Source organism: Marmota flaviventris, chromosome 2, assembly GCF_047511675.1.
Source record: "Marmota flaviventris isolate mMarFla1 chromosome 2, mMarFla1.hap1, whole genome shotgun sequence".
Classification (NCBI taxonomy): Eukaryota; Metazoa; Chordata; class Mammalia; order Rodentia; family Sciuridae; genus Marmota; species Marmota flaviventris.
In genome coordinates, this window is record NC_092499.1 from 179,185,263 (window position 1) to 179,313,294 (window position 128,032).

The following is a 128,032-nucleotide window of genomic DNA, read 5'->3' on the forward strand; positions in this document are numbered from 1 at the left end:
CCTGCTAATGTGATTGGCAATTATTTGTTTTGGAGAGCCCTGAAAGATACCACCTGATTGAAGAATTCTCAATTAACTTCTGAAGAAATCTCCCATTTTCTGATCCCCAAGCTATAAAAGAGGCTGCCTCCCAGGCAGAAGCATTCAGGAGAGGAAGAGGAGGCCAAGACACTGCTGAGACCTCAAGAAGCCCAGGTGAGACGTGTCCCTTTCACTGCCCCTCCCCCCACTGCTCTGGGTGACAAGGATGCCAGCTTCCTCACTATGGGGCAGAAACTGGCAGGCTGCACTTAGGGTCATTGGGGGGAACCTTGGAAACAGAACTGGTCAAGTTCATGGGCTGGGAATGGCCACTTCCCTAGGAGACCAGCAATGCTGATGTGGAAATCAGGCTCCAACACCCTCAGTCAGGAGCTCCAGGGCAGGAATTTGACTTGGGGTTGTCAGTGTGGTCTGAGATGCTCACTGTGGCCCGGTGACTTCCGATATTAGGTGACTTGCAAGGGTATCCACAAACCAGACCAAAGAGCCATCCGCTTAGCAGGGAGGTGACAAAGTAGTTCAGTGCTCCAGTCACTGGCAAATTGAAGTCTCATTTGCTTGGTCTGAAGAGCAGGAACTGGGCTGGGGAGGCTCCGAGGCAGAGCGCTCTCCTAGCGAGGACGAGGCCCTGGGTTCCATCCCCAGCCCTGCAGAAAGGGACGGTGGAATTCCTCAGAGGAGGTGGAACTAGGGACAGTGATTCAAGCCACTGTAAGTGAGCCCAGCTGCTGAGTAAATTCTTTTTTTTTTTTATAATTTATGTATGACAGCAGAATGCATTACTATTCTTATGACTCGTGTAATTTTTCATATCTCTGGTTGTACACAAAGTATATTCACACCAGTTTGTGTCTTCATGCATGTACTTTGGATAATAATAACCATCACATTCCACCATCATTTCTAACCCCATGCCCCTCCCTTCCCCTCCCACCCCTCTGCCCTATCTAGAGTTCCTCTATTCCTCCCATGATCCCTCTCCCTACCCCGCTATGAATCAGCCTCCTTATATCAAACATTCGGCATTTGGGTTTGGGGGATTGGCTAACTTCACTTAGCATTATCTTCTCTAACTCTATCCATTTGCCTGCAAATGCCATGATATTATTCTCTTTTATTGCTGAGTAATATTCCATTGTATATATATGCCACATTTTTTTTAACCATTCATCTACTGAGGGGCATCTAGGTTGGTTCCACAGTTTAGCTATTGTGAATTGTGCTGCTATAAACAATGCTGTGGCTGTGTCCCTGTAGTATGCTGTTTTTAAGTCCTTTGGGTATAGACCAAGGAGGGGGATAGCTGGGTCAAATGGTGGTTCCATTCCCATTTTTCCAAGAAATCTCCATACTGCTTTCCAGATTGGCTGCACCAATTTGCAGTCCCCCCAGCAATGGTGAGTGTGCCTGAGTAAATCTGATGGTCACTTAAATAGAGGCCTCGAGGTCAGGCAGACCTGCTTCAAACCCTGTCTCTACTTCAAGCCCGAGAGCTCACTCTATCTGTAACCTTGGGGACATTGGGGGAAGTTACCTGTGGTCACTAGGTTTGTGTATCCTCACCTGTGCAAGTGATAGGGGCTCATGTCTTGGGAGATACTCAAGATGAAATCAGTCACCCAGGGTACAGCCATCAACCTGTCGCCTGGCACAGAGAAAACGCCCAGCAGTCTAGCCATTACTGCTGGTCACCTCCAGGTGCTCTGGGGAGGAGACCAATTTGTGCCACATTGGACTCATTCTGTCCACAGACACCAAGAGATGTTTCACACTGGGGGCCTCGTTGTCTTCTGTGGGCTGCTGGCCCAGGTCACAGCCCAGCTCGCAGGCCTGCCCGTGCCGCTGGACCCAGGCCTGCCCGAGCCCCTGGACCCGAATCTGTCCTTGGATCCAACCCCAGCCCTGGATTCAAATCCCATAGATCTTGCTGGAAGCTTGAGGGATGGTAAGTCTGTGATGGCCTCTGTCACAGGTGTGAATAAACAACACCCCATCTGGTAGAAGAAGGGGCACGATGAGTAGGGGAGAGGGACTGAGGGCCTGGAGATGACAGAGGTGACCCTCAGAGGCCCTTCTACACATTTCCAGCTCTCAGCAATTGCCTGCTCTTTGGGGGTCTGCTGGACATTCTGGAAAACCTCCCGCTTTTGGACATCCTGAAGACTGGAGGGGGCACTTCTGGTGGCCTGGTTGGCCTATTTGGAAAACTGACTTCCTCTCTCCCCATCCTGAACCACATCCTCTAGTGAGTTGACCCACAATATGGTCTTGGTCCCCAGAAGCAGCTGAGATCTGCCAGCCCCAGGTGGCAGCCCTGAGGGAGGGGGCGGTGGCCTGAGCCTGGAGCGGGACTCAGTCTGGCAGGGACACTGGCCCTCTTCTCCAGTCCCTGAAGCACATCCCAACACCATCTGATGATCCTCAGGACAACCCTTCAAGGTCAGCTTAATGATGCCCAGTTCTCAGATGGGGACACTGAGCACAGGGACAGGCCTGTGCTCACTCAACAAGATGCAGAGCAAGGAATGTCACTCTAACCTCCTGAGTCCAGGGCCCAGCCCTTTTCCTCTGCACCACTGGCATCTCCTCCCTCCCCCCGAGGAGCCCCTGAGAACTCAGTGGCCTTTGATGGAGGCAGGAGAACATCAGCTCCCGCCTCCAAGGTGTCATCAGTGACACTAACAGAGCCAGGCGGTGTCTGTGGAAAGTTCTGAAGTGGTGCTTCCCATGGGACACCCCAGAGCTCACTGAGCCAGAAGCACTAGGGTGTCTGTGAGCAGCCACAGCCTGGACCTTGATGGGACTGGGTCAAACCATTGCCAAGGATCTGGCTCTGGCTCCCTGACTGGCAGAGAGACAGACTTACATTTGAGTGATTCAGGCCCTTAGAAGTTGGTGCAGACTTAAAACTATTCCCACCATCGCCCATTCATGCACTGAATAAACCGTCCGTCCGTCCGTCCATCCATCCATCCGTCCATCCATCTGTCCAGCCAAGCTTTCCTTCATTTGACCCCTTCCTCTGCCATCCACCCACCTTCCCATCAACCAACAAGGGCAGCCCCTTCCTTGGTAAGTCCCTGTGCTGGCACAGAGCAGGCCACCAACCCAGCACATTCCCCTCCTGGTCAACCTCATAGACCTGAGACGAAGAGGGCGTCATACATGTCGGGATCCAATCTTGGCAGAGGCTGGGAGAAATGCTGTAAGGCTCAGCACCCATGTGGCTCTGACTGCAAGACACCCACACTGTCTCCTGTAGTCCAGGGGCAGGACCTCCCCTTGGATGGTCTCTGGGGTTGAAGGTGGTGTCCAGGTTTGAGGCTCGAGGAGCTGATGTTTCTCCCTCCAATGTTGCACCCTGGACAGCATCAAGGTCACCAATCCTCAGCTGTTGGAACTCAGTTATGTGCAGAGCCACAGCGCCCATGGCCTCTACGTCACCATCCCGCTGGGCATGATACTTAAAGTGAATACGTGAGTAGGTCCCATGAGCAGAAGGAAAGGTGGCTCAGCAAGGGAGACCTGAGGTCTCTGGGGAGGCACCAGGGGGTGGGAGTGCAACGACCTGAGCCTCCGTCTGCAGCTCATTTGCCACTCTGCCGAGCAACCTTGGGTGCCGAGGGAACTCACTTGACCTCTGTGAGCCTTGGGTCTCCTGGGGGAAGTGAGCTGCGTGTACCTGTGGGCAAGGTGGGGTCAGGTGAGGCTCACGTGCCTGAAAAGGGGGGAAAAAAAAAGCCTTGGAATGTGCTAGACCAGATGCCAATAGAGTCGTCTCCTCTACAGGCCCCCATTCAGAAGTCTGTTGGAGCTGGACGTGAAGCTCAACATCACTGCGGAACTCTTGGTTGAGAGAGACAGTGAGGGGAAGAGCCACCTGGTTCTTGGTGACTGCACCCATTCCCCTGGCAGCCTGCGGATCTCCCTGCTTAACGGGTAAGGCTGAGGACTGATGCTCTGCCCCCGAGAACAGAGCGGAATGGTGGGTGGATGGATGGAAAGATGGAATGATGGGAAAATGGAAGAGGAAGAGGATGGAAGGGAGGATGGATATGCAGATTGTGGGGAAATGGGTGGGTGGGTGGATGGGTGATGAATGGATGACTAACTGAGGGATGGATGGTTAGATGGCTAAACGTGTGGAGGGAAGGATGGATGGATGGATGGATGGATATATGTGTGGACAGATATATGGACGGATTAATAAGTAAATGGAAGGGTAAAGTTTTCACTTATCCTTGTTAGGCCACTATGACTAATTTGATGTTGGATTTGGCAACAATATGTCTGAGTTTAAGCCCCAGCTATGACAGGGCTGAGGGGAGGTGAAGGGCCTCTGAGCTTGAATGGTCTTCTCCTGCGTGGCTGTGGCTTGCTTATCTGTAACATAGAACTACATGGTCACTGATCAAGCCCCCAAGACAGCAGGAGTGAAAGTGTTGGGTCCCCTAAAGGGCAAACAGACATGAAGCCTCACTAGGATGCTGGTTTCAGTCCCCTGTCACCTGGGAAGGCTGAGATCATTCCCAACACACAGGAGTCATGGCCCCATGGCCAAGGTCTTCACGTGCCATCTCAGGAGTCCTCCTAGCTCCTCACAGAGCATGGGTCATATTTTGATGTCCTGTGGAACACCTGCCCTGTCCTGGGGCTGTAGACTCCTCCTCCCCCTGGTGCCTGTGTGTGCAGGGCGTGGCTCCCTCTGGGTAGGACCCTGGCTGCACATGGGGTGAGGGGACAGGCCTGGTCTGATCTGACACTGTGTCCCTCTCAAGAGTTTTCCAGGTCCACCCTCGGCTCCTGAGTCACACCCACAGCTTTTCTCTTCCAGAATCGCTTCCCTCCCCATTCAAGACCTCGTGGACAACCTCACGGGCATCTTGAATAAAGTCCTTCCTGAGCTGGTGCAGGGCAAGGTAGGTGGGCTGGGCTGGGGGCTCCCCTGATCCGTGCGCCTCAGAGATTCTCAGGCTGAGAGAGTCCTGGGGTGACTACCTGAGTCCCACGGTTTAAGAAGTAATTCCACCCGTCCATCAGTCTGTCAGTTGCTACATCTGTCCATGGTTCTTTCCGTCCCTCCAAATGCCTCGGTGGGCTACAGTCTGGTCCAGGCCCCGTGCCTGTCCACACCGCAGCTGAACTGGGTCGGCCCTGCCTGAGAAGCCCCACCAGCCCTCCATGGCTGCAGACCAGAGGTCTTCCAGGCTAGGCTCGGGTGTCTCCTAGGGCCAGAAACCGCCTTCCAGAACCTTCCACAAAGGCAAAGTCACAGAGTGAACGCACCTCAGCATGACATTCAGGCCCCTTCCCAACGTCCCTCATGCCTTTAGTTTCTCCTTCTGCCTAAAGTGCCTGAGACATTCGTCCCCAAACCTGCTCAGAATCAAACGCTTAGACACAGAGAAGTGACGGAAACCTTCCCCAGAGATCCCCCAATAGAGACGATGCTGCTCCCGGGTGTCCCACTGCTGCCCCTTTGCTAACTCCCCTCTCTGCCTGGCTCAGGTGTGCCGTCTGGTCAATGGTGTTCTCGAAAAACTGGATATCCCCCTGGTGCATGAGATCATTCGTAAGTGGTGCTTCCAAGCTCTCTCCCCCTCTGCAAGAGCAGCCATGTCCCCAGGGGTTTTGTCCCTGCACACCACAGGGCAGCTCGGACCTCTGCTTTCACCTTACCTTGGTTTTGTTTTCTTTGTTTCCCCTGAAGTATCCAGAAAGTTCTGAGGTCAAAGGCTGCCCTCCTTGGCCCTGACACTGAGACCAGCTGGGCCCTGGGTGGAAGGGCCCGTCCTCATCCGACCAGCCTGAGCATGACGGGTCTCCAGCAGCCCCACTTGCTGGCCCTGCACCTCAGGAGGAATGTGGCTCTCCCTGACTCCTTCTCCTCACGACCATGACTCTAGACTGGTTTTCTGTTTTGTTTTTCATTTTCTAGACAAGCTGATCCCTGAAGTGAATCTTGTCATCAGGGTCTAGGCCTTGCTGAAAGGACCCTGGTCTCTGCTCTGCTGGTTAGTGTGGCTCCCTGCTCCACAGGATCTGGGACAGTCTGTTACTCTGCTGGTAGGAGGCAGCAGGGGTCTTGAGACTAATGACACTTATATAAGTCAGCTTTCCCTCCCTGTAACGAAATGCCAAAAGTAATAAATTATAAAGACAAAAGGTTTGTTTGGGCACAGTTTGTTTCCAGTCCATGATTGATGGGCGACCCTTGTCATGGTGAGGCAGTGCCTCATGGTGGGAGCATGTGATGGAGCAGATGCTCACCTCATCAGGCACAAAGCACAAAAGAAAGAGCAAGAGCTGAGCACACACATCCAGAATCACCACACGCAAGTCCACTTGAGCTCATGGACACACACTCTCAAATGCATGATCCAGGCCTGGGCTACCCTTGTGACTGAGGCCAAGCCTCTAGGCCCAGGGTCTCAGCCTCCTCCTGTCCCCCTGGAGGGCAGGTTTGATGCTGGATCAACACCAATAAGATTCCATGACCTTGAGTCTCCCTGCTGACTGGGCTCTTCTCCCCACAGACCCGCTTCTTGCTGCAGTCCACCCGCTCCTGCCCAGGACAGGGAAGGCTGGCCCCACGTCCTAGAAAATGACAAGGCTGCCTCGTCCCTGGGAGCCTGCGCCCCCCCTCCTCCCGCCAGGTGTGCGGAACGTCCCCTGATCCCCGCCAAATAAAACTGCTCCTCTTCTGCACCAGGGCGTCTTGTGCTGCTTCAGCATCACGTGAGGGCTCCCGGATGGGACGGGCCCTGACCTGGGTGGCTGGGGACAGCAGAGTGTGGGCCCGGAGGTGTCAACAGACCAGACCCAGGCAGTGTCTAGTTCTCGGTAATGTCTCCAATTTTCTTTGGGAACAGTTTCTTTTCTTTGAACCATCTGGACCCACTGGCCCGAATCTCCAGATTGAGGCTCATCCTTGACCTCAACAGTTTCGGGGTCCCCGGGCCAGTCCACTCCTGCAGCTGATGTGGACTTTCATGTCTCCCATCCATGTATCCGGCAGGCGATTGCTGCTGCCTGTTGGTGCAGCTGGCGTGATCACAGGAGTTCCACGCTGTTCCACGTTCAAAGACCCTTTGCTCTGAGCATCCACGAGGGGCCAACATCTGCCCCTCCTAGGAAACAAACTGCCACCAAAGTCCTCCCCTCCACAGGGACCCTGTGGGAGTCCAGTCATTGGGATGCCTATCTCCTGACCAGGTAGCTAAGCTGACCCGATGGCCTGAGTCAGTGACCAGCAACAAGAGTGGGGGGTGGGGGGGCGCACAGCCATTGCCCCGCACACAGTGCCGCACATTGGGAAGAACATCCAGGTCCTGCCTCAGTCATGGTCTGATGGCTGCTGTGGCCCAGTGGGACGCAGAGACCTTTAGTTCTGCAAAACCATCGATAAGTCAGGTTGCATCGTCAAATCTTGTCCCCTTTGGGTGGCTCAGCCCCTCTGGCAAACCCGCTGTTTGTTCACAGAGCCTCACTAGACCCTGGTCTTGGCTGGGACCAGCTCAGATGCCTCATTTCCATCTGGTGATGGATGGCATCTGTTGAACCTGTCCAATATTATTGTGGCATCTGTAAGCACCAATGCCAGCGACTCAGGTCCTAGCAGTACATGTGGCACCACAGCCCTAGACCTTCGTCCCCACCAGCGCCCAGTGGTAAGCAGGGTTTACCATTCAACAGGGGCGCTCCCAGCAGACACCTTGACAACTCGTGTGTCCCAAAGCCAAGAGGCTGATGCACCCCAGTTGGGATTTCCTGTTGCCACGGAAACCAGAAACCATGCACGGAGGTCATGGACGCCTGTGGTATCACTGGGCCAGCTCCTAAGGTCCCAGAGACAGTGCCTGGGCCGTGACGGGGTGAATGCCTCCCGAGGCCTGGATGCAAGGCTCCCATCCAAAACTGGCTGCTTTGCAGGTCACTTGACTAAGGGGCCTGAAGGAACCCCAGGTGGAGCACACACTGCCCCTGCTCCCCATAGGAGCCTACCAGCTCATGGGCCTCCTTCATGATCAGTGGATGTCACCAAGGCCAAAGGTGTCTGCTTCCCTGTAGCTGGCATGCACCTCTAGCTTCCTGTCCAGGGGGCCTCCAGGAATCACCCTGTTGTGGGAGTCTAGAGTTTATTGGGTCTACTGCACTCACAAGTGCCTGTCATTGTGTCAGCGACAAGCCCAGTCACCTCCACTGGTTTTTTTGAGCTGCCCTACTCTCAGAATGTCATCGATGCAATGGATGACCAGAATGTCCTGCCTCTGGGGCTTGCTGAAGGTCATGCCCTGCCTGCTGGTGGCTTGCTGCAGGGGCACTGAGGCTCCCTGCAGATGCATTCAGTGCCCTGTGAGCGCACACTGGCCTTGATCTCCAGCCCTCCAAGGGATAGAGGAAAAGGTATCAGCCAATTCAGGGACAGCCTCCCCATCTCTGGGTGGAGAGCCACTGCCTGAGGGACAGGGAGGATATCTGGCACCCCAGGGGCCAAGGGCAGCACCTCAGCACTCAGTCTGCAGAGCCCACTGGCAGCTCTGGGCCCTGGAGGCCTGTGGGGCTGGCCAGGCCCGACTGTCCATGGGACAAGGTGGTCTGTAACAGCCCTGCTGCAGCCAGTGCCCAGTTGACAAAGTGACACCCCCTGGACCACCCGGTCTGCAGGACTGCTTTCTGTTGACAGCCCACGGGTGTTTGGGTGCCTTGGGTGTCAGGCCAAAGAGCACCTGTCCCACTGTGTGGCTCACATTCTTAGCTCTTCAGGGACATACCTCCTCAGGAGGTGGTGACATTCTGTGCCACAAGCAGCCAATGGGAACCATGGTCACCAGCACCCAAAATGGCCCAAGGGGCCCTCACACAAGCATAATCACCACTAGCAGAAAAATACTTTAGGTCACACTGCATTTGTCCCGAAATGCCCCCAATGTCATCAGTTTAGTTTTTCCCCTAATATTTTCCCCAAAATATTGTCGTGTAAGCACCAGCATCCAAAAGCCCCAGGAAGTCTGAATTCCCTGGATTCCCTTTTCATCCCAACAGGGGCACAGGGCCACTGGTCTCTGTGGGACCTTAAGGCCTCAGTCCTGTTGTAGGACAGATGGAGGTGGACAGTAAGGAATTAGCAGGAAGCGGGTTTACTGGCTGCAGCGAGGCTCAGAGGCAGGGCTTTCCACCACCATCAGTCAATCCCTGTGAACCCCAAGTTCAGAAAGTTTCAGAACTTTATACCCAGTGTGTAGAGGAGGGGCTCAGAGGCTCACAACCTGCAGACATCTGCATGAAAGCAGTTTTTTTCTATTATTCTGGGCAGTCAACCAGGCCTGGATAGAAAATCAAGGACACTCTGAAAATCAGTGCCTGGGAAAGGGAGAGTTCTCCCCTTCCTTCTCACCAGCTGGCCTCCAAGGACCTGATAGTGTCCTTTGAAATGCAAACCCCTCTGTGCAGAAGGCCTTGGGTTAGTTGTACTTTGTTTCTGTAAACACCTCCCCTCTCCCCCCCACCCACCCCAACCACCCCCACCCAACCCCCACCCCCACTTGAAAATTCTTCTGCAGAAATTTTTCCTGAGTATCTAAGAACAATTATGGTGAAGGTTTCTGGAGAAGCTTAATTAAGATTTTCTGTGAAAGAGGGATGCCACTACAATTCCCCCCTTTCAGGATGCTCCCCATAATTTGATCTTTTAAATTAAAGAGCATTATTATCATCCTTTAGGCTTAAAGGCTAATATCATGTCAATGCATTAGTTGTTGTCCTATTTTAACAACTGTTTCTATACTGGATATAAAGTTTTAATGCACAAACATGGAGTAACAAACAGGTTAACAGCAGAATGAATACCCATTACACCAATTAAGCTTTTAAATTCACCAAAAGTTGAAAACCATCCTGCAAACAGAGAGTTTGGATCCCAAGCTTTAATGCCTTCCAGGTTTGAACCAGCATATGGGCTAGGTTTCTTATGTGGTTGGCTTTAACGGCTTGTCCATAATCATCTATTTGCATGCAACAGTGTGAGCTGTTGAATTTTCATATATATTTCTCTCCTTAGCCAGTAGGTAATCTAATGCCAAGTGGTTTTGATAGATAGCTGCTCACATCTGGGTCTGTTGCGTGGCTTGGAGGTCAAAGGCTGTGGCAGTCTGGTTAATAATAATTTTCAGTGCAGCTTGTAAGTGAATAATCCTGTTTAGCATGTACATAGGCGTTCTATAGCCCCAACTGTCATCTTGTACCCAGGTAGCAGGACCATAAGTAGCAATAATCCTCTGGGTGGCCAGTCATCTTCACCCCAACACTGTGGACCTCCTAGATTAAGTTCTTTTCCAATGGACCTCTTTTTCCTCTTTAGAGATGAACAGTCATCCACCTGTAGCATCTTCCTGGTAGGACAGGTCCTAAATATATGTTGTTTTTTTTTAATCATCTCTTGGTTATAATAGATTGGCTTGACATATAGTTAACATGCTTTTCATCAATGAGACAGAAGTGGGGGAGAGTCCCCTTAAGACAGTTAAAGGCAACCAACTTATATAATAGACCCACATATAGGTTAAACAGTGCACTTTAACAATTTCAAACTGAAAACACCAAACCAACCCTAGAAAACCTATATAAGAAAGGTCAAAAAAGTATAAGGGAAAGTTTGTTACCAAGAGTCAGTCAGTGGGAGTTACTGTTACCAAACCAGTAGCAACAGATCTATCTGTATGGCTAGAAGGGCGGGGTGGCAATGCCTTACAGCATGAGCACTATCTGAGAGGTGGAAGGGGTCCATTTGCCTGTGGTAGGTCTGTCTTCTGCTGTGCATTGACCAGCCAGCCCCCGAGTGGCTTGGCCGTGCGCAGGCTGGTCAGCCCTGGGAGTGACTAGGGCAGGGCTGTTGTCTCCTGATCCTCGAGCTTCTCCTGTGCTTGCTCCCCCCGCCCCACCCCATGGTCTCCACAGGAGTGTAGCAGCGTCTGGAGAGCACTCCCAGTCCACAGCTGCTGGCTCTGAGCATGGTGTCATGAATCTCGGGACCGGGCTCTGTAACCTTTATTGTAATTGGGGTGGAGAGAATAACAGTGAAAGGGCCCTTCCAAAGAGGCCCCAGGGGCTGAGTATTCCATTCTTTGACCCAGACTGCATCTCCAGCCTTGAAGGAGCTGCCCCTGTGGTCAAACTACTGGCAACCTTTCTCTAACCCACTGGAGGAGATCCTTTAAAGGGTTCCCTAAGGCCTGAAGCTGTCCCCTTAGTTCTCCTATTTTTCTTAAGCCTCCCTGTAGTCCCTTGATAAGTGGGGCGAGGTTTCCCCTACACTAGCTCATAGGGAAAGTGACCTTGACGGCAGTGGACCTAATCCTTAACGGTGCAATAGGGAGGATGTCTTCCCACTGCCAGTGAATGACCTGCCCAGTTTGCCTAACTGAGCCTTTGAAGTTCCAGCTCTCCTTTTAACTGTACCAGAATGCTGTGGCCCACAGGCAGGATGGAATTTCCATCGGATATTGGAACTCTGGGCCAATAACTCTATCACCTCTGCCACAAAAGCTGGCCCATTGTTTAAGACATCAGTTATTGGGTTTTCCAATCTGGGAAGTTTCCCAGGGGAGCATCCTGGCACCACCCTGGGTTTTTCAGTGCGTGGAAAGGCTTCCACCCAGCCAGCGCATGAGCTCACAAAGACCAAAAGATATACAGCCCCGTGAGCCTGGTGGTCAGTGAAGTCCACCTCCAAGTCCTCAAAGGGTACTCATAGTTTGGGTTCCTGTGGAAGCCTTGGCCCTTGGCGAGGACTGTCGCGGGCTCAAACCTCACATATTTACATATTTATGTCTTTTCCTCCTGGGTTAATTACCCCACACACACCTTTTTTTAAGATATATAAATCCCATGAACATGAAGGGTGGTGAAAGCATATTTTGAGACTATGTATTTACATAGTTTTTGCTGCCAACTGAAGTGCTCAGGTCAGAGCAATAAGTTTTGCCTTTTCAGCTGAAGTTTTCTGAGGCAGAGGTTCTGCCTCAACAGAGGAGTCCGTAGTGACCACTGCCTATCCAGCCAAATGTACCCCATCTTTTATGAAATTGCAGACATCTATGAAGTGCTCTCATCAGGGTCCCTGAGGGCTGGTCTGCCAGGTGTGGTCCGCTGGAGAACACTTCATCCATGACTCAATGCGACTGTAATCAGGTTGTCCAGGTCCGATGGGCAGCAAAGTTGCTGGATTTAAAGTCCTGACAACTTCAACATGGATACGTGGATTTTCACATAATGTGTCCTAGTATCTGATCATCCCTCATCTTCAACTAATACTGTCCTTAATGTTTTTACAATGTCAAATTGAATGAAGGGGGCTGGAGCTGCAGCTCAGTGGCACAGCACTAGCCTGGCATGTGTGAGGCCCTGGGTTGGATCCTCGGCACCACATAAAAATAAATAAATAAAGGCATTCTGTCTATCTACAACTACAAAAAAAAAAAAAATTGAATGAGGAGCCATGTGCAATGGCACACACCTGTAATCCCAGCGGCTGGGGAGGCTGAGACAGGAGGATCACAAGTTCAAAGCCAGCCTCAGCAAAAGTGAGGCACTGGCAGGAATCACAGCCACCATGTCACACAGGTCTTCAGACCCCTTATCCACACACGACCTCCAGGTGCCTGAGTAGGACCCCGGCATCAGCACCTGCGCAGGAATCCCAGCCACCGCTCCCACACAGGACACCTGGTCGCTACCAACCCGCAAGAATCCTGGCCACCACTCCTATGTGGACCCCCATCTACCAACGTGGGCTCCCCCAGTCATCTCCATCTTGGAGACTGCAAACACAGTCCCCTATACGTGGTAGCCTCCACCTGGGGACACTGCACTGGGTCCAGTGACAGCTACAAGCCACAACACTGCACGACACAGAGCTGCATCTCTGAAATCGCCACTCAACGCCACCACGCGGTACCACACCCCATCATTGAAAGCAGCCACTCCATCTTGGGACACCTTCCTCACCATCTTTAGTTGGGGCAACTCCCACCTTGGAACACCAGCTGGGGCTTAGAAAAGCAAATCAAGGTACCCAAAGTCCCCAGCTGCCCCCTCTCCCCAGCAGCCGCTAACCTAGCACAGTGCTTGTGGCTCCGCAGCAGGTCTGTAGCTTGCAAAACCAGGTCCTGAACTGCCCACATAAAACAGCTCTCCATGGTGGGTGTGCAGCCCCCAAGACCTCCTGAGAGAGGCTCCTGATTGGGGAGTAGAAACGGAGGGAGGGAGTGAGAGCTTAGAGACTCAATTAGAGACCAGGAATTGCAAGGTCTACAGGACACAAGGAGATAAGACCAGGGGGCAGGGGTTGGGCTCAGTGTAGAGTGATAGCTTAGCATGTGCGAGGCCCTGGGTTCAATCCCCAGCACCACATAAAAATAAATAAATAAAATAAAGGTATTGTGTCCATCTACAACGAAGAAAAAATCGAAAAAAAAAGGAGGAGGAGGAGGAGGAGGAGAGGAGACCAGGCGCCCACATCATACAAGTGGGCCCCAAAGGAGATCCTTGGGGTGCAGTCTCCCATCTGGGATGGGCAAGGGCCACACCCCCAAGACTAACCCTCCCACCCTAATAACCTTCACCATCCTGAGGGTGGAGACACCAGCAAACAGCAGACAGCGCCACCTACTGGATGAGAAGGGAAGCTGGAAAGATCCTGATCTCCAACCAAAACAATCATTGGATCTTCCTTAAGATTCATCTCTCTCTCTCTCTCTCTCTCTCTCTCTCTCTCTCTGTTCCCGCCCTCACACCACCAATATCTGTGAAACCAAGAACTTTTCATGAGTTAGGCTACTGAGGACTGGGATGTCTGAATAGTATTTTACAGTGGTGGTGTACCTTTTATCTCCTATTTTTATATTTTTTATTTTTCTTAATATTTATGTTTGTTTGTTTTTGTTCTCTACTGTCTTCCCACTTACTTGTCTCCCCAAAATCACTTTCTCTCTCTTCTCCTGCTACTAACAAACTTCTTTAGATTCCTCTTTCCTGCTATCTAAGATCTAATAATTCTATATCCTCACTTCCTACCCACCAAAATCTCATCCTACACCTCATCCTTGATTCTTTGTCCACCATCAGAAACTGTAGACCCTTTTGCAAGCCTACTGTTTATATTGTAGATAATAATTGACCTCACCATTTCTGTATATTGTGATGAAACCATAAATGTCTTAATAGCAAGTATTTGCTTAAGGTTATATATTGCTTGTATTTGGACCTGTTCACATTGTTCTCCCTCTTAAAGGAGAGGTATTGGAAACCTGCAGGGACACTATAAGTGTTACACCTCAGAGCCACAGTGCTAGAAGGAAAGACACACAAACAACACACACACAAAAGAGAGAGAGAGAGAGAAGAAATTGCCCCAAACAAACCAAGATACTACATTATTAGAATCCATGGCCAGCACAGCAGAAGAAATAACAGAGAAGGAGTTCAGGGTGTACATAATTTAAATGTTCTGTGAATTAAAGGATGATAAAAGAGAGCAAATACAGACAGCAAAAGATCATTTTGATAAAGAGCTACATAAGCAAATAGAGGAAGAAAAGATAACTTTAATCAATAGGGAGACAGAGATTCTAACAACAAACAAACAAACAAAAACCAGAAATCCTTGAATGAAGGAAAGGATAAACCAAATTAAAAGCTCACCAACAGATTAGATCACTTGAAAGACAGGACCTCAGACAATGAAGACAAAATATATAACATTGAAAATAGGGCTGAGGATATGGCTCAAGCGGTAGCGCTCGCCTGGCATGCGAGGGGCCCGGGTTCAATCCTCAGCACCACGTACAAACAAAGATGTTGTGTCCGCCCAAAATTGAAAAATAAATATTGAAATTCTCTCTCTCTCTCTTAAAAAAAAAAAAGAAAGAAAGAAAAAGAAAATAAAGTTGACCACACAGTGAAGATGGTAAGAAACTATGAGCAAAACATTCAAGAACTGTGGGATAACATAAAAAGACCAAATTTCAGAATTATTGGGATAGAGGAAGGCACAGAATTCCAAACCAAAGGAATAAACAATCTATTCAATGAAATAATATCAGAAAATTTTTCAGACATGAAGAATGAATTGGGAAATCAAATACATGAGGCTTACAAGACACCAAATGTACAAAATCACAGCAGATCCACACCAAGGCACATTATAATGAAAATGCCTAGCAAACAGAATAAGGGGAAATTTTTAAAAGCCACAAGAGAAAGGAATCAGATTACATTTAGGAGGAAACCAATTAGGACATTTGCATATTTTTCAACCCAGACCCTAAAAGCTAGAAGTTCCTGGAACGACATAAATGAAGTTCTGAAAGAAAATGGAAGCCAACCAAGAATCTTATATCTAGAAAAATTAAGCTTTATATTTGATAAAGAAATAAAAACCTTTCATGATTAAACAAAATTTAAAAGAACTTACAACTAGAAAGCCTACACTATAGAACATCCTTGGCAAAATATTCCATGAAGAGGAAATGAAAAACAACAATGAAAATCAGCAAAGGGAGGTATTACACTAAAGGAAAATACAATCAAAGGAGAAACCAAGTCAAGTTAAATACCAAAAATAAACAAATGTGACCGAAAATACAAATCATGCCTCAATAATAACCCTGAATGTTAATGGCCTAAACTCACCAATCAAAAGACATAGACTGGCAGAGTGGATTAAAAAAGAAGACCCAACACTATGCTGCCTCCAAGAGACTCATCTCATAGGAAAAGACTTCCACAGACTAAAAGCGAAAGGTTGGGAAAAAATCATACCACTCACATGGACTGCAGAAGCAAGCAGGATTTCCATCCTCATATCAAATAAAGTAGACTTCAAGCCAAAGTTAATCAAAAGGGATAAAGAAGGACATTTCATACTACTTAAGGACATTCATCAACAAGACATTACAATTATAAATATATATGCCCCAAACAATGGAGCATCTGCATTCATCAAACAAACTCTTCTCAAGTTCAAGAGTCAAACAGACCACAACACAATAATTCTGGATGACTTTAACACATCTCTTTTGTCACTGGATAGATCTTCCAAACAAAAGCTAAACAAAGAAACTATAGAACTCAATAATATAACCAATAACTTAGATTTGACAGACGTATACAGAATATTTTATCCATCAACAAATGAATACACTTTCTTCTCAGCAGCACATGGATCCTTCTCTAAAATAGACAATATATTATGCCACAAAGCAACTTTTAGCAAATACAAAAAGAATAGAGATATTATCCTGCATTCTAACAGATCATAGTGGAATGAAATTAGAAATCAATGATAAAATTAAAATATAGAAGCTACTCCAACACCTGGAGACTAAATAATATGCTACTGAATGAACAATGGGTTGCAAAAGACATCAAGGAGGAGATTAAAAAAATTCTTAGAGGTAAATGAGAACACTGATACAACATATCAAAATCTCTGGGACACTATGATGGCAGTACTAAGAGGAAAATTCATTGCATGGAGTTCATTGTTTAAAGGAAGAAAAAATCAACAAATAAATGACCAAACATTACATCTCAAAACCCTAGAAAAAGAAGAACAAATCAACACCAAAAGTAGCAGAAGACAGGAAATAATTAAAATCAGAGCTGAAATCAATGAAATTGAAACAATTGAAAAACATTGACAAAACAAAATGTTTGTTCTTTGAAAAAATAAATAAAATTGATAAACCCTTAGCCATGCTACCAAACAGGAGAGAGAAAACTCAAATTACTTACATCTGTGATAAAAAGGAAATATCACAATAGACACTATAGAAATACAAAATATAATTAGAAATTATTTTGAAAATTTTTACTCAATAAAATAGAAAATATCGAAGGCATCAACAAATTTCTAGAGTCACATGATTTTCCCAAACTGAATCAGGATGATATACACAAGTTAAACAGATCAGAAGCCTACCACCAAGAAGAGCCCAGAACCGGATTAATACACAGCTGAGTTCCACAAGACCTTCATAGAAGAGCTAATACCAATTTTCCTCAAATTATCTCATGAAATACAAAAAGAAGAAACACTTCCAAACTCATTCTATGAGGCCAATATCACCCTGATTCCAAAACCAGACAGAGACACATCAAAGAATGAAAACTTCAGACCAATATCTCTAATGAACATAAATGCAAAAATTCTCAATAAAATTCTGGCAAATCAAATACAAAACATATCAAAAAGATAAAGCACCATGATCAAGTGGGTACATCCCAGGGATGCAAGGTTCATTCAACATACAGAAATCAATAAATGAATTCATCTCATCAATAGACTAAAAGATGAGAATGATATGATCATCTCAAAAAGATGCAGAAAAAGTATTCAACAAAATACAGCATCCCTTCATGTTCAAAACACTAGAAAAACTAGGGATAATAAGAACATATTTCAACATTGTAAAAGCTACCTATGCTAAGCCCCAGGTCAACATCATTCTAAATGGAGAAAAATTGAAAGTATTCCCTCTAAAAACTGGAACAAGACAGGGATGCCCCCTTTCACCATTCCTATTTAACAGTCATTGAAACTCTAGCCAGAGCAATTAGACAGGTGAAAGAAATTAAAGGGATACAGATAGGAAAATGAGAACTCAGATTATCACTATTTGAAGTGATATGATTCTATACCTAGAAGACCCAAAACATTCCACCAGAAAACTTCTAGAACTAATAAATAATTCAGCCACGTAGCAGGATACAAAATCAACAGCCATAAATCAAAGGCATTTCTGTACATCAGTGACAAATCTTCTAAAAGAGAAACTAGGAAAAATACCCAATTTATAATAGCCACAAAAAAATAAAATACTTGGGAATCAACTTAATGAAAGAGGTGAAAGACCTCTACAATGAAAATTACAGAATGCTAAAGAAAGAAATCAAAGACCTAAGAAGATGGAAAGATCTACCTTGTTCTTGGATAGGCAGAATCAATATTGTCAAAATGACCAAACTACCAATTTAATTAACTATACAGAGTTAATGCAATTACAACCAAAATCCCAATGACATTCCTCACAGAAATAGAAAAAGCAGGCATGAATACATCTGGAAAAATAAGAGACCCAGAATAGCCAAAGCAATCATTAGCAAGAAGAGTAAAGCAGGTGGCACTGCTATAAGAAACCTTAAACTGTACTACAGAGCAATAGTAACAAAAACAGCATGGTATATTGGCACCAAAATAGACTTGTAAGACCAATAATACAGAATAGAGGACACAGAGACAAACCCACATAAATAGAGTTATTTCATATTAGATAAAGGTGCCAAAAACATATGTTGGAGGAAGGATAGCCTCTTCAACAAATGGGAAAACTGGAAATCCATTTGCAACAAAATGAAATTAAACTCCTATCTCTCACCATGCACAAACTCAACTCAAAGTGGATCAAGGACCTAGGAATTAAACCAGAGACCCTGCACTTAACAGAAGAAAAAGTAGGCCCTAATCTTCGTCATGTCGGATTAGGCCCGAATTCCTTAATAAGACTCCTACAGCGCAAGAAATAAAATCAAGAATCAATAAATGGGATGGATTTAAACTAAAATCTTCTTCTCAATAAAAGAAACAATCATGAGGTGAATAGAGAGCCTATAGCTTGGGAGCAAATTTTTACCACACACCCATCAGATAGAGCATTAATCTCTAGAATATATAAAGAACTCAAAAATCTTAACACCAAAAATATAAATAACACAATCAATAAATGGGCCAAGAACTGAACAGACACCTCTCAGAAGATATAAAATCAACAAATATATGAAAAAAGTGTTCAATATCTCTAGCAATTAGAGAAATGCAAATCAAAACTACTCTAAGATTTCATCTCACTCCAGTCAGAATGGTGGCTATTATGAAGAATACAAACAACAATAAGTGTTGGTGAGGATGTGGGGAGAAAGGCACACTCATACATTGCTGGGGGGACTGCATATTGGGGCAGCCAATATGGAAAGCAGTATGGAGAATCCTTGGAAAACTTGGAATGGAACCACCATTTGACCCAGCTATCCCTCTCCTCAGTTTATACCCAAAGGACTTAAAAAAACAGCATACTATAGTGACGCAGCCACATCGATGTTTATAGCAGCATAATTCCAATAGCAAAATTGTAGAACCAACTTATATGCCCTTCAGTAGATGAATGGATAAAGAAACCGTGGCATACATATACAATTGAATATTATTCAGGATTAAAAGAGAATAAAGTCATGGCATTTGCAGGTAAGGGTTGGAGTTGGAGAATATTATGGTAAGTGATGTAAGCCAATTCCAAAAAAACAAATGCTGAATGTTTTCTCTGACATGAGGACGCTGATCCATAATGGGAATGTGGTGGGGGGAGCATGGGAGGGATGGAGGAACCTTAGATAGGGCAAAGGCGAGGGGGCATGGGGGTAGGAAAGACAATGGAATGAGATGGACATCATCACCCCAGGTACATGTATGAAGACACGAATGGTGTGACTCTACTTTGTGTACAACCAGAGACATGAAAAAATGTGCTGTGTATGTGTACTATGAGTTGAAATTCATTCTGCTTTCATGTATAACAAATTATAATAATTAATTAAATAAAAAGTGAGGCACTAAGCACTCAGTGAGACCCTGTCTCTAAATAAAACACAAAACAAGGCTGGGGATGTGCCTCAGTGGTCAAGTGCTCCTGGGTTCTATCCCTGGTACAAAAAAAAAAAAAAAAATTGAATGAGGAACTCTGATAACCAGTTCTTGTCCCATAGAGAGTTTATCAGCTTCCAGCACCAGAAGGGCCATGGCTGCAAGGACCACAAACAAGGTGGGTTTAGACATGTAGGCCACTGGACAGTACCGTGTCCCCAGCATTTGAGTTAAGACTCCTACGGCTATTCCTGACTGCTCATGGACATACAGAAAGAAAGGCTGGGTGAGGTCAGGGACCCCGTCCAGGTGCCCTGGTGAGTGCTTGTTTAATGTCCTCAAAGGCCTTTTGTTGTGTTGGCCCCATGTTAGAGGATCCCTCTTCCCCCCTTTGTGATTTCATAGAGGGGTTTTGCCATAACTGAAAAGTTGGGGATGCATATACGGCAGAACCAGCAGCCCCCTAAAACTCTGTAATCTGATGGCAGGTTGAAGGGACTGGGATTGAGCAGATCACCTGTTTCCTCTCAGGTCCCAACTGCCATTTCCCTGAATCAGATAGAAACACAGGTACTTGACTTTATTTTATTTTGAAACTTTGTAACCAGCCTGACACAGGAGAGTGAGAAGCTGCTGTGTCCCTTCCCTGCTGTCCTCTCTGGTTGTTTTGGCCAACAACAGTCCATCTGTATATTGGAGCAGTGTGCACCCACATTGTTTTGTAGGAAAGGCCTTTAGTCAGAGGCCAGTGCTGTCCCAAAGACAGTTGGTGATTTCCAAAACCCTGTGGTAGCCTAGTCCAGGTCAACTGGCCTTTGTTCCCCTTAGAATCTTCCCTTCGGAAGGCAGAGTGGCAAACGAAGGCATCTTTAGTCCAAGCACGTGAACTAGGCTGCTTCAGCTAGGAGCAGACTTGGCAGAGTATATGGATTGGGGACCACAGGATGTAAGGCGACTGTGGCTTGATTTACCGCATGCAAATCTTGGACTGGCCAGTAACCATCAGCTCCAAAGGGGTGTATTCCACGGTGACTGGCGAGGCCCAAGACTGTCATGTTGTAGAAATCTGTCCAAGTGTTTTTGAATTTCAAGTTGTACATTATGAGAAATATGATATCCCGGCCCCCTCCAGCTGGTTTCCAAGGAACCTAATTTCTATCATTCACTCTTATCTTTTGGATCATAAAGGACTTTCCCCAGGATCTAATTGCTGTTCTTTGAAATGTAAACACCACTGTGAAGGCTGCAGGCCCAGATAGAGCCCTGACTGAGTCTCCCTTACCTGCTTCTGTGAACACACTTCCTGCCTGAAAACTCTTGCAGAAATTCATACTGATTGTCTAAGAACAATTATGGTGAGGGTCTCTGGAGAAGCTTAATTAAGATTTTCTGTGGAAGAGGGGGTGCCACTATACCCCGGCAATGCTTGTCACAGTTCCTGCTGAAACCCAGTGGAGGTGACACTCCACAGGACCCCAGTGTTCCTTCCCCAGCCCCTGGCCTGACCCTTCTCTCTGCTGGTGGCCCAGGTGTGTCCTCTGACTGGTGAGATCCTCAGGCAGCTGGATGTGAACTGCTCAAAGGCCTCATGGTGGACCATTTGGTTCATCCTGGGAGGATCCCTCAGAATTGGCAAGTATTGAAAGAAGGACCCCAGCCCCGGGACCCCCGAGAGGCCTGCTGAGGGTGTCCCCATGTGCTGTGAGAACACAGTAGAGGAAACCCTATTATGATGGCCATTATGGTCCCCAAGATAACTGAGATTGTATAGGGGACCCCTACCAAGTAACCCCGCCCAGTCACCCAAGCCCAGGACACCAAAGATTCTAGCTGCTCCCAAGAGCTCCCCCAATCCAGGAGGGAGCACAGGCTCCGCCCCAGGCCTGAGACCCCCCTGCTCCTGTGGAAGGTGGCCAGTTTCAGCCCTTGTCTCCTGGAGGCCCAGGCTCCTAAATAGAGGACGAGAAGTGAATGATCAGGTGTCATTTGGAAAGAGTGACACAAACTTTCCTAGCCCCAGCCTTTGGTCAGCCTTGGGGGAGGGAAGTTCCCTGCAATGTGGGCCTGGGGTCACCTGGCGACTGAGTCTGTCCCCTCTCCTTACAGAATAAGCAACTGCTCACCAACTTGTCCAACCTGAGTCCAGGCAAGCTCCAGTCACCAGTGTCCAGGGCCCTCCAGCTGCCTGCCATTGACTGCAGAGAGATTCCACCTGGTGGGACTCAAGTCTCCCTCAGCATGGGGCTTCTGCTGCCCCTAGAAACTTGACCCCAGGCCTTAAGCAATTCCTGTCCTCTTCCACAATAAACTAGCTCTGAAGGGTGCACGGGTCCCCTCTGTGTGGCCCTGTGAAACAGACAGACGTGATCACAGGCACAGAAATACCAGAGAAAACACTCTGGCCCTGTCTTTTGCGGTCATCTGTGACTTTGCTCCTCACTGCCAGGAGGGTCTGAGATCTCCCACCTCATTCTCCCACCCCATATTTATTGAGCACCTACTATGTGGTGGTCACTGGGATCCAAAGAGTTGATTATGGAGAAAGGGTGACAGAGTGGAAATGTAGACACACTGGTGCCAAAGACACCTGACTTCAGATTTGATTCAGCCTCCCTAGGAGTTCCTTGAGGTATAGACCCCTCGGAACACGGTGACCAGTGAGTCCCCAGCACCCCACGATGTGAGCTCAGTACAGGTTCAGGGTTAAATGAGTGGAAGATCCTGGTCTCAGGACTCACCAGCTCTGTTTGGGAAACTGCATTCTGCCTCTTGGTCCTCATCATCTGCAAAATGGTAATTAACATCTTGCAGGAGGAGGAGCCAGGGAGCCCTGGCACTGCTGATGGGAGGGAAAGCAGACCGCCCCCCCCCCCCCCCCAGGACACTGAGATCAGCTACAGCCAGACACACACCCCACACACCCGCCCGGAGACTCGCAGTTCCTCTGGGAGCAAATGCACATGCGCACTGAAGGAAAGGAGGCGCCTGGCCCTGAGCTCCCAGCAGCCCCCAATTAACCACTGCCCAAATGCCCACAAAAGAACCAACAAAACGCGTAATGACCTGGTGGGACAGCGACTCACTGATACCCTCAGTAGCAACGAAGCCACCTCCAGCTTCCCACAGCCACAAGGATGAGCCTCATAAACGTAAAATCACGTGAACGTCGCCAGACACGGAGATGGGAGGGGACATCTCCCAGGGACACGAAGCTGCAAAACTGCGAAACTGACCCAGGACACTCACGGCCAAGACAGTGGTCACCTGAGTGTGAGGGTCAGCCACCAGGATTGCTTCAGAGCGCTGTCACAGTCTGACTCTAGACCTGGGTCCTGGTTACAGGAGGGGCCTTCAGTGCCTGAAAACTCCTTGAACTCCTCCTGTGTGCTGCGAGTTTTTCTTGGGTATAATGGAGATTAATGATTTTTAGGATAAACATTTAGCATCAGTTCCCCCCCCCCCACGCCGGGAAGAGTACATGGAAACTCATTTATAATAGGCTCAGCGTGGGGTAGGGGGATGGGAAGTTTTTATCCAATGTCATTTATTCATTGCTAATTACTTGGCTACCGTCTATTCAATTATTAAATATTGATTCCCACAGGGTCCACGGTACAGGCCTGTAATCCCAGCAGCCTAGAGGCTGAAGCAAGAGGACTGCGAATTCAAAGCCAGCCTCAGCAACTTAGTTAGGCCCTAAGCAACTCAGTGAGACCCTGTCTCTAAATAAGATATAAAAAAGGGCTGGGGGTGTGTCTCAGTGGTTAAGCGCCTGGGTTCAATGCCTGGTACCAAAACAAAACAAAAAATTCCCACCCTCACAGATGCTCTGAAGCTTCAGCACCTCTTTCCAGGTCTGCTCCGAAGGTGGCAGGTTTTGCAGGTCAAGAGCTGCTTTCCTAGTTCAAGACTTGAGCCTCTCCTCCCCCCTCTTTCTCCATCTGCAAAGTCTCCAAAGGCCCAGGTGGAGGAGACAAGTGCCTGAGGCTTCTTTTGAGGAAGAGCAGATTTCCAGGGCTGGGTTTGTGCCTCAGTGTTAAGGCACTTGCCCAGGATTTGTGAGGCACTGGGTTTGATTCTCAGCACCACATATAAATAAATGAATGAAATAAATCCCATCAACATCTAAAAATATATATTAAAAGAAAAACTCACTTCCCATTTCAACCGGGATTGTGAGTCCCTGGCACATGGCAAAAACTCAGCAGGTGTTAGCTGTTGGCATGTTTAATTGCAGTTACTTTCTGGTGAGTTGAGGTTTAACTGTGCCATGTGCTCTCTGGGTCACGTGTCCCCACGGGGTCTCAGTTTCTCCCTCCCAAAAGGAGGAACAGTCACCTCCCCCTCCCAGGTTCTGATGAGGATGGGCAGTCACATGACTATCAGGCACCAGGGGCTCAGAAAATGGAAGAACCCCAGGCAGGAACGGAGAGACCCCCAGAGATGGAGAAGTCTGATGCAGTTTGACACTTGACATTGCAGGAGTAGGAATAGTTCCTCAATTAGAGAAAAAGAATCAGACCAGTGAAGGAAGAGGGGACAAGAGATGTCATAGACGTCCCTTCCTGGGCTCTAACTGGCTGCCCTGTCTGGAGCTCCTAACCTGATCTTCCAGGTCACCTGGGAGCGTGGGTCCCCAACCTCTGCTGCGTGAATGAAACCACGAAGTCTTGAGTAAGAGCCCATCTCAAGTTTTTCTGTTTAACTTGTGAACCAAATTGCTGAACTGACCCACCTGCTAATGTGATTGGCAATTATGTTTTGGAGAGCCCTGAAAGATACCACCTGATTGAAGAATTCTCAATTAACTTCTGAAGAAATCTCCCATTTCCTGATCCCCAAGCTATAAAAGAGGCTGCCTCCCAGGCAGAAGCATTCAGGAGGAGGAAAGGAGACCAAGACACTGCTGAGACCTCAAGAAGCCCAGGTGAGACGTGTCCCTTTCATTGCCCCCCCCCCCCACTGCTCTGGGTGACAAGGATGCCAGCTTCCTCACTATGGGGCAGAAACTGGCAGACTGCACTTAGGGTCATTGGGGGGAACCTTGGAAACAGAACTGGCCAAGTTCATGGGCTGGGAATGGCCACTTCCCAAAGAGACCAGCAATGCTGATGTGGAAATCAGGCTCCAACACCCTCAGTCAGGAGCTCCAGGGCAGGAATTTGACTTGGGGTTGTCAGTGTGGTCTGAGATGCTCACTGCGGCCGGGTGACTTCTGATATTAGGTGACTTGCAAAGGTATCCACAAACCAGACCAAAGAGCCATCCGCTTAGCAGGGAGGTGACAAAGTAGTTCAGTGCTCCAGTCACTGGCAAATTGAAGTCTTCATTTACTTGGTCTGAAGAGCAGAAACTGGGCTGGGGAGGCTCCGAGGCAGAGCGCTCTCCTAGCGAGGACGAGGCCCTGGGTTCCATCCCCAGCCCTGCAGAAAGGGACGGTGGAATTCCTCAGAGGAGGTGGAACTAGGAACTCCTTAAGTGAGCCCAGCTGCTGAGTAAATCTTTTTTTTTAATTTATATATGACAGCAGAATGCATTACAATTCTTATTACACATATAAAGCACAATTTTTCATATCTCTGGTTGTATACAAAATATATTCACAACAGTTCGTGTCTTCATACATCTACTTTGGATAATAATGACCATCACATTCCACCACCATTTCTAACCCCATGCCCCTCCCTTCCCCTCCCACCTCTCTGCCCTATCTAGAGTTCCTCTATTCCTCCCATGATCCCTCTCCCTACCCCGCTATGAATCAGCCTCCTTATATCAAACATTTGGCATTTGGTTTTTTGGAATTTGCTAACTTCACTTAGTATTATCTTCTCTAACTCTATCCATTTGCCTGCAAATGCCATGATTTTGTTCTCTTTTATTGCTGAGTAATATTCCATTTTGTAAATATGCAACATTTTTTTAACCATTCATCTACTGAGGGGCATCTAGGTTGGTTCCACAGTTTAGTTATTGTGAATTGTGCGGCTATAAACAATGCTGTGGCTGTGTCCCTGTAGTATGCTGTTTTTAAGTCCTTTGGGTATAGACCAAGGAGGGGGATAGCTGGGTCAAATGGTGGTTCCATTCCCAGTTTTCCAAGAAATCTCCATAATGTTTTCCAGATTGGCTGTGCCAATTTGCAATCCCCCAGCAAAATGTGAGTGTACCTGAGTAAATCTGATGATCACTTAAATAGAGGCCTGGGGGTCAGGTAGAGCTGCTTCAAACACTGTCTCTACTTCAAGCCCGAGAGCTCCCTGATTCTGTAACCTTGGGGACATTGGGGGAAGTTACCTGTGGTCACTAGGTTTGTGTATCCTCACCTGTGCAAGTGATAGGGGCTCATGTCTGAGGACATACTGAAGATGAAATCAGTCACCCAGGGTACAGCCATCAACCTGTCGCCTGGCACAGAGAAAACGCCCAGCAGTCTAGCCATTACTGCTGGTCACCTCCAGGTGCTCTGGGGAGGAGACCAATTTGTGCCACATTGGACTCATTCTGTCCACAGACACCAAGAGATGTTTCACACTGGGGGCCTCGTTGTCTTCTGTGGGCTGCTGGCCCAGGTCACAGCCCAGCTCGCAGGCCTGCCCGTGCCGCTGGACCCAGGCCTGCCTGAGCCCCTAGACCCGACTCTGTCCTTGGATCTGACCCCAGCCCTGGATTCAAATCCCATAGATCTTGCTGGAAGCTTGAGGGATGGTAAGTCTGTGATGGCCTCTGTCAGAGGTGTGAATAAACAACACCCCATCTGGTAGAAGAAGGGGCACGATGAGTAGGGGAGAGGGTCTGAGGGCCTGGAGATGACAGAGGTGACCCTCAGAGGCCCTTCTACTCATTTCCAGCTCTCAGCAATGGCCTGCTCTTTGGGGGTCTGCTGGACATTCTGGAAAACCTCCCGCTTTTGAACATCCTGAAGACTGGAGGGGGCACTTCTGGTGGCCTGGTTGGCCTTTTCGGAAAACTGGCTTCCTCTCTCTCCATCCTGAACAACATCCTCTAGTGAGTTGACCTACAATACTGCCCTGGTCCCCAGAAGCAGCTGAGATCTGCCAGCCCCAGGTGGCAGCCCTGAGGGAGGGGGCGGTGGCCTGAGCCTGCAGCTGGGACTCAGTTGGCAGGGACACTGGCCCTCTTCTCCAGTCCCTGAAGCACGTCCCAGCACCATCTGAAGGTCCTCAGGACAACCCTTCAAGGTCAGCTTAATGATGCCCAGTTCACAGATGGGGACACTGAGCACAGGGACAGGCCTGTGCTCACTTAACGAGATGCAGAGCAAGGAATGTCACTGTAACTTCCTGAGTCCAGGGCCCACCCATTTTCCTCTGCACCACTGCCATCTCCTCCCTCCCCCGCTGAGAACACAGTGGACTTTGATGGAGGCAGGAGAACATCAGCTCCCGCCTCCAAGGTGTCATCAGTGACACTAACAGAGCCAGGCGGTGTCTGTGGAAAGTTCTGAAGTGGTGCTTCCCATGGGACACCCCAGAGCTCACTGAGCCAGAAGCACTAGGGTGTCTGTGAGCGGCCACAGCCTGGGCCTGGATGGGACTGGGTCAAAGCCATTGCCAAGGATCTGGCTCTGGCTCCCTGACTGGCAGAGAGAAAGACTTAAGATTGAGTGATTCAGGCCCATAGACGTTGGTGCAGACTTACCACTATTCCCACCATCGCCCATTCATGCACTGAACAAACCGTCCATCCGTCCATCCATCCATCTGTCCAGCCAAGCTTTACTTCATTTGACCCCTTCCTCTGCCATCCACCCACCTTCCCATCCACCCACAAGGGCAGCCCCTTCCTTGGTAAGACCCTGAGCTGGCACACAATAGGCCAACAACCCAGACACTGTCCCCTCCTGGATGACCTCATAGACCTGAGACGAAGAGGGCGTCATACATGTCAGGATCCAATCTTGGCAGAGGCTGGGAGAAGTGCTGTGAGGCTCAGCACCCGTGTGGCTCTGGCTGCAAGACACCCACATTGTCTTCCGTGGTCCTGGTGGGCAGCTCCTCCTCCCCTTGGATGGTCTCTGGGGTTGAAGGTGGTGTCCAGGTTTGAGGCTTGAGGAGCTGATGTTTCTCCCTCCGATGTTGCACCCTGGACAGCATCAAGGTCACCAATCCCCAGCTGTTGGAACTCAGTTATGTGCAGAGCCACAGCGCCCATGGCCTCTATGTCACCATCCCGCTGGGATTGATACTTAAAATGAATACGTGAGTGGGTCCCCAGGGTGGAAGGAATGGTGGCTCAGCAAGGGAGACCCTGAGGTCTCTGGGGAGGCACCAGGGGGTGGGAGTGCAATGACCTGAGCCTCCGTCTGCAGCTCATTTGCCACTCTGCCGAGCAACCTTGGGTGCCGAGGGAACTCACTTGACCTCTGTGAGCCTTGGGTCTCCTGGGGGAAGTGAGCTGCGTGCACCTGTGGGCAAGGTGGGGTCAGGTGAGGCTCACGTGCCTGAAGATGAGGAAAAACCACCTGCACCGTGGAATGTGGAGACCAGATGCCATCAGCGTTCCCTCCTCTCTAGGGGCCTGGTGGGAAGTCTGCTGGAGCTGGACGTGAAGCTCAACATCACTGCGGAACTCTTGGTTGTGAAAGACAATGAGGGGAAGAGCCACCTGGTGCTTGGTGACTGCACCCATTCCCCTGGCAGCCTGCGGATCTCCCTGCTTAACGGGTAAGGCCGAGGGCTGACTCTCTGCCCCCGAGGAACAGAGTGGAATGGTGGGTGGATTGATGGAAAGATGGAATGTTGGGAAAATGGAAGAGGAATAGGATGGAAGGGAGGATGGATAAGAGATGGGTGGGTGGATGGAGGAGAGGGTGGATGAGTGGGTGGGTGGGCGGTTGGTGATGAATGGATGATTAATAGAGGTGGATGTTTAGATGGTTAAACGTGTGGAGGGAAGGATGGATGGATGGATATATGTGGACAGATGTATAGACAGATTAATAAGTAAATGGAAGGGTAAAGTTTTCACTTATCCTTATTAGGCCAGCATGACTAATTTGATGTTGGATTTGGCAACAAGATGTCTGAGTTTAAGCCTCAGCTATGACAGGGCTGAGGGGAGGTGAAGGGCCTCTGAGCTTGAATGGTCTTCTCCTGCGTGGCTGTGGCTTGCTTATCTGTAACGTGGAACTACATGGGGTCACTGATAAAGCCCCCAAGACAGCATGGGTGAAAGTGCTGTGTCCCCTAAGGGGCAAACAGACATGAAGTCTCACTAGGGTCCTCACTGGGCCTTGATGGGACTGGGTTAAAGCCATTGCCAAGGATCTGGCTCTGGCTCCGGCTCCCTGACTTACAGAGAGACAGACTTAAGTTTGAGTGATTCAGGCCCTTAGACGTTGGTGCAGACTTACCACTATTCCCACCATCACCCATTCATGCTCTGAACAAACCGTCCATCTGTACATCCATCTATCCATCCATCTGTCCAGCCAAGCTTTCCTTCATTTGACCCCTCCGCTGCCATCCACCCACCCGCATATCCATCCATCCACCTTCCCATCAATTTGATGTTGGATTAGGAAACTGGTTTCAGTCCCCTGTCACCTGGGAAGGCTGAGATCATACCCAACATGTAGGAGTCATGGCCCCATGGCCGAGGTCTTCACGTGCCATCTCAGGAGTCCTCCTAGCTCCACAGGGAGCATGGGTCATACTTTGATGTCCTTGTGAAAATCAAAGTGGTGCTTCCAAGCTCTCTCTCCCCCTGCCCTGTCCTGGGGCTGTAGGCTCCTCCCCCTGGTGCCTGTGTGTGCAGGGCGTGACTCCCTCTGGGTAGGACCCTGGCTGCACATGGGGTGAGGGGATAGGCCTCCTCTGATGCTGACACTGTGTCCCTCTCAAGAATTTTCCAGGTCCACCCTCGGTTCCTGAGTCACACCCACAGCTTTTTTGCTCCCTTCCCCATTCAAGACCTCGTGGACAACCTCACGGGCATCTTGAATAAAGTCCTTCCTGAGCTGGTGCAGGGCAAGGTAGGTGGGCTGGGCTGGGGGCTCCCCTGATCCGTGCGCCTCAGAGATTCTCAGGCTGAGAGAGTCCTGGGGTGAGCTACCTGAGTCCCACGGTTTAAGAAGTAAATCCACCCGTCCATCAGTCTGTCGGTTGCCACATCTGTCCATGGTTCTTTCCGTCCCTCCAAATGCCTCGGTGGGCTACAGTCTGGTCCAGGCCCCGTGCCTGTCCACACCGCAGCTGAACTGGGTCGGCCCTGCCTGAGAAGCCCCACCAGCCCTCCATGGCTGCAGACCAGAGGTCTTCCAGGCTAGGCTCGGGTGTCTCCTAGGGCCAGAAACCACCTTCCAGAACCTTCCACAAAGGCAAAGTCACAGAGTGAACGCACCTCAGCATGACATTCAGGCCCCTTCCCAACATCCCTCATGCCTTTAGTTTCTCCTTCTGCCTAAAGTGCCTGAGACATTCGTCCCCAAACCTGCTCAGAATCAAACGCTTAGACACAGAGAAGTGACGGAAACCTTCCCCAGAGAACCCCCAATAGAGACGATGCTGCTCCCGGGTGTCCCACGGCTGCCCCTTTGCTAACTCCCCTCTCTGCCTGGCTCAGGTGTGCCGTCTGGTCAATGGCGTTCTCGAAAAACTGGACATCCCCCTGGTGCATGAGATCATTCGTAAGTGGTGCTTCCAAGCTCTCTCCCCCTCTGCAAGAGCAGCCATGTCCCCAGGGGTTTTGTCCCTGCACACCACAGGGCAGCTCGGACCTCTGCTTTCACCTTACCTTGGTTTTGGTTTCTTTGTTTCCCCTGAAGTATCCGGAAAGTTCTGAGGTCAAAGGCTGCCCTCCTTGGCCCTGACACTGAGACCAGCTGGGCCCTGGGTGGAAGGGCCCGTCCTCATCCAACCAGCCTGAGCATGACGGGTCTCCAGCAGCCCCACTTGCTGGCCCTGCACCTCAGGAGGAATGTGGCTCTCCCTGACTCCTTCTCCTCACGACCATGACTCTAGACTGGTTTTCTGTTTTGTTTTTCATTTTCTAGACAAGCTGATCCCTGAAGTGAATCTTGTCATCAGGGTCTAGGCCTTGCTGAAAGGACCCTGGTCTCTGCTCTGCTGGTTAGTGTGGCTCCCTGCTCCACAGGATCTGGGACAGTCTGTTACTCTGCTGGTAGGAGGCAGCAGGGGTCTTGAGACTAATGACACTTATATAAGTCAGCTTTCCCTCCCTGTAACAAAATGCCAAAAGTAATAAATTATAAAGACAAAAGGTTTGTTTGGGCACAGTTTGTTTCCAGTCCATGATTGATGGGCGACCCTTGTCACGGTGAGGCAGTGCCTCATGGTGGGAGCATGTGATGGAGCAGATGCTCACCTCATCAGGCACAAAGCACAAAAGAAAGAGCAAGAGCTGAGCACACACATCCAGAATCACCACACGCAAGTCCACTTGAGCTCATGGACACACACTCTCAAATGCATGATCCAGGCCTGGGCTACCCTTGTGACTGAGGCCAAGCCTCTAGGCCCAGGGTCTCAGCCTCCTCCTGTCCCCCTGGAGGGCAGGTTTGATGCTGGATCAACACCAATAAGATTCCATGACCTTGAGTCTCCCTGCTGACTGGGCTCTTCTCCCCACAGACCCGCTTCTTGCTGCAGTCCACCCGCTCCTGCCCAGGACAGGGAAGGCTGGCCCCACGTCCTAGAAAATGACAAGGCTGCCTCGTCCCTGGGAGCCTGTGCCCCCTCCTCCCCTGGCTGCAGCAAAATAGCCGGGGGGTGATGAACAACTTGTGTACATTGATACAGCAGGAGTGGGAGCCCTTTATTGTAGGACAGGAGCGGTATTTATACATTCCACACAGCTTATCTAATTAGCATAAATAGATACAGCAGTCAACCAATAAGGAATCTCCACACTTAATGGCTCGCTGGCGTTACTTCACAAACCACTCCCTCTGGCATTTTGCCAGGCGCCATCCTGACTTGTTTACAGACTCTAACACTCCCCCTAGGTGTGCGGAACCTCCCCTGCTCCCCACCAAATAAAACTGCTCCTCTTCTGCACCAGGGCGTCTTGTGCTGCTTCAGCATCACGTGAGGGCTCCCGGCTGGGACTGGCCCTGACCCAGGTGGCTGGGGACAACAGAGCGTGGGCCTGGAGGGGTCAACAGGCCAGACCCAGGCAGTTTCTAGTTCTCGGTAATGTCTCCAATTTTCTTTGGGAACAATTTCTTTTCTTGGAGCCATCTGGACCCACTGGCACGAATCTCCAGATTGTGGGGCATCCTTGACTTCAACAGCTTCGGGGTCACCCGCTGGGTGAAGAGATGGAGAAAAGGTACCAGCCAATTCAAGGACAGCCTCCCCATCTCTGTCCCTGCCTGAGGAACAGGGAGGACACCTGGGACTCCAGGGGCCAAGGGCAGCACCTCAGCACTTAGTCTGCAGAGCCCACTGGCAGCTCTGGGCCCTGGAGGCCTGTGGGGCCGGCCGAGCCCGACTGTCCATGGGACAAGGTGGTCTGTAACAGCCCTGCTGCAGCCAGTGCCCAGTTGAGAAAGCAATGCCCCCTGGTCCACCCAGTCTGCAGGCTGCTTTCTATTGAGTAGCCCACGGGCGTTTGGGTACCTCAGGTGTCAGGCCAAAGAGCACCCGTCCCACTGTGTGGCTCACATTCTTAGCTCTGCAGAGACATACCTCCTCAGGAGATGGTGACATTCTATGCCACAAGCAGCCAAATGTCAGCCCTGTGACTCACTCACAATGGGAACCGTGGTCACCAGCACCCCAAAATAGCCCAAGGGGCCCTCACACAAGCTCAATGACCACAAGCAGAAAAACACTTTGGGTCACTGAATTTGCCCCAAATCTCCCTCCCCCGCAATGTCACCAGGTTAATTTTCCCCCTAATATTTCCTAAAAATATTGTCGTGTAAGCACCAGTATCCAAAAGCGCCTGAAAGTCTGAATTTCCTGGATTCCCTCTTAATCTCAACAGGGGCACAGGGCCCCTGGTGTCTGGTGGGACCTACATGCCTGGTTTCCATCCTGATGTGTCATTCTACCCGAGACATTTGAGTCTAAAATGATCCAATATCAGACAAACCACAACTGAGCTGCATGAGACGTTCCTGGACTTTTTCCATATTTGCCCTTTGATTGTCTACTCTCCCCCATTTTTAAACAACACCAAGAGTTGCTCAGCACTACAAGAACACATCTCACTAGAGGTCCTCAAGCACTCTCTGTACCAGGCCCTCTACCTCCCCCAGACATCATCTCCAACCCCCAGAACTCCATGGGAGTTCATGCCTCATCTCATTTATCTCTCTGCAGCCAGATGGTGGCCAGCCTCAACCAACCCACTGCATCCAGGGAGCTGGCTCTCCCCTGGTAGAGTGGAGTTGCATTTACACCCTGCCATGGTGTGTTTCTTTGGCAACTCTGATCACTGTGCCAAACTGATAAGTAGAAGAGTGTATACCAGTTATGAACCCCGGGGAGAGAGTGGTCACCAGTCCCCAGGGTAGACTCTACGCACTTCTGCTCAATGCATCTGCATGGGAATCTCCAAGGAAAACAACACAGTCAGCACTGGGTAGAAAAACACTTAGATGGAGAGGAGACAGAGCAAGAGGACTTCAATAATGTGCATCACTCCCCATAGTTAACAAGTCCCCCCACCCAAGTCACTGGTACCAAGCAATTGGCTATGCTCACTGCTCTTGAGCCTAGAGGCTCCTCCCCTTCCCTAATAGAGTCTGAAAACTGAAAACTGGGGACATATTTGAGGGCCTTTGATGCAGACACTTAAAAAAAACAAGAGTACATATTGAGTTTGAAGCAGGAAAAGCTATAACCACATAATGTACACACCATGTGAGCTCCTCATCTTAGGGTAAGGAGGTATCTCAGGCCCAAGGCTCACTCTCATGAGACTAAACAGAAGTTTGAAAGATTGCACACACAAGACTGCCTTTCTCAGCATAACCATTAATTGGCCACTAAGATAACCAAGGAGAGACTACAGAAACTTCATATGACAAAGAATACAGACTTCACTGAATTGATTCAGGAAAGTCTCTAAACAAATAACTACAACAACCAGTAACAATAACAAACTCTGAGGGGAGGGAGAATCCAATTTCCAGAAACTACCACATTATATATTTTAAATATCCAATGTTCAGTTAATAAACCAGATATTTGTATAAAACATGCAAAACACTTGCATAAGACATGCAAATCAACAAGAAAACTTGGCCTATACCCATGAAAAACTGTCTCCAAAGAATCTCAGGTGTTGGACTCACTACACAAGAACTTAAATTCACTATTTAAATATGTTCAGAGAATATATGTTAAAAAACCATATCTAAAAACTAAAGGAAATCTCAGAACAAAATCTAGAAAATAGAGAATGTGTATAAAGTCATAGAAATCATTGACAAACAGAAATTCTGCAGCTGAAAAGTACAGTAACTGAAATGGAAAATTCACTTAAAAAATGAAACAGCAGATTTTAACAGGCCAAGGAAAATAATCTGCAAGCTTGGTAGCAGATCAATTGATATTCTTTAATCTGTAGAGCAGAAAGAAGAAATATATATATATATATATATATATATATATATATATATAAAAATGAATAAAGATTCAAAGGTCATCAAGCATATGAACATACACATCATGGGAGTCACAGAAGAGGAGAGAGGGTGAGAAAAGAACATTTGAAAGAATGGCTTCAATTTTTCCAATTTTGATTAAAAAAATAATCATCACTTCAAAGAGCTCAACAAGAAATTCACACTTAAACAATTTATAATAAAACAAAAGACAAAGAGAGCATCTTAAAAGCAATAGGACAAAAGTGAGTCATCAAGTATAAGAAAGTCTCAATAAAACTAACATCTGATTTTTAATCAGAAACCTTGGAGGCCAGAAGGCAGTTGAATGTCTTACTCAAATTGCTAAGAGAAAAAGACTATCAAGGGACACAGCCACAGCATTGTTCATAGCAGCACAATTCACAATAGCTAAACTTTGGAACCAACTAGATGTCCTCCAATAGATGAATGGATAAAAAAATGTGGCAAAAATACACAATGGAATATTACTCAGCAATAAAAGAGAATGAAATCATGGCATTTTCAGATAAATGGATGGAGTTAGAGAAAATAATGCTAAGTGAAGTTAGCCAATCCCAAAAAACCAAAGGCCAAATGTTTTCTCTGATATAAGGAGGCTGATACATAGTGGGGTAGGGAGAGGGATCATGGGAGGAATAGAGGAACTCTAGATAGGGCAGAGGGGTGGGAGGGAAAGGGAGGGGCATGGGGTTAGAAATGATTGTGGAATGTGATGGTCATTATTATCCAAAGTACATGTATGAAGACACGAACTGGTGTGAATATACTTTGTGTACAACCAGAGATATGAAAAATTGTGCTCTCGATGTGTAATAAGAATTGTCATGCATTCTGCTGTCATATATAAATAAAAATAAACAACAAAAAAAGACTATCAACCAAGAATTCTATATCCAGAGAAACAATCCTTCAAAAGTGTAGGAGAAGGTAAGGCATTTCCACATAAATAAAACAGAAAGAACTTAACACTAGAGAACATGCCCTGATGAGTCTTTTGGGGTGAAATGAAAGGATACTTGATACAAACTGCAGGAAGAAATAAAGAGCACCAGTAAAGTTAACTACTTAGGTGAATATAAAAGACAGTGGGGTTTTTGTTTATACCTCTTTTCTCTGTTTTATTTAAATGACAAAACAATAATTAGAAATGTGTGATGATGAGGCTGGGACAGAGTGGCACATACCCTAACTGGGGAGACTGGGGCAGGAGGACTGCAAGTTCCAAGACAGCCTCAGCAACTCAACAAGGCCCTCAGCAACTTAGCAAGACTTTGTCTCAAAATAAAAAAAATAAAAATAAAAAGGATTGGGGAATGCTGCTCAGCAGTTAATTACCCCTGAGCTCAATCTTCATTACCAAAAAGAGAAAAGGAAGAGAGAAAGAAAAGAAATTTGTGATGATGGGGCATACAATGTATAAAGATATAATTTGTATAAAAATAACAGCATGGGGCTGGGGATGTGGCTCAAGCCGTAGCGCGCTTGCCTGGCGTGCGTGCGGCCCGGGTTGGATCCTCAGCACCACATACAAACAAAGATGTTGTGTCTGCCGAAAACTAAAAAATAAATATTAAAAAAAAAATAACAGCATGGAGTAAGGGAGTGGGCAGAGATCCATAGAGGCAAAAATATTTATGTAGTATTGAGATTAAGTTCATATGAAGCTGAATAGACTTAACAGTTAAGATGCTTATTGTAATCCTTAGGGCAACTACTCAGAAAATAACACATAAAACAAAGTAAAGGAATTAAAACCGTACACTAGGAAATACACATCTACACAAGTGTCAGTTGGTAATTGAAAAAGAAAGAAATATAAAACACATAACTGGGTGCAATGATATGTGCTTTTACTCCCAACACTCTGGAGGCTGAGGTAGAGGGATCACTTGAGACCGGGAGTTCAAGACCAGCCTGAGCAACACAGCTAGATCCCATCTCAAAACAAAGAAAAAGCCCAACAACAATAACAACAAAACATAATGCATACAGAAAACAATATCAAAACACCATGTTTAAATCCTGTGTTATCAGCAATTACATTAAATGTAAATGGTTTAAACACTCCAACTAAAAGTTCCTATCTCCAAATACCATCCAGTTGGGACCATGGGGATGAGGTCTTCAACATGGGAATTTTGAGAGGACATAAACTTTGTCTACAACATCACCCTCTCTTAATTTGGCCCCTTAAATTGCTCTCTCACGTTAATTTCTCTGGTTTGTTTTTTTCTTCACATTATTTAACACGCTCTGAAATTGCTGTTTCTTTCTTTCCTTCCCCATTCACTATGATGCTCCCTCACTAGAGGGTAAGCTGCAGGAGGTAAGAGCTCTGTCTCCTCCTCCACAGCTGAATCCCCAGCATCTGAACCGTGACTGCCACATAATAGATGCTTAGCAAGTACAGGTTGAAGGAATGGATGGCGGAGGCCACTTCCATCGCTGTGTAATAAAACCACGCTTTGAACACCTGCCAAACTGGTGTCGATGTGACTCTTTCACTTTGGGAGATATTTAAATGGAGATTGGAGGCTGTAAACGTGGTATGGATAGGAGCTTCAGGAGGATTTGAGGAAGGGAGGCCCTTTACCCTGTCCTGACTGGAGTCAGGGTAATGTTTTAATGAACAAGAAACTGAAGATGGGAGGCTGGGGACTCTGCTCAGCAGCTAGCTGTCACTTTACTCCCTCAAGGCAACGGAGCAGAGGATGGTGGTTCTGTGAGTGACTCTGCAGCCACACTTTGGAGGTGCCATTCATTTCCAAGGAAGGCTAGCCCTGCAGGCTCACATGATCCTTACCCACCAATCAGAAAGCACCCTATGCCAACTGTCAAACCCTTCAACTGTTAAACTGTCATAACTGTCAAACCACCCCCAGCTCTATAAATATGCAGAGCTGTTCTTCAATAAACGGGCATTTTTTCCTATGACAAGCCTTGTTCGTTCTTTCATTTCCTCTCCTGGAATGTTTCATTCAAATTCTACCAAGTTTTAGGCCCAACCAATCTGCTTCAAAAAAAAAAAAAAAAACCCTCTCTGACTACTCTAACCAATTCTGCGTCTTTTCTTTCTTGGATGGCTTGATATCAGGTAGTTGGTACCATGCCATATTGTTCATGAATAGATTAATAAAGTAAGAAAGCCAGGGACAGTGGCCCGTGTCTATAATCCCAGAGATTTGGGAAGTTGAGTCAGGAGGATTGTAATTTCAAGGACAGTCTCAGCAACTTAGTGAGGCCCTAAGCGACTTTGTGAGACCCTGTCTCAAAATTAAAAAATGAAAAGAGCCTGGGATGTGGCTCAGTGGTTAAGTGCCCCTGAGTGCTATCCCCAGTAACAAAGAAGAAAAGATTAAGAAAAAGTGATTAAAACTATATCTATTTACATGATGTTATGTATAGAAACTCCAAAATTTCCACTAAAAAAACCTGTTAGAACTAATGAATGAATTCAGCCAGATTGCAGAATACAGGATCAATATGTAAAAATCAGCCATGTTTCTATACAGTGCCAAGGAAACAACCAAAAAGCAAAATTAAGAAAATAATTGCGTTTATGAGTGCATCAAAGGAGATAAAATACTTAGAAATAAATTTGAACAGGATTTGAAATATTTGTTGCATACTGAAAAGAGAATAATGTGGAAAGAAATTTTAAAATACCTAAGTGAATGAAAAGACCTCCTATGTGTGTGGATTTGAATAGTAGAAGTGACTATGGAGATAGATAGATAGATAGATAAATAGATAGATAGATAGATGGATGAAACCCAGTTGTATTTGAATATATATATTCATACTGAACTCAGGGGTGATTAACCAGTGAGCCACATCCCCAGCCCGTTTTATTTATTTATTTTTTTATTTTGAGACAGGGTCTTGCCAATACTCCCAAAATGGATCTACAGATACAGTGAAATCTCTCTCAAAATCCCAGCTGACTTCTTTGCAGAAATTGACAAGCTCATCCTAAAATTCTTGGAGAAAAATAAATAATGGGGTAAGTTTGCTATTACAAGATTTCTTGAACTGAACATAGGGAGACAACTTAAAGGAACATATTAAGTACATAAAGGTAAAGGCATCTGATTTGTGGCATGAGGCGTGAAGGGGATCTGTAAATGACTGAAGTCCAGGGAGCTGGGGCCTGATCAGCCTGGTTCCTGAGTTCCCTAAAGCCAAGAGTTCCAGGCCCTTAACCTGTCGTGGGAGCTCACACAGTTCTCTCTGTGACCACTAGAGGGAGCAGGTGAACGGTTCTTCCCAGCATCTCTTCCTAGGATAAATAGTAAAATTTGGTAGCAGTGACTAGGATCCAGCTCCTCCTGTCCTGCAAGGAAGGGTCTCATCTAATCTACACAGAGTTGGGGTCCTAAGGCCCAAAGTCACAGAGCTTGTGGGCCATGGACCAGGGAGCAGATCCAGAAGTCGGGCTTCAGAGTTCAGGGTGTCGCTGTAGATTCAAAACTCACGGCTTTGCCCAAATCTGATAGCACCCCAGAAAGGGCTAAAGGTTCGCTAGCCCTTTCTATTTTTTATTTTGAGAAAGAGCCTTGATACATTGCTCAGGCTGACCTTGAGCTTCTGACCCTCCTGCCTCAGCCTCTTGAGTATCTGGGATTATGGGCATTCACCAACATGCCCAGCCACTTTTTTAAAAAAAATTATTTTGCTTTGCACACTGATTATTCTCCAGCTGGGTGCTAACTGTGAATGCATTCTCCATTTTCCCAGCCAGAACATCGGATTCTCTCACATGAACTGAGTTGCAGATTTATCAAGTAGGATTGTAGATTTACTTATAAAAACATAGGCATTTATGGGGGGTGTGGCTCAGTACTAGAACATGTGCTGAGCACAAACAAGACCTCGGGTTCCATCTCCAGCACATAAAATTAAACATGTACATTTAATTAATATATATCACTATTAAAATGCATTTCAGATAAACAACAAATGATTTTTAGTGTAAGTATCTCAAATATTTCATGGGATATAATTATACTAAAATTTTGCTTTTGATCATCATCTGAAATTCAAATACAACTGGGTTTCACTCATATCTATATAGTAGAAGTGACTATGGAGATAGATAGATAGATAGATAGATAGATAGATAGATAGATGAAACCCAGTTGTATTTGAATATATATATTCATACTGAACTCAGGGGTGATTAACCAGTGAGCCACATCCCCAGCCTGTTTGTTTTTTTTTTTTTTTTTTTTTTTTGAGACAGGGTCTTGCCAAGTTGCTTAGAGCTTTGCTAATTTGCTGAGACTGGTCTCAAATTTCCAATCCTCCTGCCTCAGCCTCCCAATTCACTGGGACTATAAGAATGAGCTGCTGCACCCAGTGATATGTATTTTTAATGCAGAAAAGAAAAAATCCAGCAGTGCCTGTCTGACCCACATCCTTTGTTCATTTCCCATGTTGGCTTCACAGCCACTTTGCTGGTCTCCTGACTATTCCTCTAACTCAGCAGGTGACTCTCCCAATCTTCCTCTAAAGGCATTGCATTTGAAACTCCTGCTCTGTTCTCCATTACTCTACAGAGGAGAATATTTACTGAGCTTCTACTATGTGCTAGTTTTTTTTTTTTTTTCTTTTATGGTGCTTGGAAATATACAAGCAGGTAAGCACTCTAGCCCTGAGCTGCACCCCAGACCTGATGTGTTGGTTTGAGGTGGCTGAACCCGGATGTTAGACAATCAAAAGGAAGCTGCACCTTGGCCTCCTCTGAGCTCAAAGCTGAACGGTAAACAAATACCAAGCTCCAGGCAGGATGAGAGCTGAAGTCCAGGGGGGGTCGGACCTAAGGGCTTCCCTGGGAAATCATCAAAACAGTAAGATGGATGGATGGACGGACAGAGAGACGGATGGATGGGTGGGTGGATGGATGGATGGATGAATGGATGGATGGATGGATGGATGGATGGATGGATGGGATGGATGAATGGATGGATGGATGGATGGATGGATGGACGGACGGACGGACGGACGGACGGACGGACGGATTCTAAAGCAAGTGCAGTAAAATGCTCATGGTAGAACGGAGGTGGTCGATAGAGTTCTCTGGAAAACCAACTTTTCTCTAATGCTTCCTGGGGGAAGGCAAGATGGCCCTGGCTACAATGGTGAGAATAAACTTGAGGGGGTCAGGTGGAGGTCAGTCCATTGAAGAAGAAATAAGGAAGCCTGAGGGCGGCCGGGCAGTGGGGGGGGGTGGACGGAGAGAGATTCCCTTTGAGGGAGCCTCTAAGAGCCAGAGACCCAGGTGAGGAATGACTGGAAGCCAGGCCTGCTGTGGGGATGGCGTCTCAGGAGCAGCCAGAGGCCTGCGGGGCTGGGGAGGGGCTGCTGCGGGGTGCCTCACTCACCTGAGGGCAACCCTCATCTCCCCTCCTGAAGCCCTGGTGACCAGTCCACATTCCCACAGGAAACCAACCCTGCGGGGGGCCATGAAGGAGATGTCACACGGTTCCCTGCCCCCCCCCCACCCCCGCCTGGCCCCAGGAAGACACCAAAGCAAAACAAACAAGAAGCAGGACTCAGAATCCAGATCAGACACAAAGAGGCAGAGAACCCCCTTCCCTCGGGGCTGGGGTCCCCCCATGGGGAAGAGGCGGGGTCTGGCTCCACGTGCTCAGAAGCCCCCAAGGATTGTTGGGTGACCCCAGACAGCTCAGGCAGGGTTGGCAGGAGCACAGGCTGCCTGCGAACGGGGACCTTGGAGGCCCCGAGGTCTCCACACCTGTCCCTAATCGTGGCTTTGAAAAGACAGAGCAAGGGCTGGGGACACGGCTCAGCGGGACAGCGCTTGCCTGGCATACGGCAGGTCCTGGGCTTGACCCCCAGCTTTGCCGGCCAGAGCTGGTGAAGGGGCTCCTGCACCCCCGTCTGACAGGGTCACAGCGTGGGGGAGGCTGCGGCAGGGCCACCCCATCTGGAAACCGGAACCCTGGGGAGTGTTAGGAGTTTTGTTTATGATCCTCATGATACGGATCACAGGGCTCACGTCAATCAATCATCCAAGTACGCATTGCCTGAGATTGCAGGAAAATTCCAGAAGGAGACCAAGGATATCATAAAGACGTGCCCCGAGGTGCATTTCAGTATCTCTCGGGATACAAACAATAGTGTCATTCCTCAAACCTGAGCCCACGGTTAACAATTTACTCTACCCATCTCCTAAAGCCACAACCTGTGTGACACCTGGCTACAGAAAAACAATTGCTGTGTCCACAGAACCAGGACCACCGAAGGCAGCCTATGGTATCCCCCTCGGGGACAGGAGGCTAACACAAATGCATTCCCCCACCAACACCCTCCTCTGCCTTGCACAGGAATTTATGCTGAAATTGGGAAACACATAATTGATGTTAATGACAAATGGGTTGAGGTGCAGTGCCTGCCCTTCAGTTAAAGATTACAAGACGTAAGAATTGGTGATCCTTGACCAAGGATCAGGAAACTTTTTAAGAAAGCAGTTGAATAGGTCATATGAAAAAAGGAAATTACCTTGGAAATTAAAATAGAATAATGTAAAATTAACACAGATGTAGTTTAAAGGCACTTCAGAGCAGTAGGCTTTTAAATAATAGATTTTCACTACTCTAAGTGTGTTTTACTGGGATTTTAGTTTAGAAGTAAGAAAGCTTACCAATAATCATAAGTATGCTTTAAAGTTAAAGGTTAATGAAATAGTTATAGGTATGCGGTAAAGTTGGAAGTGAATAAAGGTCAGGAGACCTGGGGCCGAGCTGCGTAGTCTAGCACCTAGTGATGGAGGTGAAAACGTAGAAGCTTAACCATGATTGGCAAAGGTTACGGGATAATATTTTAAACAAGGTACTCAATATCCTAGGTAATCAGTGTATGTCAGAAAAGATTGTAACTCTTGAAAATTATGTAAATCAAAGAGGTTTCGGGCTTTGAGGCTCTCCTTTAACTACCCGAAAAAAACCATCTGTAAAAATGGTATTAAAATAAGGGCCCCTCCGGGGGCAGCAGGTCTTTTCTGGAGGCTGCTCCTGACTTGCAACCTGTTGTCCCGTCTCTTCTTCCTCCGCCGACGTCACCCCTCCTACAGGACCCCCAGATCCCCACTGGGGCTGGCCCCCGGCACAGAACTAGTGTGTTTCTGTTTCCACTGAGGCCTTGGGAAAAGGTGTCGCCTCTGACAGGGGCTCAGCCAGACCTCCCCCATCCCACGCACAGGCACCCGTGGGAGTAAGCAGCACCCAGCCCTCAGTGAGCACTTAGGCAGCTTAACTGTCACCTGTATCATCATCTCTGTAAGCCTGTTGTCACTTTCTGTTTGTGGGAAATTATGTTTCTCACCTTGGACTGTGAGACACAAATTCCTTATCTAAGTTTTCAACTGTGAGTTATTTTGCCTAAATGTCTGCTGAGGAGATAATAACCCCAGGAGTTGGTGGGAATAGTAAAACATGGAGGTGGACCCAGGAGGTGGTGACAACCTTACAGAAATGACCATACACTGGCCGAAAGATAGGCGCACAGGATTTGGAATCAGACAGGCCCGAGTTCAAATCCTGACTCCTGGTCCAGATAGCTGTGTGACCTGGAGCAAATCATTCAGCCTTTCTGTGCCTCCATTTCTTCTTTTTTTAAAAATATTTATTTTTTAGTTGTAGGTGGACATAATATCTTTATTTTACATTTATGTGGTGCTGAGGATCAAACCCAGTGCCTCATGCATGGTAGGCGAGCACTCCACCACTGAACCACAATCCCAGCCCCACTCTTCCTCCATTTATCCATCTGTCCCATGGGCTCTGGGCTGAGCCTGGCAGGTAGTAAGCTCTTAGAAATGGTAGGACCAATCTGTTCTATGCTTCCACAGTCCCCTTTCCTTATGGGCATGATCAGCCCCCAAAATTAGATTCAAAGTCAAATGCATGAAAGATGAACAGGGAGTCACATGGTGTGTGTGTGTGTGTGTGTTGGGGGACATCTAGTTCCCAGGGGGTGCTGAAACTTCTTAAACCCTCAAAGCTGCATGGCGCTTGCCATTGTCTCCAATATTCCACCTGTGTTCTTTTTGTTCAGGTCCTCCCCCTGAGACAGGAGCAAGGTGACTTCACATTACTTTATCAGTCTCTAGCTCACTCTATCTTCCCAGGAGAATATGAGCACACAGAGGGCCAGGGCTGGGCTGGTCCTCCTGCCTGTCCAGGGCTCAGAACAGTGTCCACACCCAGGATCTGTCCTATGCCTTCATCAGGGAGAGACGCGGGGATGGACCCCTAAGACACCCACCAAGTCACGGGCTCCAGGTGTAGGCGCCTGTGACTCTGCTGTGGGCTGCAGGTGGGACCCTCTCCACTCTCCTGACCTAGAGAGAGTGGCGATGGGGTGGGAGTGGGGGGTACGCTGGCAGTGTGTCTCTAGTGGTGGCCACAGGGGAGACACAAGGCTCAACCTGAGTCCCCTGGAGCTGAAACATCCCCATTTGAGGGACTCAGCTGCCCCCAGAGGCCTGTTCCAGTAACAACCCCATTCCCAGGGCTCTCTATATCCCAGAGACACCCCATTTCCCAGGCCCTACATAGATAGTCACAACTTGTTTCTAAGAACAGGAAACCATGCCCAGGGAAGAGTCGTCACACCCCTGGGCTTGTTAAACACCTACTTCGTCCCTTGTCCTATGGCTACAGCCACAGGATAGCTGTAAGGACCATAGGGTAACAAATGCTCCGACCAATAGCGATACCTGCACTCGCAGATGGCCCTGGGTCCCATCCCCAGCTCTGCAAAGAAAACAGAGAGAGAGAGACACAGAGAGAGAGAGAGAGACAGAGAGAGAGAGACACAGAGAGAGAGAGACACAGAGAGAGAGAGAGAGAGAGAGAGAGAGAGAGAGAGAGAGCCCCTTCCTGGGTCCCAGGCCCCTAGAGCCCTGTGGTCATGCAGTTGACCGGTTCCTGCTGGGCTCTCCATGTCCACACCTGAGTCAAGGTCAGGCACAGCTCAGTGATGAGGATGGGACCCAGAGCCCCTTTGCCAGTCCAGGGTGTAGCACAGAGAGGGGAGGACATGTGCCTAAGGTCACACAGTAGAGGCAGATCACTCTTGGCATGTCCACATGCCAACGTCTGTTCTTTCCTCGGGGACCCCAGCTCTGTCCCGGGACTTCAGAGAGGCACCCAAGAGATAACCAGAGGGGCTGGGGATGTGGCTTCAGCTGTAGCGCGCTCGCCTGGCATGCGCAGGGCTCTGGGTTCGAACCTCAACACCACATAAAATAAAAGATATTGTGTCCACCGAAAACTGAAAAATAAATATTAAAAAATTCTCTCTCTTTAAAAAGAGAGAGAGAGATGACCAGAGACAAAGTGAAAAAGATATAAGAAGAAACAGAGAGAGGGGGAGGGGAGGGTCAGGACAGGGACAGACAGAGGGGGAGGAAACAGAAAGAAGGGGATAAAAGGAGGAAGACAGAGCCGGGTGCGGTGGCTCATGTCTGTAATCCTAGCAGCTTGGGAGGCTGAGGCAGGAGGATCACGAGTTCAAGGACAGCCTCAGGAACTTAGCAAGGCCCTATATTTTAAAAGGGCTGGAGGTGTGGCTCAGGGATTAGGTGGCCCTGGGTACAAATAAAAAGTAAGGAGACAGATGCAGGGAACCAGAACGGAGAAGTGCAGGCCTCGGAGGCCAGAGGCTGGCGGCAGGGTCCCAGGCCTGGTTTATGGGGGCAGAAGTTCCACTGCGGCCCGTGTCGCTCTGGGGCATGCTGCAGACCCCAGCGCCCCAGCTTTGCTCAGTTCCCACCCCCCAGCCATCTCCCCTCCACCCCGAGTTCCAGTTCTGGTGGGGACACCCCCTCCCCTGCCACCCACCTAGACTGTCCCCCTTCAAGAGTCTCCAACAGTCTTCCGGCCTCGCTCCTCATAGCCCACCCTCCCGGGGACCCTCCCCCGCTCACCCATGTGCCACCTCGTGCCATCACCTCCCTGCCTGAAGCCCGGGTCAGATGTCATCTCTTCCTTGAAGGCCTCTTTGAACCAGCCCAGTTGAGCCGAACCCCCGCCTCTGGGCCACCTAGCGAGTGGGGACAGTCACACCCCAGGCAGGTGCTGATCCTGCTGCCTGTGTCTCTCTGCAACCTTTTGTCACACCCGCACGTGAGGTCCCACACTCGGCCCTGATGACAATCCCTGAGTCAACCTCCGTGCTGGTGTGTGACAGTTGGCCTGGGCCCCCCTCCGAATAAGCCTGTTCAGGTGACGTCCCTCCATCCCACACCGTCCTTTGGGCTGGAACTCGCAAAACTTGGTCGCCCCAAGGTGACCTTGGTGAGGCCACTCTATGCACTTGCTTCAGCTGGACTGGGAGTCCCACAGGGGCAGGGACAGGGTCCTCATGTCCCACGCAGAGCTGGGACACCGCCTGGTTCACCAGGGTTTGTTTGCACTGAATTTAATCCGTCTCTGTCCCACAAAAGGGGACTCATACCCGGAAAGTTCCAGAACTGCTTTCTTTATTTCTTTCCAGTGGTTCCGGGACTGACGTGACCCTGCTTTTGTCACCGTTATCAGCAAAGTGTCCCTGGAATCCGGAGGAGGTGGGGGCAGATGGAGGCATGAGGTTTCCCCCCCTCCCTTGTCCTCTGCCCAACCTCTGTTGACTCACTCTCAAGCCACGGAGTTTGTTTGCAGATCAAAAAAAAAAGAAAGAAAGAAAGAAAGAAAAACATATTCAGTGTAAAAAGAATTTTTCTTGTTTTCTTAAATTTTGAAAAACACCAAGAAAATGGCAAAAGTCACCCAGTGGATCACATCATCAAAAAACAAATACGGTCACCTGATGGGTGCACTCCTTCCAGAAAGTTCTCTAGAGGAAAAAAAAAATTTTTTTTTAATGAAAACAGAGGGAACTGTTTTCCGTGTTGGTCCAGCTCGGTCGCCCTGCAGTGACCTGTGGCCCAGGTTTATTTGATGAATTGCCTGTTACTGGACATTAAGCTGGCCCCACTTGGGGACGATCATAGCTAAGGACGCAGGCTGAGTCCCGCAGCTCTCTCCTCCCGATCCTCTGCAACGCCCTTGGCAGAGCCCACGTGCCCTGGGCCCACGGCGCGGTGCCTCATGGCGTTGAGCGGCTCCCGGTGCAGACAGCAGAGCCCGTCACACCTGGTGGCATTGGCCACGTGGGGCGCAATGTCCTTATTTGACAGCTGGGGACACTGAGAGATAAGAGCTGGCTTATCCAAAATCAGCCCCAGGGAGTGGCCGACTCCACGTCACCAAGAGACCTTCTCCCCACTCCGTCATCTCTTTAAGATTTTACCACCGACCCCATAATCTCCAGGGGACCTGGGGCGGGGTGTGGGACGTGGTGTGGGTGGGATGTGGCCAGGGTGTGGCATCTGTCCTGCTCGGGGCAGGCCTGGCTAATTTACCCGGACACCCAAGGCTGTCATCAGCCGGTGTTCTTCCTGCCCCTCTTGACCCCTTTGTCTCCAGCTGACTCAGTGTCCCCTGCATGAGGGACCCAAGAGCTGCGAACCTGTTCTTGGCCCCCTGGCTGCACCGTGGCAGGGCCCGATCCTTGGTGCACACCGTCGCTGCGTTGTAGGGCCTAGAATGACACATGAGTTTTCAGATCCAGTTCCAGCAAATGCTAGTGCCCATCAGGGTGCAGCAAGAAGCGCCCTGCTAGGGTCAGGTGAGCAGGAAAGGCCTTTCCAAGGAGGGGACTCTGAAGCTGAGGCTTGGCAAATGAAAAGAAGCCAGCAGAGGCGGGAGAGGGGAGAACGGCAGCAGGCTCCACATGTGCAAAGGCCCTGAGGTGGGAATGAAAGGCACAAGGGGCAGAGTGGTGAGAGATGAAGTTTGAAGGGAGAACAGCAACCAACCACGACGGGTCTCCCAGAGCCTGGTTCTCACATGAGAGCAACGGAGCCTTGGAGAGTCCTCACGGGCAGAGGAGTGGGGAGTAACGCCTTGAGAGCTAACTGGCTGTGCGCAGAGCTGGACTTTAAAAGGGACCAAAGGTGGAGACAGGAGACCAGAGAAGGGAAATGAATGAGTGAATCATGGACATCCCTCTGGGCAGAGGGCGACCCACGGCCTACGAGGGTGAAGAGCTGGTGCTCAGAGTCACCCTCCTGGGGGCAGCGGTGGCAGCTCCCTGCAGACGCTGCCTTCTGAGTCAGGTCTCGAAGGTGGCCGTCGGCTTCCCAAGTACCAAATTCTCTGAGGTGCCAAGGATCCCGTGGCCTCCTCTGTGACCTTGAGTCGGTCCCCAGTGGAGGAGGAGAGCCCGGGGGAGGAAGCCACTCTGCTGAGGCCGCAGATGCCCCCAGAGAGCCAGGTGCCTGCGGGGCCTTGGGACTCCAGAGGCTGCCCTCCGGCTCCCGTGGGCGTCAGTGAGCCTGGGCGGGGGCCGGTCCCTGGTGCTTGCAGACCCCAGCCCGGGCCAGGGCTGGAGGCAGGAAGCAGCAGCCGACAGGGGCCCAGACCCTGGCTCAGCCTCTAGCACCCACAGAGGGGCATTGTCCGTGGGCAGCAGCCGTGGCCAGCGGGGAGCCGCCGCGGGGCGTGTGCCTCCCTGGAGATGCGCCCAAGGCGCTGGCAGGGTCCTTCCGGGGAGTCCTGGCTCCGGAGCTTCCTCCTCAGGGACTCGGGGCCTTTGGCAGGTTCACAGACGTGGCCGGGCGACAGACGCTCTGTGCCTTGTTCCTCTTGGCAGCACCAAGCAGAGGGGGCTAGCCAGGGCCGATTGCACGCCCTGACCCCAGGACGTCCCCTGCCCCGTCTGGTCCCCCTGCAGATTGAGACAGGACCCAGCGATGACCACAGCCCTAAGCCACAGCAACTGGCCCTAGACAGGTCGGCCACCAGGATGAAGCTCCAACGCCAACCCGGAGCCCGGGGGAAGAGCAGTGTGTGGTCAAGTGATGGGGTCTGCACGCAGCCATCCTGGTCACGTGACCTGGAGCAAGTCACTGTCCTCTCTGAGCCTCATGCCCTCAGGAAAACCCAGGGCCACTGTTGGGGAGCAGTGGCACCCACCTGTAATCCCAGGGACTCCAGAGGCTGAGACAGGAGGATCCCAATCTTCAAGGCCAGCCTCAGCAACTTAGCGGGACCTTGTCTCCAAAAGGGCTGGAGACCTTGCCCAGTGGTTAGCGCCCCTGGGTTCAGTCCTCAGCACCAAAATAAATAAATTTAAAAAGGGCTGCTGATTCCCCATCCTGTCCCTCCTCCCCCCTCCCCCCGCAGGGTGACATATGGTTCAGCGGGGCCTGGGACCAGGTGGGCAGGATGGGGCTTCGGCAGGGCTGTTTACTCTGCTCCTGTGAGTCCAGTCAAGCCTCATTTTCCTTCCACTCCACAAATCCTCACGACCTTCCTGTTGAGACATGACGGACAAGGTCAGGTGGTGCTCAGTGCTGCAGAAAGCCGGAAAGCCCCGGTGCCAAGTGCTGTGTGGGCAGCACCTTGGTTCATGCCCTTCAGGGGCTGGGAGGAGATGCTACCATCATCCCCATTCTGTAGATAAGGTCATGGAGGCCCAGAGAAGTGAAGCACCTTGCCCAGAGATACACAGCAAAGAAGTGGCTGAAATGGGGTTTAAACATATGCTCTTAAGGTCTTAAATTAATGGAGATTGGCCGGGCGTGGTGGCGCACTCCTGTAATCCCAGCGGCTCAGGAGGCTGAGACAGGAGGATTGCAAGTTCAAAGCCAGCCTCAGCAAAGGCGCACTACGAAGCAACTCACTCAGTAAGACCCTGTCTCTAAATAAAATACAAAATAGGGCTGGGGATGTGGCTCAGTAGTCGAATGCCCCTGAGTTCAATGGCAGGTATCCCCCGCCCACCCACTGCATTCCTCTCCACACTCCAGGAGAGCTGCTAGGAGTTGCCCATTTTGCAGGTGGCAACACTGAGGCTCAGAGATGTAATTGACTGAACCCTGAGTCACACAGAATGGAAATGGTAGAGCCAGGATTTGAACCCAGTCTAGCTCATGACACCTCTGTGTCCACCATGCTGTGTAGACATCCCTAGGAGGATTTAAAAGTCAGAGTTCTTCAAATTCTGGCCCTGCCATTTGCCAACCATGGAGTCTGCCCCTCCTGGGCACAGTCAGGACAACCGACCGACCCCCGATGGAGCTGAGGCCCCACCAATGTAACAAACGTAGAACTGGAGGTGGTACTTGTCCTGTCCAAGGTGCTCATTCCTGTCACTGTTACTGTTCTCATTGTGTCCCATGGGGGTGACTGCCTGGGCTAGCTGCTGCATGTGCCCCAGTCCCTCCCCCCACCCCCCACGCCAGCTGGGACCCTCCTTTCTCAGGTCTCAGGAGGCTGGAGGCCAGAGGCTGCGTCTGGGAAGGGCTCCACTTGACCAAGAGCCACAAATATTTACCTTGGAGACCTCGGCCCAGCCCGGCGCCTCCGCCCACACTCCCAGGGTGGCCTCTGGGGCCGGACGTGCAGGATATAAGCCTAGATCTCCAGTCCCACTGCCCAGGACAGGAGAGGACCGGCAGAGCACCCGGCGTGTCCAGGTACAGGGCAGGGCAGGGCTGCAGGCCCCGCTGCAGGGTAGTTCTGCTCAGTTCAGGATGGACGACAGGCGTCGCCACTCAGTCAGGGGGACCCTCCAAGGGTGAGGGCCAGGGGCAGAGAGGTGCCAGCTCCCTGGTTCTGAAGGCCAGAGGGCCGGGATAAGGGGAGGGGACAGTCTGAGGGGTCTCTGTGACACAAACCTGCCCTGCACACCCAGTGCTCTGAGCCCGAGCTGTGCAGGGGTGACAAGAGGACAGAGGAGGACCAGGCAGAGAGCCCAGGGATGCCCAGTGTGGCCAACACAGGCTCCAGAGGCCAGGGACGGGGAGTGGGGAGGTCAGAGAGGGCTTCCTGGAGGAGGTGGCGTGGCCCTCGCTAGGAGGAGCGCAGGGCCTTCCTGCCGGGGATGTGGCATGGCCGGGGCTCCTGGGCAGAGCAGCACGCCTGCGGTCCCCTCTGTCCTCTGGCCCTGACTGCGAGCCGCTCCTTCCGACGCCACTATCAGCAGTAAGCGCCATTGTCCCCTTCCTCGTTGTAGCTGCATTTATTAAACCCTTGTCTCCGCCGAGCCTCGAGGTGTGTGTACCACGGTTTCCCCATTTCACAGCCGAGCACCCTGGGAGGCGCAGAGAGGGCGAGTCGCCCGTCCACCATCACAGAGCGGGGTGGAGGCAGACCTCCTGCGTGGGCCTGGCTCTGAAGGCCAAAGGGCAGGGTGGTCCCCCTGCATCCCCAGACTCCTGACGCTCAGGATGGCCCTGTGGCTCACAGGGGACCCGCCAGCCCAGAGCTCCTCAGCACAGGAAGCTCAGACTCCTGGTCCCCGCAGGGTCCCCAAGTGCCCGTTAGTGGGCGGCTGGCTCTGTGCTGGGCACCCGGGACGCGGTGGGGAGCAGCAGCCCAAGGCCTCCCTGCCGAGCTCAGGGCCTGGTCAGGGGGCAGGGTCAGAGCAGGACGTCTCAGAAGAGCCCCGCTTCCCAAGCCACAGCACCCTGTGCCACCCGGATGCCACCTTTGTCTTTGGCAACAAGAGCACACACGCTGAGCCAGCCAAGGGCTTGGGCCTCTGGGTCCGCAGGGCGCCTCTGTCCAAGCAGGACTGTCCACAGGGGGCAGCTCCGAAGGGCTGTGGGGCAGAGCAGGCTGTGAGCTGAGAGCTCGGGACAGGTGACAGGCGCCGGCCCGCTGTATCAAGGAGGGCACAGAACACCCATAGCTCCTCTCCCTTGCCCACAGCCCCTGTGTCTGCCTGTCTGTCTGTCTGTCTGTCTGTTCCTCTCTGTCTCTCCCTGGCTCCACAAAGCCACCCCCCCTCCTGGGTCCCCTTGCCATTACACATTAAGAAGGTGACCTTCTGGGCAGGCTTTGATGGATAGGAGCCCACCAGGCAGATTTGGAAGGAGCCAAGCCCTCTGGGAAGAATCAGAGCACAGGCTCGGACCCAGGCAGAAACGGAACATTCTGGAACTGCCAGGCTGGGCAGCTTGGAGGGGCTGGAGTGTGATGGAGTGGGAAGAGACAAGCAGGGTGCGGGGGCCTCGGGGGCTGACCGCGGAGGGCTCTGAGTGCCGGACTGATGGGCCGGGCCGGGGGTGGCCAGAGGGCTTCGCCCTGACCGTCGCTGGTGGGTTTTCTGTAAGGAAATAACAGACATCCCCACGCGCTCTCCATGGCCTCCCTCCCTCCGTCCTGCGGGCTGGGGAGGTGCTCACTGCGGGCAGGTGGACTCGCCACGGCCACACGACACTGCCCAGCAAGGGGCCGCTCCTGGCCACGCTCCCCAGGTTGGTGGGCATCGCAGACCTGCCCTGGGCCTCCTGCCCTACTTGGAGGGCTCTCTGCCCCCCCAGGCTCTGCCACCTGCCACCTGCCACAACTACACCTGGGAAGATGGCCGTGCGGTGGACCGCCACCCTTCTCTGTGGCTTGCTGGCTGCCACCTTGGCTCAAGCCACCTTCAGCACCCCCGCAGTCCTCAACCTGGGCCCAGACGTCATCAAAGAAAGTAAGTCTCAGCCGAGCCTCTTGCGGCCACCAGGAGGTGGGGACAGGTGGAGCAGACTCCAGGAGGGGCCTGGCCTCCCTAAGGGAGCAGGACTGGGGGTGTGAGAGGGCCAGCCCTGGAGGTCCCCGCTGCCTCCGGTCTCGAGAGCCCCCTGTGCCAGCTCCCTTTCTCAAAGCCCACTGTGCTGGGGCCCTGTGACCTGCAGAAGGGACATGTGGCCACTGTGTGCTGTGATCCCGCTCCCGCCCTGCCCTGGCCTGGGACCCCTGACGTCAGGGTGCGCTCCCTGGCAGGCCCAGCACTCCCAGCCCTCGACCAAAGGCCCCAACAGGGAACCTGGAGGCCTGGGGTCCGCCCATGGCCTTGTCACTCTCCAGCTCTGTGACCCTGAGCACATCCCTGAGCCTTGACTTCCTCTCTGGAAACAGATAGGAGGCCGTCGTCGCGGGTGTCACGGACACCCAAGAGCACAGTTCCCACTCCATGGGTCTGTCCTGCGCGTGGGGGAGGGGAGTGCCTTTGGCAAAACCCTCCACACAGGGACAAAGTGAGGCCACAGCCCCACAGTGTGGCCCCAGAGAGGGGTGTCGTCAGCTCTGGAGGGCCACCTGAAGCTCTTGGGGACCAGAGCAGTCCATGGAGCTGAGCCAGGGCTGGTGGCTGGATCCGAGGGGCATGGGGAGCAGAGAGCCGGGGACGGTGTGGGGAGGGGACGCCTGGGCCAGGCTGCGGAGGCCCAGGCACAGCCCTGACCAGGAGGAGCCTGGAGTGGGCGGTCACGGCCAGAACCCAGGAGCTGACTGCGCCTGGAGGGTCTGAGAGGAGACCCCGGGATCTCTGCAGGACAACAGGGAGGAAGCTGGGGAGGAGGACACGGCCCAGGACGGCCGGCCCATGGCCACTGCGGGGGCTAGAACTCGGTCCTGCCGGGCAACTGTTAGTAGGGGCCAAGCAGCAGACAGAGCCATGCCCACACCCCAACAGGTGGATGAGAGCAGGACTACCAGGGGGTCGGAGGGATGGGGACAGGCTAAGAAGAGAGAGCCTAGAGGGTACCCAGGGACGAAGGGGACCCCAGGACAGAACGAAGGCAGAGCAGGGCGCCCCCAGACCTCGCTGGAACGGTACAGTTGAGGCACACTGCACTGTCCCCGGTCAGTGCTGCTCACAGCCGGCCACCAGAGGCTAACGCACACAGAGCCACCCAGGGCCCCATGACATTTTCTGGAAGCTGCGGCTGGAGGAAGCGGGTCACAGGGAACCCCTGGGAGACCATCTCTGGGACATGGCCTGCAAGCTCCCCAGGGGCCCACAGAACTCACCCCCAACCCTCAGCAGTGTGACCATGGCCCAGTGCCACAAGGCAGTGCCACCACAGGGTGGGGGGGAGGTTATACCCCAACCAAATGTCCTGGGGCTGCTAGCGAGAGAGCCTGGAGGGACCAGAACCAGGGCCCTGAACCGCGGCCCCTGCTCCTGGTTCTCCCTCCCGCTGCTCAGCCCCTGAGGGGCTTTGGCCCACAGGCCCTGGGACACAGATGCCAGCATCGTAAGCACCTGTGGGCGGCCAAACTGCCCCAGCGGGGACTCTGGTCCCCCTGCCTCTCGTGCTGGATGCCCTGGCCAAGGCTCCCGGCAGAGCCTGGGGTCTGAGTGGCCCCACCTCCCCTCAGCCTCACTCCTCATGGTGGGTCCCCATCCTCAAGGCCACAGCTGCCCAGGTCAGAGTGGGGGTGGTCACACCCTCACCCGACGTCAGGAGCTGAGGAGCCCCGAGTGACAGCCCTCCCTGGCCTGGAGCCCCCCCAGCCACCCGTTTCTTGCCCCTCCTCCTGGCCCCTGAGTCTGGATGTGCCCCCAGGGCTGACTCAGAAGCTGAAGTATCACGATGCCACCGCCATACTCCAGCAGCTGCCGCTGCTCAGCGCCATGCGGGAGGAGTCCTCCCGGGGCCTGCTGAGCGGCCTCAAGGACACCATCATGAAGCATGTCATCTGGTAAGTGGAGCCGGACCGGGACCCTCCTCCCACGCCCCTGCCCGCAGGACTACCAGGGGTCGAGGAAAGGGGGCAGGCTGGGAAGAGAGAGAGCCTCGGGGGTGCCCGCTGAGCTGAGGGTCCACAGCCCCCAGGCCACACTGACCCCGCGTCCCCCCGCTGTGGAGAGCGGATGGGACAAGTCCCTCCCTCCAGGGGCTCCCAGAGCAGCCAGAGGTGGCACAGAGAGGGACGCAGGAACCCTGAGAGGGCGACTCCAGAAGAAGGGGGCCTGAGAGGCGAGAATGAAGGGACGAGGGGACGCCTCCCAGTAGAGGGGACAGCTGAGCCAAAGACCTGAAGAAAGTGGCCTTCCAGGAAGGGGGACCAGCCTGGGCAAAGGCATGGAGTGGGGACAGCAGAGCAGAGTGGCTGAGGTCACAGCAAGGAGCAAGAGTCCACAGGGCCAGGTCCCAGGGAGCCTTGAGGGTCCGCCAAGAAGCGGAGAGTCACCTCCTAAAGGGCGAGGAGCCATCGTAGAGTGCGGCAGACACGGGTGGAGGACCGTGATGGGCAAGACCAGGCTGGAGAGGAGCCACTGGACAGGGCCTGGGATCCGGTCACTGGCCATGCACCCAGGAAAGACAAGACAGACGGAGAGGGAGCAGGCTTGGGGACGGCACTCAGCTGAGCATGACTCTTACTTCTCGCGTATCCCATCCAGGCTGAAGGTTACTTCCGCTGCCATCACCCAGCTGCAGATCCAACCCTCAGACCAGGACCAGGAGCTAGTAATCAAGATCCCCCTGGACATGGTAGCTGGATTCAACACGTGAGTGACCCCTCAGTCAGGCAGTGGGCCTGACTGGTTGGTCCACTCAGTCTCCTCCCCCATGCAAGTATCTAAAAAAGATAGTCCCTAGAAGAGCAACTGCAAAGGTCCTGAGGCAGGGATATACTCATCTTGTCCAAAGAATGGCAAAGAGAAGGGTTGCAGCAGGGAGAGGGGCCAGAGATGAGGTCGACGGGCAACTGAGGCCAGATTATGCCAAGATTCAGGGGCCAAGGTCAGAGGTCAGGCCTTGGCTTTCACTGAGATGCATAGGAGCCATGGAGGGTCTCAGCCCAGGAGGGGCAGGACATGGCCGAACATTCCTAACGCATCCTTCTGCAGACTATGGGGAAAGCAGACTGTGTGGGGGCAAAAGTGGAGGCAGGGAGGCCACCTAGAAGATACCACAACAGCTCAGGAGGGGATGGTGGTGGCTTAGACCAGGCCCAGTCAGGATGGCACTCAGGCCTTGGTGCTGCCGCCCCCAGGCCCCTGGTCAAGACCATTGTGGAGATGCACATGCAGTCTGAGGTGGAAGCCCGCATCAGAGTGGACAGCGAGCAGGTGGGCCCCTCGGCCCTCGTCCTCAGCGACTGCTTCAACAGACAGGGCACCCTGCGCATCAGCCTGCTCCGCAAGTGAGTATCTAGCCACGCTGGCTCCCCTAGACCCAGAGGGAGGCCAGGCCGTGGCCTGCTTCCATTTAAAGATGGGGAACACGAGGCTTAGAGAAAGAAGGGGACGGGTCCCTCCTGGTTCCTGACCTGGGGCTCCTCCCAGGGAATCTGGGCTGGGGCTCAGCGGTAGAGCGCTCGCCTGGCAAGCATGAGGCTCTTCCTTCCTCCCTGGACTCTAGGGAGGCGCTTTCTAGCAGGAGAGAGGTGAACCTCCCTGACCCTCCCTGATCTCCTCACTCTCCTCTCCCCAAGGATCTCCTTCTGGGTCAGCCCCTTAGTGGATAAAGTCACCAGCCTCCTGATGCCAACCCTGCCCAAACTGGTGAAGACCCAGGTGAGTGGCATCTGGCCTCTCTGGACTATGAAGGCTGCGCCCCCCTGTGGGACTAGGGTGGAACTGCAAGCTGGTGCCAAGGGGTTGAATAATTCCTTCAGTAAAGCTCAAGGGCAATGGATTGGACACTGGCCCAGCTGGCCCAGGACAGTCAAGGAAATGGAGCAGCCGGGAGGCCTTGATCAGTGTTGTGCTGATAAATTGTTTAACGGTTTTCCCTGGAGGAGTTGAGGGGCGCCCTGATCTTCCTGATTTATCTGCTGGTGTAAATCCTCCCTCCTTTTAAACTACCAATGTGACGTCACTGAGCAGAGCTGGGCAGAGATGCACAGTGGCACATTTCCTCCAGAGAGCTAAAACAGAGGCAGCCTCAAGGGCAACAAATAATTGAAAAAGATAGCAGAACTCCTAGGGAATCGTGAGATTTAAAACTGTATTCTGTTCTTTTTTTTTCGGGGAGAGAGTACTGGAGATTAAACCCAGGGCACTCAACCACTGGAGACTAAACCCAAGCCACATCCCCAAGCCCTTTGTATTTATTTAGAGACAGGGTCTTGCTGAGTTGCTTAGGGCCTTGCTAAGTTGCTGAGGCTGGCTTTGAACTCACGATCCTCCTGCCTCAGCCTTCCGAGCCGCTGGGCTTACAGGTGTGCACCGCACCCGGCTCAATTCATTTTAACATAAGTTTTTATTTTAAGTGTATATAATTGAATTTTAAAGAATGCCTGGGTTCGGCACCCACCTCAAAAATTCCTGAAAATTTAACAATTTCTCCTTAAACGTCCTTGCTGGCTCTAGCATGCCACTGTCATGCACCAATCTGGGTGGGTCAACCAGGTCCTGTTGGATTTCTTTTTCTGAGTCAGTAAGCATAGGGGACTTTCATTTACCATGCCCCTGATGTGTCACAGTTAAAATGAAATTTTGTAAATTGGATTCATCACATTCCCAGAGATTTCTGCTGTGAATGCCTAGATTCGGTCATGATGGTGGGTCACCCTCAGGGGGCCAAACACCTTGACAACCAGTTGATTTTTTTTTATAAGACCTTTTTAATTGAAAAGATGGTATAATAGCTAAGGCGATTTGGGGAGAGAAATACCCATAATCCTCCCACTCTCGCCAGCCTCAGCAATTTAGTGAGACCCTAAGCAACTTGGCAAGACCCTGTCTTATAATAAAAAAGTTAAAAGGGCTGGGGATGTGGCTCAGTGGTTAAGTGTCCCTGGGTTCAATCCCTGGTACCAAAGAAAGAAAGAAACAACCCTGGTTCTGTGAATGCAAGCTACTTTCTGCAGTACCTTATTGGAACAGGGTGAGGAGGGAAAGAGGCAGGAGATGGGAGGTTTTGAATGCGAGTTAATATAAATGTGCAGCATCAAAGTCAAGGCCAAGGTCTGTTGTTAGAATTTTAAGGCTCCTATTTGTTAGCAAAGGTACGTACCCAGGGAGGGTTTTAAAGGGAACGTGAAAGTGAATAATTTCATATGATTGTCTTTTCTTATGTGAGGTTTTTTTTTAAGCCCTTATTTTTCTATGCAAAGGCAGGAATTCCTTTCCCCACACTCATTTATCTATTTACTTATAGCTGTACATACTGGTGGGGTTTGATGGGAGGTATTTGTACCTGCCCACAGTACAACAATGTAATCTGCCCAGTATCAGTCCCCAGCAGGTCCCCATCTCTCCCTTCCTCCCACGCCCTGGTCCCTTTCCTCTCTTCCACTGATCTCCAGTAGATTTTCAGGAGATCCTCCGACCCCCACTTTTTTCCTTTCTCCTCTTGAGCTTCCACATATGGGAGAAAAACATGCGACCCTTGACCTTCTGAATTTGGCTTATTTCACTTAACACAATGGTTTCAAGTTCCATCCATGTTCCTGTAAATGACCTAATTTCATTTTGCTTTTTGGCTGAACAGAACCCCACGCAGTTCGCTACTGTGAACCCGCTGCTGTAACTGCAGGTGGCATGGACCACCAGAGCAGGCGACTTTGATTCTTTAGATGAATGCCAAGGAGTGGTGTAGCTGGGGCCTAGGGTGGTTCCAGGGGCAGGAAATTCTTCAAGTGGGGCCCAGGTGCAAATTTTCCCCCAGCCTTGGGGGAGGGGGGGAAATGTAACTAATCCGGCATTATATTTTAAAATCCAAGAATATTTTCCTCAAATTTCCTATTTAAAACCTAAAAACATAGAAAAGATGGCAAGAACTTGGAATTATAAAATGCTCTTTGCATGGGACCTGTCTGTGGCTCAGGGGAAAAGCCAAGTGTGGGAAACCTCCCGTTTATCACCGTGGTTTCCCACGTAATTCGCTGGCTCTGCCATGAGGGTCCCGTCAAGATTTTCTTTGGCATGAAGGGAGAGGCTCCCAGTCAGCGGGTGAGTGCGTGGAGGGGCTCATCTGGAAAATGCAGAAGCCCTTTTCCATCCATATAGACCGGAGGCTCTCAGCCTTGCCTGCACCTCAGAGCCATCCGAAGGGTTAAATTTGGGGGGTGACTGGCCCCGCCCCTATTCAGATGCAATTGGCTTGGTGGGACCCTGTGTCCTAGAGGACTCTACTGTGCAGCCAGGGTTGAGACAGACTCTCGTGACATGAATTGTGGAATTATAGGAGAAAATGCAGAGGAGGCCAGAGACAGCGGATCCCCTGCTCTTCACGGGAAAGGTATCCCCAGATTACATGCTGGGAGTCTCTCAGCCGATTCCTCCTAAGTTCTGGGTTGGTAAAAGCAGACAGGAACAGGGAATAGTGATGCATAGAAAAAGTTACCATTTCCCCAAGTGCACTGTGGGCTGGGAGTGGTGCACATGACTATACTCCCAGCAACTCAGGAGGCTGAGGCAGGAGGATTACAAGGTGGAGTCCAGCCTCAACAAGTAAGCAAGAATCTCACTGTCTCAAAATAAAAAAGACTGAGATGTAGCTCAGTGGTAAAGCACCCCTGGGTTAATCCCCAGTACCAAAAATAAAAGTAAGAAAGCCCTCAGTCAAAATGCACTCATTCCTGGAAAGTATTAAGAAATGATTAACTAGGACAATGGTACCTAAAATAAAATGACCTCAACAATCTTGGAGCACCATCCAGAAAACAGGATGCCTCGGGGCAGGAAACAGGCCTTTGGGTCCCACAAGCTGGCAAGTCAAATATCCAGCCCCCTTAAGCAGAATAGGAGAGGCAGGGGCCTCAACTTGGTCCCACCAACACTCTCGCTGGGTCACACTGTCATGGGGGCTGAGCTGTTCCAGAAGGGACTTGGCGAGGATCTATTCTGTGAATAACCAAATTGTTTACTTCCTTTAAGGAAAACCTGTGAATGAGACAAGGCGCTCTGGGAGGGGAGCTGGACTGCCAGGCACACCAAGACACAGGGCAAAGGTCACAACACTGCCAAGGGTCCCAGGTGGCTCAGGGCCCTAGCAGTGGATTCTGAGCAGCAGGGAAGGCCGGGGAGTGGAGAACCGTGCTGAAGGACCCCTTTTTTGCTCTTACAGCTGTGTCCTGTGATCCAGGCAGCCTTCAAGGACATGTTCCAAGACTTCCTGAAGCTGGTGAGGGGTAGGTGCCCCGCTCCCTCCCCTAACTTTTCCCTGACCTAGGTGGGTGGCCTCCAGGCTCTGCCTTCACCAGGCCTCCCCTGGTAGAGGACCAGCAGGGAGGAATCCATGACTCGGCAAGGTTCTAGGGAGGCCTGTGGGACCCCTGATAAACCCCAGTTCAAATCTCTGCTCTTCCATGACCTTGGGGACGTCCACCTACTTATCCTCAGTCCTCCATCTGTAAAACGGAGCTTACATTCCCTACTTCATAGGACTGTAGGTGAGAATTAAAAGTTTACTGAAGGTTCCAGGAACATAGCAGGTGCCCAGCTTGGCACCCAGAGGGACTCACAAGTGCTGGCTGAGTGACAGATGGACAGGGCGGAGGGGGGGGGGGGCGGGTGGACAACACAGCGACCTCCGTGTGCTACTAGAGAAGGGGAACAGGGAGGAGCCAAGACAGGCACCAGGGAGGGCGGTCACCCCTCCTGCCCGAGAGCAGAGTTGGGGGGACGGGGCTTCTGCCCACCCCCATCCCGAAGTCGGCCCCGCTCAGTCCCCGTGGAGTGGGAATTGACAGGCAAGAAGAAAATTCTAGCACCTGGGATCTAAAGAGGCCCATTCAAAGGGCGGCCAGGGAGCCCTGGGCGAGGAGATGGACCGGAGGCGCTTTGACGCCAGAGGCCATCGGCTGAGGGACCGGCCGCGGGCGGCTGCTCTCCCTCGGCCGGGAGTCGCCCCACTTCGCACACGAGGAAACCGAGGCTCAGAGCAGTGAGGTCGTTTGTCCTGCCCCCAGGGGAAACCGGCGACAGGGGGGAGCTTGAACCCGATTCTTCCCATTGCCAGCGGGTGTGATGCAGTTTTGGTGGTTACTCTTGAGCTCCCGCTTTACCCGGAGGACACGGGGCGGGGCTGGGGCGGGGCTGGGGCGGGGCGGGGCTGGGGCGGGGCTGGGGCTGGGGCTGGGGCGGGGCTGGGGCCGGGCGGGGCTGGGGCGGGGCTGGGGCTCGGCTGGGGCTCGGCTGGGGCTCCATGCAGGCGCGAGGCCGGGGCTCCATGCAGGCGCGAGGCCTGGCGCCACGGGAAGGAAAACGGGAGGACAGACAGAGGGCCCTTCAGAGGCTGGAAGAGACCGTTTCACCCAAGCTCAGACCCCAGTCTGTGTGGCTCCTGGCTCCCATGGTCAGAGTCAAGGTCAGGGATCCCAGGGGGCAGATGAGACGCCACCGCCACCTGGTGGCCATGTGGGGCATCCCGAGGCGAACTCCGGTGACCTGGTGTCCAGCTGCGCCCTGGACGGTGCTGGGTACAGTCCGGTGGGAGAGCGGAGAGTTCTAAGCAGCAGTTCAGGTTTGACGTAAGACAGACTGGATCCAAAGCTGCTCCCAGGACGACCGGGCACTTCGTGTCGCTTCTCTGTGCCTTGTTTCCCCTTCTGTAAACGGCGGTAGTAACAGGACCCACCTCCTCAGGTGACCATGGGGATGACAGTTGACAGGTTTACAGGGTTAGCACTGGCACCGCACCCCGCCCAGTGCTCCCCTCACAGATCTCTCTTCTCCCCGAGCAGTGCCCATCCCCCTGAGCCCGGGAGGCCTGCTGTTTGACCTTCTGTCTTCCGACATCGAGGGCGATGTCATCCAGCTCAACCTGCAGGTGAGCCTCACGGAACCTCAGAGTAAACCCGGACCTTACTGCTCTTCCCTGACCACCCAGGGTCAGACCGCTGGGGAGAAGACCCTGCTCACTCTCAGGGCACACGGCCTGGTTTAGAAGTCACAGCAGCCTGAACAGGATTCTGAGGGAGAGGACCAGGAGGGGAACCTAGGGACCAGACACAGAATATGCACCCAGGAGCACTCCCGACCCTGACCCTGAACAGTCCTGCCCATCTCCGGACCTCTGGCAACATTGAAACCAGAGCTCAGAGTAGAGAGGCATCCTGGAAGATCACACAGACCTAAGTTTCCCAGCTCCGTGACTTCCTGGCTGTGTGATATTGGGCAAGTTTCTTCACCTCTCCGAACCTCAGTTTCCTTAGCTGTAAAGGTAAATACTAATAGTCACTGAGGAGAGAATAAAATGAGACCACAGAGGACCTGACAGGAAGTTCCCAGTAACTGTCCTCTAAAAAAATGGAGCTGCACACCCATCTGGGGGTGGACTCCCTGAAGGGTGAGGCTAACTGGGGTAAATCCCGAATAGTTCTGAGGAATCCTTTGGAGAATTGCAGCATCCAATATTTCCACCCATTTTGTTGCAATTTTGAGTTATCCCCTCATTGAAAGGATTTGAGGTGTCTGAGAAGTTGAAATATGTGAAAAATAAGATATTCCAATTGAAAGGCATGGCACTACATGCTTAAAGTCCCAGCTACTTGGGAGGCTGAGGCAGGAGGATCACTTGAACCCCGTAGTTCAGAGCCAGCCTAGGCATAGAACAAGACCCCAACTCTTAAATTAAAACAAAATCCAGAGATCATTCAGGTGGCATAGATATTGCCAGACCCCTGGCATAACTCAGTGTCTACAGCAAGGCACTGAATTCCAAGCTAAGATTCCTGACAACAGATGCAAAAAGGGAAACAGGCTGAATGGAGTCCATTTTGTGTTGTGATAACAAGCACCTGAGACTGAATAATTTATAAACACTTTAAGTTTATTTTTACCCATTGTCTGGAAACTGGGAAGTCCTAGGGCATGGTGTCAGCATCCGGCAAGGGCTTTCAAGCCTGCATCGCTCCATGGCGGAAGGCAGAAGGGCAAGACAGCAAAAGCAACAGAGGGCCAAGTTCACTTCCATCACAGCCCGCGCTGGCGAAAACATCAGTAACCCATCAGTCGTGACCTAATCACCTTGTAGGGCCCTGCCTCTCAATCCTGTTGCCCTGGAGATTGTTTCCGACACATGAACTTTGGGGGACACATTTGAGTCACAGCAGTGTCATTTCCTGCCAGGTTGTCATTGGGCGAGCTGTGCAGTTCAGGTTCCCAACTCCCTCCTGCTCCGTGTCTTCTCAGGCCAAGCTGCTGGACTCCCAAAGCAAGGTGACCAACTGGCTCAACGACTCTTCAGTGTCCCTGGCGATGCCCCCCCTGGACGGCGCCCCGTTCAGCTTCGTCATGAGGCAGGATGTCCTGAATGCGGTGGTGGCTGTTCTGCTCCCTCCGGATAAACTCACGGTCCTGTTGGACTACGTGGTAAGCCTGGGTGGGGACGGAGGGTGGGGCCCCTGCTGCGGCAGCGTCTGCTGGACCTCAGGGGACGCGAGGCTCCCTGGCCCCGACAGGTGTGGTCATATCCCTCCCTCTGACCTCCAGCTCCGAGCGGGAAACCTCTGTGACATGGTGCTCTGGCCTGGAGTCTGAAGCACGTATTTCCTCTACCAAAGAGTCCTGGGGGGCGAAGGGCACTGTAGCTCTGAGTGGTCCGGAGACGGCGGTTCTGCCGCTGTTCCCCACTATGTGACCTGTGGCGGACTTCCCTGACGGATCTGGCCCTCCTGGCCACCGAGCCCAGATGCCACCTTGGGATCAGCACAGAAGGCTGGAGCCCGGCCGCGGCCACCTCCTCGGCAGAGCTGCTGGGGAAGCCGAGGTCCAGAGGGAAAGGCTGGGCTGAGTTCTGGAGGGGGCAGGTCCTGCTCTGCGGACAGAGGACACATACCAAGTCCTCAGGGTCCACGCTCAGGATTCGGGGCTGGGACAGTGAACAGATGGTCAGTGGTCACTAGCGATCACATTTGTGGCTGCAGCAAGCACTGGAGTCACTTTTGTGCGTCTTCTGGGAGCAAGGAGTGGCCGGCAGACCCCAGCCACCACCAACCACGGCCAGAAGGTCACCAGGGACCCCAGGCCCCAGGGCGGCTGACCCAGGGGATATTTTTGCACCACTGACAGACACGTGGCCTGGGCCCAGGGCCCACCCAGCTTCTGAGGGGTTCTGGGACACCTTCCTCCCAGCAGTGGGGTGCAGCCCACCGCCCTGGCTTCCTCTCGTCCACAGCTCCCTGACCTGGCCAAGGAGCTGAAGTCGAGCATCAAGGAGATCAGTGAACAGGTGGGTCCATCACACCTGCAGCCCCGTGGGTCTCGCTGCCAGAGGCTTCCAGAGATTACTGTCGTCTTTCCACCACTGGGGACGCTCACGACAGACCCCGGGCCCCCGGAGGGTTCTATCTAGTCAGGCCGTTTAGGTCAAAGGATCACACAGAGTTTCATCCCTGTGCACCTGAAGGGCGGGGGCTGGGGCCTCGAGAGGCCCTCTGAGGTCCCACGCTGTCCGCTGTCCTTCCAGGCCGCAGAGAAGCTGGACCGCACCCAGCTGGTGAAGTTCCAGACTCGGAAGACCCCCCAGCTGCTGCTGAGCCAGGACGGCGCCCAGGCAGCCCAGCTGATCGTGTTGGACCTGTTTCCCACCAATAAAGCCCTACGGCCGCTCTTCACCCTGGGCATCGTGAGTGTGGTTGTGTGTGGCACGGGTGGCAACCTGGGGCTCTCCTGTTCACCACTCTTGTCACCCGGAGGGGCAGCTCTGAACCAAGAGTCAGGAGCTTTGGGGACCCAACTCTGACCTTGTGACTTTATTAGTCAGGGATCTTTGGACAGAAACTCGACTCACATGCACAAAAAAGAGTTGTATTCACTCATATAACTGAAAGGTCCAGAAGGGATTGGCTTCAGGAATAGCTGGATCCAGGTGCTCAAACAATTTCATCTTCATCTGTGCTGCCTCCAGCCTCAGGCAGACTGTCTGCTCGTGGAAGCATCCCCAGCTGCCTCAGGCCCCTATCAACTGCCCAGTCCCAGCAGGAGGAACTTCTCTTTCCCAGTAGCTCCAGCAAATGTCTCAGGGATGAGTCTCATTGGCTGAGCATAGGTCATGTGCCTGTGGAGTCTGGAAAATGAAATATGGAAATTTTCTGACGTGGAGCGCACACCAGCTGGGGATTGGAAGTTGACTCCATCGACACCGCACGGAGAGAGGGAAGGATAAGTCCTCTCCCGATGTCTAAACGGGAGTAAATGATCTCCAAGGAAGTTCTTTTTTTTTTTTTTTTTAGTACCGGGAATTGAACTCAGGGGCACTCACCCACTGAGCCCCATCCCCAGCCCTATTTTGTATTTTATTTAGAGACAGGGTCTCACTGAGTAGCTTAGCGCCTCGCTTTTGCTGAGGCTGGCTTTGAACTCGTGACCCCCCTGCCTCAGCCTCCTGAGCCGCTGGGATTACAGGTGTGCGCACTGCGCCCGGCTCCAAGGAAGTTCTTAACTGATGTCGTCAGCAGCCCCAGCAGTTCAGATCTCAGACACCTCATATTGGCACGTGGGGGGCTCTGGGGGGGACGTGGGGGTGGGGATCTTGGAAGGACAAGCCTAGCAGGAGGCCCCAGGAGCAGGTAAATTATTGAAAGAAGCAGATCAGGGCAGGGGAGGGTCTGAGCAAAGATGAGTCTCAGCTGGAGAGTCCACGGCTTGACCCCAGAAGGGGCATGGATAGCAGCACGCTGAGTCCCACTGAGGCCAGAAGGCAGCCTTTCTCACCCGTCCTCAGTCACCATTGGCCACCAGCCCAGGGGCAGGGGTCACAGAGCCCCCAGCAAGGCAGCTCCATTCAAGCAAGGGAAATGCCCCAGGGAAGGGACAGCTGTGACCTCTAGTGGCCAACACCCGGGGGCAGCGAAGGTCGGAGATGAGGCAGAACTCATGGCTGGCGCTGGGCAGCAGAGACCTGTGCCCAGCTTCACAAGGAGCCGGCCAGCGCCTGGTTGTTAAAGGAGGCTCAGGTGACACTGTCCTTACAACTGGGTCTCCGGCACAGCCTGCAGTTAGCCCGTGTCAGTGTCATTGGAAAGTCCAGAAGCGAGGCCAGTCCCAGATACAGGGCCTAAGATGTGCATCTGCCGGGCGCCATGACGCACACCTGTGATCCCAGTGGCTCTGGAGGCTGAGGCAGGAGGATCTCAAACTCAAAGCCAGCCTCAGCCCTTTAGTGAGGCCCTCAGCAATTTGGCAAGACCCTGTCTCAAAATAAAAAATGAAAAGGGCTGGGATGGGGCTCAGTGGTTACACGTCCCTGGGTTCAATCCCTGGTACAAAAAATAGAGAGATGGGCATCAACTTGACCCCTGGCCTGGGGTGGCCTGAAGGCAAGGGGTCAGCCCTGGTCTTTGTGAAGGTCCAGGATGCGTGTCCCTAGGCCGCCATGCCCGACCTGTGGACCAGCTCATTCCTGGGCCCCGGGCTCAAGTGGATGCAGGCCTGGGCCCCGTACTGGGGCTAGCGTGGCTTCTGGACAGTCCAGTGACACTGACCCTGGCTAACAGGCAGCAGGGCCTTCCTGGTCCTGTCTGTCCCCAGTTTCCTCGCCTGTGCCGTAGGGAACAGCAGGCCCCACCTGGCAGGGTGACAGGATCAGAGGAGAGAGGGACCAAGACCCTCAAGCTTTGCTGACACTGAGCGAGGGCCCATGCTCATCTTCGCCGTCATCCCTGAGACACGCTGTGTTGTCATCTATTGGGTGGGGACAGGGGAGACAAGTACTGTCCCGTTTCACAGATGTGGAAAGTGAGGCCCAGAGAGGGCAAACTTTCTCCCGAGGGGCCAGCCGCTGAGGTCCAGACCAGGTGTGCTGGACCCCAGAGCCTCCTCGGGTCCCCCCACCCCACACCCTCTTCAGAGGGACAGAGCGTGGCTTCTCTTGTTGCAGGAAGCGAAATCAGAAGCTCAGTTTTACACCGAAGGTGACCAACTTGTGCTCAGCTTTAATGACATCAGGTGAGGCACATCGCCGCAGAGCTCCTACAGCCGAAATGAGCGCTTCCCCCGACCCCGACCGTGGGCCTGAGTGCCCAGAGGTGGAGCTCAGTGGGTGCTGCCCAGGCTGGGCGGCGAGTGCCTTGCTGGATCTCCTGCCACCGACCACTGAATGCAGGGGACAGGGAAGGACAGGGAAGGGCCTCCCAGCAGCCTCAGGTGAGCCGGCCCTGCTCAGGATCGGCCTGCGGGGCACCGTCCCCAGGCCTCGGGCAGCCCAGACTGGACACCTCCAAGACAGCAGCAGTGACAGCCCTTGGAGCCCAGCACAGAAGTGCCTCTGTGCCCCTGCAGTTGTCCCCCGTCCCACCACCCTCCTCTGCCCTAGAGCAAGTTCAGGGTCGTGCACTGGAGCCTCGCAGGATAAACCAGGCTCGGGGCGAGTTTTGATCAGTTCCCACGAGGCTGGAGTTTATAAATCTGCTGCAACATAGACATCAGACCACTTGGCTGCGCTGGGCTTGGCCTCCCTCCACAGCCACGACCCTGAACCCAGAGCAAGGGGACCTTCTAGGAGGCCTGGGCTCCCCAAGCCACCGGGGGTTCCCTGTGGGGCTCTTGTGTGTATCCTGGAGCGGCACCTGCCACTGAGGCCTGCGCCGCGCCTGGTACACAGCAGGTGCTCAGTAAGTAGCCGGTGGCCGCACGGCTGGGGTTCCCGGGGTCACCTCACGGGCATCTTTTGTTGCAGCGCCGAGCGGATCAAACTGATGAACTCGGACATTAAACTATTCAACGTAAGTATCCACAGTCGTCCCCAAGGCCACAGGGGCTCCCGCCAGAATGGCCCATTCTGCAAAGAGACATTGCCCAGGACTAGCTTCAGATGAGACCCCAACAGCTCGGGACCTGCGGGTCACCTACCCAAGCCCCCAGCTCTGTGGGCGCTGGCTGGGCATCTGCTGTGTGGGCCGTGGGGACACCCCTGCACGCTTTCCTGCAGCAGAAGTCTGACCCTGTGTCAGGAAACAAACCCCTCCGCTCCCGGCCTCAAACCCTGCCGGACCCACCCCAGGAACCCGGGCAGCCCCTTCTCTCGGGCCCCATTTGCCGTCGGGGTCCAGCTGCACCAGCGACCTCACACTCGCTGAATCTTCTCTGATGTTTTCTCTGATCTTTATGTTTTTTTGTTGTTTGTTTGTTTTTGTTTTTTGGTACCAGGGATAGAGCTCAGGGGCACTCGGCCACTGAGCCCCATCCCCAGCCCTATTTTGTGTTTTATTTAGAGACAGGGTCTCACTGAGTGGCTCAGCACCTCACTTTTGCTGAGGCTGGCTTTGAACTCACCATCCTCCTGTCTCAGCCTCCTGTGCCCCTGGGATTACAGCCTGGGCCACCGCCCCTGGGTGTTTTGTTTTTTAATCAATATTTTAAAACAAGGACATTTCTATGTGCCCGTGGGGCTCTGAATTCCCTAGAAGTTAGGAACGCAGGCAAGACAGGGCCAGGTTCCCTTGGAGCGGTGGATGGAGCCCCGGGTGGGGTGTACCTGACCCTCCACCTGCGGGGACCCTGGGCGGCCGAGTCCTTCTCGTCCCGTCTGTGCGGCCGCGGCATCCTCTGCAGCTCAGACTCGCAGGGGACCTGAGATTCCAGGGTCTCTGGCTCTGCCCTCACCCTGGGGCTGACCCGCACCCACCGGAATGGCCAGGAGGACCTGGGGCTCAGCCGGGGTGACGGGTCCCTTCTCTCTCGCAGCCTGAGCTTCTCAAAGACATCATCACCAAGATCCTCAACTCTGCGCTGCTCATAACCGAGAATGGTGCGTCCCTCTGCCGCCTGCTCCCCTCTCCTGTGTCCTCACCTGGGGTCCCTTTTCTCCATCTCCCACCACCTTCAGGTCCTAGTTCAAATCCCACCTCAGCCGCCCAGCCCCGCCCTTCACTAGAGCCAGTACCAGGGCGCAGGGACGGGCCTCGCAGGGCGGGCGGCGCACCCAGGTCCTGGAGCCGACTCGAGGGGCAGCAGGCCTGGGTCAAGTCCTAGCCCCTCGTGCCGGCTGCCTGGTCTCGGACAGGCTGCTCGGTTCTCCTGGGCCTCAGTCTCTGCACCAGTGCAATGGGAGAGTCAGAGCAGCTCCCCAAAGCACCAACAGGACCCTGCGTGTTGGGCAGCGGGGCCGGTTCACTGCTCAGCCTTTCCTAGCATCGCTGCTGCTGGTGCCATAGCTACGTCACCAGCAGGGGTAGCGGGAGAAAATGACCCCAAGCCCCACGTTGAGTGGGTGGGAGAGTATGTGACCTAAACCAGCATCACCATTTTAATGTCACTCTTTTTTTTTTTTTTTTTTTGCACCAGGGATTGAACCCAGGGGTGCCTGACCACCCTCTGAGCCACACCCCCGGCCCTTTTTATTTTTATTTTGAGACAGGGTCTTGCTAAGTTGCATAGGGCCTCACTAAGTTGCGAAGGCTGGCCCCCAGCTTTTGATCCTCCTGCCTCAGCCTCCAGGCCTCTGGGGTTACAGGCGTGCACCCGCGCACCAGCTTTAACTTCACTTTATTAGCCGTGGATGAGGGAGCCCATGAGGGTTCTTGAGCAGGAGGATGGAGGACGTGAGGGGCTCACTTTGGGGCCACCGGAAGCAGTGCCAGAGCCTGCTTGGCACTGCCAGGCCCACCCGTGCCCCAGCCTCTGACCACATTTATCGTTCCAGGCAAACTAAGAACTGGGATCCCCATGTTGATAGTGAAGGCCTTGGGATACGAGTCAGTGATGCCGTGTGTGACCAAGGTGAGTGACACAGGACTGAGGGGCTGCCCTCCAGTCCCCGCCCTGCTGGTCCCCTGTGGGGCGGGCGACCTGGGCAAGTCCCTGCCCCTCCCAGGGTCCCCCCTCCTCATCTACAGATTGTCATTATTCATCCACTGCTCAGCCGTCAGTCGTTTCCGAAGGCCCACCCCACGGCACAGCTGCCTGTGAGGGCCGAAGGCCCCGGAAATGAACCCGCCCACCCCCGTTTGTAGATACGTAAACCCATAAATATCTCACATCAGGCCAAGTAGGGAAGGGCCAAGAAGGAAAGTAGAGCAGGCTCAGAGGAGAGCGTGAGGCCAAGGAGAGAGGCTGTTTTAGATGGGATGGTCAAGAGGAAGTGGGACAGTGAGCCCTCTGGGAAGCCAGGAGGAGCATCCTGTCAGAGTGGACAGTGTGTGCAAAGGCCCTGAGGCAGAAAGGTAAGGAAGGAGGCCCAGATGTGAGGCAGCATCCAGGGTGTGTAGACCACACACAGCTCCTGTGGCCAAATGGGCTCAGCCCACGAGCATCAGGATGACCTCTGTCCTGTCCATGCCTCTGTCCCCAGTGCTGTCAGCAAGGCCTGGCACACACTAGTTGTTCCAGAAATACCTGTGAGCAAGTGACTCTCCCTGGCATCATCTGGGAGATGGGCTGTCACAGCCCTTACCCCAAACGTCACCCTTCGGCACCTCTCCTCATAACCCCTGCCTTGGACCCCAACCTCTGTATCAGTGAGGTGACCCTTTCTGTTGGCCAGCCAGCTAGCAAGCATTTATTAAGCACCAGCTGCATGTATGCACTGATCACAACAGTGGACAAAACAGTCAGAAACCTTGGCTTCTCTGAGATTTGATTCCACTCTTGAGGGAAAGATGTTGAAAACAGAATCATTAGCACTTAAGAAAATCCAGAGAGGCCTTGTCCCCACCCCTCAGTGACAAAGTGTCCATCGTAGGGCTTCAGAGGTGCTTTGCACCAAACTCTGACTCTCATTGGCCCTGATTTGCCCAAAGCCGTTGACCAGGACCACTGAATTCCGGAGTCATTTAACCCTGGAGAAGCCACAGAGTTCAGTTCATTATTCACATTAATGTCCACATTTCCTGTCTTGCTCTGCCCGACCATTCCCAGCCAGCAGTACCTCGATTTCCTCTCTATAGTTTCACAATTTCCTCTCTATAGTTTCACAATGTCCTTTTACTAGTAAGAAGAATGAGTAAAAGGACAGGCATGTCGGTCTGGGTAAGAATCCAGGTGATGAGTGGACGGTGTTCACTCTACAATTCTGCTTTACTGGATGTTTAAAATGGTTATAATAAAATCTTGGATGCCAGGTGTGGTGGCGCAGGCCTGTAATCCCAGCAACTCAGGAGGCTGAGGCAGGAGGATCTCAAGTTTGAGGCCATCCCGGGCAACTTAGTGAGGCCCTAAGCAACTTAGCAAGATCCTGTCTCAAAATAAAACATAAAAAGGGCTGGGGATGGGGTTGGGCTGGGGCTCAGTGGAACAGTGCTCACCTGGCATGTGTGAGGCACTGGGTTCAATCCTCAGCACCACATAAAAATGCATAAAGATATTGTGTCCAACTACAACTAAAAAAATATTTATAAATAAATAAATAAAAGGCAGGGGATGTGGCTCAGTGGCTAAGTGTCCCTGGGTTCAATCCCTGGAACCAAAAGATAAAAAATAAATCGAGCTGCTTGACCCTAGTGGGTTCACAGCCAGGAATCTACACTTTATAAAACTTCTTGGAGAGTTTTGGTGGCAGGCAGAGCTTGGGGACAGCGGTCCTATAAGACTCACTGCACGTGGTCACATCCCCTGTGCGGAGACAGCTGTGCGACACAACTGTTCCCCTCTGGCCCTTCCAAGAATTCTGCAGGAGGGAGTTAGGGTCCTGTCCCCGCCCCCCGCCGGGGCCAGCAGTCACCTCATGGAGACAAAACCAGCCCCAACCTGGGAAGGGCGGGAGGTAAAAATAAATCAACGCCTTGACTCTTCTTCTCCAATCCCAGGACGCCCTGGTGCTCGCCCCAGCCACCTCCTGGGACCTCCCTGTCTCCCAGTGAAGACGTGGATGGCGGCCGTCCAGCGCAGGCTGGTCCTCAGCTGGGAGTGTCCCTCTCCATGATCAATAAACACTTCTCTGTGACCCCTGCTGTCTGGAGTGTGACTGTCCCAGCATAGGAGTCAGCCGTCCGAGCTACACCTGGGTCACGGTCAGGCACATCTGCCAGTCTGGGCAGCGCCTTAGCTGTGTCTGGGTGACATCAGTCCCCGTGATGATGGGTCAGCCGTCTTGACCACTCCCCGGGTTCAGGCGCTAGAAGGCCCCGTCTCCCCGCCTGCCCTCAACACATCTATGGTGGCCTTGTCGGGTGGGGACACACATTCTGTTGATCTTAGTGGCGTGGTGTGTCACGAGGCCCCAGAGGCAAGCAAACCAGGCTTCGAGTTCTGTTCTGGCCCCTCTTTGATCCTGAAATGTGGCTTCCCCTCTGTGAGCCTCAGTTTCCTTCTCTGTAAAATGGGGACAATCATAGTCCTGGCCTTGGAGGGTTGTGGTTCAGATTTAAATGAGAGAAAACAGTTGCATCAGGCACAGTGGCACTTGCCTGTAATCCCAGGGACTCGGGAGGCTGAGGCAGGAGGATCACAAGTAGGAGGCCAGCCCCAGCAACTTAGCGACACCCTGTCTCTAAGTAAAATATTGTAAAAGGGGGGGTGGTGCTGGGGTGTGGCTCAACTCCCAGTACCTTAAATAAAATGAATGAGAGCAAATAGTGCCAGGCCCACGGTAGGCACTCAGACAGTGTCATTTGTGGGTGACGCCATTGTCACTGTTGTTACTGGCCTTGGGGTATGGGGCCTTATCACCAAGCACCCTTCCCACTCAGGCAGTGGTGACTGCCATTGTCTCCCTGGCCCCCCGAGGCCCCAGGAGGTTCAGGACAGACAGTAGGGTCCCTGTTCTCCCCCGGGTGCCCAGAGCGCTTCAGTTCCATGGGGGGTCTGACAGGAAGAGTGGCGCGGCGTGGCCTTGGGGAACGGCGTACCTGTTACTCAATCCCAGGACACACACACGAGAGGACCGCTCAGCCCAGGGCAGCCGGCGAGGCTCTGTCCAGTCCCCACGATGGGCCAGGCCGACAGGCACACGGACGGCCAGGGCCGGTCCCATGCCAGCCCCCAGTGTGGGCCAGCCCTGAGCAGTCCCTGAGCACCAGGCCTGTGCCCAGACCCAGGTCCCCCAGCCCCGCCACCTTGGAGGACCCGGAGGACCTTGCTTAGACCCATCACGTCCTGGTTTGGGTTTTTTGTTTTCTAAATCCTTTTAAATCTGGGTTTGAACCTCAAGGAGGCAGAGGTCCGTCTCCTGGTCTGGACAGGTCTTGTTGGCTCCCCGGGGTCCTACCAGATCCGTCCACCCAGGCGGGGGGCTGCCAAGGGCCTGGAGGAAGGGACAGGGTTCTTGTCTTTGGCCCCGTCTGGTCCAGTGAAGGGGCCTCTATTCCAGCCCAGAGGTGAGCAGCTCCACCCCACAGCCGAGCCAGGACGTGGAGGTCCTGCTCCAAGCAGCCATGGCCAAGGACCCCGGGGTCTGACCACACACGTCCTCTGGGACTTGCTAGGGGCTGGTGGATAAATGACCCCGGCATCTTCAGAGAGGGACCCATGAACACCAGCCACCCATGAACCAGCCACCCATGAACCCCGAGGCAGGAGTCCCCAGATGGGGACTCCAAGGCCCCGTCACCTTCCTGGGCCTGGGGAGAGAGAACGCCCCTACTTCTGAGTCTCAGCAGCCGGAGCAAAGAGCAAACACCAAGTGACGCTCGCACATCCTCCTGCGTCACAGAGACCACGGTCGTCGTGTCTCAGAGAAGACCTCAGGTAACGAGGTGGGGCGGGCCTAGCCCAGGCCTCACCCACAGCAGGACATTGGCCCAGTTTTCTTATTCCTGACGGGAGGAACGGGGACGGTAATAACTGGTATCACAATTAACGAGGGCTCTTGGGTTCCCAGCTTCCTGGGGGTTTACATTCCCATCTTACACATCAACAAACTGAGGTTCAGAGGGAATCAGTAGCTGGGCCCTGTACCTTCTGCGTCCTTCCCAGGGGTTCTCCGCATGGAAGAGACTCCCGGGAAACCTCCCTCTCTCTGAAGACATTGGGGCAGCAGAAAGCCCTTTGGGGCTCTAAGGAATCCTTCCCTCCTCTTTTCTTTAGAGGTGAGATTTGAAAGAGGCACTTCCCTGAGCATCCTGGGAACGCTCCCCAGGGACTCAGAGGAGGCAGGTCCCCTGGGGGCCCTTCTCAGGCGGCAAGACACCTCCTGACGGTGATGTTGAGACCCAGTCGACAGAAATCAGGGGACTCATCAACTCTTAGAGCATCCTCCAACCCAAAAGCCCGTGACTTTAGGCCTCTGAGATTCTAGAACAAGATTCCATCCAGCAGACGCGCTGAGTCACACTAAGCTTAGCCATTGCCTTTGCTATTAGCCAAAGAACCAGCTAACGTGGACCTCGTGTGGCCGTCGCTGTCCTCCAGGACCCGGCCTTCCACCTCAGCCCCTCTATCCTCGGTGCCTCCAGGAGTCCACCGCCTGCCCTGGCTACATCCCTGGGTTGAGAAAGAACAAGGAATTGATCCCAGGGGACACCTACCAGCCGCCTACACACCTCTGCCGTTGGGGACTGCACCACCAGCCGTGATGGTCAGCAGGGGGCGCCAGTGTCCCCACATCAGAGGCTCTGGCAGAGTCCTGGGGCTGTCAGACGCAGGAACACCAAATCCCCGGTCACAAACCCCAGCTTGACCTCAGACATGCTGCACGACCTGGAACATGTCTCAGTTTCCTCATCTGTAAAGTGGGAGTGAAGCCATTTTTTAACCATTCCCATGTGCCAGGCCCCGCAGTGATAGCCTCGTGACCTCCCTCCAGGAACCTCGCCGTCCCCAGGGGACACAGGTAGATTCACTATGTGCATTACCCGGGGAGGAGAAGGGGGTCTCGGAAGGAAGGTCGCCTGCCCACAGTCACACAGCCCCTGGACATCAGAGGCAGACTGAACCCAGAGACATGTCCTTGGGAATCAGAGTGAAAATTGTAGCTTGAACAACAGACGCGGAAAAGGCTTGGGGAGGCCCGCTGCTGGTCACCGGCGCCCCTCAGCCCCACCTCTGCGCCCCACCTGCTCTCCTATCCCTGCTGCACCCCGCTTCCTCACTCCTCGGGTTCCATGACTCTGTCCTGGGAGGGCTGCAGCCCTGGCCCTGTTTCTCTGATGTTGATCCAAAGGGAAGTGGCCCACGTCCCAAACCGCACGGCCCGCCCACTTCCTCCTGGGGGCTGCTGGCCCCGGGGCCCAGAGCCTGCCCCTGTCCTCCATGCCAGGTCCTATCAGTTTTGGCAAGAAGCCCCTTGTCACCCAGTGCCAGGAGGACCCTCCCTCCCCTCAACAGCTCCTCTGAAGGGCAGGGCCTGGCCAGGGGCTGGACTTCCTGTCCACATGCCCACCCCCCACTTCAGAGCTCAGTTATAAAAGTTGTCGGGAAGCTGGAGGCAGAGGCCGAGACCTGGATCCTGGGAGGCTACACTCGGGGAGAGGTAAGGAGGAGGAGGCCAACGCGGGCGTCTCCCCAACAAGGCTGAGACCTGGTGAAATGGTGCATGGCTTCTTAGTGCCAGGAGAGCCAGGTTCAGTCCCAGCTCTGCCTCTTACTCTGTCCCCAGGAGCAAGCCATTGCTCCTTTCTCAGCCTCAGTTTCCTCATCTGTAAAATAGGTCTGGGCGTCAGTGATCCCATCTTGATGAGGACATAATGATTTGATGAAGCCTATAGAGTTCTTGGCACCCAGTGAGGACTCAAGAGGCCAGGACAGGTGTGGATGCCTCAGGAGGAGAGCTGGGGCGGGCTGGGCGTGGGGTGTGCAGGGCCAAGGCCAGGGAGTGGTGAACTGACAGAGAAAAGGGCCTGACGGAGACCAACTCAACGCTGGCTGGCAGAATGAACAGTGGCTGAGTTTAAGATCAGTCCGGAAGCCTGTGCAGCAACTCGGGAGGCTGAGGCAGGAGGATTGCAAGTTCGAGGCCAGCCTCGGCAACTTAGCAAGGGCCTGCCTCAAAATAAAAATTTTTAAAAGGGCTGCAGGTGTCACGGTGTGGCTCAGTGGTAGAGCACTTGCCCAGCATCCAGCATGTGAGAGACGCTGGGTTCGATCCCCAGCACCACAAAAAAAAAAAAAAAAAAAAAAAAATCATCCTGGAAACCAAATAGGAGAGTCAATGCCACAGCCACAAACTTCACAGACCAAGATTTGCATATTAATTCTACTACCCAATTTCATCACCGAGTTGTGGGTTTGCTTGTGTTTGTTGGGGTCCTGGAGACTGAACCCGGGGCCATGCACACGCTGAGCGAGGTCCCCCAAGGAGCAGCCGGCTGGGTCCTAGAGCTGTTCCAGGCACTCGCGAGTGGCTCAGCCATCTGGGGCCCTCCGTGCACCTCCTCCGAGGTCCCTGCTCACCGTGACGTCTGCCTGGAGATGCCGCATTCACTGGGCTGCGTGTCGCTCCAGAGCTTGGCTTCCTGGTGGTGTCCTCCTGCCTGCGGCCTCCGGGGGCCCGGCTGCTCCTTTTGGCCAACTGGGGAGGGCTGAGGGCCTGCTGGTTGGCACTGGTACAAATGCTGATTCACAAACCTGAATGATTTCCCTGCTACTTGGCTCCTGCCCCATCAGCCACGGTCACCTCCATCAGGACCCCACCCCTGGTTTCCTCACAATCCAGAAGCATCCAGCTGTGAAGGGAGCCCTGGGCCCGTGGACCCCTCACCACGGGCCGCCACGCTGGCAGCTGTGGGCGCCCACTGTGTGCTTGCTGCACATTGTCATCAACCCGCGATCGTCCCCATTTTTCATATGAGAAAACTGAGGCAGAGAGGAGTCAAGGGACCTGGGCAGGCCAGACAGACGGGAATGTCAGAGCCGGACTTTGAAGCCGGCCTGCAGGAGGGGAAGGGCCCAGGCCAGAGCTGTGGTGGCTGTGTTCCAGGACCCGCGGATGGGAGCTGGGCAGGCAGGGGGCTGGGAGGACGGGTGGGGGAGGCAGAGCCGGGAAAAGGGCAGCCAGTCCCCGGCTGGGACCTGGACGTTCTCACGCTCTGCGTCCACAGATCTGGACAGGAGGATGCGGCTGCTCTGGGCGTCCCTGCTGTGCTGGGCACTGCCGCCCCCCGCCCAGGGCAAGGCCCACAGCCCACTCTACCTGCGGGTCAGCAAGGGTCAGCTGCAGACAGGTGAATGTGGGGGGTGCGTGGCGGGAGGCGGGGGTCAGGAGAGGGGGCCGCACCCCCCCAGCTTCTCCCCACCAGCCATGGGACTCACCTGCCGGTCCCGGGGACTGACCTGTCTCTCTCCTGCTCTGTCACTTGGTGTGGCTCCCCAATGCCCTAAAGAGCACTTTTTGTTTGTTTTTGGTACCAGGGATTGAACCCAGGGGCCCTCGACCCCTGAGCCCCATCCCCAGCCCTAGTTTGTATTTTATTTAGAGACAAGGTCTCACTGAGTGGCTTAGTGCCTTGCTGTTGCTGAGGCTGGCTTTGAACTGGTGATCCTCTGGCCTCAGCCTCCCGAGCCGTTGGGATTACAGGTGTGCGCCCGGCGCCTGGCTTTTCGAAAGCATTTCTAAGCTCCTGGTCCTCGCAGTCAAAGTCCCGCAACTCCCAGCTCTCCCCTCCTCTCCATGACCTCCGTCTCCTTCCTTTCTTTACGCGACCCTTCTGCCAAAACGGCTGCCCGCTCCTCACGGAGAACTCGGACCCTCTGAGAAGGCAAAGCTCTTCCTGCGCCTCCTCTGGAAATCCCTCCTGATCCTCCCAGCAGGACTCTCCCTCCTTTGGGCTCCCCAGTCCTTTGGTGGAGCCTCTTCTATGGCCCCATCCAAGTATAACATTGCACCTGTCGCCCGGTCCCTCTGTGTGGCTCCCTCCCCGTTGGCTGTGAGCCACTTGTGCCCCCCCCCATCCCACCCCTGCCACCCGCCCATCTTTCTGTTTCACAAACCCACCAGGCTCATAACCACCTCAGGGCCTTTGCACACACCGTTGCCTATGTCGTTCTTCCCCAGATGGTCAACAGTGGGCTCCTCACTTCCTTCAGGCCTCAGTTCAAAGGTCACCTCCTCAGCGAGGCCCTTTCTAATCCCTCTGTCCCAAACAGGCCCTCAGTCTGTCAGGCTTCATCTGCTCCCTTTTAGTCTGTAGCACTTAATTGATGCTAAAAATTTCTTTGCTCACTGCTCTGAGCGCTGGGTTGTTGTCGTCTCCCTGACTAGAGTGTAAACTCCGTGGGGTCAGAACCAGGGTGCTGCTGTCCCCAGAGCCCTGCTGAGAAGTGCTTCATAAGGGCCTGTCAGCCACGGGCAGTGGGGACACACCTGGAGTCCCGCTCCTCAGGAGGCAGAGGCAGGAGGATGGCTGGGGCCCAGGCTTTCAGGTGCAGCCTGGGTGACGGGGGGGTGGGGTGGGGGGCTGGTGAACGAGTGAGGGGGAAGGCCCAGGCTGAGGAGGCCGTGTCTACAGACATTTCAGACCTGTTTGCAGAGCACCAGGTCCTGAGCCGCGTAGTCAGGGTGCCTGTGACAGGGACCCCGAGGGAAGGCGCGACTGTCCTGGACCACCTGCCCTTTGTCAGCAAAAGCCTGTCCAAGAAGAGCAGCGGGCTGGACCTGTCGCTGGTCGGGGACCTGCTCTCGGGGAAGAGCCTCCCTCTGCTGTCGGACCTGTTCCAGGCCGCCGGGTGAGTGGCCTGAGGCTGCTGTGGCCTTTCCTGCCCCGGAGACAGGGCCTGCGTCCCCAACCCCAGACCACGTTCTCGCCTATCCAGCGGAGACAAGGGGGGCAGCCGGGTGTCTCTGTGGCCTCTGCAGCCTCGAGCACAAAGCAAGGGTGTCCTTCTGTCCCTCCAAGCCGCTGAAACCCCCTGGGAAGGCAGGAGTGGGGTCTGAGCCAGGCTCGGAGCCCCGCAGCGCGGCCGCCCTATCCCCTTTCTCTACAAACCTGTGTCATGTCTTGAAAGATATTTTAAATAAATTGACTCCATGTAGCAGTCGAGACTCTCTGGGCCAGGAGTGTGGCTCAGGGCCCGCATGGGGCCCGCACCAGGCCCTGGCTCAGACCCACCCCGCCAAGAGCAAAGGGGAAAAAATAGAGGATTTTTCTAAAAATCTGACTTGTCCAATTATGTCTGTTTGTCAAAGTGCCCCAAGCTGAGTCACCTAAACTGTCTCACTGTCTGCCTAGAAATCAGGCCCAGGTACAGTGTGGGGTCGCCGCCCCTTGTGGGCTGGCTCCTCGGCTGCTGTCACCTAGGGCGCCCTCTGGTGCTGGGTGTAGGAACTCCACCCCTCCCTGCTCTGCGTGTCCAGAATCCCCCTACCCCAGGACACCGTCATGTGGATTAGGGGCCTATACGACTCCAGGACAGCCTGGGATGACGGATCACGTCTGCAATGACCTTGTTTCCCAATAAGGTCACATTCTGAGGCTCTAGGGATTAGGACTTCAACATACGAATTTGGGAGCCAGGGACATAATTCAGCCCATGACACTGATTCTCCTTAAAGCAGAACTCTGGGCCACCTGGTTGGTCCCTCCAGGATGACCACGGGTGTAAGGTCATGGCCCTGAGTCCGTCCCCAGCTGCCCCACCACTCACTATGTCCCTTGCTTGGCTCTGAAAACAAATGAGGCAGAGAATTAAGGACGGACATGGGGACCCGTGAGACAAGTGCCAGCGCACAGGGCAGGGCTCCCCCGGTGGGGCTCCCGCCACATCCGTCCCCAGCATGAGCGCCTCGGGACAGCAGGCCAAACCCTAAGACAGCAGACGACTCAGAGGACGTTTTCGGGGGGGTGGGGTGGGGTGAAAGGCCAGGGCACTGCTGATGGGAGGAGGTGCGGCCCACGGGGGCCCAGCCTGGCCAAGGCCCGGGTCGGCTGCGGTCACCCTGGCCTGTGCATTCCCAGTACCTCTCCTGCCCGCCCCGCCAGGGCATGGCTTGGGAGAGCGCAGGAAAGCTACAGGGGTTCCAAGGCATTCTGGAACCTTCCAGAAAGTTCCCTGCTGGAGGCCAGGGTTTCCTCCCGTTTGAACTTGCTGCTGCCGGACTCTCTTTGCTCTTCTTTGCCAGAGCCTGCCTTCGTGTTCTTGTTTTCTGATTTTGTGTGGCTGTTTGTTTGTTTTGTTTTATCGAGGCTGGGGACCGAACCCAGGGCCTTGCATATGCCAGGCAAATGCTCTACCCCAAGCCTTGTCCCCGGCCCAGAGGCCCGTATTTGAGTTCAGACAGGTGAAGCATGACAAGACGGCTCCTCCACCGTCTCCTCCCCATTTCACAGAGGTGGACACTGAGGCCCAGACAAGGGAAGGGGCTTGTCCCGTCTTCAGGGCTTGGAGACTGCGATTAGAGCCCGGTGTTCCACAGCCAGGCTGGGGTCACCGGGAGGGTTTGTCCCAACGGTCACCCCAGCTTCTCCTGGGGTCTGCCCCTTTTCCCACCCATTCAGATACACACCCCCACAAGCCACACAGCACCCCATGCCTCTCCAGGTTGGTCATAGAAGATGCCAAAGGACCCGAGGTCACCCTGCAAATCCTAAGCGACAGCCTGCTGCAGGTCACGCTGCGCTGCAAACTGTACCTCTCGCTCCAGGAGTAAGTACACGTGGGCTTCCTCACCACCCAGACCTGCACTGCCAGGACGCCAGCCAAAGCCACAGGCCACGTGTCACCACAAGGACCCTGATAGTCCTTTCTATCCGTGCACGTTTGAAAGCCATTTTGCTGGTGGGAAAAATGAAGCACAGAGTGGGAAAGGGACTTGCCTGGATCACACAGCGAGTCATCCAGCCTTCTGACTCCATGCTGGGGGACACACACCCCCTCTGGGCACCTGGGAAGCTCGGGGCACTAATAGCGTGGCCTGAGGAGGGTCTGATACGCACTCACCTGGAGGCTGGCACTCCTGGGCTAGGCAACTGACCAGGCAGGTCTGCTCCCTGGCCTCGGTTTCCTCATCTGTGAAATGGGCACGGGGCCCCCTGCACTAAGCGGTACTGAGTATTCATCTGCAAAACTCAGAAATGCCACAGAGCAGCCCGTGGACCACTGTTTGCCCAGGAAGTGGGAAAACTCATGGATGCCCTTCAGCTACACGTCCACCCCCCCTTTTCCTTGTAAAATATCTTCCTTCCCCTTGTCGGGTGGCGCTGTCAACGTGCTGAGTGACCATCGTCCTGGTGGGGGCTGTAGCAAGCAGGGGAGCCTGAGGCCCACCCCAAGGCCACCCTCAGCTCCAAGTGTGGGTCCCCCGTGAGGGTGCCGTCAGGTCCCCCAGTTGTCCCTGTTTTAAGGAGCTCTCCTGATTTTCAATCTGAGTCCTCGGGGCAACCGTGGGGCTGGCTGTGACGTCCTGCCTCGACCTCGGGCCCGGTTAGAGCCTGTCCCACACACCGTCCCTCCAGGATCCTGCGGCTCAAAGTCATCAAGAACATTCGCATGGGGGTGCGGCTGGAGCAGATGGGGAACAGGACCACGGTGGCCTTGGAGGAGTGCCACACCCCTCCTGGGAGCCTGAGCGTGGAGATCCTGGGGCAGTGAGTGGCAGAGCCCGGGCCCACTCCTCCTGAGCTGACCGACCTCGGAGACCCAGGGCTGGGACTGCTGCCTCTCCCTAGGGTCTAGAGTGCCCAGGGCATGGGCGACAGGGTCATCTCCAAGGCCGCAGGCTGACAGGCCACCTGTCCCCATCTCCTGCCTCCACACTGGATGTCATGGCTGAGAGCCGCCACCTCGGGCAGGCTCAGCCCTCCGCCTGGTCCCTTCCTACAAGGAGGACCTGCCCAGGCTGCCCCGCTCCTGGCCTCGGGTTCCCCACCAGAAAATGAGGTGCCCCCGCCACCCGCCAGCAGGGCGGCATGGGGAGGGGTCAGCCAAGGCCCACCCAGCGCAGGAGCTGCCGCAGGAGGTGACGCTGCCTGTCGATCTCATGGGGACGCACCCCGTGCAGAACGTCCTCCGGGACGCCTTCCGTGGCCTCTGCGGCCAGCTAGATCTCTGTGCCATGGACCCTACCAAAGAGAGAAGGGAAGAGAATCAGGAGAAAGTAGAGTCGGCAGGAGAAAGGGGGGGGACGAGCAGACCGCAAAGTGGGGAGAGAGGACAGGAGGGCGGCACCCGGGAAGGGAGAGGCCAAGCCACCCAGGCCAGCAGGGGCCCCTCAGCCCAGCCCGGCCTCCCCTCTCTGACCCACGCCTGCCCTTGCACGGTGTGTCGGGTCCCACAGCTGTCCCCTTCCCCTAGGACAGACGCCCTCCTGGTGGACAAACCTCTGGAGTTGGTGGCCGGCGTCCTGGACCACTCCCTGCCCTTCCTGCTGCAGAAGATGGTGAGTGGCCCTCTGCCCTGCCTCCTGCCCGCACCAAGGGAGCACGCCGACCGTGACCCCATGCTCAGGAGGACCCGTGTCGTCCCCCAGGTATGTCCCCCGGCCACAGCCCTGCTCAGCTCCCTGCTGGAAGACCTACTGACCATCGTCCTCCGTAGGTCACTGCTGCTCAGGGCAGAGGCGTCCACTCCCCCGCCCGGCGCCAGGCACTGTTCTAGGCTCTGGGAATGCGACTGGGACAAGGCAGACCTCCCGCAGGGACCCTGCTTTCTAGTGGGGGGAAGGGGCCATGTCACTGGTGACCTTGACAGTCCTTGACCCTCTGAGCCCCTGTTTCCCTGTCTGATTCAAGGGGCCCACAGAGCAGGGCCGCTGGGTGACCCACAATCCTGCACGAAGCTGCCGCTCACTTTGTTCTAAGATGCACAAGCGCAGCCATCTCAAGGCTGGGGGTCGGGGGGACCTTCCTCCTGCCCCCACCCCTCCCCTGCCGTGGGCTGAGCCCTGGTTCTGTGTCCACCTAGCCCCGGCCATCTCGGGCCCAGAGGACGTCCAATACTATGTCACCACCACGGAGTTCAGGGAGGAGGCCATCCTGATGAGAGTCCAGGTGAGCGGCCCTCGGCCAGCAGACCCTCTGGGGACCAGTGGTCCAGGGGAGATGGACAAGGGGGTCAAGGAGATGGGAGGCAGAGGAGGAGGAGGGAGGAAGGAGGAGGAAGGGAGGAGGAGGAGGAGGAAGGGAGGAGGAGGAGGAGGAGGAAGGGAGGAGGAGGAGGAGGAAAGGAGGAGGAGGAGGAGGAAGGGAGGAGGAGGAGGAGGAGGAAGGGAGGAGGAGGAGGAGGAAGGGAGGAGGAGGAGGAGGAGGAAGGGAGGAGGAGGAGGAGGAGGAAGGGAGGAGGAGGAGGAGGAGGAAGGGAGGAGGAAGGGAGGAGGAGGAGGAAGGAAGGAGAAGGAGGAGGAGGAGGAGGAGGAGGAGGAAGGGAGGAGGAGGAGGAGGAAGGGAGGAGGAGGAGGAGGAAGGGAGGAGGAGGAGGAAGGGAGGAGGAGGAGGAAGGGAGGAGGAGGAGGAGGAGGAAGGGAGGAGGAGGAGGAGGAAGGGAGGAGGAGGAGGAGGAGGAAGGGAGGAGGAGGAGGAGGAGGAGGAGGAAGGGAGGAGGAGGAGGAGGAAGGGAGGAGGAGGAGGAGGAAGGGAGGAGGAGGAGGAGGAGGAAGGGAGGAGGAAGGGAGGAGGAGGAGGAGGAAGGGAGGAGGAGGAGGAGGAGGAAGGGAGGAGGGGGAGGAGGAGGAAGGGAGGAGGGGGAGGAGGAGGAAGGGAGGAGGAAGGGAGGAGGAGGAGGAGGAAGGGAGGAGGAGGAGGAAGGGAGGAGGAGGAGGAGGAGGAAGGGAGGAGGGGGAGGAGGAGGAAGGGAGGAGGAGGAAGGGAGGAGGAAGGGAGAAGGAGGAAGGGAGGAGGAAGGGAGGAGGAGGAGGAGGCAGAGGAGGAGGAGGAGGAAGGGGGAGGAGGCCCGTGGCCCCGGAGCTCACCCAGGGCTGCCTGGCCAGCGAGGGGGGCTCAGCTCTGTCCCAACACTCCCACCCGGGAGGTCCCCCCACCTGGGGAACCGCGGTGTCTGCCCCACTTCTGTCCCCTGCTCCTTGGGACACAGGAGGTGGCAGGATGCGGAATCTGCCTGGGTCCCACGGGGTCCTTCTGACAAAGGCACAGAGAAAAGGGTGGGAATCAAACCAGGAGGACGTGAGGGGCCAGGCCCCGGGATCAGAGCCCAGCACCGGGCGAGCCCGGCAGGTCCTTGGCAGCCAGCTGCGGCCGGGAGCTGCTCCGCTCAATGTCCCCTTCCTTCTTCTCTCTGAAGCTTGTGACCCCCTGTGGCCCGGGCCAGAGGACTCCAAGGCCTGACCACCTGGCCCCGCGACCCCTCCCACCATTAGCCCCAGGCAGCATGGTGGACCTGGTCTTTCAGATGGAGCTCTACAACGACATCCTGTCCTGCCTCTACGCGAGCAAGGAAGTCCGCGTGGCCCCCCAGGACCCCGCAGTGAGTGCTCGAGGGGTGGGGGCGGAAGGGCCTTCACCGCTCTATGTTTCACAGGAAGAAACTAAGGCCCAGTGGCAAAGTGCTGTCCTGGGCCCACACAAGTCGCCCGTGCCCTGGGCTCACCTGGGGACTCCTAAGTCACCCTCAGAACCCTGCACAGAAGCCCCTCGCCGGAGACGTCGCTGCTCACAGCCCTTACTGCCCCTCTTCATCCGCAGCACTCACTTAGCGGCAAATGTTTGTTGAAGGCCTACCATGTCCCGGGTCCCATGCGCACGGCGTCCCTGCCCCTGCAGAGCTCAGGGCCTCGTGGGGACTAGACACTGAACAATGAAATAGCCTGGTACACAAACAGCTTATTTTATTTAAAAGAAGCAGGGCACTGGGGTAGCCAGTGGCTGGTGATAGCCAAAGGGCCACCGTGGACAGCGCAAGTGTGTGACGATATCTCTGAGAAGTGGCCTAGACAGAGCAAGGAAGCACACACTCAGAGGTCCACAAGAAAAGCCAGTTCCCAGGGTGGATGGGGATCAAACGAGCAAGAAACACAGATGGATCCACCCAGACGCAGGTCATTACACCCAGAATAAAGTCTCCTTCCTGCAGCTTCAGGGTGCTGTGCCATCTGACCCCTGTCCCTCTCTCTAGCCCCACCATTCCAGCCACACAGGCTGAACTGGTTCCTACCTCAGGGCCTTTGCACCTACTGTTCTCTGCCTGGAACACTCTTTTCTCCACTGTTGGTCTCAGTTCAAACGTCACCTGCTCAGAAAGCACCTTCTTGACCTCTTCCAATCCCACCAAAACACTGGTCACATTCTGACTTTATATATACACACGTGTTTATAAGGTTTTATATGCAAAGTGGAAAATTTCACTTTTTTTTTTTTTGCATGAATCTGGTTCATGCAAAACAAACAAACAAACAAAAAAAAAAAAACTATGTAAAATAGTGTGTACAAACCAAGGCCCAGATAGGGCAAGTGATGTGTCTAAGGTCACCCAGCAGGTCACATCTGGACTAGAGCCAGGCCTCCTGCCTCGCCCTGCTGCCCCCCACCCCGTCCCCTCTGTCCCACAGAAGTGTGGAGCCCTGAGGCAGTTAGGTGGAAGCCCGTGATCCCTTGTCTGCAGAAGTTCTTGTGCCCGTGGACGGGGGTCGATGTGCCAGGGTACTCTTTGCAGCCCCACTTGTGATAGGAGGGAAAGTGCCGTTGACGTGGGTGTCTGGCCACATACAGCAGGTCTGGCAGAATGGAGTGTGCTAAGGAGGACCCGTGTCACCTCAGGTGGGACCAGGAGGCAGTGCATGTGGCCAGCAGGTTCCCAAGTGACTCTGACGTTCACCCGATTAGTGTGTTCCCACGTGGCGTGGGAAAGTCCCCTGGGTGGGGGTGTCCCCATTTATGGCTTGTACAAGGCAAAGCGACCCAGGAGGTCGTCCGGGAACCCGTGCTGAGTGACATGATCCACGTGACGGTCTCTCCATGTCGCCGTGTAGGAATTCTCAGAATCAGCTGAGAGAAAAACCGTGGAAACAAGGAGAAGTTGAGTTTCCAGACGGAGCCTGCGGAGACGCTGGGCGCGGGGCCCCTGTCCTGCAGAGACCGGCCACAGCACAGGCGGCGTCCCCGTCCCCGGGGCTGCAGGACATGCACACACACTCTGTCCTTTTTCCAGGCTGCTGACCTGGTCCAGCTGCTGTCCCCGGGAGAGCTGGAGCCCGGGCCCACGGTAGGGGCACTGCCAGCGCCCTGGCCAGTGTCAGGGAAGGTTCTGGAACGGGGCGGGGCTGGGCAGGTTCCATCTGGCCAGGGCTCCCCGCCGGGGACTCCAGAAATCCCTGACCTGCCTCCCAGGCCTGGGGAGGAAACGAGGGACAGCAAATGCACACCTGAGGTGCTGCCAGCACAGGTGACCCTGACCTTGAGGAGCCCCACCCGCTGGGCAGGGCAGTGTGCAGCCCTCCACCAGGTCAGGTCCCCCCTTCAGAGGCTCAACCAGGGAAGTCACTTGTCACCTCACATTGCGAAGCGCATGGCAGAACCGGGATTTGAAACCAGCCTCTGGCCCCCAAGTCCAAGCTCAGTGCCCTCTTCAAAGGCTTTTGGAATGTGGCATTGAGTGGGCAGTGACAATAACAATGACCACAAGTGCTGGCAAGTGTGTAGCATTCCCAGGAGCGGGTTCTCCCGGCACTTAGGGGAGGGAACTGAGTAAGCTCCTTTAATCCCTCCTGGCTTTATGGGTAGGTGCACAGAGAGATTAAGAAACTTGCCTCAGGTCACACAGCTTGACAGGGGGTAGGACTAGGACTCTGGTGCCCATAATTTATGTTCTTTGTTTAAGTATGAACAGGACAAAGAGGATGTAATCCCACATCTGAAAAGTTCAGAGAGGGTAAGCGACGTCCCCAAGGTCTCACAGCAAGCTGCTGCGGAGCTAGAATGAAAATCCAGACGCCCTGCCTCCGAAGATGGTCTTGTTCCCATTCTCTGAGCTGAGGCCTAGGGACCATCTCCCGGCCACGGCTTCACCGTCTCTGCTCTAACTTCCTTCAGGCTTCTGATGGGTCCAGAGGGAGCGTGGGACTGACCATCAACACTCCGGATCCTCCCACTGTCCATCTGAACGGCCACACAGCTACGGTCACCCAGCCGGGCTCCCTGGTACTGCTGGGGCCCAACAACACCTCCAGCTCCATTTCCTGGGTGAGTGAGGCTCGAAGGTGGTTGTTCCAGGGGGTCCTGGGCCCGCTGACCGTGGGCAGGGTAACAGGAGGGCAGGGCAGATCTCACCACCGTGTCGTCAGTTGACATTCAGTCACACTCAGGCCACCGTGCCCACTGCCAGGACGTGAAGCCCACTAGCACCTGCTCCCGGAGTCCACCCCCAGGGCTGCCCACTGGTGTCCTCAGAACTGAAGGGTCGTGTCCCCGCCCCTCAGCTCTGCACTCCTGCTGGGTGACCAAGGTCCCTGCACCGTCTCCCTGGGCATCAAGGCATTAGGAGCCCAGGAAGAGGCCGGGTCCTCCATGCCCCAGGGCCAGCCAGGCTGAGAGGGCAGCCCGGGGGCCTGGGGGACAGACAGCCCCTGGTTGTCTCTTGATTCTGTTCCCCTGAGGTGACCACTTCCCATTTAACAGACCTGGTGCCTCAGATAAGGGGCCGGGGGTCCGTGAGTCCTCGGGGTCCCTGGAGCCTGTTGTAAGATTCCGTGGCCCAGAAGCTGGCCTCGTCTGGCTGGTGCAAAAAGTCCATTTTTGAAAGGTGAATCTGGAGGGGCCTCCTCACAGCCCAGGGCTCTCTGCTTCCAGAGCCAGGTGCTGGAGACAGTGACGGTCACTGCAAAGGCTCCCCCACCCCCCTGGGCAGCCAGTCCCGGCCTCTCCCCTGGCGGGGCCCACGCTGGCACAGGAGCGGACGGTTCCCCGCCTGGAATACAAATCCCACTCCCCTCCCAACCTCATTCTCTCAATTCCTCCTAGAAACTCCTGACAAGGGCTGCATTTTCCTCCACAAATCAGAAATTAAAACTCCAGTTCACTCCAAACAGGTAACATTGTTTGGTTTGGAATGTTCTGGAAAAAAAAAAAAAAAAAAGACAGCCGGCAGCAAGAGTGGAGGGGGAGGGTGTGGTTGTGGGCACAGTCCCACCTGCTGTCAGCATGGGGGGAGGGACGGGCTCTGTGTCCACCCCGCCAGCCCCGACAGCTGCCCTGAACTGAGACTAACCTCTTTCCTCTGATAGTGCCGTGGTCACCCTGGGCCCTTACCCGGCTGTTCTCAAGAAGCAGGTGAGTCCCTTCCCATAGCCTTGGCCTCCCTGTGGTCTCAAAGGACCCAGCGCTGGACAAACCCAAGGTCCCAAGGCACTGGTGCAGCTGGGTGGAAAGGCTCATTCGCTTCCTGTCCCATCTCCTCTCCCACTGGGGTGGCAGGGAGAAGCCTCCGGGCTTCAACTTGCCCCTTACCCTCCTCCTCACACTGAGCCAACACCAACCGAGCACCGACTCTGCCTGGCCCTGCTCAGGGATGTGTTGGGGAGCAGCGAGAAGGTCCCTGCCCTGTGGAAGGCCTGCGTCAGAGGGGTGAGGCCACACTCCCCAGGAGCCGCAGTAGGGCACATTGTAGAGCACCTCATAGGCCACAGGCAACAGGGGGGAGGGGACAGGGGATCAGGCATATGGGTTGGGGTCAGACTGAAAAGGAAGGTCTGCGAAGGCCTCGCTGACAAGCTGAGACTCAGAGAAGAAGTGGGAAGACTGGGGCTGTTGGGAAGAAGTGGACCCAGGCCTCTGGCCAGGCGTGCCTGATGGACAGGTGGCTGTCGCAGGGACAGTGAAGCAGGTCACAGAGGGGGCAGGGGCAGGCTCACAGCAGGGGTGGCCGGTCCTCTGAGTGAGCCAAGAGCTATGGAAGGGAGTGTCGAAGTAGAGGAGGCTCAGACTGGAGGGCCAGGTGGAGGCCGGGAGCCAGGAAGAAGGCTGGCAGGAGGAGCAGCCCAGCACTGGAGAGGCCTTGAGTGAGGAGCTGGTGGCACTGGAGGGCAGCGGTCAGTTATGGGTGTGCTCGAAGGTGGCACTAAAGGGACCTCTCAGTGGAGCCGATGTGGGGGAAGAGCGGTGTCCAGAGCCAGGTTTTCCACGGGCACCTCATCCCCTGCATGTTGGGGACAGCCGCGCAGGGCTCCCCGCTGCACGGGACTGGCCTGAGCCCCCTGCTCACAAGGGAGGAGGGGGGGGCCTCTTCCAGGGCCCAGGGCCCAGGGCCAGGTGCCTGTGTAGAAGCAGGGCCAGGGGCACGCTCCGTTCTCAGCCTCCTCCGTGTCCCCCGGGCCAGTGGGGACAGCCCTTCAGTCTTTGCTTTGAGTGTGAGGAAACGTGGGATGAGAAAACAGTTCTCGGCACGTCGTCCTTAACTCCAGCCAGGCCAGAGCACAACCCCGGCCAACACGACAAATGTCACCACCCGCGCCACCTTGGACCTTCCTCCCTCCATCTCTACCTCACAGAGTCCCAGGGCTGGAGGTCCCGAGGATCATGTGCCTGGGTCAGGGACTTCTGTGACGCCCCAGGGGCAGTCCTCAGACCAGGCTGCCATGCATGTGGTCAGACAAGCCACGGCTGTCCGTGCCACCCGCGTCATAGACACCACCTACCTCCTGTGACCACCTCCCAGGGGATAGGAGGAGGGCGATGAAGAGGAGGGGCCTTTCCCAACCTGTCCGCCTGGGTTGGGACCATCCTGATCGGGACCCCTCAGCACGTCCCCAGTGACAGGGGGTGGCAGCTCCCCGTGTGACATTACTGGCACCTCTCAGCCTTAGAGAGCTCCCTCGATTGTCCCCAGTGGGCACCTGTGAGGCTTTGGCCCTGGGCTCCACAGACCAACCAGTTTCTCCCCCAGAGAGTCCACAGGGTGAGGGTGTCTCTTTCTGGGGCCCTCCGTGTCCCCCAGTCCCTTCACCAGTCTGGCCAGCTGGCTCCAAGGTCCTTCAAAAGTGCGATCTCCATGTTGTCCCCATGGGCATCTGTGCACTGGGTCCTTCATCCCTGTGGGCAGGATCTGCCAGCCCAGCCGAGGGGACATTCCTGGAGGTGACCTTCCTGTCCCCCTTGTTCTGCTGCAGGAGGAGCAGCTGCGGGCTTCTCTCTCTGGGTTCCTGAAGAGGAGGTTCCTGCCCCATCACAACGGTAAGCCCCATGTGACTCTCCGCCATGCCACAGGTCACATGGCTTGGAGCAGCTCCAAACAAGTCCAAAGGGCCTTGTCCCCAGGCGGGCTGAGAACTATCTCAGGGAAGGCAGGCGGCAGGGCAGACACTGGACCTGGTGTGACGGGCAAGTGCCCTCTTGTCCTGCCGGGTGGCTGTGTGAGGGCAGCTGGGAATGGAGTCAGGCATGGCTGCTCGGGAGGGGGAGGCAGCCCGGCAGAGCACCAGGTGGGCCTCGGGGAGGCCACGGGAAGGGGCGGCTCGTCAGTGACCGCGCACAGGGCAGGGATCCTGACCTGAGAGATGCGGAGAGCTGCACTTCATCTTCACCCCAATGCCGGACACTTGTTAGCACGAAAAGACGGGCCAGACGCAGGATCAGGGATCAGGGGTCAGGGGCCATCTCGGCCTTTTACTCAGGGAAGAGACTGCACCTCCAAAGGGCCACTTCCCTGCGGGAAAATGAGCCTCTGCTCTCAGGAGGAGCCGGGCTTGTCTAGGCTATCCTGAGAGGTGACTTGGTGAGCGGGTCAGTTGGACGTGGGGAATTTGAACTTGGGGCCGGGGGTCTGTGCTCAGCACCTGGAGACGGTTTTTTGGGGAGAGGTGAGAGTGGGCGGCGTCTGGCTCTTTCTCACTCCCTTCTCCCAGGCCTCGCCACTGGGGGCTTGTCTTTTTCGTAACTAATAATACTAGGAAGAAATTCAAGCTCTTCCGCAGTCTCCCTGGGGCTCCCCCAAAAGCAGGCCCCGGGGAGGAAGGCTGGTCTGGGTGAAGCAAGAAAGCCTGTCCAGGCAGCAGTGGGGAAGGCCGTTTGGGGCCGGGAAGCTGCAGGGGGCCCCTGGGAGACTGAACTGTCAGAGCCTCAGAGCCCTCCCCCACCTGCCCCTGCTCCAACCTGTCGCCAAGGTGACCTGTCCCAGGGATTGTCCCTCCCTATGGAAGCTGAAAAGTCTGTTAGCTGATGTCTCCTGGGCTTTCGGCGGGAACACTCCTCTTGACCCTGCCCCAGTCCATTTGCTCCTCACCTTTTAGCCACCCTCCGGCGCCTCCTGGGCCTGGTCACACGCAGAAGGAGAGAGGCAAGGGGAGGAGGCAGGAGATCCAAGAAAGACCAGGAAGCCTAAGAGGGGCAGGGCACCCTCACTCCTAGGGACACCAGGACACCAGCCGTAGCCCTCCTCTCCCTCCCGGGAGAAGTCTGTGTCACTACTTTATAAATAACCCCTGTGTGATGTGAAAAAATAAGAATTAAAACCCAAGACAGTGAGACCCGAGGGAGGAAGTGGGGAGGCCACCTTGACGGCCTTCTCCTCTCCCAAGAGGAACCCTCCCGGTGCTGCCGCGGCCGGAGAAAGCGTCTCGTCGTATCTAACAGTGACAGTCTCTAGAAAACACTGATCCCTCTCCAAGTGCTGGCCACCCACCCCCAGCCCAAGGACTCAAGTTCCTGAGTGACCCGCTCGCTAAGTCACCCACAGCCTATACAAGCCCAGCCCCCTCCTTGGTTCAGTGGCTCATTTTCCACCAGAAAGTGGGTCCGTTCCCGTAGGTCAGTCCCGTTCCTGGACAGAAGGCAGGAATGATCTGTGACATGTGTCTGGCCTGGTCTCTGTGCCGCCTGCCTCCGCGTCCCTGTCCAGTGTGCAAACTTCCACCCGTGGGCCGCAGGACTCGCCACCGTGACCGGCGGTATCCTGGGGAAGTGAGCCGGGAAGACCGAGTGCAGCTGGGGCTCAGTGCTACAGAGATGAACTCGGCCTCCCGGCCTCAGCCTCCCCTGCAGTGAGCGGGGCCATCACCATTCGCCATGTGATGATTTAAGTGTCTGCGCCCCAACCAGAGGGTGAGCTGCCTGAGAGCAGAACCCCCAGGTCTCCCATGCATCCAGCACTCTGCCCAGTGCCTCACGCCCTGAAGACACTCATGTAGGATAAACAGACCAAATCTACTCACCCCCTGGCTCTTCATCTTTCAGATGGAACCATCCCACCAGGTCCAGAGAGGTTAAGTGACTGACCCAAGGTCACATAGCAAGTCTCTGGCAGAGTTGATTCCAGAACCCTGGTTTCTGGCTTCCCCGACAGGAGTCCTTGTGCTGTGACTCCTGTTAGGACCCCAGGGTAAAGAAGCAGGTGGGCTCCAATGTCAGCCAGACTGAGACCTACGGGGCCAGGGAAGCTGGGCATGAAGTGATAAAATGTGTATTGAGAAGGGGACTAATTGAGGGCAGAGGAGGGTGGCAAGGGAAGACCCAGAGAGGCAGCCAGGTGCCAGGTGAACAGGGGCGCAGCCTGCTGGGGAAAAGGGGTGCTCTTCCTACTGCAGCCTCCCTGCAACGGGAGGCCAGGGCCAAGGCCACTGAGGAATCCCCGAGGGCTGCCTGCAAGAAGCAGCCCAAATAGGAGAATCGGCAGGAGGGCCATCTGGCCTCCACACAAGGAAAGGACCAACCTGGGCAGCCTGGAGGCTGGGGCCCAGGGACTGTGGAGAGGCCTCTGCATGGCCTGAGGACAGAAGGAAGACACGCACCTGTCACTCTTCCTCCATCCCACCCCCACCTGTCTGTGCCAGAAGGACACAGTTGCGGGGGGGGGTTACACTCTCCTTCCCTGGGGCCAGGTGACAGTGTGGGTGGGGCTGGCTAAGGGCTGCTCAGCCCTGAAGAGGAGTCTGGGAGCCCAAGCCAGGCCTCAAGTTCAAGTCTAAGGAAGTTTGCAAAAACCAACTGGCCGAGTAGCTAATTCACAGAAACTGAAATTGCAAAATGACCAGTTCTCCACATTTACCAAAAACTTGCTTTAAGGACTCTGGGTAGGTAAGTGTATTTGTGAATACACTTATATATTTGATGGATATCATCTTATTAGCAGAATCCAATTTTTAGCGTTTTCAGGTGAATTTTCGGTTTATTCCGACTTTTTTCCATTCCTGTTTTTGAGCCATTCTGTTTCTACTGACATTTCAGCATTTTTTAGGAGCTCAGTATTTCCAGCACAGTTTTCCCACAGCTGAAGAACAATGCGCCTTCCTGAAGGACTCCTGAGAAGCCTCAACAAATTGATCATTCCTTAACGTGCTGCTAAACAGAAGATCTTGGGCCTCTGAGTGCCCCAGGACCCTGGGTTCAATCCCCAGAAGGTTGGGGGGTGGGGGTGTGGCTCACAATGACAGAGGCCGGAGGCCAACCTGGAGCAGCAAGTCTACCCATCCTGCAGGGGAGGCTCATTTTCTGGTGTGGAGGTGGCCCCAGGTTATAGAAGGAGGCTGGGTTTTACAGTTTACCATGAGGGTGAATTACTCACTGGAGCCTGCGGGCAGAGCTGCTGGGACACTCGGGGACCTAGTTGTGCTGGTTGAAATTTGAACTCGGGAAGGCAGTGGTAGGAAGTCACGGGAAGAGCTCACAACTCGGAATCCACTGCTTACCGTCCTTCCTCTGCGATTAGAGCCTCACTCTGTGCTCCTCTCCTTCCAGGGACCATCTGCCATGGGGAAGGTCAAAGCCCAGGGCCGGGGTTCAGTACTGCCCCCTCCCTACAGGCCCCGTTGGGGTTGGGAGGGTAAATGTTTGGTTTGGTGGAGAGGCTGGGGACAGGGCAGGAGGTTGGCTCTCCCCTCAGGGCCAGCGTTAAGGTTGGGTAACGTTTTCCCAGGGAGCTGTCTTGTGGAAGGTCATTTTCCAGAGCCTTCCCAGGGGAGCAGGAAGGGTCCTCTGGCCTGGCCCCGCTCACCCCCAGCTCCCCTCTTGCAGCGCAGCTCAGAGGACACAGCCTCCTGCTGCCCAACGTCAAGGGCCTCTCCTTCAACCAGGCCCACATGGACCTCTCCGAGGTAGGTGCAGAGGGAGCCCCTTGCAGGGGAGGTGGGGGGCAGAGGCTCCCGCTCACCCGCAGAGGCGGAGGCTCAGTTGGAAGATGCGCCTGCGTGGACCCAGCCCTTTGTCCCCCTTTCCTTAATCACCTCTCACAGCTGTCCTGGACGCCAGGCCCCATTACAGATGAGGAGAGCGAGGCTCCCCAGACCTACAGAGACCTTCAGGAAGCCAGACCACAGGGCTCACAAGCTCAACACCTTCCACACATGCAGGACTCTCACAATCAGCTCCATAAAGTCATTTTTATCACGGAGGGAACTAAAGGCTCAGAGAGGCAGAGAAAATGAGAAAACTTGCCCAGCACAGCAGAGCTGGAGTCCAAGGGGCTCATCTGAACTCAAAGCCTATTGTTACCTTAGCCCGGACTACCCACCTCCCTAGAACTCAGGTGTCCCCAGAACAGGGCTATAGTTTACATGACCAATGCCACCAGGAGTTGAGCAGTGCACAACCTACACATCTTTGCACGGCAGGCCTGATGGCCCCTCATTCCTTCATTGCCATTCACTCATCCAGTCAATGTATCTCAGGAAAAGCCCCCAATCTGGTCTGTTCCTTGCTCGCAAGCATCTCCGAGACTCCTTCCCCTCTGCTCAATCCTCTTTGTCCAGCTGGTCCCTGACTCTTCCTTCTTGGAGTGTCCTTGGGACAGGGTGCAGTCCCTCTCTAGAACAGCCTCAGGGAGAGTGGGTTTTATGGGGAGCGCAACTCTGCCTCTGTTCACAGGACTACCTGCTGCTGACCATTCCAGAGTAGCCGGTTCTGACCCAGGACCAGTCCCTGCCCTCAACCACGCATGCTCAGGACCTCCAGGTCAAGAATGGCTGAATCACCGTGGACTTCTCTGTACAATAAAGATGCTTCCTTCTGGAGGAGGAGTCTGCTTCTGAGCTCGCTGACCCACGGGGTTCTGGGAGGCGGGGGGCTGTGTCCAGCTATTTAAATGAAGCCCGTGGTCCTGGCTCCTGGGGCCTGGGGGTGGGGGGTCTGAGCTCTGTTCTCAGCTCTTCAAGGAAAGGGAGTTTCCTCCCAAAACGAAGAAAAGCCTGTGAGTTTCCAAAGCCCAGGCCCTGAGCGGATGGGGTGACCGTCGTGCAGGACGGGTGTGCCATGACCATGTGCCATCGTCGGGAGGGTCCCAGAGACGTCAAGTGGCCCAGGCAGAAGGTGGGGAGCAGGGAAAGGCAGAGGGCAGGGGCCGGTGCAGCAGGAAGCCTGGGGCCCGCAGAGCAGAGCAGACAGCACAGGTCCTCACACCCTCCACCTGTCACACCCGCAGTAAGGACAAAGCCCCCCACAGCTCCCTGAAGGTCTTGGGTTCGAGGGTGGCTCTGCAGCCATGGTGAGCCCAAGGGAGCCTGGGAGCCCCTCCCCAGGGAAGCCCCACCCACCCAGGTCACACCCAGCACCCGCCCAGTACCTGGGGATGCCCACTACACCAGAGGGCTACTGGAGACCCTGCGTACCCCTTCACCAGTGTTAAGGGTCACCCTGCTAAGCAGCGTGTGTGTCCCCATCAGCTTTGCTTCAGGTGACACCTCAGGCACACAGGTCACAGTGGCGAGTTTGTCTGTGTTGTTTGGGGTCCTAAGTGTCCGATGGCTGACGTTTTGACATGAAGGGCCACTAGCTAAAAGTGTGTCTTTGAAGAGCCACAAAGTACGACTGCCTGTGTGTGGACCCCCAAGTGTGGACCCCCAAGTGTGGACTCCTAAGTGTGGACCCCCAAGCGTGGACCCGGCTACTCCACTTTTCCTCACCTCCGACAGCCCTTCCCACCCTCTGACCATCTGCCTGTTCCCCGGGCATAGCCTGGGCCAGGGGCAGATTTGAGGCTTGGTCTTCCAGCTCATCTATTCGCCCGCCTCGCGGATGATACACTTTTTGCAAAACTCACGGATTCAGCACCCAGCTTGCTGCAGGCCTAGTTTAGTCAGGGGCACAAAATGGCCGGAGGAGGTGGCCTCAAGGCCTTGAAGGCCTCCAGTGACTTTATCAGGCACCTCCCTTCACAGCTTGCAGGCAGCCTCGTTCATCTTCAGAGAGCACTGAGGTGCCAGGCGGGCATGCGGGCTGGTCGCCACTCCCAGGTGGGCAGGCTCACCCTGAGAGTTCTGGAAAATAATATTCCTACAAAACAAAGCAGCAGTGAATCCAATGTTTCCAGTAACAGTGGGCCCTGAAGGCAGGAGGCAGGTACTGAATGTTAGGCACTGGGCTTTTGCCACAGTCTGGCTGGGCACAAAATCACGAGCCACTCACAGCCTTGTAGATTCAAACAGCAAGTCTTTATTCCCGAACTCTCACCGGCACTCTACACGCACGTTCTAGGAAAATCCACACCTCCACCAGGCTCTGCATCCCAAATACTCTCTGAATCCCGCGAGAACTCAACGGGAACTCAAGGAGCGGGCGCCTGAGGCAGCAGGATACAACTCAAGGAGCGGGCGCCTGAGGCAGCAGGATACGCCCTGTTCCCAGCAGGATACACCTTAAACCTGGAACCGCCCTAAACCCGGATCCGCCCTGGTCCTTGAGCAGGGTCACCTTTCTCAAACATTCATGCAATGTCACTGCAAATGACCTGGGTCCAAGGCAAGCCCATTTCCACAATGGAGAGTCCTCCCTCTAAGCAACATTGGGTAGGCTGACAAAGAAATTGCCATGCGTCATTCCTACTTGGCAATGGCTGTCAGCATCTGCCCCCTTCTGATTAATTAAACAACAAGCAATGTGGCTTAGGGACCGTGCCTGGTAGGTTGTCCAATTCAACATATGGTTCTTACCCGTCATCGGATGAACTGACCTCTAGGCGTCAGCCTCCTGTCTTAGGTTGATACCACTGCAATTGGATCATACCCGTCACTGACTACCGGTCCAGCATACAGCTATACTTGTGGATAGGCCTATGCACCGGTGGGGGGGTGAGGTTCTTGCCTCACCTCTGTTGGCCCCCAAATTTGGCCTTTGCACCAGTGGGGGGGTGAGGTTCTTTGCCTCACCTCTGTTGGCCCCCAAATTTTAGACCATCACTAGCAGAAGGGAGGAGGATACAGAAATGCCACGACACCAAGCCAATTGACGGCTCCTTTGGAAAAATTGCATCACTGGTGACACCATCAGCAAAGATATGCCAGCACTACCACAATTCGCTGCACCAAACGATAGTTCACAATGTATACAAGTGATACATAGTCCAGGCAAGTTCTGCAAGCAGTTTGCAGATGTAAGAATAGCCAAGCTGGAGCTCTGGATATCAGCTGTTATGGATTTGAGTCAAATCATCTTCTTTTTGGTCTGTAGAAATTGCTTTGGTTAGTCTCTCTGGAATCCAAATCGGCTGCTGTTCTCCCTGTGGAAACACACAAACAGACCCCCAACTCCAGACAATCACTGGGTCAGGACCTTTCCATTGTCCTGTTAGAATATCTTTCCAAAGTACCTTAGGCTTATGTACATTTTTTTGGACACATATGTCTTTCCGCAGCACTGAGCCCTGATGAATCTAAATTTAAAAAGTTTAGAGTAAAAAGCGTTATTTTAAGTTTATCTTTGGGGGATATATACCCCTTTCCAATTCCCTCTTTTTGCTTTAATAAGTACATTTTAATAGTTTGATGAGCTCTTTCAACTATGCTTTGTCCCTGTGGATTGTATGGGATTCCTGTTAAGTAAAACATTAACTGATTTTTCTTTAGGGATGATGTTCCAAAATATCCTATATGCATCCTTTGGAAATTTAAAGATCCTTTTAAATTAAAGTCTTCCAAAAGCATTTTGTCTTAGTTTTTAGAATTACTTTAGTCCTTTTAATTTTTTGATGTGGTTTTAAACCAATTTCCTTCTAGTTTAATGTTTTCTAAATTGGCTCTTGTCTATAAATTTTAACACCCTCATCTGAGACTTCTAATTTCTGCACCACCAGAAATTAAAGTTAATGGGCTTTTTGAAAAAAATTTCTAATAATTGCATCACTGCAATTATGATGGTGTCACCAGTGATGCTGACAGCCATTGCCAAGTAGGAATGACGCATGGCAATTTCCTTGTCAGCCTACCCAATGTTGCTTAGAGGGAGGACTCTCCATTGTGGAAATGGGCTTGCCTTGGACCCAGGTCATTTGCAGTGACATTGCATGAATGTTTGAGAAAGGTGACCCTGCTCAAGGACCAGGGCGGATCCGGGTTTAGAGCGGTTCCAGGTTTAGGGTGTATCCTGCTGGGAACAGGGCGTATCCTGCTGCCTCAGGGGCCCGCTCCTTGAGTTCCCGTTGAGTTCTTGCGGGATTCAGAGAGTATTTGGGATGCAGAGCCTGGTGGAGGTGTGGAATTTTCCCCAGAACGTGCGTGTAGAGTGCCGGTGAGAGTTCGGGAATAAAGAATTGCTGTTTGAATCTACAAGGCTGTGAGTGGCTCGTGATTTTGTGCCCAGCTAGACTGCGGCAGGCTTTGGCCTTCCCCCATTGCAAATTAGTGCTAAACGGACACACAGCTATACTGGACATGGTCGGGGAGGAGGGGAATAAATCGGGGCTCCCACTCCCACCTTTTGCAGCTGCCCTCCGGAGTTGAAGTTCTAACCTACACAACCAGCCCGGGTGTCCCACGAGTGCCAAGGAGGAAACCAGCCTAACTTCACCCTATAGAGCCAAACCCCTCTGTAACCAAGGCCATTTCCACACCCAGGAGACGAGCCCCCATGTCCTCTCCCAGGCCAGCCTCGTTACTCAGCGGGGAGCAAAGAGTCAATCTGTAACCCTGCCCCAAATGCCTCTTGCACTCTGGTGGCCCAGCATCTCCCCTGCCCTCCCCGTGAAGGTCGTCTTAAGGAAATACACCTCTGAAGAAGTGGCTTTCAGGGCTGGGGCTGGGGCTTGGTGGCAGAGCACTTGCCTAGCATGTGTGAGGCACCAGGTTCGACCCTCAACACCACCTATAAATAAATAAAAAATAAAGGTACTAAAAAATATTTTAAAAAAGAAGAAGAAGCAGCAGCAGCAGCAGCAGCAGCGGCTTTCAAACTTTTCAAGGCTAATGATCCATTTCTTCAAATGAAACCTTACACAGCAAAGCAACGCCTACAGCCGACCACAGGAGTGCTTCTGTGGCCTCAGTGAGGCTGGGGAGGCTGCCCGGCCAAGGCCCACTTTCCAGGCCCCTCTGGGGAGCCTCCGCGCTTGCTCTGAGTGGAGATCAGGCCTAGGCCGGAGCCCTCCAGAACCCCAGGGCCAAAGGCACATGGGACGGGTGTATTTTGACAGTTGGGGTAATAACTAAGAGTGGTGGGGGGGGGGTGCTGGGAAACAGGGACTCGAGCAGGGAGCGCAGAGCCACACTCCTCCCCGGCCAGCACCAGGCAGCCACGCCCCAGCCAGGGCTGCAGGCCCCAAATCCCAAAGGCCGTCGCTCTTCCACACCTTGGCCAGCAGCCCATCAGCTGTCACGATGTCACACTGGACAAGGGTTCCCCGCCTCTCGCAGGTGACTCTACACGTCTTCTCCGGTCTCCCTGCTCCCACCAGGCCCACACCCCACCAGAGTGAGTTTTCAGAAGACTCCCTGTTGCTCCGCCCCCCTTAGAACATCCACAGTCTTCCTGGAGGCCCACCTGGCCCAGCTCGGCCCTTCACCCCTCTCTCTGCTCTGCCCAGGAGCCCAGAGCTGCTCCAGCCCCTGAATCCTCCCCTCCCTCCTCCCACACCCGCAGGGTCCTGCATTCCCTCCTTGAGGTCAACTTGGACATCACCCTCTCTGAGGTCCTAATGTTCCCAACAATGATAAATGTTTGAGGTGACGATGTGCCACGGACTCTGCTCATTACACATGGGGTGCTGTGTGGGAACACCACGCTATCCCCGCAAATATATGCAATTATTATGTGTCAATTACAATTTGAAAATATTTAAAATTTCTCAGGGACTGTAATGACATTTTAAAACAAATGCAACCCAGTTTAAAAGGCTATGCTGAACCATTTTTCTTTCCAAAGTAAATCTGTAATTCATATATTTCATTAATTGACTCTCACTTTCTCCCACAAGAAATTCAAATACTTGTTGGGCTCAGAGGTACATGCCTGCAATCCCAACTATTTGGGAGGTGAGGCAGGAGGATCACAAATTTGGAGCAGTCTGGGCAACTTTGGGAGCCCGTCTCCAAATGAGAAATGAAAAGGGCTGGGGAGTGGGATGTAGCTCAGGGCCAGAGCACCTCCACATACTTAAGGTTGGCATGAGGAACCCAGGAATCTTGAAACTATTCATGTTATTTGAAATGCATATGATAAAATCTCACTTCTAGGGATTTCTTTTTTCTTTTCCTTTTTTTATTTTTTGGTGTGTGTGTGTGTGTGTGTGTGTGACTGGAAATTGAACCCAGGGCCTCATGTATGCTAAGCAAGTGCTCTACTACTGAGCTACATCTATTGTCCCCACTTCTGGACACTTCCTAGAGAAAAAAAAAAAGGACATGCAAAGACAAAGGACAAGACTGTTGACACAGCATTGGTTTTATGGTGAAAATTTGGGAATAACCTAATTGTCCAACCTTAAAGGATTGCTTTTTATGATAATTTCTTAATGAGAAATATTATACAGCCATTAAAATAATGCATTAACAGTTCAATTCATAATAGCTAAACTATGGAACCAACCTAGGTGCCCTTCAACAGATGAATGGATAAAGAAATTGTGAGATATATATATATATATATACACACACACACATACATACACATACATACATATACACAATGCAATATTACTCAGCCTTAAAGAAGAATGAAATTATGGTATTGGCTGGTAAATGGATGGAGCTGGAGAATATCATGCTAAGCAAAATAAGACAATCTAAAAAAAACAAAGGCCAAATGTTTTCTCTGATATGCGGATGCTAATTCACAATAAGTGGGGTGGCTAGGGAAGAACAGAGGTACTTTGGACTAGATAGAGGGAAGCGAAGGGAAGGGAGGGGTAATGGGGGTAGGAATGATAGTAGAATGAATCAGACATTATTACCCTGTGTGCATATATGATTACATGACCCTGTAGCTCTACATCAGGTACAACTACAAGATTGAGAAGTTATACTCCTTTTATGTAGGATGTGTCAAAATTCACTCTACTGTCATGTATAACTAGTTAGAACAAAAAAAATAAAATAAAATAATGCTTTAAAAAAGTATTTGATGTCATAAAAATATGGTCACAAGATCAGGATACAAATCTATTCAGACTGTGATCCCATGTTTGAATATATATAAAACACATCCACTCAGGCTGGGGGTGTAGCTCAGTGGCCGAGCACTTGCCTAGCACATGTGAGGCACTGGGTTTGATCCTCAGCACCACACAAAAATAAACAAATAAAATAAAAGCTTGCTGTCCATCTACAACTACAAAAAATTAAAATACATCCACTCAAAATGTTGGCCGTAATTATCAGACAGCTTGAGCAATAGGATTGCAGATGATTTTTGTTTCTTAAAATCTTTTCCAAACTTTTTGTCATGAATATGGTTGCTTTTATCATTAGAGGAAAAAAGAATGTTCTCATTCACTCAATAAATGTATATCAAGCACCTCTTCTGTGCCACACAAGCAAGCAAAGCCAAGAGTGGCCCTCTTGTGCCCTCATGGAGCTGATGAGGGAGATGACACTGGACAATTCAGCCGGCAAAAGACACATGACCATGAATTCCAATGAGGGCTGAGATGAAATCTCCAAGGTACCAGGAGGAGATTAGTGGAGGGAGCAGCGTTTTTAAGGTGAGGTGGCCAGGAAAGGCCTCTCAGAGAAGATATTGAGCCAAGGTCTACAGGATGAGTGAGTCAGGCAAAATGTGGGTGGATAAAAGAGTTTCAGGCATGGGAACAGAATGTACAAAGGTCCTGAGGTGGGAACGAGCTAGATATGTCTGAGAAACTAAAACTAAACCAATACAGCTAAAATGATTAGCAAGAAGAGGTGGGGACAAGATTGGAGAGGCCGGCAGAGTTCCAACCACACAGAGCTCACAGGCCAATGCCAAAAATGTGGATAGTGTTCTGTGTGCAGTGGTCAGCCACTGTTTAAAGAGCTACAGGCCCAGCCCTGTAGTGGGCTGAATATGAATTTGGTCAGACATTTTTAAGAGAAAAAAAGAGATGGAGCCATGGCTAGATTCCCAGAACTTTGGGAATAGTGCAAAGGAGTGAGGAGTATCTGGTTTTGTTTTATTTTGGGGTATTGGAGATTGAACCCAGGGCACTCCACTTCCAAGCTATATCCCCAACCCCTTTTATTGTTTTGAGACCAGGTCTTGCTAAATTGCTGAGGCTGGCTTAGAGCTTGCAATCCTCCTGCCTCAGCCTCCCGAGTAGCTGGGATTATAGGCGCGCAACGTCACACTTGGTTTTGCACCTGTTTTACTGTGAAGTGTTAGGAGACTCAGCTCTGATCCATCCAAACTGGCAGCCCAGGGAGCCCTTATTTCTGCCCAGTGCCATTCTGAAGTGGGACGGTGATAGGGATGAAGAGGGCGGAAGTCCCCGGCCTCGTGCAGGCTGCCACCTTCCACACTCAGAGCTGCGGCTTCTCTGATTCCCAGGAGCCCCATGAAGGAGAAGCAGGCGGGGAGGTGTTAGCCTATTTGATGGACAGAAGCTGAGGCCCCGAGAGGCTGGCTCACTCTTCACTGCACACCATGAAGAGAGGGATGCCGTGGGGCTGGGGCGTGTGCCCCAGCCTCAAGAATCTGAGACGAGAAGATAAAGAGCATACCCCAGGTCCAGGCTTTGTTAGCAGGCACACTGGGGTTTGAGAGCCAGTCCTGACACTCGCAGAGGAGGAACTTCACTTTTCAAGTTGCAGTTTCTTGGTAGGATGATGCAGATGACAGGGGTAATGCTGCGGCTGCTCAGGACAACTGGCTGCTTGCTGTAAGGGTGGGCAGCATTTTCCAAGAGCTCAGTGGGGAGGGTTTGGTGGCTTGGCAGAAGTTTTCTAGCCAAAGTTTCAGTGTGATTTCCTTGACACACACACCCCCGCTCCATCCTGGGCAGTGTTAATTCTCCATGTGGAACCCAGGCTGGCTGAGTCCACAGGCAAATGGCAGCCCAGAGATACTTGCGGCTATCACTATCCCTATCACTGCACATCGAAGAGGCCATGGGCACCCAGTCAAAGGAAAAGAGGCAGAAGGTCTTCAGCAGGAAAGGAGCGAAAGGCGTGCCCGCCTGTAATCCCAGCAGCTCAGGAGGCTGAGACAGGAGGATCATGAGTTCAAAGCCAGCCTCAGCAATGGTGAGGTCCTAAGCAAATCAGTGAGACCCTGTCTCCAAATAAAATATAAAAAAGAGCTGGGGATGCATCTCAGTAGTTGAGTGCCCTTGAGTTCAATCCCCAGTAACCCCCACACCTACCAAAAAAAGAAAGAAAAAGAAACCACAGGGCCAACGCTGGACGTTGACATCTATGGGGTAACTGGATAGAAGAAGCAGGCAAACAGACACTGGCCAGGCACGGTGGCATGCACCTGTTGTCCTAGCTACCTACAGGCCAAGGTGGGGGATCACTTGAGTTCGAGAACTAGGACTGGGGATATACCTTAGTTGATAAGAGTGCTTACCTTGCATGCACAAGGCCTCGGGTTTAATCCCCAGCACCAAAAAAAAAAAGGGCTGGGGATGTGGCTCAAGCAGTAGCGCGCTTGCCTGGCATGCGTGCGGCCCAGGTTGGATCCTCAGCACCACATACAAACAAAGATATTGTGTCCGCCAAATACTAAAAAATAGATATTAAAACTCTCTCTCTCTCCCTCTCTCTCACTCTCTCTTTAAAAAAAAAAAAAAAAAAAAAAAAAGTTCAAGACCTGCTTGGGCAACACAGTGATCCTTATCTCCAAAAATGCAACAAATATGTCTTAAGGCAAATACTTAGCTTTTGGAAATTTTTAGTGTACTTGTGACAAGGTTGGTTCATGTAAATATTTTGGTAGAATATGTCAAGAAAACTCTATCCTGTCACTGAAAATGAAACCTTCAGTGTGAGGTTAAAGACAGTTCTATATCTGCCTTCATTCTGTTGAAAGTATTGTAAAGGATCCATTTTGTTTTCTGCAAAGAAAGAAAACCAAAAATCCATATTGAATTGTTGCAAGCAAGTTGTCCATATTGGATTCAGGTGAATGGTGTCCATACTGAATTCACAGGTAAACGATATAGATTTTTTTTTTTTTTTTTATACTTTAAAGCAAGGTCAGCAGGTTAAATCACTTAGTGCTTGGAACAAGTCAGCCTCCTCCCACCAGGGGTGCTTTAACAATGAGTCACATCCCCAGCCCATTTTTTTTTTTTTTTTTTTTTTGAGTCAGGGTTTCATTAAGTTGCTTAGGGCCTCACTAAGTTGTTGAGGCTGGCTTTGAACGTACAATTCTCCTGCCTCAGCCTCCAAGCCACTGGGATTACAGGCATAAGCCACCATACTTGCCTAATGGTATAAAATCTGAGAAAAAGCCTAATCCCAGCAACTCAGAAGGCTGAGGCAGGAGGATCACAAGTTCAAGGCCACTCTTATTATCTTAGAGAAACCCTGTCTCAAAATTAAAAAATAAAATAAAAAGGGCTGAGGATATAACTCAGTGGTAAAGCTCCCCTTGAGTTCAATCCCCAGTACAAGGAAAAAAAGAAAATTTACACCCAGCTCTGTCTGGCACCAAAGGCTGTGAACATAAACTGCCTATTTCTAAACCACTGGCTCTTAACCTTTTAAAAATTATAAGATCCATCAAGAATTGCGTTAAAGGTATGTCTCTAGAAGTGAATGTTAGCGCTAAATTTTACATGCAATGTCAAAGGATTCAGGGACACAAAGTTCCTTTGAGAGGCCCCTGTGAGTCGTGACTGCCCGTGATCCAAGATGAAGTAGACCCCAGGACTGAGACAGGGATGCTGACAAGACTCGGAGTTCCAGGGGGCTGGAGACAAGGATTTAAAAGGATAAAGGGATAACTGTGTCCAAAGGTATGGGTATTGTGTGTGTCTAAAGATAACACCTAAGAAAGGTCAAAATCCTCTATCAAGGGACACCCTCACACAGCCTAGCCTTTGTGATCTCTTCACACAGAAGCCATTAAGAATTGGCACCTGCCTTATCACTGGCAATTGTGATTCCAGCCAGGCCTTGGCCTGTCTTGAAAGGAGCCCTCCCTTCAAAGGTCAGCAGGTTAAATCACTTAGTGCCTGGAACAAGTCAGCCTCCTCCCATCTGATAAGAAATGTTCTCCCTCTCTTTGCAGAGCCTGGATTAGCAGATTCACTGGCTGCCCTGAGTTCAAAGAAGGGGAGAAACACAAAGAACCAAGAGGCCCCAGGAGCCATCAAAGCCGCCTCCCGGATGTGCCCCTCCCCACTGCTGGAGTTGGGGTTATTCTTTGGCTCCAGAGAACCATTATAGGTACCAAAATCAAGGGCACACCCACCAATGGGTGGCACAAACTTCACCTCAAAGATGACTCAATTTCCCTCAAATGTCCAAGAAAAATAAGACACAGGACAGTCGGATTTTGTCTTCTACTTATCATCATGTGCAAAACTCTCAGTTCTACCCTGTGAGAAAAGGTCAACTGTTATTTGTTCTTTGCATCTGACATTTCAGCAATGGCCCAAATGGGACCTTTGGCAAATGCGACTGTAGTGGAGGTTTGTGCTATGAGAACTGGAGAGGACAGGAGAGGGCCCTGCGACCGACATGCCGAGCCTCTTGAAGGCCACAACCCAGTCCATGCCCAGCGTGCATCGAGGCACTGACCCTCCTTAGTGAAAATGAGCCCCTTGCCCAGAGTCCTGTTTTGGAAACTCTGATTGTCCTACAGAGCACGACAGTGGGTTCAGGAAAAAACCACAAAACTTCGAACGGTGGGAGCCTCGTGGCCTTTCTCTGGGGATGAAGGGAAAGCCCGAGGCCCAGAAAATAGGCTCCAGGAATTAAATCACAGTGAGAGACAGTCTGGCCTAGAGACCAGAATTTCTTGAATATAAATGAGACCACAGCAGGCTACTGTCCCCTCGCTGCCCTGCTGAACGCCCTCTAGGCCTCGTTCTTGCCCTGCCATTTCAGGCTGTGTGTACCTTCTGGTCCCCTTGCACCTGCTGCTTGTCCTTAGCTAGGTCGTTCACTCACTCAAGCCTGAGGTCACTGTCCTTGACAGGAGACCGTCCCTGGGCACCCTGTGCAAAGGACCTCAGACCTCCATCACAGATTCCTGCCCTGGGCTTGTTCACTCAGTGCTGAGGGCTGCCTCCGCCCAGGGCACCGCGAGGGCACCATAATGGGCCCCACAGGACGGGTACCTGCCCCCTCTGCAGGCCCTTCTGCTCTGCCTCGCCCAATGTCCTCACAGCTCCAAGCAGACCTAGGAAGGTGTAAATAAGAAGGGGACAGACCCGTGGCTGACTGCCCCTTCCCGAGAAGCTCCAGCCACTCCAAACACCTTCCAGGAAGTCTCAGAACAATGGCCTAGCAATGAGCAGGTGCTGATCTTGGAAGACAGCCGGGGTCACGCCACCCTTATCAGCATGCTTGAATCATGTCCCATCTTCTCTGATAACTTTTTCAAGAGACACCAGTCTATAAAAATAGGATGCAGCTTCGCTATCGATAGTTCAGGGGCAAGAGCAGGAGAGGCAGCTGCTGAAAACTGAGACCCACCAACACCGGGCCAGGTAAGGACTTGCGCATCAAACGCAGAGAGGAGAAGGTCGCAACTCTGCAATAGCAGCAAGCAGAGGGCAGCTATCTAAGGACCCGTATCTAGGGTTTAAGGTTCAGATCTAGCAGCGGCCTCCACGCTGAAATGAAGCGCAGTCCACCCAGCAAGGGGAGGGGACTGAGCACCTGCTATGGAGGTGCTTTTAAGAGAATGGGGGGGGGGGTATTCCTGCGATTTTTTTTTTTTGGTACCAAGGATTGAACTCAGGGGCACTTGACCACTGAGCCACATCCCCAGCCCTATTCTGTATTTTATTTAGAGACAGAGTCTCACTGAGTTGCTTAGGGTCTTGCTTTTGCTGAGGCTGGCTTTGAACTCGTGATCCTCCTGCCCCAGCCTCCCAAGTCGCTGGAATTACAGGTGTGTGCCACGGCACCCAGCTATTCCTGGGATTCTTGAAGTATTCCACTGGGTCACAGTCTAATAACATTGCTGTGAACACAGTGACTCTGGCACAGGATTTTTTTTCCCCTTAAAGAATGCTTAGCTGTTGTGTGAGATTCATTCCAGTCTCCCAGATGAGTCAAGTGAGAAAGCTGGGAAAATATACCAAGTTTTGTGATTGGTTTTGTTTTCGAAAAGTTCATTGATTCAAGATGAAGAATTGTAGCTGGTTTCAGATTATGCCATAACCGCTCTTTTCACCATGTTGGCAAATGGCAGAAGGCTTGCTTTTTTTGCTCGTCAACTACTAGACTCCTTCCACTTGAAGATCTGTAATTTTCTCCTGTAACATGCTGTCGTGCTGTTTGGGGCAATCTCAGCTGTCAAAGCAAGAGTCTGAACGAGAGATTGATTTTGACTACCTGCTTCATCTCCCTGGGGCTGGGCACCCTGTCTTCAAGGAGGCTCAGCCTATTGGTTGCAAGCTCAACCTAATAAAAATCATAAGTCTCTATAGATGAATTAATTTTGGGGAGGGCGGGGAATAGAATAACAACAATGGAAATAACTACACCACAGTGAACTGGGAGTGTATTCAAGCAGGCTGGGGCAAGGGGAAGTTTTTTAAGGTAAGATGAGGATTACATGAAATATTTTGAAAAAAAATAATGGATTATCCAGGAGTGGTAGCACACGCCTGTCATCCCAGCAGCTCAGGAGGCTGAGGCAGGAGGATTGCAAAGTTCAAAACCTGCCTCAGCAACTTAGTGAGGTGCTAAGCAACTCAGTGAGACCTTGTCTCTGAACAAAATACAGAATAGGGCTGGGGATGTGGCTCAGTGGTGAAGTGCCCCTGAGTTCAATCCCCAGTACCAAAATAATAATAATAATAATCGACTAATAACAGGGGTGATGCCAGTCCAAGGTTGAACTGACATTTGCTGGGCAGATATTCCTGCAAGTTACTTTTATGCAAGGTTCTGGTCAAGTCTTCTGGTAATAGTGGTTTTTATCGGGTACACACACGCGGGATCCCCTCCTTCATAATCCCTCAGCTTCATTTACTTATCTTGGGGGTTAGGGCTTGACAAAAGCAACTCCAGGTTGATTCTGACAACTTTCATATTTCAAGAACAAAGACCCACAACCCTGATTTTACAAAACTTGATGGGCTGTGAAAGGCAAATAGGAACTCCAGAGTCTACGTTCTCAGGAAAATGCTGTTAGAGACATAAGCTTCCACGTGACCCTAAACATTAGAGGGTAAAACACTGGGGAAATTAAGTGAGAGAGGAACCTGAGCGTGAAGGGTGGGAGGTGATCCCCAGAAGTCACCTAGAACAGCTAAGACCCAAACAGCAGGGTCTTAGTGGGCTGCACCCAGCTCTCCGCTTCCCTACTAAGATCTTCAGGCAGACATGGGGGACCTGCAGCCTGGATGAGCGAATAGAATGACTGACATAGCTGTGGAGAAGGTGCTGAGCACACTGGACAGCATCTGCTCATTGGCTCACTGAACAGATATCAATGGACACATTCCAGTGGAAAGGGGTAGGCCTGAGATCGTAACTGCATGATTCAAAACTCTCCAGTTCCCCAGTTACCGATTAAGATAGAGCCAAGGATGTTTGACTGAGGAAGACGGCAGGAGAATGTGTGACTGGGCAGAGGTGGACTTTCTCCAATGCTGCAACCAGTCCTTAGAGAACATTTATGAAAAGCCCAATTAGAGGTAGAAAAGGGCTGCTTCCTCAAGACAGTGCCCACTGTGTTGGAACATTTTCCCAAGAATACAGTGTGCAGACTAGAATGTGCGCCCTGCCTCTTTTTTTTTTTTTTTTTTTTTGGTCCCAGGATTGAACTCAGGGGCACTCGACCACTGAGCCACATCCCCAGCCCTATTTTTTTTTTTTTTTTTTTTTTTTGTATTTTATTTAGAGACAGGGTCTCACTGAGTTGCTGAGGGCCTCACATGCTGAGGCTGGCTTTCAACTCAAGATCCTCCTGCCTCAGCCTCCCAAGCCACCGGGATTATAGGCATGCGCCACTGTGCCCAGCAGAACACCTGCCTCTTGAGTGACAACCTCTTAAGAGTCAGAAAGCCATTTTACACAAACATCTGTGACAGGCCTGTGGCCCACTGGGAATGTAGTGTCTGATGAAGTCCTCCTTTACAGGTGTCACCCACCAAAATGTGGACTCTCTGGGCCTTGGCCGTCGTGTTAGCCATCAAAGCAGGAGCCCTTGATGTGCCACAAGTAAACACAGTATTGGAAAGACTTCCTGTGGGACAAGACTCCACTTCCAGTTTGAAATCTGTCCCTGTCAGTGTGTCACAGCCGCAGGCCTTCAGAAGTCCCAGGGTCCAGAGGAACTCTCCTCCCAGAAAGTCCCGAGTGGGAAACGCCAAGGGCAAGTGCAAATCCGCGGTCAAGTACTTCGTGTCCAGCAGCAAACTTGATGACTGTGAGTAGGAACTGTTCCCCCTGCACCTCTGGTCCTGTCCACCCAGGCACAGGCAGTCATAGCTCTCCAAGCCAGGAGGCCTGGTTCCACCTTCTGAACAAGCGAGGAGCCCTGGGCCCCGGGAGCTCATAGAGAGCCGGCATGGCCGAGCCCTGCCCCCAGACACTCGGAGGCAGAGCCTGGCTATGCAACGGGCTCCACGATGAGGAGAAGGCTAACTGGACACACGGGGGTGGACGGGGCCAGGATGCCCAGGACAAGGGAATCCTGGGTCCCACATGCTGCCTTGTTACCTTTGACGTGAGTCATTGCCTAGAGACGGGGCCAGATCTCACTGCTGGCCCCAGTGCCCACCAGACCCCCTCAGCCTGCTTGACCAGGAGCTAGAAAATGGGAAACCCAGGTTCCACCTCCAAACCCCTTGAGCCCCGACTTGCCCTCTCCAAACTCCCACTTCACTCCCTCCCTGAGTCTGGCAGCACGTCTTCCATGAGGTAAGTACCTCTGCCACTCCAGCTTCCCACACAGGCTGAGAGCACAGGAACTCGGAGCTAAGGCTTCACCAAGAAGTGGCTTCCACGTGGGAAGCTGTAAGGGGGCAGGACTCACTGGCAAGTGAAGACAAGGCAGAAAACCCCTCATAGCTCAGCAGGGCAGCCATGGCCTTCTAAGACAGCGTGACAGGGTGACAGAGGGGACACAGAACCTGACCAGGGGCCACACTAGGCAGGCCAACGGCTCCACTGCTTTGCCTTGAGGAGCAAAACAACCTTGAGGTGCTCACCTCTGCCCGGCACCCTTCCCTGTTACAAATATTTCAAAGTAAGACAAGGTCAGACAGTCGTAAGAAAAACAGATGGGTTCCTTTTAAGCAATAATTTGGTGGTAATGTCGTCCATTTCCTTTTCAGATTAAAAAAATAAATGCTAAAGAATAAACAGGGCAGGGGGCAGGGGTCGTGGCTCAGCGGTAGAGCGCTCGCCTAGCACATGCGAAGCCCTGGGCTCGATCCTCAGCACCACATAACAATAGGTAAAATAAACATATTGTATCTAACTACAACTAAAAAAATAAATATAAAAAAAGAATAAATAGGGCAAATATCCATGTGCTACCATCTAGATTAAGGAATAAAGCCAGCCTTGGGACTGGAGGCCCTCGGCCATGCACATGCCACCTCATCCTTCCTCCCTGTCCCTCTACCCGACCCAGAGAAGGCCTCTAACCTGATTATTTTTCCCTAGCATTTTTTTTAAATCTTATGACATGTGGATATTCCTTACCGACAAAAGAGCTTGCACTACGTGTTATGGTTTCCAGAATAGGCAACCTGCTTGCTGTGTCCCTGACCACATATGGGGGTGATGTATGCGATGAGAAAGTCTCGCCTGCTTGTCTTCATGCTCTGTCCTACTGATGAACCAGCCATAATTTATGCATATATTCTATTTTGGTTTTTTCCTACCTTTCTGTGACTCCAAACCCAACATGCATTCTAATGAAGGTGTCCTGGTGTGCATGCGCCAGAGACCCCCTAGGGCATAAGTCAGGGGTCGAGATGTGTTCTTGTCACCCCACACAGGCACGATCTCAGAATGAGAGCTCTGGGCAAAGGAAGCAGCAAGGCTCCAGAGGTCACAGCCACTAGTCCCACGGGGGTGGCTCCTAGGGGACTTCCTCCCACAGCTGCTCTGCTGGGTCAGAAATGTCATCCTTGGACATTCACTTGAAGTTAACCAATTAACTTCAGCCCTGAGGCCAGCAGGGGGGACTGCCATCCAGATTTATAGCTTTTTCCTTCAGTTCCTACTAAGACCACCAAGAGCCCCACAATGGGATAGGACCCTGGTGACAGAGCAGCTCTCCAAGGCCCAGGGATGGCCTCAGTCCCTTCCCATAGGCATCAGGCTTCTAGCTCCCCCTGCCCAGACAATCCTGAGGGAGGGAAACCCGTGGCTAGCACCTGCCCCAGTATGCAGAAAACATTGTCGCAAGGCCAGCTCACAGGGGGCTCTCTACCAGAGGCAGCCCTTCCAGGGGACAGCACCTCCTCCAGGGGACAGCACCTCCCAATGACCCACAAGGAGAAAAGGAGAAGGGAGAGGGACTTGAAGAGCTCAGATCTGCTAACTCCATGCCTACCGCCCCAGCCGCAACCACTTCACCATCACCTCAGTCACCCGTTGCCCCCACCAGGTGGCAGTTCCTGTCATGGGTCCCTGGCCAGGTGCAGAGACCGGGACCCAGAATAGAAAAGACCCTGCCCCAGGCTACTCAGCCTGTAAGGGTCAGAGCCAACACTGAGCCCTGGGCAGCAGGGCACTGATCAGGCACCCGCAGCAGGACCGTGTCTCTTGATGTCTTTCAGATTTGAATGCCACCCTGCCCCCGCAGATCGAGAAGCTGCTGAAGTGTGAGGACGTGAACATAGCTGGCATTATCGGGTCAGCGCTGTCCGTGCTGGGCGATTCCAACCTGCTCTCACTGTTAGATGTCACTTCAGTGCTAGATATAGGAGGTGGTGGCCTTGGAGGGATCCTAGGCAAAGGAGGCAGCGGCAAACCCCTGGATTCACTCTCCCAAGCCACCGGTGCCGTCAGCAACCTGCTACCACTGAATCAGGATATTCTGGGTGGCATAGTCCCTGGCGGTCCAGACAAGAACCCCGTAAAAGGACTCCTCGACAGCACTGGTGTGTCTGGCCTCCAGGACCCCCTGAGCGACGTGACGGAAAAAGCTAACGGCCTCAAGGAATCCACGCAGGACTTGGTGAAGGGTGCCCTGCCGCCAGACGTCAAAGATGCAGTCTCAGGCCTGCTGGGAAACATTAACCTGGAAGAGCTCTTGTTGGGGTAAGTGCTTCCTTGACCTCTAGGCTTCTGGCATCTCAAAAGCTGCTTATTTGGGATGTTCAAGTTCAACTTCCAACGATCCCAAATGAAAGCCACAGTTACCTTTTCACAAAGCACTATACTAGCTCCAGCTGAAATTATGCCCTTCTAGGGGAAACTGTAATACAGATTTCTTGATTTTGTTTGTTTGTTGTTTGTTTGTCTTGGTACTAGGGACTGGACCAGGACACCTAACCACTGAGCCACATCCCCAGACATTTTTTATATTTTATTTAGAGACAGGGTCTCACTGTGTTGCTTAGGGCCTCGCTAAGTTCTGAGGCTGCCTTTGAACTTGTGATCCTCCTTCTCAGGCTCCTGAGCCGCTGGGATGACAGGTGTGCACCCCTGCACCGGCCAGATTTCTTGAGTTCAAACACATGAGCAAGTGTGGGGGCTGAGGGGCCAAGAGAAGGAACAGTGACTTGTGGGGTGTGAGCTGGTTGGTAGTTCTCCTGAAGAACTGATACTTGATGCTGTCACTTTGCAGATTAGAGGTCCAAGAAGTGACTGTGGATAGCATGGAGTCGTCTGTGGCAGGCAATGAGATCCACGTCCGTGCTGCCATTACTGCCACCATAGGTGGAAAAGGGTGAGACTGTTTTCACAAAAGCCAACTGGGTCACTCAAGACCAGAGCTTTAAGTTCCAGGGTCCAAAGCCCAGACTCGGAGGATACAGAGTGCCACAAAGTGGGGGAGGAAGGTGCAAGCAGGCCACCACATACAGCTCCCCTTCACCCCCAGCCCAGAGGCGCGAGGCTGGAGATGGGCCCCCGGGGAGTTTCAGCCTTCACTGGTGTAAGCAAAGACATTCATGGGAAATCTGCCCCAGTTCATACCCGGGCAGTGAAGCTAGAAGCCACAGAGAACAGACCTCATTGTGACATCTCCATTGGTCTCATATGAAACATACCTTCCAAATACTCGAGGCTCCGTTAGGATCAGCCCGCTCTGCTCCAACACTGTTCTAATCAGTTGGGGAAACAGAGATGACTTACAGATTTCACATCCCTGCATGCATTCATTCATTCATCCACCTGATACACAGTTAAGATGCCACAATGGACACAAAGAAAGGACTAAAGACAGTCCCCATCTTCAATGAGCAACAAATGTGATGGAGGAGCATGTTACAGGGTAGTCTCTGGGCACCCAGAAGACAGCAGGGACAGGGCAACCCCACTGGGGAAAGAATGAACCACGGACTAGGGCATAGAGCTAGGCATCTCTCACTGTCCCAACACCTACAGGACTTCACAGCAGCCTCCCTGTAACCTTACCAGAGAAGCAGTTGTGTCTCCCAACCAGAAATCAGTTCAGACTGGCAAAAGCAATTTCAAACCTCGCTCAAAGTCCCCTGTGTCTTGCTCCCCACAGCATAGGTGGACCTGTAATCAGACTAGTGGGATTTCAAGTGAAATTGGAAACGACTCTGACAATTGCTATTTCTGCCAACAACACCCAATGTGTCAACCTCGAGGTCCAAGAAACACAAATCAATGTCAACAAAGTGACCCTTCAGATAGTAAAGACGTACGTAAGACAATTTTTCTCATTTTCTGAGAGGCCTATGTGCCAAACATGTCCCCACTGGTACCACCCCCAGAGATGAGCTGGTCCAAATAAATGGTTTGAATGATCAGTAAACAAAGGCCCAGAGAGAGGTCTCTCCGCCCACCCTGCACTCTGGCTGCTAACTACTTTCATAATTCATTCTAGTTTTTCCATAGTCATTACGTTCATCTCAGTCAAAATCGAAAAAATACAAAAGGCCATAGAGTGAAGCCTCCCTCCCTGCTAGGCCTCTTCCTGGAAGCAACCAATGGATCCAGGCTCCTCTGTTTGCTTTCACAGATGCGTTTTGAACATGCATGCAATTTTCCATCTGTGTGTTCACATGCAGAAAGGAGTAGATGCCGGACTAAGCACATAGCTCAGTGGTGGAGCTCTTACCCAACATGCACAAGGCCCTGGCTTCAGGCACCAGTACCACAAAAACAAAAAAGAAAAGAAAAGGGCAGCTATCTTACAAACCTTTCTGCACTTTGATTCACATTTTTAAAAATAGCTGGGAATGTATTTCATCAGCAAAAAACAACAAAAAATACCAGCTTCTTCATTCTTTGACTCCCTAGAATTACCTCAGGAAGACGTACTGATTTCTTTTTTCTTTTTCTTTTTCTTTTTTTTTTTTTTTTTGGTAGTGAGGGATGCCGGGATTGAACTCAGGGGCACTTGACCACTGAGCCCCATCCCCAGCCCTATTTTATATTTTATTCAGAGACAGGTGAGTTGATTAGCACTTCACCATTGTTGAGGCTGATCCTCCTGCCTCAGCCTCCCGAGCTACTGGGATTACAAGTGTGTACCATCGCACTATGATTTCTTTAACCAGTCCCTTATCAGCTGTTAATGTTTACACCCAACTCAAATGAACAAGATCACAAATGAGGCTGCCCACCAGCATGCACGGGTCTGCAGAGTCAGCTCCTCCCGATGATTGGTGGGCCAGGTGCCCTGGGCTGGGGTCATTTTGAAGGGGAAGGGCTCAGGTGTGCAGAGTAAGCAGCAGGACATCGTTGTGGCTCTTTCATCAGTGGATGGGCTTGTCCAACGTTTGTGCAAATCCAGAAACACGAGAATCACTCGGTTCTCCATGGACATCTTTTCCAGGATCACAGACACTCTGCCTGTGCCTGTCCTTATACCTTTGCCCTTGGAGGACCTCATCCTTCAACTGTTGACAGTGGAGCTGAATGAAAAGGTAAGTGCTGGGGAGGAGGGGGCACCCCCTCAAAGGCCTGCACCGTTAGGGTTACATGGGGAGAAGCCTTGCCTCAGAGGGCCTGACGCTGAGAAAGACTTAGGAAGGAGGCCCAGGCCCTCCAGAGACCCTCACTATGGGACAAGCAGGACCTCTGGCTAAAATGGCTCACCAGCAAGAAGATGACCCCTGAGGGAGGGAGGGATTACTTCTGCCAAGGAGGCCAAGAAAATAGGAGCGGGAAAGGGAAGGAGGACAGGGAAGAAATGGAGGTGGGCTGAGGGAGACGGCTAAGGTGGCGCTCGGTTGGGAAAGTCCTGGGGATGACTTCACAGGTACAAGAAACGGACTCCTGTGACATTGTTCTCAATGATTTCAACGACTGCAAGAACTGTGAGTACAAATGCTCACCTCCTTGGGGAAGCCACTGTCAGTGGAGAGAGATGGCCGAGGTTTCTTAAGGGATTCCCCGGGGTGACCAACCAGAGGGCTGGAGGCTCTGAATCGCAACCACAGCCAGCACCTGCCAACGCCCCTCCTCCTCTCCCCAGGGCCCTGGAGAGGGCCTGTCCCAGCTAACCTTCCTCCAGGCCCCTGAGACTTATTCCCCAGGAAGGGAATAGGACAAAGGGTCCCTCAGAGACTCTCTGAAGCTCCTGGCCCCAGATGGTTTACAAAGTCCACACATGCACCATCTGGTCACGGCGTGGTCCTTGCCCCCACGCCAGGAGCCGAGAATCAGGAAAATCCCCAAAGTCCCCAACACATGTTGAAAGAAAGGAATCATAGGACACCTGAAATGACAATGGAAGTAGGAAATCAGTGACATTTGCTAAGTCCCAGAATAGACAAAACACAGAACTCATGGCCAGGAAGTGTCTCCTCTCGGGGAGGTTTGGGCCCATCAGGGAAGAGGAGTTCGGGGAAGCGTCCTCCCATGGCATCCCAGACACCTGCGGAGAAGCCAGTGGAGGGTACCAGCTTCCTGCTTGAGACCCAGAGAGCAGGTGTCCACACTGGTCCCCCACGGGGAGGACAGCACTGAACAGAGAGCTTAGGGCACAACAGCTGCTGGGGAAGGCTGTAGTTCCACCGCTGTCTCCTCTCTCCCCTGCAGCCACTGGTTTGTTCAAGTTCCAACTTAAAAGCTCCAGGATTTCCCCACAAGGCCTTTCCATCTTCTACTGCGTAAGTGTTCCGTGCGCTTATAAAGCCGTGGGTGGAGGCTGGAGGTGCAGCTGAGCTAAAAAACACACTAGGAGGACAGCCAGGCAGTGGTGCAGGCCTGTAATCCCAGAGGCTCGGGAGGCTGAGGCAGGAGGATCATGAGTTCAAAGCCAGCCTCAGCAATAGTGAGGAACTAAGCAACTCAGTGAGACCCTGTCTCTAAATGAAATACAAAATAGGACTGGGGATGTGGCTCAGTGGTCAAGTGCCCCTGAGTTCAATCCCCAGCACCCCCCAACCAAAAAAACACATCAGAAGGACAGGGCAAAGGCACTGTCATCTCTTGTCTGATCCTCACACCTTTATCCTGGGCTCAGTCTTAGAATTCTACCACAACTCCAGGGCACCCACCCCGGGGCTCAGCTTTGTGTTTTCTTCCATTCAAGTCCATTGGACGATGCCCTCAGAGATATTCCAACAAAGACAACCATACCTTGACCTTTATGATCTGCTCAGCACAGATCTAGACACTGAACAAAACAAAAAGTGCTGTCTCTTCCCAGCACCAGGGAGGGCAAAGCCTGGGTGTGACATGTGCTGAACATTTGTACCTCAGCTTCTCTTCCAGAAATTCATCACCCAGGTATAGCTATAGCAAAGCACAGAGAAAAAGATGTTCATGATGAGATTAGAAAAAACAACCTGAAATAGCTAAGCCAAGGATGAGAGCAATCCAAATATTTAAAGTTTGTGTCCGGAAATGCTACACGTATTAATTTTTTTCAAAGTATATTAAAAATCCAATGGGGTATGCATGGAAATACCAGTGACATTTGAAGAAATCTTCCTTCCCACTTCTCTAAGTTTTCCACCTTTCCTGCCATGTGGAGTTTACATTTTATAAGCAGAGAGGAAAATGGATATCAAAAAAGGAGTTAGTTAACATGTAGGCCAGAACATCCGTGAAATGATTTCTTGACAAGATGGGCTTTGAAAGGCAGGAAAGATCAGGATCTTCTGGGCTGGGAGGACATGTTGACCACTGAACAGACACTCCTTACTGGACGCCACGTGTAAATGGGGGAATGGCCCTGGAAATTAAGGATCTGTGGCTTCTCTTGGAAAAATCAGAGATGGGGCTGTGCCAGGCCACACTGCCTCAGGGCTTCCTTCCCCTGGGCTCCCCCTCTGCAGTCACCACAAACCCACACTCCCACAACACTGGCCGGGCCACCTCCTCCTTCACTTCACAGCCAGCCTGCAAAGGCCTTAACATCCGCGTCAGTCTCTGCCTGATGGATATTTTTCTGTTTCTCTCTCTAGGCCGAAGCCATCTTTGGCAAAAATACAGTCCCTGTCACTGGAAGTATCCTCCCTCCTGATCCTAAAAATGCCAACATTTCCATGACTCTGTCTCACACGTTGCTCAAGACAATCATTACTTACGCAGCCAAGATAAGCTCTGTCAAGGTAAGCGTTATCCACATATGGTCCCCGTCACAGTTCCATTCTGTGTGTAGGTGGAGTCTGTCAACTCTGAGAGTGAGAAGGTGGGGATGCAAATGGGTTCAGAATATTCCTCCAGGGATAAGCACAACTGATGCCCTGGGATTCCACTGTCCCTTAGTGATCAAATAAGCAGGTCCCTATTTACATCAATAGAAAGCAGACAGCAGGAGAACAATCAATCTCCATGTGCCATGTGTGTACCAGGTACACAGCCAGGTGGAGGTATTCTTATTCCCATTTCACAAGACCTAAGGGAGAGAATGACGTTACCAAGCCACAGAAGGCGCGATGGTAGTTTATGTACCCATGAGGCATTCCTTTGCTCTTAGCCCTTAAAGTGGCAAAAGGAAGCAACAACATCAAGAGTCAGTGACGGTTCTCCATGTGCGAGGCTGGATTTGAAGCAATACACATGTCCCCAAATGATTATCTGAGAACTGTCGTGCCACAAGGGCATAGAGAGAAACAGTCTTCAAGTTTGACAAGGCATAATGAGGAAGGCAAAAGTTTGTAATATGCCCTTCATCTTCCGAAGAAGCAAATGAGATGCAGGGAACCATCTAGAAGGGGACTTTGTCAGTCATGGTTGCTTCAGCTGCTCCAGCCTCAGATAGGTGGCCAGTGACACACACTAGAGGACTGATAAATGCTGGAATGAATGATGTGAGCACTGCACGCATGGCCATGAGATAGCGTCTGCCGTCTGTCCTCTTCCCCACGCTAACCCATGCATTCCTGACCACAGGCAGACAACCTGGAGGCGAGCATCACCAAAATCACCTACACCTTCCAGCCAGACAGCACCATCCAGGCCTCCTACTGGACTGACATCAGGAAAGACGAGGAGAGCTATGCCACTGGGAAAACGGTGAGTGCCAAGAAACGGATCAGAACCAGGTCATGAGGAAGGACTGGGAGCGGTCATGTTCCAGGGCTAAGCTGCTACCTAAGCCCAAGGTGCAGAGTGCCTGGTAACTCTAGGATGAAGAGACAGACAGCCAGACTCTCCAGTGGACAGCAGGGACACCAGTCTAACCTGGGGAGAGGAGGTTGGGCAGGTGCCACTCTGCATCTGGCCTGGGACTGCTGGTCATCTCATAATGTGACATGTTTTTGAGTAGCCAGGTCAGGGTGCTACTCTGACACTCGTCTTGTGTTATTTCAGACCCTCATCATCTCACATGAGTGCAAGATTTCAAAAGACAAAATGACAGTCAACATCAAACTTGTAAGGTACTACCAATGACTATATCCTCCTCCTGCAAATTTAAGAAAAAATATGAAACCCAGTATGATTCACAGGCTCTTGGGAAATACTTGGACAATTGCAAGGAAGTCAGATGGAGTTTTAAACTCATGCTCTTACTCATCTTAAATTGTCCCTTTCTAATTAGTAGTTTCTAATTTAAAACTTTCATTAAGAAGCAACTGAGAGGGCTAGGGATGTGGCTCCATGGTAGACCACTTTCCTAGCACGCACAAGGCCCAGGGTTCGTTCCATCCCCAGCACTGCAAACAAAAAGCAACTGAGAGATAGGTATGGTGGCACACCTCTGTAATTTCAGCAACCTAGGAGGCTGAAGCAGGAGGATTACAAGTTTGAGGCCAGTCTCAGCAACAAGACCCTGTCTCAAAATTTTTACTTTTTGTTTTATTTATTTATTCATTCATTAATTTGGGAGGGGCACTTGACCACTGAGCCACATGCCTAGCCCTATTTTTCATTCATTTTATATATATAATTTTAGTTCTTGATAGACATTTTATTTATTTATATGTGGTGCTGAGAATCTAACCCAGTGCCTCACACATGCTAGCAAGTGTTCTCCACTGAGCCATATCCCCAGCCCTATTTCATATTTTATTTAGAGACAGGGTCTCATTGAGTTGCTTAGCACCTCACTTTTGCTGAGGCTGGCTTTGAACTCACAATCCTCCTTCCTCAGTCTCCTGAGATGTTGGAATTATAGGTGTGCATCACTGTGCCTGGCTTCAAATTTTTTAAAATAATAAAAATAAGAAAGATTTGTGATGTATCTCAATAATAGAGCTCCCTGGGTTCAATCCCCAGTATAGAAAAAAAGAAAAAGAAGAAACAACTAAGACAATATTTAAATTCTGAAATTGAGTTGTAATTTTTAAAAAAATTTTTTTGTAGTTGTAAAGAGACAGAATGCCTTTATTTATTTTTATGTGGTGCTGAGGATTAAACACAGTGCCTCATGCATGTGAGGCAAGTGCTCTGCCACTGAGTTGTAATTTTTATATGAACCTAATTTCTCTGTATTTTGTTTCCTCACAGATCTGACCACAGTGTGAACCCCCCTGAGGCTGTGAGTTGATGTGGTTTTAAATATTTTTATTTATGGTATATGAGAATTAGTTTAATTCCAGACATTGAGTGACACGGGGACTCTGGGAAAGGAGGAAGTCATGAACACTAGATAACAGATACATTGTGTCATGAACACAGGCTCCTAATCAGGGCTTTCTGGGGAGTTCCTAGAACATGGCTGCCCAAGCCCACTGTGCCGTGCCACATTCAGTCAGTACCCGAGAAGGGCCTGGAGTCTGTGCTCCTGAAGTGTCCTGAGTGTTCCAATGTGCCAACAAGCCTGGGACCCACTAGAAGCATGGAAAGATGATCTAGAAGCTAAGCTGACTCAGCTCACTAGAGCATCTCATAAGCACAGTTTCCCATGGCCTCGGTTCCCTGTGCTCCCACCCATGTTCCGTGGAGTAAGCATGTTCCTGGGCAAGCACACAGATCACCAAGAGCCTGGGGAGGAGAGGAGAGCAGAGTAAGGCAGGGGCTGGGGCCAGGGCCAGGCTCCGGCAACAGAGATGGAACTGACCAAAGGCTCATCAACCACCCCTGTTTCAGACATTTATTCTGAGCATGTTTATTTCTCAATTCAAGAAATGCTTAGAGAGCATCTGCTATTTGCTTGGCCCCAAAGACAGCATGAAGCCATGACAAAGAACTAACTCAGGAACTGACATTCCAGTGTGGAGGCCAAATGAGTCCATACAAGCACACAATAAGTAGGCCACAGTTAGCCACATGTTAGATGGAGGCCCATAATGGTCAACTAGAGATAAAGAGTACGATTGTGGGTTGAGGAACTGGGTCCCCCTTGTTAGCCCTGAGATAATGGGGGGTCAGCAGAGTGGCGACTCTGGAATCATCACAAGCTTATGGTTCCCTTAATCTCAATTTTGCCAGGCATTTACAGGATATGACAGGCTCTGTGTCCAGGGGGAGCAATTCAGAAAGACTGTTCACCTGGCAGGCAACACAGACATTTATGCAAATAGTTGTCAACTGAGCATGAAGAAGACAGAGTGGACAGGGCTCAACTGGGAGGCAGAGAATGAGATGACCACACAGGCAGTCCCTGAACTCTGTCATAAAGGAGCAGGACGTGGTGGCACACACTAGGGAGAGGTGGACCAGGGAGAGGGAACCACATGTGCAAAATATAAGTGGCCTGAACTTCGGGGCTACAGGGGGGTCCAGGGGGCGGGCGGGGAGGGAGGAGAGCACCAGAAGGGAGGACCAAATCCGGGAGGGCCTGACCTCCTTGCAAAGGAGGGAGCAAGCACTTGTCAATAGGGTCCTCCCACTGCGGAACTCAGTGTTTGACCTGAAGGGACAGGGCTGACCGCTGTGCCTACCGCAGTGTCTGGCACATAGGAGACACCAAGGGCAGTGAACCTACCAAAGGGCCTCAAAAACTCTCAGAGATGTAGAGGCCTGAGGGATGGACTGAAACCCAGCTCCCCACCCAGCCTTATCCAGTAACAGACACAGAGCCGTAAGCCTGCTTTCCCTGGCTGCAACACCCAACTGGGGGACCACTAGAAGGCACTGATGACAACGCTCTTTCCATCTCTTGCAGAGTGACGAGGTGCAAGATCTGCTGTCTGGGGTTCTGAAGAAGCTCCTGTCTGCTGCTATTGGTATGTGGAACCTGGAAGAGTCAGTGTTGCAGAAGAGATCCCTGGGTGTGGGTCACCCCTGCAGGGTAGTGCCCACAGAGCACAAGGCCATTCCATCACCACCTTGGTAGCACATTTTTTTAAAACAGGGGAAACAGCATTTTATACAGTAAAAATGAAAACCAAACCAAAATGCCTTCTCCCCAGTACTTAATGAAATGTAGCCCACAAAGTATACTTGGGACCAATACCCTCTTACTACTTAGTAGAAACATGGACTAGGTCACTGGGTCATGCAGACATTCAGGAGGCTGCAATTATAGCCCTTATGACCAACACTGATGCTGCGACATGCATCTACACATATTTTTGGTCAATTCTAAAGGAATTCAAAATAGTGCACTTACCACCAAAACTGCATGGGCCAGTTCTCATGGTGTCTTAACAGTGAGGTCAGCCATGCCAGTGTACCCCTGGGCATCAATATTTGGACTCTACGTGGTTCTGGAGTCTCTCTTCCTTGCTACCCCACTCTCAATCCCAAACCGAACAGACAGGGAGAGACCTAGGTCTTTACTAGGGTTGTTCTGCTTATCTAGCAGGGCAGTGATTTCTCCTCGAGCCACATACTGTGGGCTAAAAAAAGCCACGCAGATATTTGTTTCTTGCAACTCATAAGATGATGCTTCTTTATTTCAGAATGGTCTAAACAATGGAATGTCCCAGTAGGAGTAACCTCACAGCCCTTAATTGATGCCAAGGTTATCGTGATTAAATCGGTAAGAAATACAAATTTTTTCCTTTCTTGCATTTTGCAGTGCTGGGGACCGAACCCAAAGCCTTCCGCATGCTGGGCGAGCATTCCACAAACACTTCCCTTTTGCACCAGAGGCCACTCTGGGCTGGGGGTTTTCTCAGGAATAAAGGGAACCAGTGGGACCTGGCATCAGTCTGTTCCTGGCTTCCCTATCAGTTCCATCCAATGTCCCCACTCCCTCCTGGTAGAAATGCTGTTTGTTGTCCTTTCAGTCACCTTACACTTCCTAAGCTATAACCATAAATGATGATATAATCCATTCTACTGTTCCAGAAGGGGTCCCACATTTATCTGAATAGATCACAATGATTCCTTTGGAAAAGTCCCCACTATGTATGACTCAGCCTATCACCTGCTGAGCCTGTCATCCCCTCCGTCCTGACGCAAATTCCCCTTCTTCCTATCTAACCCTGAACTCAGAAAAAAAAAAAAAAATGAAGGAGATCTTCTTCCTGAAAAGAATGAGATTTTTATTCAATACTTTCAAAGTAAAAGATCACACCCTGAAGATGGAACCGCAGATGGTACATGAGAGTTAAGAGGTTTACAATCTCCTAACCTTGCTGGGCAGTGGTGCACCCTTGCAATCCCAGCAACTCAGGAAGCTGAGGCAGGAGGACTGCAAGTTCAAAATTAGCCTCAGCAACTTAGCGAGGCCCTAAGCAATTCAGCAAGGTCCTACCTCTAAATAATATATAAATTCAGTAGTTAAGCACTTGGTCAATCCCTGGTACCAAAAAAAAAAAAAAAAAAAAGAAAGAAAGAAATCAGCTTTAGAAGTTCCTCCCCTTTTGGTGACAAATTCAGCTTGGTAAAGGTTTTTGTTGTTTTGTTTGAGATGAGATCTTGCTGTGTTTCTCAGGCTGGCCTCAAACTGACAATCCTCCTGCTTCAGTCTCCCAAGTATCTGGGATTACAGACATGCACCAACCCACCCAGCTATAAATTCCATTGTTGATAGATCTGCTTAATGAGCATGAAATCTGACCAGTAGAACATCTGTATCTTTCACTTTGGCACGAATCTGACAAGTTGTACCTTCCTGGTTTTACTTAACCTTTGAATTTCCCTGTATCTGTATCCAAATCAACTTCAGAGTGTATAGTATGGTAGAATCAGCACTTGCCTGGGTGTTAGTTTTCAATCTCCAGCTCTTACACTCCATGGCTGAGCAGCCTTGGAAATACCACTTACCTCCTCAAGTCAGCCTTAAGTCAAGGGTCACAGCTACAGGTGATAGAAAGCCCAGCCCCAAAATGCAACAATTTAAAAAATTATAGGTTTTAAACAGCCAGGGGTGCTAGCTTCACAAGTGGCTTGATTCAGAGTCTAAACAATGACATGGAACCAGTCTCTTGACTCCCCTCTTTCCGGATGGGCTCTGTTTTGGGTCTACATGGAAGCTCTCACTTACCAGGAGCTTCAACCTCTGTTTCTTTTCCACCTTCTGGGGCTCACATGGGTCAGACTTGTTTCACCCCCTTTCCTGGAGCAAGCACTGGGCCAGAGACAGGAGCACACCAGCTAGCTGAGACTGTGCCTGCAGTCAGCCTACGCATCTAAGTTTCTGCATAACTGGCTGTCTTGTTCTGTTTGTAGTACTGGGGACTGACCCAGGACCTCTGCAGGCTAGGCAAGTGTTCTACCACTGAGCTACATCCCAGCCCCATGCATAACTGGTTGTCTTTTAATCTCTTCACAGAATGATCTTCAGGCAGCCAACTGAACCCGGCAAGCCCGAAACAGGCCATGCTCCTGAATAAAGCAAAAACATTCTGTAAAAGTTTCCTAGAAGTATCAAGCCAAGGGTGTCCCTGTGATTGAGGAATCCAGTAGAGTTAGCCTTAAAATGCCCAGTACCCTATGGAATTATACCAACTACCTTAACATATGCAAGACAGGCAAAAATTCAAGGATTTTTAGCATTGTTATAATCAGCTCTTTAATAAACATCTGTTTTCATGCAAAAAATGACTCATTTGTTGTCACTTCCTATAGTCAAGGAATTTCTGTGTTTATGACTAGTCAAAGAAAAATTAATATGAATGATAGGGCAAGAAAACCCAGTTATCTAGTGGACGGGGGCAACCATGACAATGGGTAAGACTTTCTTCCTGAGTTTTTGCCCCCTTTCTCCCTGTAGTTGGATCTGGAATGTCCCCCAAAGGCCAGTGTGTTGATGGCTGGCCCTAGCTTGGCACTACTGGGAGGTGGAGGAAACTTTGACAGGGAGGGTCTGGGGGATGTCCTAGGCCATTATTCCCTTGAAGAGGATAGTGGGACCCTGGTCTCTGTTTTTGATAACTGGCCACCAGATGAGCAGTTCTGCTCTCCCACATGCTTCCCGCCAAGATGGGCTGCCTTGCTACTGGCCCAGAAGCAACAGAGCCAATCATAGACTGGAATCTCTAAAACTGTAGGGCAAAATAAACCTTTTCTCTTTACAAATTGATTATCTCAGGTGTTTGTTATAGTGATGGAAAGCTGACTGAAACACTCACAACACTAAGAGCTGGCACAATACACAGGGGCGAGAGTTCAACTGCTCCATGCAAACACCAACGGGCACAGTCCAAATGCAAAGTGGGATGAACAGAGCAGGTAAGAGTCTGGAACATCAAGAACCAGGCAGTGGGCTGGGGATGTGGCTCAAGCGGTAGCGCGCTCGCCTGGCATGTGTGCAGCCCGGGTTCGATCCTCAGCACCACATACAAACAAATATGTTGTGTCCACCGAAAACTAAAAAATAAATTAAAAAAAAGAACCAGGCAGCAAGGTCTCTAAGTCCCAGGTCAGTGACTACAGCTGGCCAAGTGGCCTTGAGTAGAAACAAGCCAATAAATGCAGCTGATAAAAGCAGAGAACCCAGAAAAAGGGATGCTAGGAACATAACCACCATCTCTGTACCAGACAGAGACCCTCTGCTCTGTGCCCAGTGTCTGCATAACATGTCTGCTTTGGAACAGAAAGAGCTCAAATTGTGACCACAAAGACCATATAAGGGAAGTGGGGCCAGAGACTGGCCTTGCCTCACAGCAAGGGACAGCACCCCATAAAAGGCCAAATTACACTCATATCTGCATTTGTCAAAAGATCTAAGGTCCTGATATCCCACTGGGTCAGACCTCTACAGTGAATCCCACCATGGCAAATAGTATAATCCACCCAGGTGTTCTAGTCAGACCCCCAGAAATCATTCTTGATTCCTCCCTCACCAATACACTAAGTCCTGTTGATTCTGTCTCAAGAGTATGTATCATCTATGTTTCTCTCCCTCACTAACCTAGTCCAAGTCATGCCCTCCTTCTACTCTTGCCACCTCTGATCCATTATAAAAATGTTTGCCTACATAAAAATCTTTTATTCATTGGTAAATATATGGAAAAAATCAAAACATTTATACACTGCTAGTTGCAGTGTAAAAATGATTCAGCATCTACAGAAAATAGGTAAACTATTCCTCAAAAAGTTAAACACAGGGCTGGGGATGTGGCTCAAGTGGTAGCACGCTCGTCTGGCATGCGTGCGGCCCGGGTTCAATCCTCAGCACCACATACCAACAAAGATGTTGTGTCTGCCAATAACTAACTAACTAAATAAATAAATAAATATGTTTAAAAAAAAAAAAAGTTAAACACAGAATTAACATACAGCTTAGTAATTCCATTCCTAGGTATAGATCTCAAAGAACTGAAAACAGGTGCTCACACCCTGTCCACACTGTTCACAGCAGCACCATTCACAATAGCCAAAAGGAACAAACAACTCAATGTTCATTTGTGGATAAATGGATAAGCAAATGTGGTATATGCATGCAATGGAATATCAGTTAAGACATAAAAAGTACTGGGCTGGGGCTGGGGCTCAGTGGAAGAGTGCTTGCCTTGCACATGTGAGGCACTGGGTTCGATCCTCAGCACCACATAAAATAAATAAATAAAAAGTAAAGGTATTGTGTCCCCAAAAAAAGTACTGATAAATTCTACAGGAATGAACCTTGAAAACAGGCTAAGTGAAAAAAGACAAAGCCAGAGGTCACATTTTGTATGATTCAATTATATGGAATGTTCAGAACAGGCAATCCACAGACACACACATGTATGTGTATATATACGTTTGCCAGGGGATGTGGGGAAGGAGAATGAGGAATTAGAAGCTGGGGATATAGCTCAGTTGGTAGAGTGCTTGGCTTGCATGCACAAGGCTCTGGGTTCGATCCCCAGCACCAAGAAAGAAAGAAAGAAAGGCTGCTAACAGATACAGGATTTCTTTTTGGAGTGAGGAAAATGTTCTGGAATGAAACAGTAATGATTGTCACAACCCCTTGTGAACATACTAAAAAAGAAATACTGATTTATATACTTCAAAATAGTAAAATTAATGGTATGTAAATTATTTCTCAATAAAAAGAAAGAAGCCAGGTGTGGTGGTGCATACCTGTAATCCCAGTGACTTAGGAAGCTGAGGCAGGAGGACTGCAAATTCAAAGTCTGCCTCAGCAATTTAGCAAGGCCATAAGCAACCAGAGAGACCTGCCTCAAAATAAAAAAGTCTAAAAAGGGGCTGGGGGCTGGAAGCTGGGCATGGTAACACACGCCTATAATCACAGCAGCTCTCAAGGATGAGGCAGGAGGATAGCAAGTTCAAAGCCAGCCTAAGCAAAAGCCAGGCACTAAGCAACTCAGTTACTCTGTCTCTAGATAAAATACAAAATAGGGCTGGGGGTTGCTGAGAGCCACGGCTGAGTCTGTATGGCCCCTGGCATTTTGCCAACAGTATTGATTGACAGGCGCCTCTGCCTGTCCGCCTCTGCCGCAGTCCGGCTGGCTGGGCAAAATAGCTGGGGGGTGACGAACAACTTGTGCACATTGATACAGCAGGAGAGGGAGCCGTTTATTGCAGGACAGGAGCAGTATTTATACATTCCACACAGCTTATCTAATTAGCATAAACTAGATACATCAGTCAACCAATAAGGAATCTCCACACTTAATGGCTCGCTTTTGTTACTTCTCAAATCACTCCCTCTGGCATTTTGCCAGGCACCATCCAGACTTGTTTACGAACTTTAACATTCCCCTGGCAAAATGCCAGGTGTTATTTTGACTTGTTTACAGACTCTAACAGGGGGTGTGGTTCAGTGGCTATGCACCCCTGGGCTCAATCCGCAGTACCTAATTAATTAACTAAATAAAATAAAAAGAGAGAAAAAGAGGTTGGGGATGTAGATTGGGGACAGCACTTGCCTACCGTGCATGAGGCCCTGGATCCAATCTCCAGCACCAAAAAAACAAAAATGAGAGAAAGGAAGGGGGTGAGGGAGAGAGCGAGAGGAGACAGCTAAGCATATAGACAATGTAGATTTCAAAGCAAAAAATATTACCAGGGAAAAAGAAGGTGATATCATAATGATAAAGGCGTCAATTAATCAAAGGAAGATAGAAATCCTAAATGTCTATTTACCTAGTAACAGAATTTCAAAGTACACGAAGCAAAATGTGACAGCAACCACAAGGAAAAATTAGACAAATGTACAATTATTTTCAGAAAATTTCAATAGCCCTCTCTCAACAGAACAATTTGGCAGATAAGAAAGGATATTAAACTTGAACAACCTGAACTGACCAGCAGTTACAGAACTTTTTTTTTATTAAAGCATTATAACCATACATTATAGTTGGATTATCCCAACAAAATCAAACATGCATGGAATTTGATTTCAGTTCATAGAAGTTTTTTTTTTTTTTTCTTTTCATACCGAAGATTGAATTCAGGGGCTGAGCCCCATCCCCAGCCCTATTTTTTATTTTATTTAGAGACAGGGGCTCACTGAGATTTAAGCACCTCGTCATTGTTGAGGCTGGCTTTGAACTCGCCATCCTCCTACCTCAGCCTCCCAAACCGCTAGGATTTCAGGTGTGCGCCATGGTGTCCTGCAGTTTATAGAACTCTTTACCAGCAACATATATTCTCAACTCAAATGTACACTAAACACCAAGATATCATATTCTGAGCCACTACACAAGTTCCAATAAATGCAAATGATTAAAGTCATAGAAAGTTTGTTCTTTTATCATGGTAGATTTAAATTAGAAATCATTAACATACAGGTCTCAAGAAAACCCCAAAATATTTGGAAATTTAAATACCTAGTTTTAAATAGTATTTATGGTTTGGATTATCCACCACATGTATGCTTTTGCTTTTGTTCCCATCAAGTCCTTGCTATCTTGTTGGGGCTGGTCTGGAAACAATGGACTCATCTCCCACTTCAGCCTCTCCAGCTGGGATGACAGGCACGTCATCACACCCAGCTCCCATATGTATGTTTTAAAATTTTAAACGAGTAAAATGTTAAAACTTGTTTTAAATGCCTTTTAAATGAAGAACTGTGTAAAGAGCCATAACAAAT

General features: G+C 52.1%; 5 protein-coding genes across 6 annotated transcripts; all 5 read left to right on the forward strand.

Moving 5' to 3' along the window:
• Window positions 1-1,803: 1,803 nt before the first annotated feature.
• On the forward strand, window positions 1,804-6,021 carry LOC139704640 (BPI fold-containing family A member 1-like). The gene is made up of 7 exons (XM_071607434.1): window positions 1,804-1,987; window positions 2,131-2,287; window positions 3,412-3,519; window positions 3,832-3,981; window positions 4,877-4,961; window positions 5,551-5,614; window positions 5,981-6,021. The coding sequence occupies exons 1-7, from the start codon at window positions 1,804-1,806 to the stop codon at window positions 6,019-6,021; spliced, it is 789 nt and encodes a 262-aa protein (XP_071463535.1).
• Window positions 6,022-26,262: 20,241 nt separating this feature from the next.
• LOC114084069 (BPI fold-containing family A member 1-like) lies at window positions 26,263-30,796 on the forward strand. The gene is made up of 7 exons (XM_027925262.2): window positions 26,263-26,446; window positions 26,590-26,746; window positions 27,853-27,960; window positions 28,276-28,425; window positions 29,648-29,735; window positions 30,326-30,389; window positions 30,756-30,796. The coding sequence occupies exons 1-7, from the start codon at window positions 26,263-26,265 to the stop codon at window positions 30,794-30,796; spliced, it is 792 nt and encodes a 263-aa protein (XP_027781063.2).
• Window positions 30,797-51,805: 21,009 nt separating this feature from the next.
• Window positions 51,806-70,958, forward strand: Bpifb1 (BPI fold containing family B member 1). Its single transcript, XM_027945354.2, has 15 exons — window positions 51,806-51,920; window positions 53,782-53,917; window positions 54,621-54,728; window positions 55,217-55,366; window positions 55,658-55,739; window positions 59,239-59,302; window positions 60,857-60,942; window positions 62,307-62,486; window positions 63,292-63,345; window positions 63,583-63,741; window positions 65,995-66,062; window positions 66,793-66,838; window positions 67,800-67,863; window positions 68,758-68,834; window positions 70,859-70,958. The coding sequence occupies exons 1-15, from the start codon at window positions 51,806-51,808 to the stop codon at window positions 70,910-70,912; spliced, it is 1,443 nt and encodes a 480-aa protein (XP_027801155.2). The 3' UTR covers window positions 70,913-70,958.
• A 3,420-nt stretch (window positions 70,959-74,378) lies between these two features.
• LOC114100386 (BPI fold-containing family B member 4-like) lies at window positions 74,379-93,783 on the forward strand. Of its 2 annotated transcripts, XM_027945071.2 has the most exons (17): window positions 74,379-74,460; window positions 76,028-76,150; window positions 77,435-77,651; window positions 79,464-79,568; window positions 80,378-80,509; window positions 81,216-81,300; window positions 81,391-81,454; window positions 81,825-81,910; window positions 83,157-83,339; window positions 85,020-85,073; window positions 85,901-86,050; window positions 86,828-86,895; window positions 87,091-87,136; window positions 87,281-87,430; window positions 88,972-89,035; window positions 92,810-92,889; window positions 93,659-93,783. In XM_027945071.2, exons 2-17 carry the CDS (start codon window positions 76,042-76,044, stop codon window positions 93,686-93,688), a joined length of 1,623 nt encoding a protein of 540 aa, XP_027800872.2. In that variant the 5' UTR covers window positions 74,379-74,460; window positions 76,028-76,041; the 3' UTR covers window positions 93,689-93,783. The 2 variants fall into 2 exon arrangements, with proteins under 2 accessions (XP_027800872.2, XP_027800873.2); XM_027945072.2 differs by lacking the exon at window positions 87,281-87,430.
• A 14,472-nt stretch (window positions 93,784-108,255) lies between these two features.
• LOC114100429 (vomeromodulin-like) lies at window positions 108,256-123,813 on the forward strand. Its single transcript, XM_071607435.1, has 14 exons — window positions 108,256-108,529; window positions 110,898-111,381; window positions 111,911-112,012; window positions 112,799-112,954; window positions 114,095-114,185; window positions 114,521-114,578; window positions 115,303-115,373; window positions 116,676-116,826; window positions 117,611-117,729; window positions 118,027-118,094; window positions 119,164-119,194; window positions 120,764-120,824; window positions 121,503-121,736; window positions 123,764-123,813. Exons 1-14 carry the CDS (start codon window positions 108,256-108,258, stop codon window positions 123,811-123,813), a joined length of 1,950 nt encoding a protein of 649 aa, XP_071463536.1.
• Window positions 123,814-128,032: the final 4,219 nt, after the last annotated feature.

Excerpts from the sequence above, each read along its gene's own strand:
- LOC114084069 (XM_027925262.2), top strand. The coding sequence starts at position 26,263 with ATGTTTCACACTGGGGGCCTCGTTGTCTTCTGTGGGCTGCTGGCCCAG. Across the intron at positions 29,736-30,325 it reads CTGAGCTGGTGCAGGGCAAG|GTGTGCCGTCTGGTCAATGG; the intron begins GTAGGTGGGCTG and ends TGCCTGGCTCAG. Across the intron at positions 30,390-30,755 it reads CCTGGTGCATGAGATCATTC|ACAAGCTGATCCCTGAAGTG; the intron begins GTAAGTGGTGCT and ends TTCATTTTCTAG.
- LOC139704640 (XM_071607434.1), top strand. The coding sequence starts at position 1,804 with ATGTTTCACACTGGGGGCCTCGTTGTCTTCTGTGGGCTGCTGGCCCAG. Across the intron at positions 1,988-2,130 it reads TGCTGGAAGCTTGAGGGATG|CTCTCAGCAATTGCCTGCTC; the intron begins GTAAGTCTGTGA and ends ACACATTTCCAG. Across the intron at positions 4,962-5,550 it reads CTGAGCTGGTGCAGGGCAAG|GTGTGCCGTCTGGTCAATGG; the intron begins GTAGGTGGGCTG and ends TGCCTGGCTCAG.
- LOC114100386 (XM_027945071.2), top strand. The coding sequence starts at position 76,042 with ATGCGGCTGCTCTGGGCGTCCCTGCTGTGCTGGGCACTGCCGCCCCCC. Across the intron at positions 81,301-81,390 it reads CCTTCCTGCTGCAGAAGATG|GTATGTCCCCCGGCCACAGC; the intron begins GTGAGTGGCCCT and ends GTCGTCCCCCAG. Across the intron at positions 86,896-87,090 it reads CTCCAGTTCACTCCAAACAG|TGCCGTGGTCACCCTGGGCC; the intron begins GTAACATTGTTT and ends TTCCTCTGATAG.
- Bpifb1 (XM_027945354.2), top strand. The coding sequence starts at position 51,806 with ATGGCCGTGCGGTGGACCGCCACCCTTCTCTGTGGCTTGCTGGCTGCC. Across the intron at positions 55,367-55,657 it reads CGCATCAGCCTGCTCCGCAA|GATCTCCTTCTGGGTCAGCC; the intron begins GTGAGTATCTAG and ends CCTCTCCCCAAG. Across the intron at positions 63,346-63,582 it reads TCAAGGAGATCAGTGAACAG|GCCGCAGAGAAGCTGGACCG; the intron begins GTGGGTCCATCA and ends CTGTCCTTCCAG.
- LOC114100429 (XM_071607435.1), top strand. The coding sequence starts at position 108,256 with ATGTGGACTCTCTGGGCCTTGGCCGTCGTGTTAGCCATCAAAGCAGGA. Across the intron at positions 115,374-116,675 it reads GCCTTTCCATCTTCTACTGC|GCCGAAGCCATCTTTGGCAA; the intron begins GTAAGTGTTCCG and ends TTCTCTCTCTAG. Across the intron at positions 120,825-121,502 it reads GCTCCTGTCTGCTGCTATTG|AATGGTCTAAACAATGGAAT; the intron begins GTATGTGGAACC and ends TCTTTATTTCAG.